General features: G+C 31.7%; 3 protein-coding genes and 1 long non-coding RNA gene across 6 annotated transcripts; 2 read left to right on the top strand and 2 right to left on the bottom strand.

The window, feature by feature from the left end:
• Window positions 1-8,628: 8,628 nt before the first annotated feature.
• LOC127729588 (uncharacterized) lies at window positions 8,629-14,149 on the bottom strand. Its single transcript, XR_007994736.1, has 2 exons — window positions 14,096-14,149; window positions 8,629-11,874 (listed from the first exon to the last, which is right to left on the bottom strand). It is a non-coding gene; the product is annotated as an uncharacterized LOC127729588 (long non-coding RNA).
• A 164-nt stretch (window positions 14,150-14,313) lies between these two features.
• Window positions 14,314-64,607, top strand: LOC127729586 (endoplasmic reticulum transmembrane helix translocase-like). Its single transcript, XM_052237402.1, has 26 exons — window positions 14,314-14,625; window positions 19,847-19,936; window positions 30,929-31,116; window positions 32,534-32,762; window positions 33,401-33,470; window positions 34,183-34,289; window positions 35,036-35,165; window positions 36,850-37,032; window positions 37,369-37,506; window positions 38,663-38,783; window positions 39,604-39,755; window positions 40,585-40,760; window positions 41,303-41,413; window positions 42,010-42,135; window positions 43,287-43,392; window positions 48,742-48,851; window positions 49,981-50,073; window positions 52,571-52,667; window positions 53,089-53,153; window positions 55,882-56,004; window positions 56,640-56,757; window positions 57,710-57,906; window positions 58,689-58,831; window positions 59,484-59,595; window positions 61,637-61,780; window positions 62,615-64,607. The coding sequence occupies exons 1-26, from the start codon at window positions 14,371-14,373 to the stop codon at window positions 62,720-62,722; spliced, it is 3,492 nt and encodes a 1,163-aa protein (XP_052093362.1). The 5' UTR covers window positions 14,314-14,370; the 3' UTR covers window positions 62,723-64,607.
• A 2,443-nt stretch (window positions 64,608-67,050) lies between these two features.
• LOC127729585 (microtubule nucleation factor SSNA1-like) lies at window positions 67,051-78,781 on the bottom strand. Its single transcript, XM_052237401.1, has 3 exons — window positions 78,623-78,781; window positions 70,920-71,119; window positions 67,051-68,697 (listed from the first exon to the last, which is right to left on the bottom strand). Exons 1-3 carry the CDS (start codon window positions 78,672-78,674, stop codon window positions 68,593-68,595), a joined length of 357 nt encoding a protein of 118 aa, XP_052093361.1. The 5' UTR covers window positions 78,675-78,781; the 3' UTR covers window positions 67,051-68,592.
• A 249-nt stretch (window positions 78,782-79,030) lies between these two features.
• Window positions 79,031-113,057, top strand: LOC127729584 (uncharacterized). Of its 3 annotated transcripts, XM_052237400.1 has the most exons (6): window positions 79,031-79,079; window positions 79,223-79,278; window positions 79,550-79,821; window positions 85,074-85,579; window positions 91,313-91,639; window positions 92,760-93,546. In XM_052237400.1, the coding sequence occupies exons 5-6, from the start codon at window positions 91,339-91,341 to the stop codon at window positions 93,422-93,424; spliced, it is 966 nt and encodes a 321-aa protein (XP_052093360.1). In that variant the 5' UTR covers window positions 79,031-79,079; window positions 79,223-79,278; window positions 79,550-79,821; window positions 85,074-85,579; window positions 91,313-91,338; the 3' UTR covers window positions 93,425-93,546. The 3 variants fall into 3 exon arrangements, with proteins under 3 accessions (XP_052093360.1, XP_052093359.1, XP_052093358.1); XM_052237399.1 differs by lacking the exons at window positions 79,031-79,079; window positions 79,223-79,278; window positions 79,550-79,821; window positions 85,074-85,579; window positions 92,760-93,546 and adding exons at window positions 85,586-85,991; window positions 111,283-113,057; XM_052237398.1 differs by lacking the exons at window positions 79,031-79,079; window positions 79,223-79,278; window positions 79,550-79,821; window positions 85,074-85,579 and adding an exon at window positions 85,591-85,991.
• The last annotated feature ends 13,484 nt before the right edge of the window (window positions 113,058-126,541 follow it).

Raw genomic sequence — 126,541 nt, 5'->3', positions numbered from 1 at the left:
CGTTAAAAAAACAAATTTATTGAATAAAGAGGCTTAACTCAACCCGGAATCTCAAAATCCAGACATTTATATTATATAATAGACGGCAAAAGAAGTTATATAAAACCTATTATTCCAGGAGGTCTCATCCCATGCGTACATATTTATCATAAAAAGGAGCTAACATCCACTCCAACATTGTAAATACTGCAATAAGAAAAATAAGAAAAGTCCAAAAACTCATAGTTTTTATATGGTTCATATTTTTCAATATACCGTTGGAACCAATATCAAGTATATCAAGAAACAGTATAAAACCAGTGACAGGAGATATTCACACAGTCAAAACTTGCTGTTGACTACTACAATCAGCAATTAAATTATATAGTTTCTAGAGTACCACACATTTCGCAAGATCAAGTTATATCTTCAAAGAAAAAGAGACTTGCACGTACTAAATATAAAGCCAATTTTTATTTGCTGTACGACGGGATTCATCCTCAACGGACTATTTCACGTCTGTGGCTACATCGTCTAATGAAATTCGCAAGATTGTTGAGAAGTAATTGAATAAGGTATAGAACCACTAATTCGGCTCGGAAAGAAAGAACATACAAGAAAATAGTACATATATTTTTAAACAAAACAATTCCTACGGATAGCTGTAACGTTGTCAATAAGTAAAATATGTTGGTAATTTTGGTATCAAATGAAAGCTTAAGGACTTGGGACCACTGTAGAACCCTTGTTAAAAGTTTCTTTTGAATAATAAAAAAAGTATGAAATTAAGATAGGAGGGCACATTTGCCCTGTTGCTCAAATAAGGAGTACCTGTTTTGTACTATTCAACTTCCGGGAACAAGTGTGTTCTGATATGCACTGAATTAAAGGTATGTTGGTTTTTTAACACGAGTCAGGATAAGGTATAGTTTTTACATGAAATGACTACCACTTTATTTAAACTTAAGACAAAATAGCTATAAATGCTTGAAGTTGCAGAATTTAACATAGAAAGCAAGGGGGCTATGAATTAGTGGTGTTATTCCATAAGCGGGAAGCCCTGTTCACTATCCCTTTCCATTTATGAAATAGATGTCTCTTCAGAACTCTTACTCATGCCACATGTGATCAATTTAATTCTAACATTTTATTTTTTAAAGTAAAATTAGTTTTAGTATATAGAATATTTTTTATTCACGAATCCACTAAAAGCCTATTTTGAAATTTAAGAGATATATTACATTATAGCTTACTTCAACCATTAAAGCAATTTTTTTATGTTTTAGTCTTGATCCTATGTTTTAAGTCGCTCCCAAATTTATAAATATAGAAGTATAAACATATCTATAAAATAATTTTCCTTTTGTTTCCTTTTATTTCATTATCAGTAATAAAAGAAAGGCGAAGGATACCAAAGGGACATTCAAACTCACAAGTCGAAAATAAACTGACAACGCCATGGCTAAAAAAGAAAAAGACAAACAGACAAACAACAGTACACAAAACAACATAGAAAACCAAAGACTGAGCAACACGAACCCCACCAAAAACTATGGGTGATATCAGGTGCTCCGGAAGAGTCAGCAGATCCTGCTCCACATGTGGTATCCTCCGTGTTGCTTATGTAAGTACAAACCCGGTGATATGTCTAATTCGGTAAGACACATTAAATGAACATTACACACAGAAAGTATAGTACAGAAATGACTTTTAAACAAACAGGAATTTCCCTGAAAAGATGATTATTAAAAGCCTATATTCAATCGTATCTGACCATGCATTATCCAATTGCTGTGTCTTGTGAAACCACTGTACAAAAAAAAAAAAACAAACCTAAACATCAGTACATCTAAACCGAAAATCAAATGGGACAAGGTAGATAAAAAAGAATATAAGAACCTAGTTAATCAGAAAAGCTAAAAAACATGAATAGGCAGATAATATATTCTCTGAAAAACAATAATGATATCGAAACATCCATTACCACATTTAGTAACATCTTAGATAAAAGTACACGTAAATGTCTACCAACAAGACAGAAAAAAATAAAGGTGGGAAATTTACAAATTTGAAACAAGGAGATATCCATAGCTTATAAAGAAATGAAAACGGCCAGCTTGCAATGGTATGAAGTATGGTATACCACCTTGACGTACTCCCTGCGAGATGAGAAATTCATTTGACATTTTTCCATTATATTTTACCACAGATGAACATGATGAAGCATGTTTGTTTAGATTGTCGATGAATTCCAAGATGATATAGCTTACGCATTAAATTTTCATGCACTACGACATCGAAGGCTGACTTTGCATCTAATAATACTATAATCAGGAGTTGCCCTAAAGCTAATGATTCTCTATTAACTTCCTCTACAATGAATGACGCATTTAAAGGTGCAGAGTTCTGTGTGAAACCTCTTTGCAAAGTGCACAAAAGTGGTATACTTATTGGACGATTTCTTAATTTAAGTTTCAGTGGTGGATCCAGAAATTTTCATAAAGGGGGGGGGGGGGCACTGACTGCCCTAAGAGGGGCCCCGCTCCAGTCATGCTTCATTGATTCCCAATATAATCAACCAAATTTTTCCGACAAGGAAGGGGGAGGGGGAGCACCCCCCCCCCCTGGATCCGCCTATGAGTATAGAATCATGAATTTTGCAAAATACTGGCAGCACTGTGATACCACAATAATTCTTGATTTCTATAATTGATCCCTTATTTTCAAATACTGGAGAAAGAAGTCCAGTTTTAATTAGATCTGGAATAAAACCTTTTTTGAAAATAAAAACTAGAATTTGATGAACTAAATCTATGAAGTTGTCGCATACGTATATAAAATTTTCAACAGTTAAGTCAAATGAGTCCGAAGCTTTCCGTTTCTTCATTTATTCCAAAGCTTTGTAAATTTCACATTTTGTTGGTTCATTAAGATCTAAATTGTTGGTTAGTTCGGTTATAATGTCCATCTCATAATTAATTTTATCATCATTTTTATAGTTAAAGTCTTCATCTCTGGTAGGGACTGATAAATTTGAAAAAATGCTTTCTAAACCCTTCTATAATATTGTCTTCGCCAGTTAAGATTTCATCATCAACATCAACATGAAGGTCTTGAATACAACCACATAGTGATTTTCTCTGTTTGTTTATGAGCATATGAAATAGTTTGGTATCCTTAGTTCTTGTATTCATCATTTTCTCTTTTAAGTTTTGAATTTTTCATTACTAGTTAGATCTGTACGTTAAAGCCTACTATATGTTGTTTATTCTCTATTCTTAGATATTGAATTGTGATTGCATGATGGTTTTCCGGCTTCATACCATTGCAAGCTGGCCGTTTTCATTTCTTTATAAGCTATGGATATCTCCTTGTTTCAAATTTGTAAATTTCCCATCTTTCTTTTTTTCTGTCTTGTTGGTAGACATTTACGTGTACTTTTATGTAAGATGTTACTAATTGTGGTAATGGATGTTTCGATATCATTATTGTTCTTCAGAGAATATATTATCTGCCTATTCATGTTTTCTAGCTTTTCTGATTAACTAGGTTCTTATATTCTTTTTTATCTACCTTGTCCCATTTGATTTTCGGTTTAGATGTACTGATGTTTAGGTTTTGTCTTTTTTGTAGAGAGGTTTCACAAGACACAGCAATTGGATAATGCATAGTTAGATACGATTGAATATAGGCTTTTGATAATCATCTTTTCAGGGAAATTCCTGTTTGTTTAAAAGTCATTTCTTGACTATACTTTCTGTGAGTAATGTTCACTTAATGTGACTTACCGAATTAGACATATCACCGGGTTTGTACTTACATAAGCAACACGGAGGATACCACATGTGGAGCAGGATCTGCTTACTCTTCCGGAGCACCTGAGATCACCCCCAGTGTTTGGTGGGGTTCGTGTTGCCCAGTCTTTGGTTTTCTATGTTGTTTTGTGTACTGTTGTTTGTTTGTCTTTTTCTTTTTAAGCCATAGCGTTGTCAGTTTTTTTTTCGACTTATGAGTTTGAATGTCCCTTTGGTATCCTTCGCCTCTCTTTTAATACTGATAATGAAATAAAGGGAACAGAAGGAAAATTATTTTATAGATATGTTTATACTTCTATATTTATAAATTTGGGAGCGACTTAAAACATAGGATCAAGACTAAAACATAAAAAATTGCTTTAATGGTTTAAGTAAGCTACAATGTAATATATCTCTTAAATTTCAAAATAGGCTTTTAGTGGATTCGTGAATAAAAAATTATTCTATATACTAAAATTGTTTTTACTTTAAAAAATAAAATGTTAGAATTAAATTGATCACATGTGGCATGAGTTAGAGTTCTGAAGAGACAGCTATTTCATAAATGGAAAGGGATAGTGAACAGGGCTTCCCTGTCAACGTATTTTGTTCCGCCTAACAGAAGTTCTACTGGAAACTTTGTTATAAACAATGTCATAATATCTGTTCCTGTTGGAACAAATATTCTATACCATTTATTCCGTTAGGGACATTTACTATAATATTTATTCCCGTGGAAATAATATTCCAGAATATTGTTTCCATTTGGAACTTATATTATGAAGGAACTTCTCAGTATTCCGTGACACCCGCTTATGGAATAACACCACTAATTCATAGGTTCCTTGCTTTCTATGTTAAATTCTGCAACTTCAAGCATTTATAGCTATTTTGTCTTAAGTTTAAATAAAGTGGTAGTCATTTCATGTAAAAACTAAACCTTATCCTGACTCATGTTAAAAAACCAACATACCTTTAATTCAGTGCATATCAGAGCACACTGGTTTCCGGAAGTTGGGTAGTACAAAACAGGTACTTCTTATTTGAGCAACAGGGCAAATGTGCCCTCCTATCTTAATTTCATATTTTTTTATTATTCAAAAGAAAGATTTAACAAGGGTTCTACAGTGATCCCAAGTCCTTAAGCTTTCATTTGATACCAAAATTACCCAAATATTTTACTCATTGACAAATTACAGCTATCCGTAGGAACTGTTTTGTTTAAAAATATATGTACTACTTTCTTGTATGTTCTTTCTTTCCGAGCCGAATTAGTGGTTCTGTACCTTATTCAATCACTTCTCAACAATCTTGCGTATTTCATTAGGTGTCAGACCATCAATTAAAAGTCCCTATCTGTTCAACCAAATTTTGCAATTTTCACAGCTTTCTAAATATTTTACCTTAAGTTTAACTTCATAGAAACCATGTATATCCTGAATTGTACATGTATCAGCTTTCTACATGCCAATTTTCAACATACGTTTAATTTAATCATATAAGAAAGAAGAGGTCTCCCGAATAGAGGTACCACTAAAAATAACCCCTGGTTTTCTGGAAATCTTAAATTAGTATACTATATGGCGTGCATTAATCCTCAATGTTGAATGCAAACTCATAGACAAGTAAATTTTGGCTCAAAATGGTCTTAATATATTTCTCTTTCACCAAAAGTTTCATTTCTGCCAATTTGTTGGTTAGTTTAAGTAAACAATGACATCAAATGCATTATTTTTTGTCCGAGTAGGCCTACTTTCACATACGTTCTAAATTGGAGGGAGTAATTGGTGGTCTGACACCTCATTAGACGATGTAGCCACAGACGTGAAATAGTGCGTTGAGGATGAATCCCGTCGTACAGCAAATAAAAATTGGCTTTATATTTAGTACGTGCAAGTCTCTTTTTCTTTGAAGATATAACTTGATCTTGCGAAATGTGTGGTACTCTAGAATCTCGGTCTATATAATTTAATTGCTGATTGTAGTAGTCAACAGCAAGTTTTGACTGTGTGAATATCTCCTGTCACTGGTTTTATACTGTTTCCCTTGATATTGGTTCCAACGGTATATTGCAAAATATGAACCATATAAAAACTATGAGTTTTTGGACTTTTCTTATTTTTCTTATTGCAGTATTTACAATGTCGGAGTGGATGTTAGCTCCTTTTTTATGATAAATATGTACGCATGGGATGAGACCTCCTGGAATAATAGGTTTTATATAACTTCTTTTGCCAACTGTTATTATATAAATGTCTGGATTCAGAGATTCCGGGTTGAGTTTAGCCTCTTTATTCAATAAATTTGTTTTTTTAACGAATGATATGGATCAAGGTTGTATGATAGGTTGGTACTCAATATACCACCTGTATATTTTATATATTTGATACAAAAGTTTATATGTGTTTACATAAAAGTTATATTTAACTATAATGGAGCTAAGTTATGAATTGTCACTGCAAATATAGAGCTTGTGTTATGTCAGGTTTTTTTTAAAGCTTTATCCTATATGGCTGACTAGGGCACCATGCCGGCGCAATATGAAAATGTGGAAAAAATGTGTTATAAGCCTGGTGACGATTACTGGAAAATGAAATTCGGATATATGTCAACCAACCATAGATATAATAGCCATTATATCTATGTATCAACCAACTCTAAAATGTTTATGACACCCTAAAACCGCAGTAAAAGGTACAATTTTCTTCCTCTGTACAAAAGCAAACTTCCACCATTGAATATCCACAACAGGAAGTATCACACTTCGGTGAAACCATCGCACTTCAGAGTCCTACATATATATATAACCAGTGTTTCAATGACTAAAGACAACATTTGATAAATATCTTTATGAAAACATGCACTAATGTTATTTCACACGTTGAATGCCCTTTTCAGGATTAACACCCTGCCCCTTTTTGGCCCCAAATTCCGAAACAGTTTGGGCCATAACCACCAAAATCAATCCCAAACTTCCTTTGAACCTTGTGGTACAATTTCATAGTGATCCATACACTTATATTTAAGTTATTGTCTGGAAACCAAATGTCTTCGGACGATGACAACAATACAGGCTGATACCCAGTTGAAATTAAACAAAAGAAATGGAACTTTTTATAAGAGAAGGTAAAAAAGGCAAAGTTGGTATATTTGAATTTTTTACATCTGTTTCTGTGGGATTTAAAAGTTAAATGTAGGTCCTTAGTTTAGGATTGTATGCATCTTATATATACATGCTTTTATTTGAATTATAGTATGGAGGTTCCAGATATTTGTAAACCTTTAAATTAAAGACTTAATTTTCACAAAACAGTCGATTGTGGTAGGTGCAAACACATGTGGATCTTTTTTGTGCATAAGTATCCACAGAAAGATATATTTAGGCTACAGCTAACAGGTTGATATAATAACATTAAAAATTCACAGTACTAAAAATGAAATATATGGGTAAAGTGAAATACCTTTCTAATGAGTCATAACAACAGAATAAGTGTGTTTGAATAGCAAATTTTTTACTAAAAGTACTTGACGACAGACTTTACTTGTGGATCTTAAAAATGCATAACTTAAAAAAAAAAAATTTGTGTGTGATATCTTGGGTTATTAGTCTTCAACCTCTGAAAATTTTTAGTCTGCCCTTTCACGAAATATTAAATTAGAATTTTTTTTAATGTTTTTGAAATTTCGAAAATTCCCCCTGACAACTGATCAGACAATAGTTTTAAGTTGACTAAAGGCACAGAAGTACATTAAATGATAGCTAGTAGATACATTTTTCTTTTAAAAAACAACTGTCATATAAACTGTTATCACAGAGATATGTCTCGCCTTTTTGTAATTTTAATAATGCAAATGTTGAAATTAAAATAGCAATACTTTAACATGTAAGTTATGCAAATATTCAAAGTCAATGAACCATGACTGAAGGTACATGGCTAAACAATCTCCATGTAATGAGATGTGCCAATGCTAATACAACTGCATACCAAAAACCATTGACTTATTATAAGTCGTTCCCTTTAAACAAACCTAAACACAAACATTAACTTGTAAACTATGTAAAAGTTTCAAAGTCAATGAACCATGATCAGGGGTGGGGCTATATAATCTCCATGGAAACGATACTTGCAAATGCCAATAAATTTGCATACCAAATATCATTGACTTAACATTAGCAGTTCATCTTAAACTGATCTAATCACAAACTTATACATGTAAACTAAGCAAAAGTTTCAAAGTAAATAGACCATGACTGAGGGGGTGGGGCCAAATATTCTCCATGGAAATGAGATGTGCTAATGCTTATACAACTGAACACTAATTAACATTGGCCTACCACTAATGGTTCCCCTTGAAATGACCTAATCACAAACTAAAACATGTTAACTTAGCAAAATTTTCAAAGTCAATAGACCTTGACTGAGGGGGCAGGGCCAAATAATCTCCATGGTAATGAGATGTGCCAATGCTAATACAATTGCATACCAAATATCACTGACCTACCACTAGTGGTTCACCATGAACTAGACCTAATCACAAACTAATACATTGTTGACGCAGCTGCAGCCACCGTTGCCGACGCCAGAAACAGCATACCTATGTCTCGCTTTTTGACTCCGTCAAGGTGAAACAATAAGGATCGTAATGGTGCTATGTGGATAAATTTATCGGTTTTTAAGAGCAAAATTGACATTGTGTCATCCCTACAATGGCTTCCATTTTAACGATCGAATAAATTAGGTGGCGTAATGGGGAGGTAATTTTGATGAAGTAGAATCCTGACTGCAAGTGGCGTTAAACACCAACAAACAAAATCATTATTTTAACCATGGCAAATTAAAGTAAGACATCAGTATTTCATATTTCGTTATATTTACTTATGAAAATAATTTCACATATATCATCATGAACGTGATCACAGGTGAATTAACACATTTACAAATGCACATTATATGTACAAGTACAAATACACACATTATCACAACAATCAAAAACATTTTTTACAGTGAACATGGTGAACAATGAACAAATAAGTATGCAAAAAAGATAAGTAGTTCCTGTTATGCAAGGATCATTTGAAAATAATGCTGTCTTTATAACTTAATTGAAATTGTTTCAGTGAAAAATAATGCTGCCATTCAAACTAAATCAAATAGGGAATCAAATGGCTTGTCCAGATTTTTTCTTTAACAATGGAGAAAGGAGCACAACCTCCAAATGTTTGAAAACTCTTAATAAGGTTAAAAACAAAATTGTGACCACCTTTTGTGCAATCCTTCTGTGAAGTTTCAAGGATACGGGTTCAACATGTAGGAATCTTGATTACAAAAACTGGTACCATCTTTATTAAATTTCCCAAGTTTGGAAAAATGGGAAAAATTCCTTAAAAGATTCCATAATAGCAGATGAATAACTTAAACATGTGTGCAATTTTTCTTTGATGTTCTGAAGATCTGGTTTGAAACTGTATAAGAGATGATAACAAAAAACAGGTACCATCTTTAGTAAATTTTGCTGAAAAATTATCAAGTATTCCAGTCTGGAAAAATGGGAAAAATTCCTCAAACAATTCGATAATACATGAAATAGCAGGTCAATCATTATTGTGAATGTACATGTTCTTCAGATCTAGAGCTTAAAGAAAATTCATAATTTTTCCATTCTTGTACACAGTTTTATTTAGGGGCCAGCTGAGGACCACCTCCGGGTGCGGGATTTTCTTGCTGCGTTGAAAGACCCATTGGTGGCCTTTCGGCTGTTGTCTGCTCTTTGGTCGGGTTGTTGTATCTTTGACATATTTCCCATTTCCATTCTCAATTTTATTGTACCATGAGCATGCATGAGAACAATTTTTAATTCCAGTTTTAATACTATAACATGAAGCACACATAAATGTATATATGATAATATCATATTAAATGATATATGTTTAATTTATTATTAATGTATACATGGTATATATTATAACAAATGCTTTCTAAATGCAACAATGGTTTGACCATTATATAATTACTAAATACTCAACAAAGACAACTCATTTGTAATGAACTGAAATACACAGGAATTCAAATTGCAAAAATTCATTCAACATTAGCACTTGTTATTATTATATACATGTACCATGTACATGTATACTGAAAATCTGATATAAAAGTTACCATGATTTTACATTTTCACTGTTTTTGCATTAAAATAAAAAAAAAAAACTATGAGGTTATATGAATTTTAAAATATGTAAACAATATTCATAAATGCAGGAAATTTGAAAGAGTAAGTAAATATGAGACAAAATTCAAAGTTCTTAACTAATACTGAAATTAGACAGTCTAGTGTCTTGTAAAAATTTCATGGATGCCCAATTTATTTCAGTTTGACTAAAGCCACCCCCCACTATCATTTGCTTTTGTAGCCTACAAACGCAAGTGGATAGTGTGGCAGGCTTTAGCATGTTTAGTCAGACTGAACTTATTTGATAGATTTATAAAAAAATTTATTTTTTAATTCAAAAAGCAAAAAAAGTCATCATATCATTCATGTTGTAATCCTCCTTTTATAAAACAAAATGTCTAAAAAGAAGCAATCGTTGAAAATTTATAAAAACCTGACATGCTTAAAAAGTAAACCTTTCTGAAAATAAGTTTGGTTTGTTAACTCTAACAGGTGTTGTTTAATTCTAATTTCTATGTACATGTAGTCTGAACTGACTATTTCAGATTTGGAGATCTTAATTTACAAATAAAAATAAATCTGATAACATTTTTATATAACATGTGGAATAACATTTTTACATGTACATGTAGGAACTAAAATTTGAATACTGAAATTAGAGATTTTACATATTACATGCAGTGGCGGATCCAGGGGGAGGGTTCCGGGGGTTGGAACCCCCCCTTTTTTTTTTTATGATCAATGCATTTGAATGGGAACATATAGTTTGAACCCCCCTTTTAAAAATGGCTGGATCTGCCCCTGTTACATGTACAATGTACATGATGTAGTACTTTTTTCTCTATTTGTCTTTCTAAATTATATCAATTAACACCAATTGATTTGTAGCCCATGTAAATTTCTTGCAATCATTTTGAACTGAGTCTGATCATATTTAAAAAAATAAAATCACCACATGTCATAATCAAATGCATTAATTAAGTTTCCTTTAAATGAGGTCTTAAAAAAATATATAACAAAAACTGATTAATAATATAAATCAAATTGGTGCTGCCTTACATTTTAACAAATGACTGTTCCACCTTACAGAGTAACTAATTATAATTTTAAACCCAAAAGAAAATTGTTACAAAAAAGTGCACTATCTGAAAATTGCATGAACACATTGAAATTTAATGAAATCAGGCACAATTATGTGATTTCCCCAAACCATTAAAAACAACAGAATAATTCAATATGACATGTACAAATGTATGAGGTAGACTGAAAATGAAATTTACAAACTATGCAGTGTTGATTGCTTTCAAAATGAAGACGGTGAAAACATATTTAATTCTTTCCTTTTGACTTTTGTTTTTGTCGTCCACTGTGATGGACTAGATCCCATTGCTTTCTGAACGTTAGTTGTTATCTCCCCTTTAAAGTCATCTTTTGGAAACTGTATTGGTTTCATAATAGTTAAGAATGGGATGGTGCTCCATGGTATTCTCTTGCTTTGCTCTGTGATGCTTTCACTTTTTGTTGCCTGGGTATTTCCAAGGGGTGTTCCAAACTGTGGAGGAAAATTAATCTTAAACTTGTCTTTCCCATCTAGACTTGTACCACTGTTGTTAAAATCTGCTCTAGGTGGTGTATTTTTATCCATTTTTGATGGCATTTTCTTCCTGTCTTTATCCAGGTTTAATAGTTTTTGAAACTACTGGTATGTTTTTTTGTTGTATCTTGATGCTACAAACTTTGAAGTTCAACTAACGAATGTGCTGACAACAGAGAATTTCCTTGAGAAATTACCAGTAATAGTCAATTTTGTCAATTTTGAATAATGGACATAATGTATACTGCACATTGTTGTATAGTTAATTTAACACAATTCAACCTTTTCTTGTGATGTTAGGCTAGGATTTTAATAGATAACCTCTTTCTTTTCAACAACCTGAAAAAAAAGAATTACAGTTTTAAAGTCATGAAAGTTGCACAAGTACAAAAATGTATCGTTAGATCTTTTAATACATTCACTTCCATACAAAAATTTGAATCCATGTCAACTCGTACTCTTCCAAATTGTACCCTTTTTCACCAGTCCAAGTCATACTTTAACCAACTCTTACCCATTTTTGTCCCCCACCTAGGGACATAAAAATACTGGGTCTCCATCTGTCTGTCTGTCCTGTATTGTACAAATGTAAGCACTCTCACATGTACAATTCTAGTCAGATTTTTATCACACTTATATATATCATAGGTTTATATCAGCAATGTTGTAAATAGGTGCAGATAAACTATTTATAAAAGAGTTATGCCCTTGGAAATATTAATTCTTTGGAAAATTGCATTGTAAGAGCTCTCACACACATGTACAGTTTTTGTCACATTTTATCATGTTTATCAAACTTATATCAAAGGTTTATATCAGAAATGTCTAGGACAAGTTCCAGAGGATCAACTATTTTTGAAAGAGTTATGCCCCTTGGAAATATTAATAAATATAAAAAATGCATTGAATACATGCGTTTTCAAGCATACATTTCTATAAGATATTCATAAAAAGATTAAAAGAACCCCAAAAAAATTAAGAAAGTATTTAAGAAGTAAATGTACGAATGAACTGCCCTGGTTGACCTGGGGTCATTCAGGGGAAAATGGGTCATGGGACATTGTGATATTAAGATATTCCCTTTGTGACATCAACGTTTTCTGGAAACAGCACCAGTTGAAAGATCACGTACAAATATATATATAAGGATGAATTCTTGTCACTTCAGCTCCTGGTCAAAGCGCCTGGTATCATCATTTCGGCACCCAGTCAAATCATTATGTTTTGCCAGTAAACTACATGTATTCTCATTGTTGAAGGCCTTACGGTTGCCTATAATTGCTTACACCCACTTTTTTGCCATATTTGTTTAATATTTTCCCTCAAGGTCACTTAGGTGTGAAGGTATTTTTGTCACGCATAATATACATGTAAGTTCCAACGTAATCTTTGTTATAAACAATGCCATACTATCTGTTCCGCCTATTGAAGCTTATATTAGAAAGGAACTTCTATTTCATGACAACTGCACAATTTGCTAGTAAACATACAAAACTGGTGCAGAAAAAAACAATTTAAATTACAATTATGATTTCATTTGTTTCCTCACCTGCCGATTAAACAACAGCTAGGGTAAAGGCTTCTTTGTTTAATTTTAGTTCTTTAAATAAGAAAACATCAAAAACTACCTGAAAATGGTTAAAACAACAAACAGGTTATTGTTTTAATCAATATAAGTTCATAAGTGAGAACCAATCAAAACATTATTAAGAGAATATTAAGAACCTCCAAACAGCAAACCAACTGAATTTCTTATTGTCAATTCCAACTGCTTAATTACAATGTACATGTGCTGATTTTTTAATGATGTACGAAATGTATCTTTTTATCTAAACTCTTAAATTGTAAGTTTTGCAAAAAAAATATATATATCCCCCAAAACCGAAAAACTATTCTCCTCATACCTCAAATCAAATGAAAGAAAAAGGTAAAAATAATATTAGGTGCCGATTGACTAGATGCCGATATCACCAAGTAACGATTTGACTTTTCTATCATGTCTATTGGTGCTGAACTGACCAGGTGCCAATTTGACTTGTACCCCATGAGGATGCATTTTCCAAGAAAAAATTAAGGTCGCAAAGCAAATAACTCAATGTCACAATTTCCTATGACACAAATGACCCTAGTCACAGCAAAAAATTAAAAAATCCTTTCAAGGCCTCATAATTATTTGGACTACAAATGACCCCAGGTCAACCAGGCAGTTCAGATGCAGTCCATGGTCATTCATTCAACAAAAAATGGCAAGTCGTCTATTAAAATCTAAATATTCCCCAGTGATCAATATACATATTTTCAATAACTGAAATATAATTTTGTGAGCTTGTACATTTTTTTTACCCCAAATGAACACATTTTGCTTAACAATGTCAATGCCTGTGCACTGATCTAGTTTCTGGACAAACGAAAATCGTTTTACACACTACGCGTACGTAATATCGATAAAAGAAATTTCCTTATAAGAGTAGAAAATGAGTTACCTCTGAACAATATTGAAAATAAAATTTATAATCTAATAAATCCTAATGTATTTAATGTTACTGCTTATACTGCTCACCTGATATTGCGTCACCTCTGGATACTGGGAAATGTCACGTAAATGAACTGGTTCTGTGTCTGTTATTGGTAACAACTTCGTACCTATTGTTTATAAGTAACAGTAGTAAATACCAATTTGGAATCAGTTTATAAATTTTGTGAACGTGTTAAGGGACTTTTCTTATTGACGTTGTGGCTTTGGACTTAATTATTGTCACCAAAGTGATTTATTTAACTGCAATATAGGAAGGAATGAAAGTTTACACTTTACTCTGAGAAAGATTTTTTTGCAAAATGTCCACGGCCATAAACGACGAAATACAGAGCATTTCATGCCACAATATTCGTCCATTGTTTTTACATGGCTATATAGGACCATTTGTTATTCTATATGCTATATGGCTGTATTCTTGGATTTTTATATACGGTCTTGAGAGTTATTTTGAAGCCGGTCTGATCGTTCTCGCAATCATCGGTTTGTTGCAAATCTTGGTGTCGCTATTTTGTGTTTGGTCCGTTGATGTCAGATGTAGTCTTACATGTTCTAAGGTAAAAGAATCCCTTAGGTTTTAGCACTCACACAAGTTGATAACCGTTTTAGGCATGACCCAGATGTATAATGCATGCCATATGTTGTTCATGTGAATTTACACTTACAAGTTACAGTACAACCTGTGACATATTCTAATAAATGTGCACCATCTGGTGACCATTTATTAGGGGTCATGAAACATGAATTCTAGACACTTTGGCACCAAGACAGTTTGGCATTTGTGAAAGACATTTCAGCACCTGAGAAAGACAGTTCGGTATCAAGACAAATCAGCACCTCATAAAGCTACTATGTTATTGTTCCATTGTTAAGTTTTCAAACCTTATTATTAACAACTAATTCTGTGGCCTGATACTGATTTAGGTTTTCTTATATATGTATCTGATGTTATTACATGTATTACATGTATGTTTTGTTATTTAATATCAGTCGGTTAAAGTGCTCTTAAGAGCTCATGTTCCTTGTTATTACGTATAAATGCAACCCGACTTTAAATAAAGATTACTTACTTACTAGATTTAATACATGTTTTCTGTTTGGAATATTGTGTAATTATTTGGGTTAGCATGGTTAGTATGGAATATGATACATTGACAGCATAATTCCCAGGGTCAGTAGAAGCAAAGGCTTTGTATTTTTTTCTCTCTCTTTTTTGAGCACTCAGACTGTTGTTAACATTTATATTATCATAAATATAAAAAAATTGTCATCATGAAAAATATAACTTTTACTTCTTAAGTTCTTATTTTTGTCTGACATTGTGAAAAAAGTATAGGAAATTCAAAAATGTTGACAATTTTATGATGTTCTGGGCTTTCACTAAAATGCTAAATATGGCTTGCAGACAATTTAAGGTAGATTCATGGTATGCCGCCATCTTGGATTGTACAATCTCAGTACAAAAATGGTCTAGTTATTTGCCCAAATCTGCAAATTTGGAGACAGATTTGCAATTTAATGGTTAGATTGTTTATTTATATTAAGAAAATTTGGTGATGTATTGTATTATTCAAAATATTTAAACAAATATCAAATTTGGTGTTTTTAGAGTCATTTTTTTCAAATAAGCCATTTAAGGGGAGATAAATCTTTTAGTAAAAATTATATACTAGACTGATAGGGAAATTTTTAATTTTTACTTGTAGCAAGAAAACAAGTTTGGTGACACCATTTTTTCTTTTTATTTTCTTAAAACATATTATAAACATGAATTTTTTTTATGCACACAAATGTGTTTTTTCATGAACAATCTAACCAAATTTAGGCAATTTTCAACGACTCATAGCTTGGAAAATAGTACGGTGACCCATACTCTTTATTATATTTTTGAAAAAAACATAGTAAAATCTTCCTTTTGGCAAAGTATAAGAAAATTCTATCTCAAAAAGTATATACTTATGATCTACCTTAAGCTTGTAAAACGATAACCCAAGTATATACTAATTTTAGACTTTAGCAAAGCGTTCAATGTAGTACAACACATGCACCTCTTACAGAAACTAGAGCATTACGGATAACAAGTCAAAATACTTGAGTGGATGAAGGCTTGGCACAGTGTGTAACATAACAGAACTCAAATCGCACCGAATTCTCAAATTGCACCCATTTAGCAAAAAAAGCAGCGGAAATCATGCAAGTTTTCATAGAGACAAAAAACTTGTTTTTTTATGATTTTACAATTTACATTAATCATGTTAATATCATGACTATGCACGTCTTTCAATATAGCTAATTATATTTAAATATACACAAACCATGACAGTATGTATCAACAGATGAAGTATTCAGTGGAAAAATAAAATCTACAGAAACGTAGCCATGCAACATCCACAAAAAGTCGACTTTTCAAACTGAGCAATTAAAATTTGTAATAGGCATCAATTTCTTAAGAAATTAAAAGTAAGGCAAACAAAAAATATATGTCTGTTAAAGGTTACATCATAAAAAAAAATAAGGGAAGGTGGGTCGGTATTTCCATTTTATCATCTTTTTTTCATTTTTTTATTTTGCTACATGATTTTGAGTCATGCAGCTCGTCTTGCCGTGGTCTGAGTTGGCCATGGGCCGAGTTTACCCATACTTTTAATGATTGGATTATTTCCCTTGGTTATTGGATGGAAATAAAATGGCTGCAAAGTGTTTAATTTATCACACGAGTCGCAAGGTCCTTAAAACAGCTGTCATATTCAGGATTGTAAACATTGGGATGTATCAGGCAATCTATTAAATTTATTGGCAACTCTGACTTCGCTTTTGACACAAGTTCAGTTAATTTTTTTAGTTAACAACAGAAATAAAATTACTTAGGGTCGGTTGGGTAACCATAAACAGACATTTATTTTTTTTTGGCCTCAGCATGGAATATTGTGGAATCGTTCTAAATATTAGGAGAAATAAAACAAAACATTAGTTACTCAATTTTTATGATCCATGCAATTTGGTTACTGTTCATTAGTAATTGTAGAAAATCCAATTTAAATCTTTTTGATACTCCATATGACATTATATAAGGCGGTAAAGGTGTGTTTTTTTTTAAATGTTTTTTCCCCAAGGACTAAGTGAGGCAAAAGTCTATTTTTAGATAATTTTTCTGTGACTTACAAACTTATTATTTTTTTTTTAAACTGTTACATGTTAATTCTGTGTAAAAACTCCAAAAGGGAACACATTTTACATTATTGTAGTAATTAAACCATTTTTTCAAGACATCCAGAAAGTCAGAAACAGTCAGGGGTACTACTTATACAAGGGATTTCAGAATCACCTTTTTAAGATATTTTGGAATTGAAAATGTTTACAAAATCAGACACACTTTTCATGCTTTTTAAAATCACTGAAACAAGTAATTTGAGAAGTCAAAATATAAACACTTCAATAAGTGTTGATAACCATGATAACATTTTCTTGATATTTTTCCCACATGCTTGATATTTTTATTTGTTAAAAGACAAGGATTCCATTTAAAAAACAACAATATACATGCAAATGATCTTTTGCTCGATGAGCCTGTCAGTTTTTACCGTTTATTTGAAATATATGCATAAACTGATATAATTTGTAGATCAGGACAAAACCTTGAAGTTGATCATTCTAAGTGTAAAGAGGACCTATCAGGTTACTTAAAATTGTTGACCTTTGTCTGATTGTAAGAGTAGTTAATGAATATTTTATTACAGAAAAATTCCAAGAGTACCTTTTAAAGATTTAGCGCACTAACTTACTGCCCAAGCCCACTGACATGACTGATGAAATTAATATGCAAGAGAAAGGGATAATTGATCTATGTTGGAAGGTTACAGTAAAAAATTGTCATTTTATGGAAATTTAATGAAATTAACATTTGAGGATCAAAGGAAACACCAAAATCACCTAAATAGGTGATTACTGAAATTTTCAAATCACTAAAATAGGTGATAATGAAATCACTTGTTTAAGTCATACCACTGACTGCTAAACAGAGAATCCTTGAAATATTTATATTTTTATGAAATAAGTCGATCATGTTAATTATAGGAAATTGTTCATTAGCATGATTAGCAAAATAATCAAATAAATTACTATTGATTTAATTGAATAATTTTTATATGACCACAACATTTTGATATGGCGATGTCATCATTTTTGTCCAAAGACATTTGGTTTCCAGACAATAACTTGAGTACATGTATTAAGTGTATGGATCTCTATGACATTGTACCACAAGGTTCCATACCACAAAAGGAAGGTTGTGATTGATTTTGGGGGTTATTGTCCTAATTGTTTAGTAATTAGTGTGCCAAAAACAAGCATTTTTTCATGTTTCAGGACAATAACTTGTGTATAAGTGTATGGATCTCTATGAAATTGTATCACAAGGTTCCATACCTCAAAGGGAGTTATGGCCCTAACCGTTTAGGAATTAGGTGCCAAAAAGTGGCAAAAAAACAAGGATTTTCTGGTTTCCAGAAATTTCTCGAGTATAAGTCAATGGATCTCTATGAAATTGTACAACAAGGTTCCATATCAAAAAAAGAAAGGTTGGGATTAATTTGTGGGGTTATGGTCCTAACCGTTTGGGAATTAGGGTTCAATAAGTGGCCAAAACACTTTGTATAAAATGCTTATTCCTAGACTTATTCCAATAGGGTTTTAATTCAAAGTCTTGTTTCCTTGGGGTTCTTTAATATGCTGAATTTAACTGTTATATTTAAATTTTGAATTTTGGGCCCCATTTTTGAATTGGTCCACATTGAGGTTCAAAGGATCCAAAATTAAACTTTGTTTGATTTCATAAAATGATGAATATTGGGGTTCATTGATATGCCAATTATAACCGTGTATTTAGATTTTAATTTTAAGCCCAGTTTTCAAATTGGTTCACATTAAGGTCCAAAGGGTCCAAAATTAAACTTTGTTTGATTTCAACAAAAATTGAATTCTTGGGGTTCTTTGATATGCTGAGCCATACCATGTATATAGATTTTTTATTTTGGCCCGGTTTTCAAATTGGTCCACACTAAGATCCAAAGGGTCCAAAATTAAACTTGATCATTATAAATTTTTACAAATACAAAAAAAAAAAAACAAAGTGTTTGCAATGTATAATTATTTTGTGATCATTAAATATTTTTTTTAAGAATCCTATATTAGGGACTGGTCATTTTCTTTCATGTGCTAGTTGGAACAAAATATTCCAGAAATATCTAAAAGTAATGAAAAATTAATTTTACAATTCCATTTCAGATGACTGAAAAATTTGATTGACCTGAATTTATGGAAGTTCAATTTATTTTATTGGGAAATTTGTTATCAAATATCCATTATGAACATACATGTATCATGTGTATATACACATTTTGTTGTTGTACAATAATCGTCATTCATGCATTGGTGGCCTTGGGCTGTTTTCTGGTCTTTGGTTTGGTTGTTGTCTCTTTAACACATTCCCCATTTCCATTCTCAATTTTATCTGAATTTTGGGGTCACTCTACTTATACATTTTATATTAGTCACATGCACAAGTATTACAAAAGGAAGGTGTACATTGTATTACATGTATTAGATTAATATAAATGTCCATTTATTAAATTTGCTGTACTTTTCTAGGATAAGAAGAGCTAATTGCAGGAAGTTAGTAAAGTTAGTTGTGCAAGTGAACATGGTGAAAGTCACTATTACTTAATCTTCAGACAAAAAATATTGATGTGATTTTATATGATATAACTATTTATTTTTCAGGTCAAACACCCTGATGATGCTGCTTGGCTAAAAGTTGTACCAACTACAAATAATGGCTCAACAGAATTTGTTAAATTACACAAAGAAACAGTAAGTCTACTTACTTACAGTCAAGTCCTCTTGATGTGTACAAATGTACATTCATGTATATAGGCCACTTCAAAATAATTAACGAAAAATTGCAGGCCCAGAAATAATTCTTCATTTTCACATAAAGATCTTTGCTACTATAAATACTATAAATGCATTTATTATTGCTTAAATCACTGATGACTGGTACAAATGTGAGATCTGATTACCATATTCAGTCATGTATATTACACAGTTGTGTTTAATACACACCCCTTTTTCATCCCTTCAAAATCGTAAAAAAAAAAATGAAAAAAAATGATGAAAAAAAGGAGAAAAATTTTTTTTTACATGTCTAGTTCACTGTAAAAAGCTTTAATAGGGAACAATTAAAGCAAGTAATTAATCATCATATAAGTCTATTGAAAGATAAAAATAATATATAAGATTGAATGTTCAATCAAATTGTTTAATTAAAAATTTTTAAAGTTATAAATAATAAAATGGTAGAGCTTTTATCATGTAATTATAATTTATAAAAGTAAAGTTATTAATTATAGATCCCTTTTGAAATCAATGTTTGTCTAAATATTATATAATATATAATATTTAGACAAGCATTGATTTTATAATATTATAATATATTATATTATAATATATTATAATATATTATAATATATTATAATATTATAAAAGACATAATTGGAATGTTATGGAACATGTGGAACAAAAGAAATTAGACCTCAAACACTTTTCTTAATTGATGAGCATTGATCATGTTGATTTAGAGCACTGCCTGAGGTTATAATATTGAACACCTGTCAAAAAGTAACATGATTATTCAATTGCTAGTTACACACCCATGCTGAATCCTTAATTACATTTTAAGCTCACTCCTGCAGGATGTCACACCAGTACTTTGAATATACAATAATAAATTATTTTTTTTTAATAATAATAATGAAGGAAAAAACGTTATTAAAATAGAATTACAAATAAATAAATAAAATAATACACGTCTTGAATATATACAATAATGAAGAAAAAAACTATATTAATAAAAGAAAAAAAAAAAAAAAGGATATTAAAAAAAAACCGTATATAGTCAATGATAGTTGTGTATCATACTCATCCCCTCTACCAGCTACATTTTGGGAGTAAAAAAGTGTGTATTATACTCTACAAATTAGGGGATAATGCGATTGCAAACAATTAATGCAGGAAAATCACTACTGAAATTATACATGAGAGTTTAATATTGTGAACCTGATACTGTCACATTTTTTCGCATTAATAAAAACATCCCTAAAATTTCTTTATTTAAATAATGATTTTAAGTGGTGAAGGTCATGTACTTTTGGTATAATACATGTCCGTCATTCAATCTATCCATCATAATTATGTCTTTCCAAAATCCAAGTTTCTGAGCTATTTTCATTAAAATGCAGATTGTGTACAAACTTTGTTAAACATTTTTAAATCATTATAAAAAATATCTTCAAATTCAGCTTGCATCATATATATGCATGTGCATTTAACAGTCAGAGCTCTGACATAAACAAGTCAGAATAAAATGACTTCTTCAAGTCAGAAAGTGTTTTGAAATTCTGACCTGTACGCGTCAATTTTTGTTTTGCGTAGTTTTCACTCGAGTCCGTCAAACCAGAAGTTATTTTGAATTTGCCGCCAATCTACGACACATACGATCACATGGTTTTTTGCAAGAGATCACATGTTTGAGAGTCGTTGTTTTGGAAGTGTCTCGAACGAGAAGTCATTGAATATTATATTGATTATTTACGATTTTTAGTGAAAATCTAGGTCATTGTGGGCATTTTTAGAAAGGTAATTCATATTACCTCCGTATTTTCATAGGCATTTTTATATTTTTTGCCTATAAAGAAGTTCCTTGCAAGTGAATTTTTTGCTGTTTCATGAAGGCGCGCGACCTGTAAATACGGACGCGTGGTCTTTGAGATGACCTGGTGTTTGACAATTCTGACTTGTTCAGGTCAGAAAATATTGTTATGATAATAAATTGTTATTTTCGGGAGATAACTCGTGTTGTCTTAAACAATATTAACATTATTAACCAGTCAGTGCAATTTAAAAAGTAAAATTATTGCTACGAGCTGAACATCGTCACATGATTTTTCTATTTTTAACATCACGAATTGATTTTTTAACCTTTCTGATTCGTTTCTCCCTATGAGAAAAACGATCATTGTGAATATTGATATGATGATAATGAAACGAAGATGGGAAAAATTTTGATAAAAGAAAAAGGAAGGGAGGGGTTTAACTAAAGAACCCAAGGTTTTTTTTTTATTTTTAAAGTTATAACTTGAGAACAATAAGTGATGCACACACCTGGTCTTCATTTATGATCATGGGACATGATAAAACAAATCAAATGAAATGTAGGGCAAGTCTCCAGGGATCACCCCTATCCCTGTCATTTCTCTATTCCTCTTTATAATGTCAAATTGATTTGAATGAAATATACCGGGCTAGTCTCCAGGTTTACCCCCACCCCCTGCCATTTGCAAATGTTCTTATATTTTGTAAACGGTAGAGATCCCCACCCCTAAACCATATATATTCTTGTATGGGACAATTTAACAAATCAAATGATATGTTGGGGAGGTCCTTGGGGGTCACCCCTACCCCTCCTGTTTGAAAACTTGTAAACGGTCGAGATCCCCACCCCTAAACCATATTTTTTCTTGAATAGGACAATAAAACAAATCAAATGAAATATAGGGGAAGTCCCTTGGGGTCACCCCCACCCCCTCCTGTGTAAAAACTTGTAAACGGTTGGGATCCCCACCCCTTAACCATATATATTCTTGTAAGAGTCAATAAGACAAATCAAATGAAATAAAGGTGAAGTCCCTGAGGGTCACCCCACCCCCTCATGTGTGAAAACTTGTAAACCGTCGAGATCCCCACCCCTAAACCATATACATTCTTGCACAGGACAATAAAACAAATCAAATGAAATATAGGGGAAGTCCATCCCCCTTTTTGAAATGTTCTGGATCACCACCCCTAAAGGTAAACCATATGATATTCCTGTTCGTCATTTCAAGAAGATTTGAATGACATGCAGGGTCAAACCCTAGGCGTCACTTATGCATAACACTTTACTAGACAAAACCAATTTGTACTGGAACTTGCCCAATGTCAGGCAACCATGGGAATGACGAATTATGGGAGCTTTGTTTGGGAGACTTCGTAACAGCATCCTGTTACAATTATTTCTTGTTTATTTTAATCTGCTGAGAGACTACCTTAATTTACATATTATATTTATCAGTGTTTGTGCAAACAGAATTGTCTATTCAGTATTATTTTCCTCTCACATGCATCACATCTTATTAATTACATGGATATAGGAAGATGTGGTATGAGTGCCAATGAGACAACTCTCCATCCAAGTTACAATTTATAAAAGTAAACCATTATAGATCAAGGTACCGCCTTCAACAAGGAGCATTGGCTCACACCGAACAGCAAGCTATAAAGGGCCTCAAAAAATTACTAGTATAAAACCATTCAAACGGAAAAACCAACGGTCTAATCTATATAAAAAAAAAAAATTTTGGCATATTTGTTTTCCTCTGAAATTACACATCTATAATTCTTACCCCAGATGCTTAGCCACATGAAGCATTTACCTCATATTTGAGACATAGATAGTCTTTGTTTCTACAGAAGTGAGAAGAACATTGGAAGTCAGAATGTTCTGACTTATAAAAGTCTGAATGTTCTGACTTAATAAGGTCAGAGAGACTCAGAATGATCTGAAAATATTGACTTTTTTAATGTTTAGAGTATTTTAGAATATGAATGCACTTGTCATGCTAGTACCATAAGAAACCCTGACAAGATTTTGTTCCCAAACAACAATTTTTAAAGATATCAAGAATAACAAGTGTACAATGGAACATAAATTACAAAGTTATAAGTGTTGTGAAAAAAGCTATTTAAAAAAAAAATCAATAGATAGTTATCTTTCAACTTTTACATGTATTTAAAAAACAGTGAAAATATTATGGATTATATGTACGGCTTCTTGAAGGACAACAAAGTCACCATATTTGGTCTGAATTTGTATGTTATTTCTCCTCAAAATTTTTTTAACATTAATAATGTCGGCTTTTTTCTTAACTAATTTTAAACATTCTTAATTATAATTAAATTTCCCCAACATTTTGCTTACAAACTCTTTAATTTCTAAAGTCAAATTGAAAGTTGTCTTCACAGATTCAATGTGTCTGAAAATGTTATATTGAAAAAACAATACTTTTATATCCTCAAATAAAATGGGCATACCATGAGTTTAATGGTCATGCAGATATGCAATCCAGGATGTTAACAATCAGAGTTTAGATTACAGTCATATAATAATAGGCAGAGTTTTTCTTATATAATCAATAACCAGAGTAAAGATAATTGATTAATAGAGGTTTAGTTTAATATAAGTAATAAACAAAGCTAATTAATACACTTGCAATCACATACATGTAGTTAAATAAGTAAATACAGAATATTCATACAAAATTCAGACAGAAATACTGTAATACGTCAAGTCATTAGGGACGACATCAAAAGTTCAATGTAGGATAAAAAACTTACTTCACATCACATAGTTTTTTCACTGACCCACCCACCCCCCCCCCCTCTTAACTTAATTTGGGAAAGATTGATTGACCAATATGGATTTATGTAAAATTGATTTTGGATAAACAAAACTTGCAGCAACTTTAACCCCACCCCCACCCCCAAACTATTTGATTTAAGTTTTTTTATCCTACATTGGTCTTTTGATGTCGTTCCTTAGAATGTGATGACTTTGTACATGTTGTAGTGATAGTCATGGCACCCATACAACATATAGGAATCAGTCAAAAGGAGAGAAAAATTCCCGAAATTTGTCACATAGTGACATTTGTGAGTCGGAATAACAAAATAATAATAGACTCATTAAACTCTCCATCTTTTCAAAAATTATGAACCGGATTTTATGCATATCCATTTAGTTTTTGACGGACTCTTTTAAGTCAGAACATGATTTGACCTGTTTGAGTCAATTTGCAGAACAAAATTTCCAATCAAAGCTATGTGTTCTTCCTCTTAGCCCCCTTCTGAATCTGCCACTGTTGAGTTTATTAATTGATTTTTCCATACATTATCATTAATATCAAATGGCAATGCCTGACTTAATAATTTCAATAAATTTAGTTTTTGACTGATTTTTTAAAGTCAGAACATGACTTGACCTGTTTAAGTCAATTTGCAGAACAAAATTTCCAATCAAAGCTAGGTGTACTTCCTTTAAGCCCTGCAATGCCCGGCTTAAATATTTCAATAAATTTATTTTAGTTTTGGACTGACTCTTTTAAGTCAGAACATGATTTGACCTGTTTAAAACAAAATACATTTAATATTGAATATACCAAATAAACTTTTTTATAGTCCTCATTATTGTGACTTATGGGGACTTTATTCTCTCTGTCTTTTATCTGGCTCACCCATACATTTTTAAATCAATATGACAATACTATACTTAAAAGTTGTAATAAGCTTAGTTTTGTTTGACTCTTTGAAGTCAGAACATGATTTGACCTGTTAAAGTCAGTTTACAGAACAAAATTTCCAATTTTGAAATATTAAGATATCAAATATATACCAAATAAACTTTTATATAGTTCTAAAAATTGTGACTTAATATTTGTGATCTTTTTTCCTACTTGTATCCATACATTCTAACAATCACATCACAATCATGACAATGCCCGACTGTTACAGTTGCAATCCATTTAGTGTTTGACAGACTCTTATAAGTCAGAACATGATTTGACCTGCTTGAGTCAGTTTACAGAACACAATTTCCAATCAAAGCTATGTGTTCTTCCTCTTAGTCCCCTTCTGAATCTGCCACTGTTGAGTTTATTAATTGATAAGTTTTAAGAAACAATTTTAAGTCAAATGGTTATTTATCTTAGAGGATCTTGCATGCATTTCGTGTGTATTTTATCTGACTTTTCCATACATATCATTAATATCATATGGCAATGCCTGACTTAAAAATTTCAATAAATTTAGTTTTTGACTGATTTTTTAAAGTCAGAACATGATTTGACCTGTTTAAGTCAATTTGTCAGAACATAATTTGACCTGTTCAAGTCAGTTTGCAGAACAAAATTTCCAATTAAAGCTAGGTGTACTTCCTTTAAGCCCTGCTTCTGAATCTGCCATTTTTGAGTTTATTATTTGATAAATTTTTAGAAACAATTAAGTCAAATTGGTTATTTATTTTAGGGGATCTTACATATATTTCCTATGTCTTTTATCTGACGTTCTCATACATTCATTAATATTATATGGAAGTGTCCAACTTTAAAATTTCAATAAACTTAGTTTTGGACTGACTGTTTTAAGTCAGAACATGATTTGACCTGTTTAAAACAAAAATACATTTAATATTGAATATACCAAATAAACTTTTTTATAGTCCTCATTATTGTGACGTAAGGGGACCTTATTTCATCTGGCTATTATCTGGCTTTCCCATACATTTTAAAATCAATATGAAAATCCTAGACTTAAAAGTTGAAATAAGTTTAGTTTTGTTTGACTCTTTGAAGTCAGAAAATGATTTGACCTGTTAAAGTCAGTTTACAGAACAAAATTTCCAATCAAAACTAGGTCTTCTTCCTCTAAGCCCCCCCCCCCCCCCCCCCCTTTTTTCCCTTTATCTGAATCTGCTACTGTTGAGTTAATTAATCATGTTAATTGATAAGTTTTTTTAGAAACAATTCAGTCAAATGGTCTTTAAAATAATATTTTTTACAACCAAAAGTTCCATGTGTTAACTTAACAGAAAAGAAAAAGTCATGAACATACAGAAATAGAATAAAATTTTAAGATAATTTGATGAAACTTGTAAACAAAATACATTTGAATATTACATATACCAAACAAACTTTTTTTATAGTCCTCATTATTGTGACTTTATTATTGGGTGTCTTTTATCTGTTTTTCCCATACATTCTTAAATGCATATGACAATGCCAGACTTAGAAGTTGCAATAATTAGTTAAAGTATAGTTTTTGACTGACTCTTTGAAGTCAGAACATAATTTGACCTGTTTAAAACAAAATACATTTAAATATTGAATATACCAAATAAACTTTTTTATATAATCCTCATTATCATTATTTTTTATCTGGCTCTCCCATACATTTTTAAATCAATATGACAATACTAGACTTAAAAGTTGTAATAAGTTTAGTTTTGACTGACTCTTTGAGGTCAGAACATGATTTGACCTGTTAAAGTCAGTTTACAGAACAAAATTTCCAATCAAAGCTAGGTGTACTTCCTTTAATCCAAGAAAGTCCTTGCTTTCAGACTGCTTCTGAATCTGCCATTTTCGAGTTTATTATTTGAAAAATTTTTAGAAACAATTAAGTCAAATGGTTATTTATTTTAGGGGATCTTAACAAATATTTCCTGTGTCTTTTATCTGACGTTCCCATACATTCATTTAATATCATATGGCAATGCCCGGCTTAAATATTTCAATAAATTTATTTTAGTTTTGGACTGACTCTTTTAAGTCAGAACATGATTTGACCTGTTTAAAACAAAATTCATTTAATATTGAATATACCAAATAAACTGTTTTATAGTCCTCATTATTGTGACTTATGGCGACCTTATTTCCTCTGTCTTTTATCTGGCTTACCTATACATTTTTTAATCAATATGACAATACTAGACTTAAAAGTTGTAATACGTTTAGTAAGTCAGAACATAATGTGACTTGTTTGAGTCAGTTTGCACAACAGTATTTACCTCAATGAAATATTAAAATAATAAATGTTTTGCTCTTAATACATTTAGCTTAAAGAGGTACTAAAACGCACATAACAAGTTATTCTTATCTTAAAGTTCAAAATAATTGATAAAAAATGCAAAAAAACCGATGCAATTTGGTCCACTAATTACAGAGATAATAGCGTGTAAAGTTCATCTATTTTTACCTTCGGAAAATCCAATCATAGCTACTTCCGGAAACAGCACTAAAACCAAATCTACCGGAAGTGACGCACTGTGGGTCACTTCTTCGGCTTATCTAAACGTTGTTTAATAAATGAACTTTCTTCTGATCGTTGATTGAAAGCACTGCCGATGATCGAATTTCGCTACCCATTCAAGTTCATTCTTCAATATGACCAATTTGTCAAAAGGAACAAAATATGTTTCAGAAGGGAAGTGTATTTATTACGTGTTTCAACAGAAAAAGGGGGGATGGGGTTTGGATAATTCAGCATTGAGTTTTCAACTGAAAACATTGTTCCTGATCGTAGAACTGAGACAACTTGACGGTCAATATATTATTGATCTAGCTATTAATTAAAAAAAAATATTGAGTCGAGAAAAAATATAGTTTATATTTACATGTAAAGTTGCATAACATCTTGGCAAGATATGACGGTAGAGGCTTCTGTTCCATGTAATAAAAATAATTAATTGCCAGTTAAAAACCGGGTATGTGTAATACCTTATTAATAATGTTAATTATCAAACTATAAAGTTTATCACTTTATAAACAACAGGTGGCATTTCTGCATGGGCAAGTTGTTAATTACCTGAGTGGAGGGATAATAGCTACCGTTTGATCTTTATTACCTTACTGTATACAGGATGTTTATGTATCAGTAGTATCAAAGTGCGGACTGTTTTAATTATCAGGATCAAAAGGTGATCGAAAGGATTAATATTTTCTTGTTTGGTTATTTATTTGTCATTGCTTAAATTTCAAATTGAAGAAAAGTTCAATATTTTAAAAGCAGTATGGTATAATTTTTTAGTTTTGTTTGAAAACAGGAAAAATTTCTACATTTTTTTTTGGTTACTTGCATATATTCACTTTGCAATTTATGAAATAGTCCATTTAAACCTAGAGTAATGAATAGATGTCAAATTTTATGCATGAAAAGGATATATTTATTGGCACTATATCATAATGAAACCATTTAAGTACCAAGCCGCTTTGACAAATTGTTATCTTAATTTACAATTATTTTTTATTATTGATTTTTTCAGAATGAATTTTGTTTACATTGTTGCCATATATATAAAGGTTCTAGAAAAATAACAAAAATTGTTTTGACAAATGTTTTCTTATTAAAAAAAACAAAAATTAAAAACTGAATTGTGAATTTTTGTACTGTGACTTTCTATCCTACATTCGTCCGTAGGTAGGACTTTGCTCATGATGCTGGGTCAAGCTGGGATCTGAAATAACGTTAGTATATATGACACATATAGCAATATTTTTACATAAGGTCCAAGGACTATGACAATCATTTATACTTATACTGATTTCCATTTTAAAATTTTGTTTGATTTTCAAATCTCCGTATAAGTTAATTACACGTCTATCCAGTATTTCATTTTTAATGAAATAGCTTGATCAATACATATTCAGGTTTTTCCTAAACCAGCCAAGCAGATTACTGTGACTGACAGTTCTATATTCATCACATTATCTGGAGAATAAACTTATATAATTTTGAAATGCTGCTGTAGCTAACTAAAGTCGTAAGAAAGAGAATTTTTATTTTTTTGTAGCTCAGAAAAACCCACATAGTTTAATTTAACAAATCGAACTCCGTCGTCTTTTGGAAGCACGTGTTGGGAGTGTCCTATTTTGAATGCCGTTTTTCCGCCATAGAAAATAACATGCACGGTTCTACTTCTACTTCTACGGCCACTTGAGGATGCACATGTTAATATTGTATAGAAAAAAAGGTTGATTTGTGCTTTTGGTTTTTCAATACTTTTCTAATTATAAACATTTGATTAAAATATTTATGCGATTATCAAGCCTCGATAAATGATTATCAATATTCTCAATATAATAATTGTCACCGTTATATTTCAAAACTGTTATTTTACTTAGCAAGCCGTGATCTGTTTGCATACGATATAACACACGTATTTGATCAGGGTTACCCACTGTGCGTCACTTCCGTTGGGTATAAGTAGTGCGTTGTAGTGGCGTGTTTTACTAAATCGTTCAGGTGTTCAAATGACAAACTGACAGTAATTTGCAAATATCTCGATAATTACAAGATGAAATTTTATCGGGTTTTTTGCATTCTTAAACATTAATTACGAACTCTAGAATAAGACAAACATGATTTTAGCGTTTTAGTACCTCTTTAAAGTGGATGAGAATATATCTTTTATTAACATAGTCTTATCATGAATAAGTGTCTTGTTTTTCCTTGGAAGATTTGAAGTATTGTCATGGTACTAGTAAATGTATCCAATATTGTATTTTGTAAATCTTTTGATATTCAGAAAATTGTATGATCCATTTTTTCTCACCTGGTTTTTCTTTGTATTTTGAAATAATTGAAAGTGATGAGATAAATATATTATGTTTAGATTCTGGAAAGGAGAAGGTATGATGTCAGATGAGCCCCACTTTTTAAAACTCTTTAATTCGAAACTAGTAATCACCATATTTTTATGGAGATTGATAACAAAGTGGTAGTAATGACTGCTTCAAATCAGAACAAAAATGACCTCTCGAAGTCAAAATGCATTAAAAAGGGGCATAAATCTTATTAGAATATGAAGATATTAAGTCACAATATTTTGTGCAAAAGCTGACCTGTGGAAATCATTTTATGATAAATTAAAGTCTGACATAAACTGACCTGTACAAGTCATATTCTGTTGAGTGCAAGAAGGGAGACAACACTTACATCAAATTATATCTGACCTATGGAAGTCATTTTATTCTGACTTGTTTATGTCAGAGCTCTGACTGTTTAAACTACAATAATAATTATTTTAGGGACCATTTATTTACATGCAACCAAAACTAACTACACAATTCATTATTGTCTTGAAGGCCCAAGTCAATAATGGAGAACTGTAGTGTTATTAACATGTTTGAAATGTGTTCTTGTTTTTTTTATTAGACTACAACACCACATGAACTTTGGTTCAACTTCCAGAAAACCAGATATATTTATGATCGAGAGGAAAAGAAGCAATTTCTATCAATACCATTCCCTGATGATAAGTCTATTGGATACTACATGGACTGTAAAGGCTACCTGGAAGAGGAGGAAATTAAACATGCAGAAAAATTTTATGGTCAAAATAAGTTAGTGTTTTTGTTTTATTTTGAAATATCTGTTGTTTTTACAGGTTAATTAAATTGCATGTTTGTTTTATTATGAATTTAACCACCTCTGTGGTCTCATGGTAGCGTGTTCGCCTTAAGTGTAGGGGTCCTGGGTTGGAACACGGGCTTGGTCAAACCAAAGACTTTAAGATTGGTATTTGCTACTTCTCTGGTAATCATGCAGCATTAAGGAATAGGAGCAAAGACTGGTCTCTGGGTAAAACAAATGTTTCCAGGTAGGGTGACATGTTTTCCTGCGGACTGAGACCTTGTGAACTAGCATGCTAAAAGTCTGACTCAGGCTGTCAGTCTAGTGCAAAGCAGGGTTGATATTCATATTACATTAACATGTTCTCGCCCTGAATATGCATTTAATTGATGGTGGACGTTAAGCATCCATTCATCATCATCATTATTATGAACTTGATTGATCACAATACTGTGGATTCATTCATATTCTTTGGATACCAATTTTTCGTGGATTTCATGGGTACAGGTGAACCATGAATTTAAATGTTCAACGATTACAAATTTTCTAAAGGAATGTATGCAGACTTTGCCAAAACAACAAAATTAAACATCCACAAAAATGCAAGTTTTCCTCAATCCACAAAAATTGGTACCCACGAAAATAATTGAATCCACAGTATTGATTTATAACTTTCATTTTGCTTAATGCCAGGACATCTGAGTTTATATAGTTTTACCATACCATTATTCTATAATCTGTCGTATCCTTCTGAAATGTGACATTTGTTGACACTTTTTTGTAATGCCTGTAGAAACTGATCTGGGTTTTAGTTTGTAGTGGAATGAGGACTCTTTCACGGAATAATGGTCCTTAAGTGTAGGAGATTTATAAAAAAAAAAGATCATCTCACTTCTGTTTTAAATGAAGGTATTTGCTTCATATTTGGAATAATGATATTTGTGTAAATGATGATTTAAAGATTGAATATGCATTTTTCTTACATACTTTTGTAAGAGTTATGGCTCTTGTTCATATCTAACTTGCTGAGCATGGTGTCATTCATCTGAAGTTTAGAAAATAAAAAAGTCTGCCCAATCATGGAAGTTCACTGTTTAACACAATGTTAAAAGTTCAGTTAAAGCTTATACAATGCTTTCATTAAAATGGCAACACTATTGATTTCATCATAAATGATGCAATATTTTTTTTATATTTGTATATGTGAAGATCAAATTTAATTTTCTTAGGGCTATGGTCTTGTATGTCCAAAATTATTCAAATATTATTTTTAGGCTTAAGTGTCTTTTTTAATACTTTTTAAGATGTTTTTAAAGGTCTACCTACAGGTATCAGTTCTAGGATATATTGAGTAAATTAAACACATCAATAAGCTTTAAGTAAAATTACCCAATGTATTGTTTACAGAATGGAAATGGATCTGCCTAAGTTTATGGAATTATTTAAGGAGAGAGCTACAGCTCCCTTTTTTGTGTTCCAAGTTTTCTGTGTTGGTCTGTGGTGCTTAGACGAGTATTGGTACTACAGTGTGTTTACCCTGTTCATGCTGATTGCATTTGAAGCCACACTTGTTCAACAACAGTTAAGAAACATGTCAGAAATAAGGAAGATGGGCAGTAAACCCTATCTTTTACAGGTAACATCTGAAATGGGTTATGGTTGATATGACCTGTAGTAAAACAAAAATAAAAAAAATAATGATTTTTAATCACAATAATGTAATTCATGATTTACATGATTTATGTACAAAACAAAAGAAAAACAAATCTGATATACAACAAAAAAAGGCAACCACTGAATTATAGGCTCCTGACTTGGGACAGGCATACAGAATGTGGCGGGTTAAACACCTTTGCTTTTTACATAAAAAGATGACATCACATTATAGTTTTATGCCCCCGCCACAGCGGAGGGGGCATTAAGTGTTACCCTTGTCCGTCCGTACTTCCCGAAATTGGTTTCCATTCTCTAACTTTAGTTTGCCTTATCAAATGTTATGAAACTTATACACAATGCTTATTACCACAAAACACGGATCAAGTTTGAATTTGGGTGATGTCACTTTTACCGTTCTAGTGTTATGTCCCTTTATATGGTTTAAATGCAAGAGGGGGCATCATCTGTGTCCCATGGACACATTCTCCATTTATTCATATAATTATTTAGAATTTTATGAAATTTTCAAGTATTAAATCTCATATTTTTCTAGAGGTAGCATTTGTAGATGTATGCTTAAGCCTTCTTTTCTTAGATTTTTGTTATTTATCATTACAGGTGTATAGAAACAGAAAATGGAGACCTATTATGAGTGATGAGTTATTGCCTGGAGACATTGTATCTATAGGTATGAATTAATATGGGTAAATAAACTTAAGGGAAAGAACCCTTTGTAAGTCAAAATAGTCAACAGAATGTTTGAACAGTATTGTGAAATTAAAGCATCTTGGTAACAAAGATTTAATTTTAAAATGCGCTGATTCTATCTATGGTATTTGCTTTTGGATATTTTGTGTTAAATCTAGTTGCTTGATTTTTGGAAACAGCAGACATTTATCCTGTTTATTCTGTTATGCTGGGCACTCCTTAAGCATTTATAAAATATTTTTATTCTTTTAGAAATATACCCATTTGCCAAACCTCTAGAAATGCTGCAATATAAAAATTTAAAAGCAAAAATTGTAAATAATATACATGTAAATACTTATAAGGTTTTTGTAAAAGAAATATGTTTTTTTATGGGGCATTAAGTGTTACAATTGTCTGTCTCTCTGTCCCAAAATTAGTTTCTGTTCTCTAACTTTAGTTTGCCTCAACCGTATGTTATGAAACTTATACACAATGCTTATTACCACAAAACACAGATCAATTTCAAATTTGGGTTGTGTCTCCTTTACTGTTCTTGAGTTATGTCCCTTTATAACGTTACATGGAAGCAGGTGCATCATCTGTGTCCGTTGGACACATTCTCAATTTATTTTGTGTATGTATTTAAGGAAATATGAATCTATCTGTAAAAACAAATTAACAATTTTATTTCTCTTTGTTTTGACCTAAAGGTCGTTCACAAGATGATCGTGTGATACCATGTGACATGCTGTTGCTACGAGGACCATGTATAGTAGATGAAGCCATGTTGACTGGAGAATCAGTGCCTGTAATGAAGGTACATTTATACAAATGAGAATTTTTCTACAGCAGCAGCAAAAGAAAATTACAACTTTAAAAAGCAATACATTGATAATAGCCAAAAAAGTCTTCAGTTACAGATGAACAGATTTGATTTGATACCAAACTGGCTGTAACTGTATTAAATAAGATATTTTGGCCATTGAGCACATCGAATACACGAGAAAGGTTCAAGTTGTGAAAAGGGGCTTACATTTTTATAATGTTTATTGTAATATTTGGAGCCTTTTTCTGGTTGAGCAGAGCTAGAATTAGGGAAAAAATGGTATATAATATAAAACACCTGGAGCATTGACTTTTAAGTGGCTTACACAAAAAAGCTGTAATATCATCTAAGGTCATTTGTAAGGTATTTGTAATCTATGTGACCTAAGTCTATGTTTAGTTATAAAAGAAAAGATCTATGATGTAATTAATGAACTGTTAATTTGATTAAAATTTATCATCTTTCAAATCAAATCATTGCTAATGTGAGTGGTTATTTGACAGTTCACAAGGGTCATGAAAAGTCAACAAATTTGGTTTTGACTCAATAGTAGAAGTGAAAAAATATGACACTGATTTTGCTTCAAATGACATGCTTACTTTGATTGGTACTTGATTTAAGAAAGTGCCATTCTATTTTTATTATCAATCAGTATGCACTAGTATTACTTTAAAATTTACCAGTGATACAGATTTTCAAACGTGAAACCTTGTATCAGCATTTTTTACTAATTTTAGGAATCAGTAGAAAATATAGACAGGGACCATATATTAGATATGGAACTTGATGGAAAACTTCATGTACTGTATGGTGGAACTAAAGTTGTACAACATACACCACCAAGTAAAACAGGGGCAGGTCTGAAAGGTAAATATACACCACAAGGTAAAACAGGGGCAGGTCTGAAAGGTAAATATACACCACCAAGTAAAACAGGGGCAGGTCTGAAAGGTAAATATACACCACAAGGTAAAACAGGGGCAGGTCTGAAAGGTAAATATACACCACCAAGTAAAACAGGGGCAGGTCTGAAAGGTAAATATACACCACAAGGTAAAACAGGGGCAGGTCTCAAAGGTAAATATACACCACCAAGTAAAACAGGGGCAGGTCTCAAAGGTAAATATACACCACCAAGTAAAACAGGGGCAGGTCTCAAAGGTAAAATATACACCACCAAGTAAAACACGGGCAGGTCTGAAAGGTAAATATACACCATAAGGTAAAACAGGGGCAGGTCTGAAAGGTAAATATACACCACCAAGTAAAACAGGGGCAGGTCTGAAAGGTAAATATACACCACAAGGTAAAACAGGGGCAGGTCTGAAAGGTAAATATACACCACAAGGTAAAACAGGGGCAGGTCTGAAAGGTAAATATACACCACAAAGTAAAACAGGGGCAGGTCTGAAAGGTAAATATACACCACAAGGTAAAACAGGGGCAGGTCTGAAAGGTAAATATACACCACCAAGTAAAACAGGGGCAGGTCTGAAAGGTAAATATACACCACAAGGTAAAACAGGGGCAGGTCTCAAAGGTAAATATACACCACCAAGTAAAACAGGGGCAGGTCTCAAAGGTAAATATACACCACCAAGTAAAACAGGGGCAGGTCTCAAAGGTAAAATATACACCACCAAGTAAAACACGGGCAGGTCTGAAAGGTAAAAATATACACCATAAGGTAAAACAGGGGCAGGTCTGAAAGGTAAATATACACCACAAGGTAAAACAGGGGCAGGTCTGAAAGGTAAATATACACCATAAGGTAAAACAGGGGCAGGTCTGAAAGGTAAATATACACCATAAGGTAAAACAGGGGCAGGTCTGAAAGGTAAATATACACCACCAAGTAAAACAGGGGCAGGTCTGAAAGGTAAATATACACCACCAAGTAAAACAGGGGCAGGTCTGAAAGGTAAATATACACGACAAGGTAAAACAGGGGCAGGTCTCAAAGGTAAATATACACCACCAAGTAAAACAGGGGCAGGTCTCAAAGGTAAATATACACCACCAAGTAAAACAGGGGCAGGTCTGAAAGGTAAATATACACCACAAGGTAAAACAGGGGCAGGTCTGAAAGGTAAACATACACCACAAGGTAAAACACGGGCAGGTCTGAAAGGTAAATATACACCACAAGGTAAAACAGGGGCAGGTCTCAAAGGTAAATATACACCACAAGGTAACACAGGGGCAGGTCTCAAAGGTAAATATACACCACAAGGTAAAATGGGGGCAGCTTTTTAAAAATAAATCTCAGACTTTTAGTATTTTCGTGACATAATAGAATTAAATTGGCTTTATTCAAGCCAAATCTTGTTTAGCTTTACCTGTTAGCCATTAAAAAAAAAAATAAAATGTTATATAAACACACTAAAAACATTAAATGATCTGAAAGGAACACAATGATCTTCTAAAATAGATGTTCTACACATTGACCCATCATTTAAATCATTACCTACCAGAGTTCTACAAATAGTTGGCAATTATGAATCATGTACTTAAACAGTAGCATATATAACTTTTTTACTTTTTCTTATAGCTAGTGATAATGGATGTATTGCCTATGTTATTCGCCACAGTTTTAGCACATCTCAAGGGAGGTTACTCAGAACTATTTTGTTTGGTGTGAAACGAGTTACAGCTAACAGTTTAGAGACTTTTGCATTTATTCTGTTTCTGCTCATTTTTGCCATCTCTGCAGCATCGTATGTTTGGATCAAAGGTAACTAAGATACGTATATCTAGTTTATGTTTAAAACAAGAAAAAAGATATATATAAAGGCAGAGGTATAAGAAATCAAAATAAGTAGAATTCTTAAGAAAAGAAAAAAAAATTACATTTTGTAACTTGTTGGACTGTTTTATGCAGTTTTTATGATGAAAAAAATAATGTTCTTGTTTTGCAAGCTAAGCTATAGTAGATTTTTTTAAGTTCGATTCAAATAATCATCAGTTTTAACACCTTTGTTGTCATCTACTGTAAAATTTGATTTAGTTAAGACCTGAGATGATAAAGGGATAGGGAAGTCTTATCATATGTAATTTCTTGTTTTTACAGGTTCAGAGGATCCAAAGAGAAATCGCTACAAATTGTTTTTAGAATGCACATTAATTCTGACATCAGTTGTCCCTCCAGAATTACCAATAGAATTATCATTAGCTGTCAATACAAGTTTACTAGCATTAACAAAGTTATGTAAGTACACATATGCATATCTATTATATATTTTATAGTAGTTGTAAATACATGTGAATTTTATGTGTAATACAATCAATGGCAATCATTCTGTTTATGTGTAATACAATCAATGGCAATTGTTTTGTTTATGTGTAATACAATCAATGGCAATCGTTCTGTTTATGTCTAATACAATCAATGGCATTTCTTCTGTTTATGTTTAATACAATCAATGACATTCATTCTGTTTATGTGTAATACAATCAATGGCAATCGTTCTGTTTATGTCTAATACAATCATTGGCAATCGTTTTGTTTTTGTGCAATACAATCAATATCAATTGTTCTATTTATGTGTAATACAATAAATGGCAATCATTCTGTTCATGTGTAATACAATCAATGGCAATCGTTCTGTTTATATGTTATACAATCAATGGCAATTGTTTTGTTTTTGTGTAATACAATCAATGGCAATCTTTCTGTATCAGCCATCTATAACAATATCAATATCAGTCACTGTTGCACAGGCTTAATAAACCCAACAGTCAAACATCTGTTTTAAACCTGCTATAAGGGTCACCTCTAATAAGCAAAAGCTTCTCTTGACAGGTCAAACCTTTCTTTTTCTTGTCCTCCTGTAGTAATACCTATTCATTCTGTACCTCATTTCTAACCCAGGATAAAAGGGGGGTTCCAACAATATGTCCCCATTCAAAAGCATTGATTGTCAACCAAAAAGGGGGGTTCCAACCCCCAGGAACCCCCTCCCTGGATCCGCCACTACTGAGTAATCTTTCTTGTTTAGAAGAAACTATCAGTTCTACAATATTTTATTTTAGGCAGATGTTGTGAATCCTTTCTTCAAATTCATTAACCAAAAGAATTAATAGATTTCTTACTCGTTATAAGGAAAGTAAAAAGATACCAAGTTGGCAATAAAAAACATTAGTTGAAAAGGAACAGAATACTACAGTCAATAGAAAAAGACAAACAAATAAAAATACAAATGAAAAATCTGTATTCTGATGCAATTAAAAAGATTAAAGCCATGATCTCTTCTTTTAAATTAGTTAAATTAGCATGTTTTATATTAATTTTATTGTATTCTTCTAAATTCAACTCATTGTTGACTTACTGACTCCATGATATATAATTTTTTATATCTTCACAGATGTATTCTGTACAGAGCCTTTTAGGATACCATTTGCAGGAAAAGTTGATATATGTTGCTTTGATAAGACAGGAACACTGACAGCTGATAATTTAGTCGTGGAAGGTGTCGCCGGTATCAAGTAAGTGTACAAATATCTTTGAAAGATTTATGATGAGAACAATTGCTTTAATGACCTTAGCTCCTCTGTTTCAAAATAACAAGCTTTTCAAAAGACTGTTAGAAACTGATAGTATATAAATAACGGAACTTAAAAAGTAGAAAAAGTCTGTGTCCTTGTTTTTGAGATATTATCAATTGAAAATTTGGCGGGAAAGGATCCTCTCTAGATTTTTTATACATTTAACATTTGCACCTTTTTCTTTCAAAAACTATTTAATTATAACAACGGTTTTATATGATTTTCAAAAATGGCTTTTTAAACTATATGCAATAAAATTATGAAAAGAAAAGAAGGGGTTAGTGGGCAAAATTTTTATTGGCACTACATGTATAAAACTAGATGATTCTGAATATCTGACAAAAAAATCCAAAACAAGAGTAGCAAACATCCTTAATAACTTAGAACTACTGTAATTCATTATAATGAAAGAAAATATTGTCAATTCATTTATTTCATGGATTTAAGAAATGTTTATATATTTACATGGATTACGGAAATCATATATTTTCGTGGATACTTGATTTCATGGTTTGTCAAAATCTGCATACAAGCCTATTGGGAAATTGTATGTTTTTTAACACTAAAATTGTTGGAAAACCTATAACCAAGAATTCAATGAAAACAATTACCTCACTTATAACCATGAATTCACAGTATCATCAATAAGACAAAGTCTATGCATTCCCAAAATAAAATAAGTATTGAAACAAAACTTCTATATCAGAATGAAATGGTTTATGTGTCAGCTAATGGCATGTTTATTTTCATATATTTACAGTGGAACAGAGATAATGCCTGCCAGTGAAGCACCGTTAGAAACAATTCATGTAATGGCTACCTGTCATAGTCTGCTGGTACTAGATGATGAACTTGTTGGTGATCCTTTGGAAAAGGCCACACTGAAATCTGTTGAATGGAACTTAACAAAAGGTGAGTTTCTTGTGTGATCCTTTGGAAAAGGCCACTCAGAAATCTGTTGAATGGAACTTAACGAAAGGTGAGTTTCCTGGGTGTTTTTTTTTTATTTTGAATAAAATGGAATCAAGTCATTTTTCTTATAAATATTGCTTTGCCACTACTTTAAAGATAGAAAACTTAATGATTCCATGGTAGAATTTAATCTAATTTGAAATCTATAATATTTGCAGTTTTACTTGCATTCAGTAAAAATATTAACAGGTTCAAAAATTGCTTCCCTGATAAATGGAATGAATAACAGAATACAATTGCATCTGCATGTGTTCCTTCTAGGACAATTATCGAGATTTTTAAGTGTCAACAGTTATCACTTTGTTGTTTTTTTGTGGTGTTGACCTGCTGTTTCATTGATATATATCAAACATCTACTTTTGTTTATCAGATTCGTTGCATCACATCATAAAAATAAAACTGATACACCAATTTTTTAGTATCTAACATAAAGCAGTAAAAACCCTTAAGAATATAATATAAAGAATGATAATATGTTTACCTTATATTATTATATTATTTCAATATATTGTTATAAACTAGAGTAAAACCCAAACTGGATAGTAAGCTATACAAGGGCCTGACATAACAAAATGTTTCACAATTCAAATGAGAAAATCAATGAATTGATTTATGCTAAAATAATAAATGTGAAAAACTAATTTGACAGAAAGCAACCAAAAACAACCACTGAACACATGTTTGCTCTACAGATGTTTTGGGAAAGTTGAAAGCTTGCATCTTTTAATCAATTTCTAGTTAATGTACTAATATTTAAATATTTTTTCAGGAGAGACTGTTGTTCCTCAGAAGAAAAAGACACATGGTCTTAAGATCTACCAAAGATTTCACTTTGCTAGTGCTTTAAAAAGAATGTCTGTAATAGCAGGACACACTCCAGCAGGCAGTAGTGAAACAGAATATTTAGGAGTGGTAAAAGGAGCTCCAGAAACTCTTCAGTCAATGGTAAATATTTGGTTTTCGACTTTTGTTTTGATAGTGTTAAAGGGTGCATTGATGGTGTAATGCAATAAGAATAAAATGCTTGTAAGATGTACAGGTGGCAGTGTTCATCTGACCTGAACCTCAATTTCATGGTTCACTGGTCAATGTTAAGTTGTCTTGGTTAAGTCCATTTCCCTTTACTATAAGCAATAAGTCAACTATATTTGGTGTATGGAAAGCTTGTCAGGTTTACATGTCCATCTGGCAGGGTTTATCTGATCATGACCACATTTTCGCTACATAAAGTTTTTGTAATTTGGTCTATTTCTTGGATACAAAAAACAAAAGATCAACTACATTTGGGGTATGGATTAATTATTAGGTGTATATGTCTGTCTGGCAAGGTTCATTTGACCTTGACCTCATTTTCTTAGTTCATTGATAATGTTTAGGTTTTGTGTTACCAGTAGTAAAAACTTAATCTTCTAGTCTTTTAACATAAAATTCAATCATGATCAGTAAGCACGTGAAAAATTTCACTGTGTTATTGTTTTACGTTGCAGTTCAAGAATTGTCCAGCTGACTATGAAGAAGTGTACTTAGAGATGTCAAGAAGAGGGGCCAGAGTTCTAGCTTTGGGATATAAGAAACTTGGAGTTCTGTCTCATCAACAGGTAAAAGGCTTCCAGCTATATTTGAAGGACCTCCGTCGAATATGCTAAAAGATAGGAATACAATGTTTTCTTGATTACGAAATATTTATATGAGGTAGAAGGATGAAAACACATCCATAAAAATGAAGAAAATATTGTTTCTGAAATCTTAACCACTAAAATGAATTGATTATTATGTTTATCTTTAAGTGTTGTTACAGAATAAAGAAACACTTTTTTTTATCAAGTAGCAACTTTTATATTTTGTGTTACATTTTTAATGTTTTTCAGAGAACATATGCATTTATCTGATTTTACCACCGTGATGGTGAGACAAAAAGAATACATCTTTGCTGTTCACTTGAAAAGACCAGTCACCAATTTGATCAAATGAAATGAATTGCTGAATCATTTTTCATTCAACATATTTCTGCTCTTAATATACAAATGTTCTGATGCTTGAACTGCTTATAAAGATTAGATCCAATATTGTATGTACTGCAGACCTGTTATTTGTCTTCAGAAACCATGTTTCATATTTACTTTAATGGAATATAAAAAGTACAATGATTTTCATGCTTCATGATTGGAATATTGTCAAACTGTTTCTGTTGTAGGTCAGAGATCAGACAAGATCAACCATTGAATGTGATTTGACATTCTGTGGCTTTGTGATAATTTCCTGTCCATACAAAGCTGATTCCAAGTCTGTTATTAAAGAGATCATTAATGCTTCTCATTATGTAAGTTGATAAAATCTGTATAAAGTACAATCATAGTGATTCAGTAAAAATCAATCTTTTTAAGTGAATCACTTTGAAAATGATTAATGAGGATAACACATTGATTTTCTACCTTGTCATATAGCATCTATTGAATATACACTGAGAAATAAGAATGCCAGCATTCACTGTAAAAAATCTCCAGCAAAAGTGTATTTATGGATCAGTCACCTTGTCTGTACTGTAGGAAAACACCTTATCGCTATTTGTCCGCCATTACTGGACATCATAATGGTCCCCTTAAAATTTTGACGTCACAATAGAAATTGTCTGATGCCACAAACGAAAAGTGATTGTTGTATGATGTCAATAGTTCAAGTGTCGCAGAGTTTCCGGTCAAGTGTCGCAATTATATTGCAGTTTGTTTGTGCAATAAAAACCTGCAATGAAATACACTGGTGTTGTAAGATACTTATACTAAAATACAAAGTGCATGCATTGAATATTTCAAAATATGATTTTAAGATTTTGTAAAAAATTCTTTCTGAAACCCAGTGTTCCAAATTTAAATAAGTTTCTATCTGGTGACACAAATTTAAACATAATAGCAAGTGATAAAGAAAGTCTTATTACAGATAGGAAAAATCTTATCCATACATATTTGAATAAATCAATTGCATCAAGATATCTGAAAGTCAGTTTGTTTATGAAAGTATACATAGACAATAACTGTTTAGTGTCTTTAAATATCAGCTGTATTTGTACGAGGCTAAGAAACAGGTGTAATGCGAGCTTGAGCGAGCTATTACTCCTGTTTCGAGCCAAGTACAAATACAGCTGATATTTAAAGACACTAAACAGTTATTGTCTTCATCCTGCAATTAATTTTGTACATTTTTTTCCATCCCAATCGTTGAATTTGTTTTTGAAAGAAATCGACACGACTTAAATGTGGATTGCAATGAGGACCCCAAATTGAACTGTTACATAAACAGTAATTTGACATAACCGTTCGTTCGCAACAGAAGCAGGACACCAGGAGACTATATACGTCTAGTATACGTATATCGCTTCATGTTATCTCTACACCTGTATTAGTATAGTAGAAAGGTCAATTGCAGGATAAATTATCAAAATAGATCAATTGTAACATAGTATATCATTGTTGATAGGTAACCATGATTACTGGAGATAACCCTTTAACTGCTTGTCATGTGGCAAAGAAGCTTAAATTTACAGAGAAAACCACACTGATCCTGACACATCCAAATGATAAAGGTTTGTAGTAAGGGTATACAATTTTTGATGGTTTTATTACTGCATTAAATTTGCATGTTCAGTCAGAAAATAAGGAGATGTGGTAAGATTGCCCATGAGACAAGTATCCACCAGAGAAGAAATAACGAGGATGTAAACAACATCCTACAGCCTTTAACAATGAGCAAAACCAATACCATATAGTATGCTATAAATGGCACTGGCATTGCAAAATGTGAATCTATTCAGGCATGGTTTAAACCAGTACATAACTGGTAATTTTATATTCAATACAAGGTAAATTATTACATTGATTTCTCCCAGATTACTTTTTCCTAATAGAACATTGCTCAGTTACATAGCATTTTGTCAGGTCCAATTAGGTCAATCTTATAAAGTAATATTACTCATCTCACGATGAATATTTATTGTGTTGTAAATCAAAACAAGATACACACACAAACCATTATTATATTTGCCAAAGAGAGTTTAGGACTTTTTGAAACAGCTGTGATAAGGCCCAATATTTGAGGATGTTTCCAACCAGTCATAACATATTTTTGTATTATTTTGATAATAATCGTCAGATTCATAATAGTTTTGAAATGTAACAATGTCTGACACAGGATTTATTTCATTTCATGAATATAGTAAATACAATAAAAAGGTGCAGCAAGGTAAACCAGATATATTACATTTTTAGCTCACCTGGCCCGAAGGGCCAAGTGAGCTTTTCTCATCACTTGGCGTCTGTCGTCCGGCGTCGTCGTCCGGCGTCGGCGTTAACTTTTTACATTTTGAACTTCTTCTAGAGAACCACTGAACGGAATGAAACCAAACATGGCATGAATGTTCCTTATGAGGTGCTGACCAAGTGTTGTTACTTTGTAGCGGATCCATCATCCAAGATGGCCGCCAGCGGGGGACTTAGTTTAACATAGGACCCTATGGGAAATGCATACAAATGTCTTCTTTTAGAGAACCACTGAATGGAATGAAACTAAACATGGCATGAATGTTTCTTATGAGGTGCTGACCGAGTGTTGTTACTTTGTAGCGGATCCATCATCCAAGATGGCCGCCAGCCAGGGATGGGCACGATTACTGACAAATATAATCGATTAATAATCGATTACATGAAGGATTTTTGTGCAATCGATTAACAATCGATTACTCTGATTTTTGTATATAATCGATTACTTTATCAAAAGTAATTACATTACTTTTCGATTACTGTCAATTACATGCTACAAAATAACCAAAAATAATAAAGTAAGTTAAACACAATTATGTTGCTCAACGTTTGTATAGTGGAAATTTAGAAGTTTACTTAAACAACTTTTAAAGCATTGTTTCCAAATTTTAAGTTGACAGTTGTTTTTTAGATGGAATCTCTTACTGAGGATAAGAAATATTCAAAAGTTCTTGAAATTTTGGCTTTCAACATGAATGAGAGATGACATATTCGCATTGCATCAATCATTTATTTATATTGTAGTTTTGTTCAAAAATTTTGCTGTCAAACTAACTCAGGGTAGCTTTTTTGTTTTACTCATTAAAAACAGGTATATTTTAACATAGCTAATTAAAATTTTGGAAGTTTCCTCTGAAAAAAATAAATAGAATAATTAATTAGTTCAGGTAATTTTTATAAAGATCAAAGTATGACATGCATGAATTAATCCTTATTACAGGATATAAAACTGTCAATGGAGTACAATTATAACCTGGGGCAAAATAATGTAAATCTCCCTCTTAATTAGACATAATTGAAATGAAAGCAGTCTCCATCTTATTGATTAGAAGTCTTTGATCATCTGATTAGTAAAGACAAGAAGTTTTTTTTTTATTCTCTAATCAAATTATAAACAATATATATTTACAGTGTCAAAATGGGATACATGCATCTATTTCTGAAAAAAAAGAATTTAAATGCATAGCCATTGGTTCATTGTCAAAAGGATTTTGTGTACTTTCTTAATTTTGATATCATAACATTATAAGGAATCAACTGATTGTCTATTCTAAGCTAAAATTCCAACTCTTATTGAAAATTATGATTTAAGGAATTTTAATACAAATAAGCCTACCACTTTAACTTTAACTTAAGACTCATTTCTTATTCTAAATATATTTTCTTATTTCAAATCTATTTTCTTATTTTAATATAAAAGGTCTTGAATTATTGACAAGCATATAAATCCATTTGTTTCAAAACCTAGATATAAAGTAACATTTGGTAGGGGATCTGGTTGATCATAATGCAGCTTGAGACAATAGATAGAAATAAGGCATTTGATAAACCCTGGAGTCTTATCAATACATTCTATTTTATCTGTACTATAAAGTGCTAAATACATACATATTTTCATTTAAAATAGTTTATATTTCATCAAACTATTTTACTAAAGTAATCGAAATGTAATCGAAAAGTAATTGATGATTACATCAAAATTTTTGCTGTAATCGATTAAATTACGATTACATGTAATTGAAAAAATCTTCGATTACAGATTACTGTCGATTACTGGAAAAAATGTAATCAATTACAATCGATTACGATTACAGATTATGATTACCCCATCCCTGCCGCCAGCAGGGGACTTAGTTTCACATAGGACCCTATGGGAAATGCATACAAATGTCTTCTTTTAGAGAACCACTGAATGGAATGAAACCAAACATGGCATGAATGTTTCTTATGAGGTGCTGACCGAGTGTTGTTACTTTGAAGCCGATCCATAATCCAAGATGGCTGCCAGCTGGGGACTTAGTTTAACTTGGGACCCTATGGGAAATACATACAAACGTCTTATTTTAGAGAACCACTGAATGGAATGAAACCAAACATGGCAAGAATGTTCCTTATGAGGTGCTGACTAAGTGTTGTTACTTTGAAACTGATCCATCATCCAAGATGGCAGCCAGCGGGGGACTTAGTTTAACATAGGACCCTATGGGAAATACATACACATGTCTTCTTTTAGAGAACCACTGAATGCAATGAAACCAAACATGGCATGAATGTTTCTTATGAGGTGCTGACCAAGTGTTGTTACTATGAAGCCGATCCATTATCTAAGATGGCCGCCAGCGGAGGACTTAGTTTAACATAGGACCCTATGAGAAAGACGTACAAATGTTTTCTTTTAGAGAACCATTGAATGGAATGAAACCAAACATGGCATGCATGTTCCTTTTGAGGTGCTGACTTAGTGTTGTTACTTTGAAGCTGATCCTTCATCCATGATGGCTGCCAGATGTGGACAATGTTTAACAAAGGACCCTATGGACAATACATACAAATGTCCTCTTTTAGAGAACCACATACTGAATGGATTGAAACCAAACATGGCATGAATGTTCCTTATGAGGTGCTGACTAAGTTTTGTTACTTTGAAGCTGATCCTTCATCCATGATGGCCGCCAATGGGGGGACTTCCTTTAACATAAGACCCTATGGGAAATACATACAAATGCTTCTTCTAGAGGTGCACTGAATGGAATGAAACCAAAACATGGCATAAATGTTTCTTATGAGGTGCTGATTAAGTGTTGCTACTTTGTTGCCTATTTACTCTTTAAGATGGCCACCAGTTTTTTTTATTGTCGAGCTTGCGACTTTTGTCGCAGAAAGCTCGACATAGGGATAGTGATCCGGCGGCGGCGGCTACGGCGGCTGCGTTAGCTAACTTCTTAAAAGCTTTATATTTTAGAAGATGGAAGACCTGGATGCTTCATACTTTGTATATAGATGCCTCATGTTACGAAGTTTCCGTCAGTTACATGTCCAATGTCCTTGACCTCATTTTCATGGTTCAGCGACTACTTGAAAAAAAAGTTCAGATTTTTTGGAATGTTAAATTCTCTCTTATTATAAGTAATAGGATAACTATATTTGGTATGTGCGTACCTTGCAAGGTCCTCATGCCCGTCAGACAGTTTTCACTTGACCTCGACCTCATTTCATGGATCAGTGAACAAGGTTAAGTTTTCGTGGTCAAGTCCATATCTGAGATACTATAAGCAATAGATCTACTATATTTGGTGTATGTAATGATAGTAAGGGGTACATGTCTAACTGGCAGGTGTCATCTGACCTTGACCTCATTTTCATGGTTCAGTGGTCATAGTTTAGTTTTTGTTTTTTGGTCTGTTTTTCTAATACTGTATGCAATAGGTCAACTGTATTTGGTGTATGGAAATATTTTACGATGTTCATGTCAGTCTGGCAAGCTTTATTTGACCTTGACCTCATTTTCACGGTTCATTGCTCAATGTTAAGTTTTTGTGTTTTGGTTTGTTTTTCTAATACTGTATGCAGTAGGTCAACTATATTTAGTGTATGGAAATATTTTACGATATACATGTCAGTCTGGCATGTTTTATTTGACCTTGACCTCATTTTCAAGGTTCATTGTTAAATGTTAAGTTTTTGTGTTTTGGTCTGTTTTCCTAATACTGTATGCAGTAGGTCAACTATATTTGGTGTATGGAAATATTTAATGATGTACATGTCAGTCTGGCAGATTTTATTTGACCTTGACCTCATTTTCATGGTTCATTGCTTATGTTACGTTTTTGTGTTTTGGTCTGTTTTTCTTACACTTTAAGCAATAGGTCAACTATATTTGGTGTATGGAATGATTGTAAGGTGTACATGTCTAGCTGGCAGGTGTCATTTGACCTTGACCTCATTTTCATGGTTCAGTGGTCAAAGTTAAGATTTTGAGTTTTGGTCTTTTTTTCTAATACTATATGCAATAGGTCAACTATATTTGGTGTATGGAAATATTTTATGGTCTTTATGTCAGTCGCGCAGTTTTTATTTGACCTTGACCTCATTTTCATAGTTCATTGCTCAGTGTTAAGTTTTTGTGTTTTGGTCTGTTTTTCTTAAACTATAAGCAATAGGTCAACTATATTTGTTGTATGGAAGAATTGTTAGCTGTACATGCCTGCCTGGCATGGTTCATCTGACATTGACCTCATTTCCATGGTTCATTGGTCAATGTTTAGTTTTCTTGGTTAATGTTAAGTTTATGTGACAGTTGTAAGAAAGCTTTATATTTAGGACTATCAACATAATATCAATGATTAGTAAAGAAGGGGAGACATTTCAGCGTGTGCACTCTTGTTAAATTACAGGACCAATATTAAACCAAATTTGGCCTCACTCATTATTAGGGTATCTGTTATGATTTTAATCTATTTTTACATGATTTCCAAAACCAAAGTAGAATCAGGTGAGCGACACAGGCTCTTGAGAGCCTCTAGTTTCTAACCCCTATCAATATGAGAAAGAGAATTAGAACCTACAAAACCTAATATTCTTAATCAAATATAACCGGTATGTAAATTTTTTGTCAGATTCTTCTTGGCATTGGCAGTCTATAAATGACAAAATCATCATACCACTAAATTCCAAGAATATCAGGAAAGATGTAATTGAGAAGTATGATTTGTGTTTAACAGGGGAGGTAAGGTCATCAATGTTTATTTGTAAAGGGAGATAATTCAATAAACACCTGATTTACTCCAGTTTACATATCCATATGGTTAAATTAAGTCTTTTGAAATCACAAACAATGGAGCTCAAAACAAATAAGACAATTGAAATATAACTTTAGAAAACTTTAACAAAAGTGCTTCGGATTCGTAAATTTTTCTTGGATTGAGAAAATAATGTATTTTCATGGATATTTGTTCTGGAGGTTTTGCCAGTCTGCATACAAGCTTTTAGAAAATTTGTATTTCATTGAACGTTTAAAATCGTAGTTTTTTAGGAATGAAGCTGATGTGAAAATTCAAAAAACCTGTATTCCTTTGTATTGTCTTAAAGAAATCCTAATGAAACTAACGTTACAAGTTAAGCAAGTCTTAATGCGGACTAAAATATGGACAGTGGCTGTTTATTGCAAATGTTTATACAGTCAATACAAATGATTGCTCTAATAGCATGGTTATGATATACAATTACTAAATGTATTCCAAATGTCATTAAATTATCTTAACATTTGTTTGGCTTACTAATATTCAGATAAATAACAAAATTTTTTAGAGAATGATTTAAATTCTGAAACTTTACAGGAATGCTAGTTCTATTATACTTTTCACTTTAAATTCTGAAACTTTACAGGAATGCTAGTTCTATTATACTTTTCACTTTAAATTCTGAAACTTTACAGGAATGCTAGTTCTATTATACTTTTCACTTTAAATTCTGAAACTTTACAGGAATGCTAGTTCTATTATACTTTTCACTTTAAATTCTGAAACTTTACAGGAATGCTAGTTCTATTATACTTTTCACTTTAAATTCTGAAACTTTACAGGAATGCTAGTTCTATTATACTTTTCACTTTAAATTCTGAAACTTTACAGGAATGCTAGTTCTATTATACTTTTCACTTTAAATTCTGAAACTTTACAGGAATACTAGTTCTATAATAGTTTTCAAGTTTAGTTCTGAAAAAAAATTTGTTCAGTTGTTTTAGAATGTACATTGATGTATTCTTCAGACCATCATACATCTTACATAAGGTTAAGAAAATTAGAATTATATACTAATTATTTAGGTTTAACATATTTTATTTATCTTTTCCATAGGCAATCACCTATTTACAAACTGAGGATCCCAAATTGATGAAGATATTGTTGCCAAATGTTCGAGTGTTTGCCAGAGTTGCTCCCAAACAAAAGGTGATGTATTTGAAAGATTATCAAGAATTGTTATTTTTAATCAGAATAGATCAGTATACATTATAATTAGAACTGTTCGATTAAACCCAAATATATCCAGATTGTAAACAATGTGGAAGTTTGGATATCAGAAAGCCTTTACGTATAGCTGGTTTTAAGGACAATTTGATGTATTGGGCCAACAAAATATGCGTGTGTTTGGGTTCCCTTTCTTATGATTATAAGCTTAAAGTCATTATGTTATTGTATTTTTATTATACCCCCACTTTAAAAAGTGGTTGTATACTGTTTTACCTGTGTCTGTCCGTCCATCCATCTATCTGTCTGTCAGTCCAGACAATAACTTGTGGAACGGTGTGGATGGTTAGGATTTGCTTTGGGGGGTTATGGCTCAAACCGTTTAGGAATTAGGGGCAAAAAAGGGGGAAAAACAAGGGTGTCCTGGTTAATGGACATATACTTTAGTACAATACATAATATAAAGCAGTGTAAGGGAGGTAATTCAAATACTTCATTTGAATTACCTCCCTTACACTGCTATTAAATTATGTTTAAAGTAATGGTTAATGAACAATTAAGACAATTTAAAAGCAGTGTAAGGGAGGTAATCCAAATACGTTTTGATTACCTCCCTTACACTGCTTTTAAATTATGTTTAAAGAAATGTAAATTTATAAAGGAAGACCAGTAAAAGTATCTGCAAACGTTGCATCTTTTTTTTTTTTTACAAAAAATCCATATGAAAGATTTGACACCATATTTTAAATTCTATTATAAAATAGATTAAGTTAGCACTATGGTAAATTTAAATGGGTAATTATGGTTGCAAGCTCCATTGTAAATTTGAATTGAGATTATGACCATATCTTGAGGGAAATACGCAACAGCATAGTGTATTGCACAAAAGAAAAAAAAAGGGGGGGGGGGGGGTAATTTTTTTTTTTGTGAAAGATTTGACACCATATTTTAAATTCTATTATAAAATAGATTAAGTTAGCACTATGGTAAATTTGAATGGGTAATTATGGTTGCAAACTGCATTGGAAATTTGAATTGAGATTATGACCATATCTTGAGGGAAACACGCAACAGCAAAGTATATTGCACGAAAGCAAAAAATTGATTATAAATTCAAATCATATAACCAATTCTAAGTTCTTTGACTACAGTTATTCTGTGTCAGAAACCTTTTATGTGTCAAATATTTAATAACAATCCAAATTCAGCGCGAATATTGCGTCCATTTTTGCCCCAACTGTTCAGGGTTGGACCTCTGCGGTTGTATCCAGCTGCGCTCAGCGAAGCATTTTATTTTGTTCTGTTATCACAATACTGAAAGTATTGTGTTTTCACAGTGACAATTTTCCAGTGTTATACCTGCATCTTTAACAGAAGACATTGGCATTTACAATATGTCAGTGAAAAAATGACAATGATTAATACGATAAAGATTGATTCTGTCATATAATTTGATTAAATAAGTTTGCGGTTACAACAATTGATACAAATATGTTAGGTTTAGAGCACAAAATAAGGGGAGGTACACAGTTATAAGCACCAACCTTTTACTTTACTGTAAATTCAAATATTAATTCGAGGTTTTTATTAATATGAATAATGCAAATCATTTAGTATTGCAAAAATAAGAACTTGCATTCTGATATCTGATTAAGTATCTTTATGTAGCTTTTCCTAAAATCACAATAATTAAACTTGCATTTTTGTTCATTCTTCAAAAGTTACAATAATAAATGCACACAATAATTTCTGAATTTACAGTATCTTGATTATTAGTGGTCCTAGAGAATTCAAGGACCCATTTAATCATACATAAGATATATATATGCTACCCTGTGAAGGTAACTTTGAAACAAGGATAATGTTGATGTAGACAGACCAAAAGACTATGATAGGAAATTTTTTGTGAATACGAAATATTTAAATGGGGTACATGTCCATTATTTTAAGTATGGTTTGATGTATCCCATTAATTTTGCGACACATTTTCATAATTCTGATGTTTAGATTTAATTCATGTTGTTTTTGTAGATTTTGATGATAAACTTAAATAGAAATCAAAGAAAGTTGTTGTTCTATATTTGTGACAGCAGATCTGAAGTATATTATAAAATCTATATTTTACACAAAAATACTCCAAACAAATATTGTTGATGATACATAAAAAGGATAACAGGAATTGCCAAAATTATTGGACAGCACAACAGACCACAACAACCATTAATACCTTACTCCTCAGAAAAAACTGACATTCAATTGACAAACAACAACAAACACATGGTCCAGCTAGCTCAGTGCAGGCATAAACTGTGGTAGGGTTTAACCAGTTTAAGTACACACAAACCTTAGCATTTTAAAAATAATGTAGGTGCCCTGACATGTGCACTTGGAGGTATATTTTGGTGTTTACCAAGGATATTATTAGTAAACCAAATCAATAGATATACACAATTACAATGTATATATCTCTTGTTTACAGGAAGTTGTCATAACAACTTTAAAAAGTTTGGGTTTTACAACACTCATGTGTGGAGATGGTACAAATGATGTAGGTGCCCTGAAACATGCACATGTAGGTAAGTCTTAAACAGATGATGTAGGTGCCCTGAAATATGGATTTGTATGTAAGTTGAGCACAAACTATGTTTTAATCAAAATGACCGAAATTGTGTGAAAAAATTTCAGGATCCTTGCTGTTGATGCCCTGAAATATAGACTTTTAGGCAGGCTTGATGTATATAGCTATTTGTATATATGAAGATAACCTATCTGTAAAGTCTATTTTAAATTTTTTTTGATTTTTATATCTGTTGACTTTAATATTACAATGTTTATTAAACAGAAAGATACTTGTAAATATTGTCTTATAGTTGAAACCACAAATATTTGAAACATATCAAATATAATTTTCAAGATGCCATGACAATTGTGATCTTAAAAATGAAGATTCCTTTTGCAAGTTTTTTTTTATTACTATGGTGATTTGTTTTGTTATAGGTGTTGCATTATTAGCAAATGCCCCAGAAAAGTTACCAGAGAAGAAGAAAAGGAAGTCAGAGGAGGTAATTTACTGTGTCAAAACATTATTGTTTAAATTTTGCATCATTATTAAGATTGTATTGTTTATTTTAAGTCATTACATTGGTTGCAATGAAATACTGTGATTTTACAATTGAATAAAAACCGATAATTTCACATGTGAAATAAATCCAATAATTTCAGTCATCCGACTTCATACAACAATGGGTGTTGTCAAGACTTTGTCGATAACGTTGCATCAAAACTTATATTTTATTCCCAATAAAAAGTCATTGGTCAATGCTATAAAAAGAATAGCTAATCAAAGAATTCAAATAAAAAAAATATTCAGCTCAAGACCAAACAACACTGATAATTTACTCGTGCACTATGATTTAGTTCAATCACTTGTTGAAAATTTTCCTATATTTGAATTCTTTGATTGGTTTTAACTATCAGTTCTATAACTATTTCCAATTTCCAATACTGAAATTTTTTTGTGATATACACAATGGAAAGGATATTGCATTTTAAGTCCTGACACAAAATCACTACACACATTTGACCAAAAGTACAGGATCATGGCTTTTAAGCAATTTGAAAAGGGATATTTGATTTTGCCAAATGCTTATTTGTTTAAGCATGCAAAATATATGTTTGAATATTACACAATCTATTCTTATAATGAATTTATTTATGCTTTCTTTTTACAATTACATTTTCATATTTAATAGTGAATTACAAAATGTTATTTCACTTTGTTATTAATTTTATATGTTGATAATAATAATAGCAATTCTTGGTTCAGTTATAGTTTTTATACGGCCTCAAAAATTTTTGCGGTCGTATATTGGTATGACGTTGGCGTCGTCGTCGTCCGGCATCGTCCTGCGTCGTCCAAGACACAATGGTTTTTCGCACTCTAACTTTAGTTTAAGTCAATGGATCTCTTTGAAATTTTACCATAAGGTTCAATACCACAAAAGGAAGGTTAGGATTGATTTTGGGGGTTATGGTACCAACAGTTAAGGAATTAGGGGCCAAAAATAAGCGTTTTTGTAACTTCCAGACATAACTTGTGTGTTAGTGTATGGATCTCTCTGACATTGTACCACAAGGTTCCATATCACAAAGGGAATGCTGGGATTGATTTTGGGGATAATTGCCTCAAAATATTAGGAACTAGGGGCCAAAAAAGGGGCAAAAAACAAGCATTTTTCTAGTTTCATGACAATAACTTGTGTGAAAGTGTATGGATCTTTCTGAAATTGTACTACAAGGTTCCATATCACAAAGGGAAAGCTGGAATTGAGTTTGGGGGTAATTGCCCAAAACGTTTAGGAATTGGGGGCCAAAAAGGGGCCAAAAAACACATTTTTCTAGTTTCCAGACAATAACTTGTGTTCAAGTGTATGGATCTCTCTGAAATTGTACTGCAAGGTGCTATACCACAAAGGGAAGGCTGGGATTGAGTTTGGGGGTGATGAATCATAAGGGGGTTCAAAAAATTTGAGGGGAGGGTTTTTTTTTTTTTTTCTTTTTTTTCTTTTTTTCCTTTTTTTTTTCTTTTAAAATTTTCCATTTTAAGTTGGTTATTTCTGATTTATATTTAAAAGCAAATAATAATGATATGGTAGGAGATACACACCAAACAGGATGTGTAAATTATTATATAATAAGTATTATGCAATAGCAAGAAATTTTCAATTGCACAGTATTGCACAATAGCAAGAAATCTTCAATTGCACAGTATTGCGCAATAGCAAGAAATCTTCAATTGCACAGTATTGCGCAATAGCAAGAAATACCCAATAGCACAATATTGCGCAATAGCAAGAAATATTTAATTGCACAGTATTGTGCAAAAGAAGATACTTCGTATAAATTGCTTATTTCTTGACCAATTTCAATGGGGTTTTATTCTTGAATTCTTGGGGTTGTTTAATATGCTGAATCTAACCGTGTATTGAGTTTTTGGATTTTGGGCCCCGTTTTTAAATTGGTCCACATTGAGGTCCAAAGGGTCCAAAATTAAACTTTGTTTGAATTCATCAAAAATTGAATTATTGGGGTTCTTTGATATGCCGAATCTAACCGTGTATTTAGATTCTTAATTTTTGGTTCAGTTTTCAAATTGGTCTACATTAAGGTCCAAAGGGTCCAAAATTAAACTTAGTTTGATTTTAACAAAAATTGAATTCTTAGGGTTCTTTGATATGCTGAATCTAAACATGTACTTAGATTTTTGATTATGGGCCCAGTTTTCAAGTTGGTCCAAATCAGGGTCCAAAATTAAACTTTGTTTGATTTCAACAAAAATTGAATATATGGGGTTCTTTGATATGCTGAATCTAACCATGTATTTAGATTTTTGATTTTTGGGCCCCGTTATCAACTTTGTCCACATTGAGGTCAAAAGGGTCCAAAATTAAACTTTGTTTGATTTCATCAAAAATTGAATTCTTGGGGGTCTTTGATATGCTGAATCTAACCATGTATTTAGATTTTGGATATTGGATCATAATAGGTGAATGTCCAATTTAAAATTTTTAAGTTCTTAGACCACATTCATTCTGTGTCAGAAACCTATGCTGTGTCAAATATTTAATCACAATCCAAATTCAGAGCTGTATCAAGCTTGAATGTTGTGTCCATACTTGCCCCAACTCTTCAGGGTTCGACCTCTGCGGTGGTATCAAGCTGCGCCCTGCAGAGCATTTTATTTTAAACTTTTATGTGTATATGAAATATGGATGTATTTAAATTTTGAAGGATGGTGAAGCCAATCACACAATGAATGACAGAGCTGGACCATCTACAATGAAAGGAAAACCAGGTGGCAGAGTAGCAAAACAGAGAGCAATTGCAAGGGGAGATAACTTGGCTCCAACACAGGTAAAAAAGATCAAAAAAACATCTGTAAAAAAAAATTGGATGTAGCAACATCTATAATATCATGTTAACGATGCTGTGATTCAGTGGTTGTCATTTGTTGCTGTATATCACACATAAATCAGGCGTTGAATTTTCTCGTTTGAATTGTTTTACATTTGTCATTTCGGGGCCTTATAGCTTACTATGCGGTATGGGTTTTGTTCATTGTTGAAGGCTGTACAGTGGCCTATAGTTGTTATAGTCTATGTTCTTTGATCTCTGGTGGAGAGTTGTTTCATTGGCAATGATACCACATCTTCTTATTTTTAGATTAACATTTTTTACTTATTAGGGTAAAATTGTTGCTTTCATCCGACTACATGTATATCATTTATTTCTGAAACAGCCCTTAACATAACTTTGATAAGATTGAAGGATTAACTTTTTTTGCAATTTAAGGGAACAAATAATGGCTTTCATAACCCCCTCTTTTGTATGGGATACTTCTTATAATAAACACAAGTTAAAACCTGTCAGACTGAAATAATTTGTAGACTACTTGGTAACCCCTCTTTGAAAATTTTATGTGATATATTACTGGATTATAACTCTATCTTGCAAAACGATAATGAAATTATGCTTGTTTAATTTAACAGAAAAAGTTGGCTAACATGATGAAAGAATTGGAAGAAGATGAGAAAGCTCAAGTTGTCAAGTTAGGAGATGCTAGCATAGCTTCACCATTCACATCAAAGTTATCAACAACTACATGTGGTAGGTAATAAAGAGAGATGCTAGCATAGCTTCACCATTCACATCTAAATTATCAACAACTACATGTGGTAGGTAATATAAAGAGATGCTAGCATAGCTTCACCATTCACATCTAAATTATCAACAACTACATGTGGTAGGTAATAAAGAGAGATGCTAGCATAGCTTCACCATTCACATCTAAATTATCAACAACTACATGTGGTAGGTAATATAGAGAGATGCTAGCATAGCTTCACCATTTACATCCAAATTATCAACAACTACATGTGGTAGGTAATATAGAGAGATGCTAGCATAGCTTCACCATTCACATCAAAGTTATCAACAACTACATGTGGTAGGTAATATAAAGAGATGCTAGCATAGTTTTACCTCTTTTACATACATGTAGAGTTAACAACAATATCCTGATAATTATGATTTTTATCAACTAAAGTTAGTACTGTTTGAACTCTGAAGAGTTGATGGGGATGTTTAATGGTTGAAATAAACTATTAGAATCTGTTTCTTTACTGAAAAGCAACCCCTAATTTTATAGTTTGACCTTAAGAGACTTAAATTCCCCCCCCCCCCCCCCCCCCCCCCCCCCAAAAAAAATCACAATGCATAAAATTTATAATAATCTAAACAGAAAGTCAACAGGCTTGTAGCAATTTAGAATTTGCCATACGTTGATGGCACTTTTGAATAAAAGGAGACGTGTGGTGCCATGTATGAAAATGAGACAGGAACCCAAATACAAAAAAAAGCCAAAATACATTTAGAGGGCAACTTACAGTCTTCAACAGCTGACAGGTGTAAATACAATATTTCAAGCTCTTAATTGTGCTCAGTTTCCAAAAGCTGTAATAAATTACACAGAATCTATTAAAGACTTATTTTAGGCACACTTGAGTTAATTGACATTTACCCAACATGTATGTGTATATACACAAATGTTTTTTTTCAGTTTGCCATATAATCAAGCAAGGTAGATGTACGTTAGTGACAACATTACAGATGTTTAAGATCCTAGCACTGAATGCATTAGTCTTAGCCTACAGCCAGAGTGTTCTATATTTAGATGGTATAAAATTCAGCGATAGTCAGGCTACCATGCAAGGATTGCTGCTAGCTGGCTGTTTCTTATTTATATCAAGGTCAAAGGTTAGTATATAGTACAAATATCAGTTATAAAAACCCAACCTGGCATTGTTTGTAATTCAATTCACATCGAAGATTTGTATGTGTTATAAGATTCAGCAATAGTCATCTGCTAGTTCAATAGGTTGTTTCCTTTTTATGTCTTGGTCAAAGTTCAGTAACTTTCAAATTGTATAAAACTGATAAATTTTGATATATGATGTACATGTATCATATGGTTTTATTTATTTTTGCAAAACTGATTTTCACTAAGGCCACCTTTTTATAATTATGTTGAAGGTCAGTATAATGACTTTAATTAGTTGTGTATGTACGAATACCGGAATTTTAATTAACTTTTATATGACATCTCTACAACTACAGTCTTCAAAAATTAAAACCTTAAGCATATATTAACTATTATGCAAAAAATTAATCACTTAATTTTCATTTTCATTTTCATCGTATATCAGGTTATTTTCATGTCAGTATAAACAAAAAGAAGATGTGGTATGATTGACAATGAGACAACTCTCCACCAGAGACTATCTGGAGTAGAAGTTAGGTCTTGTTCATGGTTGGGGCCTTAGAAGGAACAGTTAAATCTTTGCCATGTTCACAGTTTGTATTTCATTGCTTTGAACAATAGATTTAAATGGACATTGAAATGTTTGGGCAGAGTAAATCTTGTGGTAAAATGGTTATCACTAACTAAGGAATAAACACACAAAAATTTCCTAATATAACTGGTACATTTCTTTAATATTTGAATACTTGGTAAGAATGTTAATATATTTATTTTTCAGCCATTGAAGACATTATCAAAGGAGAGACCTTTACCAAATATATTTAATTTCTACACACTTTTGACAGTGTTATTACAGTTTGCAGTACATTTTACATGTTTAGTATATTTAGTACAGGGAGCAAAAGCCCTGACACCACCAAGGTAACATTAATTGTGCCATTATTTAAAAATACATATAAGAAAAATAGTATGAAAATAAAGCAATGTAATATTATTGCACATGAGACCACTATCTTTCAGAGACTAAAGGACATGGATTTAAGCAACTATTGGTCACTGTACATCAATGATAAAAAACTATAGTGTATAGTAAGCTAAAAAAAAACTGGCATTTCAAAAGGTGGAATAATTCAAACACAAAAACCAAAGGCCTGATATTTGATAAAACAAAAAAAAAACAACAATCAAATCTGGCGAGCAGCAACAATCGACAATCCCTGGCTCTCGACTTGGCACTGGCAAACAAAGAATTATGTGGTGTTAATCATGTTTGTTCAGCACTTAACTGTCCCCTAATCTGGAACAGTGGTGTAACATAAGAGCAACCTAAGGCTTTGACTTGTTAGATCAAAGAAAGAAGCATCAAACACTAATTTTGGAATTAGGTTGCAAAATATTGTCTACTTGCTTCTTAGTTTGACTTGGTGTTGATGTTTTTTGTGAAATCAAGATGCTTATAATTTGATATTTGATAGCTATTTACTTTTGTGAATTGTCTTACAGTAATGGCTTCATGCTATAGAGTTAGATGCATATAATTAAATTAAATTGTTTTTTATTTTTGTTTTGACAGTGAAGATGAATTTGTAGATTTAGAAAGGAAATTTTCTCCTAGTATATTAAATACAACAGTATATATTATATCTATGGCATTACAAGTGTCCACATTTGCTGTTAATTATAGGGTAAGTAAAAAGTAAAAATAAAAGGAGACCATCACCACACTTGATACAGTTGAACCTTTTCATGTCAAAGTAGTCATCTGAGGTCATGAGTTTTATTTACCAGTTCCATTAGTACACTTTGTTTTGTTAGCTGAGTACGTTTGATCTTGAAAACATGTAATATTCCAATCCATCTCAATTGATAATATATTTAAAAATAAATCTTTTAAACGGAAACTAATTAACAAAAATAATGATACATATATGTTTGAAAATTTCCCAATAATGATTTTCCTTTCCAGATAGAGCACCCCATTTTGCTGCCAAGTGGTGAAATTCAGTGTATAGTTTTGAAATCACTTTAAAATATTAATTTTAATTCTAATGATTCTTTCTTCTTTTATCAACCTTTAGTTTGTTCTGTTATTATCTTGGAGGTAAAATGTGTTAAACAAATCTTTAAAGGTGTTGACAAACAAAGACATGCCATTCTGATTTTTAGAAAAACATATTAATTGACATGTTATTATTTAAGGTCACTCATTTGGATGTACATTGATAATAACATCTGATTGAATAGTTGACATAACATTTTAAACTTGAAATCATGTACTGTGAATTCATTATTATGCCTCGAATACCAATTTACGTGGATTTCATTGGTATAAGTGAACCACAAATTGTAAAGTTTTATAAATATAATTCGAATATAATATGACAACCTATATATCGTCAACCAGTATAATCACAGTATATCTACTTTTAGAACAAACTCAGTAATACACAAAATTGGCTGTTCCGTGTTACGCCTACCTTATGTATATGACCAGGTAAACTCAAATTGCGACAGAAAAAACCCACGTTTTAGGTAGGCCAAGCTTCAAATACAATACTGTTATCTCAATTCTAATACAAAATAAACAAATCATTTTATTACAGTAATTATTTTGATGTTAAATTTCATAAAAGGAAAATTCAGAGAAATGATGTTAGTGTCTTTGGCAATTAACAAGATGACGTCATATGTATGCTTCTGGCTTCATATGTAAACACAGACTGTTATCAGGCTTCTTGTAGGCCTCAAAATGTATTAAATTTGATAAAAAGAACAATTTTAGGTGAAAATGTGATTTTTAAAAATTATTATTGAGTAAGATAATATTTTTAATATTATTAGACTTTCTAGTAAAATGGAACAGCCAAAGCAGTATCGTGTGTATAGGGCTATCATGGTTGACAAAATTACTGTATTTGTCCTATTAGAATCAAAATAATTCATGGCAGCTGTAGATTTTTGTATTTTACCACTCGCTATTGCTCGGAATAAAATAATTGAATATAAATGCCCAACTCATGGTTAAATGAAAACAAATCTACAGCTGCCATCAATTATCTTAAATTTTCTATAGGCGTGTATGCAGACTTTGGCTAAACCATGAAATCAAATATCCATGAAAATAACAATTTTTCCTCAATCCTCGAAAATTGAAACCAACGAAAATATATGAGTCTGTAGAATTGCTTTCCTTCAAAATAGCAAATGAGACATCATCAAAAGAAAACCAAGTTATTGTTGATTTATTATTATTCATTGGGGTTCTGATTTTCATGGATTTCACAAGTTTTTTTTTATGAATTTGATTTTAGTTAGAATGAAATAAGGATACTATTTAGGTACCATCAAATATTAAATACTGCAAATTCAGAAATTATTGTGTGCATTTATTATTGCAATTGGATAAAAATGCGAGATTAATTATTGCGATTTCAGGTAAATCTGCTTAAAGATATATGTATTATATATCAGAATGAGAGTTCACATTATTGCAATACTCACTCAGTTGCATTATTTGCATTAATAAAAACCTGGCAATAATTTCTGAATTTACAGTACCGGAATAGATTACACATATTTGCATATCATAGTATCAAACATTAATACATGTATACCATTTTAAGTTCCTTACATAAACGGGTATTTGCAGAATTCATGGAAAGCAATAGAAACAAATGATAATTAAATAAAATTTTATAAGTGGAAGCATTTGTATTTATTTTACAGGGGCAACCATTCATGGAAAGTCTAACAGAAAACAAACCATTATTATATAGTCTTGTATTTTCTGGAGGAGCAATTACAGCCTTGGCGAGTGGTACTGTTCCAGAACTTACAGAACAATTTGAACTAGTCGAATTACCAACAGAGGTAAGTCAGGATAAAGATATTTTGAGCTTATCATTTAAAAATTGTTAGAAAATTAGGGTAAAGATATTTCCCAAAACCGAGCCATTTTATAATATATATAAGTCAGATTAAGATGTCTGTCAGAGACCAGTTTCATTTAGTATAAAGGTTAGAAATTGACTGTAGTAAGTAACCATTGCAAAAACACCAGGGATTCATTGACAGTTTGATGGTTATTATAATCAAAAAGATCATCATTTAAGTGCCAATTTGCCTAAGAATCAGGCAGTGGTGAAAGCATGACAAACAAAAACCCGATCAAGTAAACATTAATTTTAAGTTCAAAATGTATAATGGTGCAATAACATAACATTCGTTTCCTTTTCCTGATCTAGGAATTCAAGATATAATTTGGTTGAAATGCACTAGAAATTAACAATTAAGGGGAGCTAACTGCGTAATTTCCTATTATTCTAACCAAAAGTTATCTGTGGATTTCTCGAATTATCAGACACTCAGAAACGGAAGACCTACTATTTCTTACTCAGGATGAGGGTAACTTCAAAATAGGATGGTTAGGTCGGTGGGTTTTTTCTGCCATGTTTTGAAATTCTGTTAAATTGCCTGATTCTTACAAAGACTGGCACTTAAAAACAAACTAAACAAATCACATGTTCTATAAAATATACACCACATACTTGTTACCTTCAAAGTAGCTATAGTATAAGCTGTGTTTTTTTTATTATTCTCTTGTTTTTCTAAGTTTTTGTGATGTGTGGGATTTATCAACTACAAACCATATGTTTATAAACAGTCTTTGGTATCAAATGACATGGTATACATTTTCTTTTACAGTTTAGAAATACAGTTTTACAGATATTAGCAGCTGACATTCTAGGATCCTTCCTTATAGACAGAATAATGCGATTCTTGTTTGGAAAGGGACATCTACGATCAACTTGAGATTTGTTCAGTGTAGTCAATGGTGCTTGCTCAAAAAAAATGAATTACTTGGAAATTCATATTCTGTTGACAAAACCTCTTGACAGTTATAGTATACATATAAAAAAAAATACCATCATGGAATTGCAATATTAAAATGAAATATTTTATACATTTTTTGTGGAGAAGACACTATACTTTTTTTCTATTTTGATTATTGCTCGTTTATAAAAACCATTCAGCCTGCCAGCTTGCAAGAGATGGGTGTCATGTTGAAAAAACTTGAAACCAAAAAAATAAGTACAGCAGATTTCTATTATATTGTTGTACAGTTTGTTGGATTAATTTTTGTGGATTTTGTTGAAATACAGGAAGCATTTAGTTACAAAAAATATTATTTACAAAAGATAGACATTTTTGTCCTGAAAACCATGAAATCAAGTTTTCAAGAAAGCACAATACGCTCGATCCACAAAAATTGGTTCTCTACGAAAAATAACTCAATATTTTATTGTCTCTTTGGACTTTAATACTATAAAAAGATACTACGTACATAAATTTCCTTAGTGCCTGTAACTTATTAAAATGCTGCAATATTCATTTTTAGCAAAACCATTTTCATTGCTCATTATTTTTGCACCACTTGCCCCCATACTTTTTAATGTACCAGTATATTTTAAACAAATTGAAAGTTCTTAAGTAGTAAAAACCTCTTGAAATCTCCCACAAATTAAATTTAAAAAAAATTATTATAAATCTATCAAATAATATCCTTCACAAGACAGTCTGTCAGATGACAGTATTTATACCTTTCCATTGTGTTTAACATACATGCTTTAGGGCTTCACACTTCTTGTATTTAATGCAAAATTGCTATACTGCAAAATTGGCCTCCTTTTTAGATCTTATGAAATATTTAGATATGTGCCAAGGCTTTACCTAAAAGATATTTTGATACAAGTTATATTAATAAGATGTTGATGTGGGTAAAATCTCTTTTTGGGTAAGCCTTGGCTCAATTAGCTTAATTTTATCAAAGCTATGTATACAATAACAATTTAAGGTAAAATATGTTAATTTCTTTATGACATCACTGATCTTTCTTTATTTATAAAGTTTCCCATTTTAAATAAATGTTTGTTATTTTAAATAAAACTAATACAATTTGAAAAAAATGAAGAATTTTACATTTTTTTAATTTCAGACGCTTGATAATGGCTCTTATCATACCTACTTCTCTATAAGATGAATATTTCTAAAGTTTATGATAACATTTGTTTGGATAATACACTGAGGGCTTTTCAAATAATTATGTGGTCAATTATATATATAGTCACCATACTTTAATCCAAATGGTTTATATATATTATAAGTAAACAAATTTTAGGACCTTTGGCGAAAAACAGCATAAATTTGAATAACTACCAAAACTGATGATTAGTGTATTTTTTCTGAAGTTCAAGTTTTAGCCAAAGTTTTCTCAAGAGATAACAATTTTTTTACTGGATGACTGAAAAAAAAAAATGGTTATAGATTGTTTAATATTAATTTTTTTTATTCTTCATTCCAAACCCCTTACAACTATAATGATTTGCTTACCTTATTAATCCTTTGATTGCAAAACAGTTTTTTTTTTACTGAGTCACCAGAAATGATACATATACTTATTTGTTTTAACTGACAGAAATGCTTTTTTTTATATTTTCATAACGAAAATATATAAATACAAGTACATCATACAAATTTGCCTGTAACTTTTCTGTCAAGAGTGGGAGAAATGGTATCATTTATTATTGCCTGATAACATATTTTTAAAAATCGTAATGTATTGTTTATGAATTTATTTATTGTATTGTCAACAATGTATAATTTCATATTGAAATCTCAAAATAAAACCAGAAGTATACACTGTCTTGTTATTTAAAGGTATGAGATTGCTGTCTGTTCCCCCATGGCTATATTGCCTGGGAATATAGGTCAATAGATAGTTCTCAGATGATGAGTTATTTCCCTTTGCTGCCATGTTAGAGAGCAAATAGGTTGATTTTCTTTTTTGACTAGCCTAATTAAACAAGGAAGATTGATAAAGATCCTTAGTAGATTATAGTGATGAATTATACAATGCTTATACAAATAAAAATTGTCCAACAACTTCTACTAAGGTCTAGCAATCAGTATTACAAGTTTTAAATTTGGTTGATTTATGATGGCAAAGGGAAATAACTCCAACTTATATTATGGAAATATCAAGTGTCCATAACCATCAATTGTTCAGTTTTATGGACTAGATCTTTTAATTTTTAGACTTGCTCCTGCGGTGTTCAGATCTGTAGTGTCTAATATTTTGATATGGTTTTCAAAATAAAGAAGAGACTCCAAGGATCCTGCATAAAATTAAAATCACATGGAATTTTTGCATAAATTGATTCAGTGCAATATTAGAGAATATTTCCTCTAGTTTCTTGCAAAAAAGCACAAAAATGGAAAAAAATATAATTCAGGGGCAATAATTCCTATACATAGTCAGCTGATGTTTCAACCATATTGACATATTTGTAGATCTTATTGTGCTGATTATTTTGGTCTATAGGTTTTCTCTCTTTGTTCTGCAAAAAAATACACCTAAAAATTGGTAAAAACTATCAACTACAGTTTCTGCAAAAAAAAAAAACCCCACTTAAATGGGTAAAAAACCGTTATGTATTTCAAGTGCAATAATTTGCAATAGGAGAGGAATGATGATTTTAGTCAATAGACTTACTTGTTACTTGTAGATCTTCTGATCAAATTAGCAATTTTCTGTTTTTTTTTATATCGACTATAGTTTCTAGATAATACACAAATATGGGTAAAAATCCTTCAATGGCAATAACTCTTACAGGGGTTAAACTGATAATTTCGGCTTTGTCGACTTATTTGAAGATCTTGTTCTGTTGATCATTTTTGCTACATGTATGTACGGTTTCTATCTACTATTGCTTCCGTGAAAAAAACACAAAATCCTCATTCAAAGGCAATAACTATTTTCAAAGAGTCTCTAACATTTAGGCCATGTGTACTTATCAGTAGATCTTGCTATGCTGGTTATTTTTGCTTTTTACAAACTCTACCTAGCTTTGGGCCAGGTGAGTTAAAAAGACAGTTTAACCACTTATCTTAGACAAAGAAAGACTATAAATATATTTTTCCTGTAGAGAAAATAGAACCATTAGTATAGATCTGAAATCAACACTAAATTCCCAAAATGACTATAAATACAAAAATAGAACAAAAGGCATTCACTGAAAAGGCTCTAGACTTAAGACGGGCATGATGACGAAAATTTGCCTTGTACAACGATGAGTGCTGTAAAATTTCAATCTATTGGCAAACAGGAATGACTGAAAAGCAAATGTAAAATTTGCTTACATGTACAAATTTATTGTATGCCGACACCTTATTAAGATTCTGTCTGTCATATGTCCATTGTCCTTGACATTATTTTCATGGGGTAGAGATTGCTAGAATTTTTTTTAGTTTTATCATGTAAATATCTCACTTATGAGTAATAGGGTAACTATATATGGTATATTTTGCAACATTTCCATGTCCATCAGACAGGGTTCACCTGACCTAGACCTTATTTCATTGATCAGTGATTAAGGTTAAAGTAACAGGATTAGGTCAGTTTCTCAGATACTATAAGCAGTGGGTCAACCATATGAATTGAATTGAATTACTGTAAAGAGTACATGTCAGTCTGGCATGTTTCATTTGACCTTGACCTCATTTTCGTGGTTGTTGGTCTGTTTAGTTTACCTGGTTAATTCTCTTTCTTAGATACTATAAGCAAAAGGTTAACTATATTTGGTGTAAAAAATGATTGTAAGGTGTACATGTCCATCTGATATGTATCACCTGACCTTGACCTCATTTTCATAGTTCATTAGTTAATGTTACATTTTTAGTGTTTGGATTTTATCTTTGATACATGTACTATAAGCAAAAGGTCAATTATATTTGGTGTATACTATGATTGTAAGGTGTGAATGTCTGTCTGCCAGGGTTAATCTGACCTTGATCTTTGTCATCAATCATTGGTAATGTTTAGTTTATATGATACTTGTAGAAAAAACCCTTTCAACATTGTCAATTAAATATTATGGTCAGTAAAGCAGGTAAAACATTTCAGCATGTGCACTCTTGTTAATCAAGAAATCTTATAGCAGTGATGTTGTACAAAAATACAGAAAGTGGTTTTGAGCTAAAGAAATCAAACAAACAAACCTGCTGTTGGACAGATTTTCGATTTCAGTCACTTAAACCATTCAATAATCATGTTCTAGAGATGTAATATAACAAATACAACAGTATGTATCAGTTTTATTTTTATGTTCAAAATATCATACAAAACCTGGTATCCAACATACAGAGACTTTAACACTGTGTACTGTGCCTCAATAAATAAATAAACTTTCCACAGCTAATTTTATTAAAAAAGAGTCCTAAGATGTCCATAATCTTGGTAGCTGTTAATAAATTTGAAAAATTCTTGTATTTCAGTGTTAAGATCTCTTGTTGTTTACCATTAAATATCAGTCAACATAAAAATATATATATAAATACAATGAACAAATGTGTTATTATTTGTCATACAAAAAATTGAGAAAAAGACAAATGTAAATATGTTCCTTAATAAAACCAAGAAAAGGATTTTTTGTTTGTTTTTATTTTTACAACTTCTTGGAATGATACACAAGATGCAATATGTTTATGTTTCCGATTCAAATACGAAAAAAAAGTCAATGTCGAGATTTATATATTTATCCATTCATTTTTACAAATTCCTTATTTATTTTTATTTTCCTTTTACAAAACCATAAATAAATTCATTGAAAAATCTTTAGTGTTGAATTGCAGAATCATTTTTTTTTTCAAAAAGATCTTGGACCACCGTTGCTATCTATCAATTGAAAGAGAAAATTACAGGTGCATGTACATTTCAAACTTATGTGCAATTACCATTCCCTGGGAGTGCATGGAAGAAAGTATAAATATCACAGGATTGTAGAAAGCACTCTGTATAGCACAAATCAGACTAAAGTACTACTGACGGGGCAAAGACAGCCTGAAATACATGACCTTCAGCAACAGTGAAAACTTCACACAGTGTAAGAGTTCTACTACTAAACATGTACATGTATTCAAGGACCACTGAAATATGAACAAAACAGATGATTGGAATGTCAGTAATGTGTACAATTCACCATTCAGAATCTAAAGGACTATGGGTAATTTCATTGTTTGTACTCCAAATTCAAAACAACGACACACTATTGGTTGAATTTCATTGTTAAGGACCTTGTTAGCCAATCACAACGTTTTGGTGTACCCTTTTGAAAATATTACCCAGAATGCATTAGATTCTGAATCGACAAATTGACAATTTTCTGTGTTATTAAATAGTATGTGTATTCAAGGCATAGAAGAACAGAAACAGTTCCATTTTCTTGCTGCAAACACTAAGCTTTGAATTAAACACATTTTATTTAAATTTCAGTTTTAAAATATAAAATTGTTCAGCCCCACTTATTTTATATGCACATTTTGTACATGTATGCATTAGTACTAGTATTCTATTTTTTTCTTCTTAAGGCACATTTAGTCAATTACCACTTCTCAAATAATCAAGTCCAGATTTCATGAGTTAAAATGTTTTAAAAAAAATTGTATCAAAATTTTAGGATGCCAAAGCTCACAAGTTTACACAGAACGACTTTAAAAAAAAATGTATAAAAAATAATGTATAATTGTCATGACTTATTAGAATGGTGAAAACAATCGTCAATGCTGTGTGAGATATCACCCTAATGTTAAAAGCTCAAAGATAGTTATATAAACAGCTGATGTGTCTATGAGACCTGGGAATGGACTCTGGTGCTCTGCCCTCCTTTGTCCTTAAGAGTATGGGATTCTCGTTTTAATACATTCAGTAAGGTCTGTGAACTCTCCAAAATCTGTAATACAAAAAGTAAATATTTTTGTTAATTTATGAACAAAGAATAACTAAATTACACAAAACATGTATTGAAATTATGCTATATTTGTTACAGTAACTTTAGGCTCTGTAATGATGATCTGATTATCATATATAATTGCTTATTGAAAATTGATTGATTATAATTGAAAATCAAAGTCGAGAATGCAGCCCGATCCGATTATTCAAATTAATTGATTATAGTTTTGAATTCAATTCCCAACACTACTTTAGAAGTGAATTTTCTTCTTTATTGTTGCCTAGTTTCAAGTTTGAAATTAATATTATATTTCATATATAAACTTTTGAAATGATTAAACAGGAATTAAAATAATAATCCTTGTGCTGGCCCCTGATACACAGATTTTTTATGGGTCAGTCTGACCCAAACATTATTTGAACAGTTGGATGGGACAAGTAACTTTCCTGAAATTCTTACAATAAAAATGGCTTAATTTTTTTTTATTAAAAGCTTCTTCATTTATTAGAAGAATTTGCATTCAAAGTGAAATGGACTACATCTTATTTTTAACCATCATTAAAGAATAGAAAATATTTCACTTTGAAACAGAAATAAAGTCATACAAATTAAAACTGAACACTGATTTTTTGTTTAAAATCTGCAACAGTTATGATGCATCTAAACAAACTTAAACCTCTAATCTTAAATTTATTTCTTCAAAATAAACTACTATGTATATAATTACTTATTTAAAGATATTTTTCAACATTAACATGCACAAAGAGTTTCCATTGATACCCTCCTTTACAACTTGTCATACTGACATAATTTAAAATAATACAATTGTGTATTGACAACTATCTTTAGATCAATCAAGCAACCATATCATGATCAATTACATTCAGTACAATATTATACTACATTTAAATGAAATTAACACATTGTTTTAAAACAAAATCTTTCTTCTGTTCGACTGCACTTAGAAAATTTTGATTTTTAAACCTATTTGTATTTTATAAACACTTGATACATTTGTATGATTAAATAAAAACATAAGCTGACTTGTGAATTACAAGATTCACTGGTTGTGGTAAAGTAAAAATCAAATTATGTACATGTATTTATATGTGCATGTATAAATAACAGTTGCTCATAAAAAGTACATGTACCAATAAAATCCAAACAAAAATTATCATATATAAAAAAAAACAATCCTATTTGAGTTGTAGAAGTGGTTGACCTCAGTAAAACCAAATCTTGATAGATATTTATACTCTACATCTCTTTTTATTCATACATATATTTTAGACAACACAAATAGTATGTGAATTTTTTATAAAACAAACATGTCTAAATTTTAGTATTTGCATAACTAATCTGATTAAAAAAAGATCCTGTTTACACCCTTTACTTTAAATCTGACCATGCTCCATACAAGACCTACTTCTAGTGTCTGTTTTGAAGACCTTGTTGATATATTAGGGTTTTGACGTAAATTGACACACACTCATGAAATCTTATTAAATTTCGAGGCAAAAATTTCAATGGTTGACATAATTATAAGAACAGAAAGTAGAATGGAACATTGTCAGATTCTTGCAAGCTTAGAGTGAACACTATCTGGAATCAAGGAAACATCCTCTGTATTCCAATCAGATTGTTTTCATAACGAAATTAAATATAAATAAGAAGATATGGTATGAGTGCCAATGAGACAACTCTCAATCCAAGTCACAAAAATTTGTAAAAGTAAATCATTATAGGTCAAAGTACGGCCTTCAACATAGAGTCTTGGCTCACACCGAACAGCAAGCTATAAAGGGCCCGAAAAATGACTAACTAGTGTAAAACCATTCAAACAGGAAAACCAACGGTCTAATCTATATAAAAAATGAGAAATGAGAAACACTTATGAACCACATCAACAAACAACAACCACTGAACATCAGGTTCCTGACTTAGGACAGGTGTAAACAAATTCAGCAGGTTTAAATGTTTTAATAGGCGCCAACCTTCACCCTACCTGAAACAATAGTGTAACATCACAACATAGAAAGATACACTATAAAATATCAATTGAAAAGCTTATAACTCAATCAAAAGACATATATATTAAATGCAAACTTTCAATAGCCTGAACACATATATTAAACTCTGGTATACATGTAGGGCTATGGCTCACTGTGCAGTTTGCAAATCAGACAGCAAAATACAAAAACAAGACAATCCAAATTGTATACCTTCATATATGCTGATTCAGTTTCAGCGATAGTCTTATCAAATTCATTTCTGGAACTCATCTTTTTACTTAGACTTTCATTGACTTTAGCTAATCGCTCTGTTAGGATTCTAATGTCATTTTGTAATTTTTGTTTCTCCTCCTCTTCTTGAAGAATTTGTTTATGGAGATCATCCCTCTTTTGACAGAGGTCATTTATACCTGAAATATAAAGAAAAATTTGCTGGTGATATTCAAATAATTTCTTAGACAAGATCAAGCTCAAAAGGAAGCAATCTCAAAAAAAAAGAAGTAAATTTTATTCAATTTTTCAATATATACATTTTCTTCCCTCCAAGGCCCAAGAATTCAGATAGGAATGGTGAATAAATTAGTCTGGCACATTGTATCTCTAAAGTCAGGATTTTTTTCTGTTAATTTTGTGATGTATTAATGTACATAACATCCATAATATGAACACTGATCATCATAGATCAGGGTTGGCAAAAACCCGGATTTATGAGTATTGCCCAGCCCAGTGGGAAATACTGGGAAAACCGTATGGTCCCTGACACAAGTATTCATTGTATATATGATATATGATACATGTATCTCTAAAGTAAAACTAATACTGATTGAACAGACACAGAAGTCTATTTTACAATTTAAGTGTCTTGACAGTTGTCTGTCCCAGTCATGCCAGTTAAAGCATTTGTAACAACATGAACAAAGGGACATTTCATCTCTCCAAAAATGCTATTTTCATGAATGTGTGGTCATGGTGGTCATTGCACCATTACACTGTTTATCAGTACATGTACATTACTTTTGTATTTTCTCAGCAATAGTTGACAATAGATTTTCTCAGTTTATGTGTACTTATATACTTTACAAGGTGCAAATAATTAGGTGTTTAAGTAAAAAATAACTCTAGCTAGCTAGCTGTTGACTCAATCACTGATAAAAGGGTGAGTGCTCACTGCTGGTAACTTGAACTGATTTATCACCCTATCATATAAAACATACATCATTACATGTACGTAGCTTATACATGTATATGAACAGAGAGATATTTCAGATATATACAGCAGTGGTCTCATTAGCGACGCTTGTATAGGGTATATTGGGATACGGGATATTTGCCATTTTAATTTTAGGGATACGGGATATTTGTCCTAAAAATAAATGGGATATGGGATATTGGTGCATTTTTAGGGATATTGAATTTTGAAAATGAAAAATGAAAAAAAAATGAGAAAATTAAAAGTTAAGTACAGAAACATTTACATCTCACTTGATAAAATTGCCAAAAAAATTTTCTAGAAAAAGTTATTCAAGTGCTTTGTTGATTTTCATTGAGTTTTGTTATTATAAAACACCCATGCAACCACGCATTCCAAATTGCATGATAGGACCCTACACGTACTATTGCTCACTATTTTAATGTTTCAGCAGTTAAAGCTTGGGATTAGAGGCTCTGGCTTGGGATGGTCATTTTAGATGCATTATTTTAATATAATCAAATATGAAAATTATTCATGTATATATTGATATATTTATATTTTAATTCTTCACCAATAGGTCTAGTTATTATGACAGATCTGCCATCATCAGGGGTCCAACTGTCAATTTTATGTTAAAGTCTTCAACTTTGATCTACTAAGCATATCTCCAACACTTTTATGTTTGCTATACGCAACTATTGGTGCAGCATTGAATATTTATACACAATCTTCGTCAAACTGTAATAAATGCCCGTTTCTTTATTTTACGTATATATATATATATATATATATATATTGATATATTTATATTTTAATTCTTCACCAATATATATATATATGGGTTATATTAGTTATCAAAACTAACAGAATATTTTCTTTTTCCTTCGATTTATCAGTTTTTCTGTAATCATTCAGTACGGTCAATTGATAAAGCATCAGTAATACTATCATCTATTTCGAGGTTATCATAACCCCTATCTAATAATAAAACAGGTCAAGAATGCCATGTGTTGTAAATCTTGGACCTTTAATTACATGAACATCTAAGAACGACATTTTGTCGTTTGAGATTTCATAGGTGGACTTCAATAAGGGGTTATAATTATTTGCTAGACGAAAAGAATCTGCAGTTTCATCCGATGTTCCATCATATATTATGAATCCATCGTCCCTATATTTTTAACCTATAATATAAAATTAAACAGACCTAGAAAAATCCTATTGTACGAGTTTTCTATCTATTTATATCTATATTTATGTTTATAAATCGCTTATATCGGCAGTCTTCGGAGGTCAACTCAATAGTTAATTAGATGGCGTCTAGACTAAAATTCACAAGAAACGATGAAACATATTATCGAGCCCATGCCTTGTAAATTGTTTATTTTATACTTTTTTTAATTTGGATATATGTTTTAGTATGCTATAAATCAAATATGAGAATTTGAGTCAAATCGATGAACATGAACATGAATTTGACAACCAATGCCCCTTTAAATGAATCTAATTGGCAGTAATGTTGAGTATTTAGTTGTCTTGTGATATAATTTCCCGATGTATGGCACGTAGAAGCAGGTTTATATCCTGTATTGCTATGAAATGGATGAAGGTCATTTTTGTCGAGCCTTCGACTTTTGGCGGCGGCGACGGCGTCCACAAATATTCACTCTGTGGTTAAAGTTTTGAAATTTTAAAAACTTTCTTAAAGTATCCTGGATTTCTACCAAACTTGGACGGAAGCTTGTTTATGATCATAAGATAGTATCCAGAAGTTAATTTAGTAAAAAAAAAATCATTTTTTTCCGTATTTTACTTATAAATGGACTTAGTTTTTCTGCCAGGAAATATAACATTCACTCTGTGGTTAAAGTTTTTAAAATTTTAATAACTTTCTTAAACTCTCCTGGATTTGTACCAAACTTGGACAGAAGCGTGTTTATGATCAAAAGCTAGTATCTAGAAGGAAATTTTGTTAACATTTTGTACCTATTTTTCTGTATTTTACTTATAAATGGACTTAGTTTTTCTTCCAGTTAACATTACTTACAGTCTGCAGTTAAAGTTTTTAAAACATTTATTAGATTCATAAACTATCCTGGATTTTTACCAAACTTGGACAGAAGCTTCTTACAATCAAAAGATAGTATCGAGAGGAATATTTTTATTAATTTTTTTCCTCATTTTTGTTGAGCCTGCGATTAACAGCAAAAGTAGGCGAGACACTGGGTTCCGCGGAACCCTTACAAATTTGTTTCTTCATGACTGAACATATATCGACATCGCAGTTGTCTAGCAAATTCACTGTAGTCTTTTAGTATAGACATTTTTGCATTTTTGCTTGATGGCGTTGGTATAAATTTCAAGCCTTTCGTCAACAGGATATATTCCTGATTTGATAATTTGCGTTTTAATAGATTAACTACATGCTTTTTTGCATGTGCAGCTCTTTGCTGCATATTATATTCATTCCGTTCTTTTTTTATTGTAGAATAGGATTTTCTGCTTCTTAGCATTTCTATTAAAACGACGTGTCAACTGAGTTCACATTGGGTGATTCTCTTAGCTACGTGCCTTTGATGATCTCACATTTGGTGGCTCACGCTTATCTCTACAGTAACTATTTATTTGTTACAAACGCTTAGTTATATATTGGTTATTCTAGAGACATGTAGATTAAAATTTAAAGGTCTCTGAATAATTCTGAATGATTAACTTTTCTCTGTGAAAAAGTCCACATCCTTGACATCCATACTACAACGCACAACATGTATTTACGAATGTTGTATACAAAAATGGGTTTGGGAATGAATTAATGATTTTTTGGGATATTTCAAAATAGTTTTAGGGATACGGGATATTTGTGAAAAAAATTATTGGGATATTAGGGGTAAACATTATAGGGATATGGGATATTGGGACAAAAACTTAATGGGTATGGGATATGGGATATTGATACCCCCCCTAAACAAGCCTCATTAGCACAAAATAGAAGGGCGCCGCGCCCTGTGTGCCCTCAGCCGCGCCCTGTGTGCCTTCATCCGCGCCCGTCTGCCCTGACGCCTTTTTCCCAAAAACCCTTGTGCCGTTTTGGTAAAATTGCCTTTTGTTTCATCGATTTCTTATCACAAAGTTAAATTACATATATGACACCAGGTGATTGCCCCCAGGTTAATTATGTCATTACAATCAATTACAGTGGATAAGACTTCAAAGGTGTTAATAACTAGGTAATTTAATTAAGACAATGTACCTTTTTGTCATAAATTTGATGAATGTGTCAGCGAGTGTTTTTAGTTTGGGTCGGCATTTTTGATCTCCAAGAAGAGTGTATAAATGAAGACTTTCATGACTTTAGAATAGAATTTAAGTCATCAAAATACAACTATGCTTTCACAGAAACGCCGTCCATCTCAACTTGTGAATGACAAGCAAACAGTAAACGTGTTAGAAATTAATTTTGAAGTTACTTCCCCTGTTTTAGCTTATTACAAATTTGTGCTCCTAAAATGTTATCTAGTACTAAAAATAGGAATAAATTACCAATTGAATACAAAATTATATAAGAATGCTACCTTAAGGATATTAACTGTCTTTGAACATACCAAAAAAAAAATATATTGCAATTTATTTTTGATAATCATACTTTTAGCAATCCATGTTCTATACATTGTCAATTAAGAAATTTACAAATGAAATACATTTTCTAATGCAAATTTTATAGAATAAATAATCAAAACAACAACTTATGCATCTTTATTAACAACATATATATATATATATATATATATATTAATCCTACCAATCAGTTATGGTTGTATCATTGTTAAAAGTAAAAAAAATCAACTATCACTTGTTTAGAACATATCCAGCTTTCATTTTCTGTGTAGTTTAATTTGTCCAAGGCATTGTGCAAGGACAAGTCTTCCTGTACTTTTGAAATGGTTTATGAGGTTCAATTTTAATTTTTCTGAGTACAGAGTCAGAAACCAATTCTAAGTGTAGAACAGGGTGATTTCTTATCACCAGATTAAGTACATGTATGTTGAGCTGTAATGCTTTTCCTGTACATGTATTGGTTGTTATTGTGCACAAAAAAGATGCATCACCACAATTTTCTATGAGTCATCTAGTTTTTCACAGGCTAATTAAGCAATTTCAATAGGTTTCCAATTAAAATATTTGATCACACTTCTCTATTTTGACCCCTTTACCCTGATGAAACCTATCATTGGATGAAATCACCCATTAATTCATGTTTTTATATTTAAGGAATGACTGTAAATTTCTTTTCTGTCCCTGAAGAAATAACATCAAAAATGTGGTGCACACTGAATAACCCATGTACATGATGTAGAGTGTTATTTATTAGTGTGCACCACATTTTTGAGGTTATTTCGAATAGACAGAAAAAGTATTAGTCATTCCTTATAATTTAATTTCAAATTTCTTATTTAAGGAGTAAATCATGAAAAAACGTTAATGACGTCACAATCACATGACAAAATTATGTCTATGAGCTGACAGATAAAATGTTTTCAGCCAATCAGAAGATGTGTTACATCCAAAGTTAAATTATGGATGTATGTATTAATTCCAGTACAACTGTACTACATACATGACATACAATGTAAAGATTTTTAACTTTCAACATGTGGCTTTTGTGTGCAAATGAAATCAAACACAACATACAGACTACGTAACAATGTACATGTATCTTGTACATGTAAATATGTGACTTAAGTATTTGTTTGAGAACTTTGAAGATCTGTCCATAAGTTTTCTAAATATGCCTAACATCAAAATCCTTTTTTTTAACAATCACTCAGGACATGCATTTTATAGCCATCGGATATAATTTGTAACAGAGTACTAATAATTAATTTACCAAATATTTTTCAGATCAATTGAACTTAGCAATCACAATACTTGTATAAATATAAATTTATGTACAATGTACAAGTATTGTTAAAAAAATCAAAAAAAATCTATATGGTTTGTTATAATTCATTAGTATATGTATATGAGTTGACAATACTAACTCATATGACATGTATATAATTTATGTACAAGTATTTGTGCTCCACATGTGGCATCCACCTTGTTGCTGATGTAAGTACATACCCAGCAGTGGTTCAAATTAACATTTGGTTCTTGAAGGTCTGGGACCTTTGACACTCCAAATTGAAAGGTCCACAACCAAAATCCCAGGTCCTACTTTTACATGAAATATTTCTCATTAAGATACAAAATTAATGTGCTTTTGGTGCTATGTTAGCTTGTTTCATCATACATTTGTATTTGACAAGTTTACAAATAATATATTGCCATGCAACCATATAGACCAAACTGTCAGTGTCGCTGTAGTATTACATGTATAACAATAAATGTAATTGTCTTGTATATAATAAATTGCAACAATCTATTTTTTTTTTTTTTTGGTGCTGGGAAGGTCTCACTACAACATGTGCATGATGCGTGTGTGTGTGTTGTCTCTATCATTGACAATTATACCATAATCTGTTATTGATGTGAAAGTGGCAACATCAACACCATTTTTGCTCTGGATTTCAAGAATAAATTCGTAGTCACTGAAGGGTTTCCCTTTTTTTGCAACACTATGCAGTGTTGAAGAAAACCGTATATCTATTTAACTGATCAGGCTTACATTGCTGCTTGTGAATACATTAGTGTCTGACAATAAATCTTTAGACATAAAATTTGGGTCCCTTTCATGGATCCACTGATTTAAACAAAATAAATGCTGGGGTGTCACTTCGTATATTTTTATTGGGTCTACTTTTAAGATTTTGTGTTCCCCTTACTAGTGAACTTTCTATTTTTGAATGGGTAGGGAATTTCTGGCAGTATATAAACAACATTAGACCAGTTGTTTTGATTATCTCGTTTTCACGATCGTATTTTTGGTCTTTAGTGAGATCTTCATCTGATTTCTTTTGTTTTGTTCCCAAGGAAGACGTTGAAGCTCCACCGTTCATCATCTTCAGGCTTTCCCTCTAAGATGTGACACCAATGAGAAACACACTCATTTTGTTTGAAAATGTCTAAATGATTTGTCAAGTGACCTATCGCAACTATCTAAAAATGTATAACCTTGTGTATGGTCGGCAAGGTCAGGAATGAAACATTTCATTATCTTAACTTCAATAATAATATGGCTTTGAAATGACGATACTGATGGTGAAAAAGGTCGGCAAAGTTAATTTTTATTTTCTTTCAAATCAAAGGTCCGTCCGGCATAACTAGTAACCAAAACGAAAGTCTGATTGCAACAGTGGAAGGTCACGGACCTCAGACCACCACTTATTTGAACCCCTGCCCAGTTACAATTCTTATTCATTAGTTATCATTTGAGGAAAAAAGGACAGGATAATGGTTTAGACAATTGGAACATTACATATTCATCACCATCTGTGAAAGATAAACCATAATCAGCTGATAATGACTTTTTTTATGTTCAACCAAAAATTTCTTGATGGCGTTCGTACAATTTTCGAAGGGATTATTTCGACCCAAACACTTAAATAGTTTCCTTGTGTGCAATAACCCTCTTACAAGGAAATTTTGATAGAAAATGTAAGCTCTGGAATATCGTATTTGTATGTTTGTTTTTTTACTTGGTTTTATAAATTATATCTGCCATAATCTGGTATGGTTTAATTTGCAAGGAATGAAATGCTAAAATTTGCCGGTTAGTACTTACATTTTACGAGTTCGTTATTATAACTCTGTAAAGCAGCCCCTTGTTGCGACATATTAAGGGCGCTTGAGAGCAAAAAATGAATGAAGAAAATTTGAGTTTCGCTGTCAAAACTTGTTTGCACTTTTTGTGTTGATAAGCAAAAATGAGTACTACGTCATAAAGAATGTTGTTCAGAATAAAAAGTGTATCGGATACGGAATAATGACGAACTATTCCGGGTAATTGTTTCTCCAGTCCTCAAAAACGTAGGATAGAAAAAGAAATAAAAGGAAAATAGGAAAATGAAAGATGAAGAAAATACAGAGAAAAAGAAATACTTAAATTTCCTGGTTAGCCTTTAAATTTTCACAATACAATTACCTCCTTTAGTACCCTCAGTAAATGACGACTCGAATTTCAAATTTTCAAATTTCGAATGTGAACAGCTTAAATTACTAGATTGAAAGTTGAAATACATGTGTGTTACTGTGTGACATTCTTTTGTGAAATAATAAATAATTGGTTGAAATAATTGTTAATTTATAAACCAGGAAAAATGTAATGATCATTATAACCAGTTTCCGTTAAAAAAACATAACTGAATTTTACTTTTTCTTGCAGATTTTCATGATGGAAACAAAACACAAAAATGGGTGGAATTTGTGACAAACAACAAGGTATTGTTTTTAAACCTAAAATAGATATGCATTGCTTCGGTCAGTGAATCTTATTTGTTGAAACTTTTAAAGAGTCGTTTAAACTTTTGACATTAACAACAGGTTATTGAAACACAAAATAAATTCATCTATTTAAAAAAAAATATCATTTAAAGATTTCATGATATAATTCTCTTATATTCGTCATGTGTTATCTAATTATTAAATGGACGAAAACTCATTTGAAATTTACACCATAAATCACAATATTTAATCCGGTATATTTTGTTAGGCACTAAGAAGCTCCACAAACTCAATATAAGGACATTCAATCCAAAAATTAGACCTGAAATGGCTGATGGATTAAATGAAATTCCAGTATGGGAGAAAACATACGAAAAATATGACAAAAAGCAATTAGCACAAGAGTGCTCACGACTTCAGACGGAAATTAAAGGAAGACTTGATAGACTGAAGAAAGTAGACGAAAGCCTTACTGGGAAGAAAAAAGATAGCAAAGAAATTATCGATCAAATTACCGAAGCAGAAAAGAACTTTGCAAAGGTAAACTTGAATATCTTTTGATGACTAAACTATTCTTTTATTTTATGAATTAATTCCATTTCATGTCGTGTATGATACATTAAAGTGATTGCAATCCGACAATCAGGCAACAGCAAACACCAAAAACATATATATTTGTATATAATTCAACTACTTTATATTAACTTACTGATTTCAGTGGCTTTCGGTTTTTTACGTTCGACTATCTCAACTCGCGTGATCGTATATATGAGGATAACGAAATCAAAGATCTATATTTTAATAAGATTGAAAAGAAAACATTTTAGGAAAAAAAATGAGTCCCGTTTTAGAAAAAAGTAGAATCCCTGACAGACACATACATAAGCTTTAGTTATTGTTAAAGTTGAATTTACATATATAATTTTTTATGAGTATTTCATATTTGAACCACCTGTTTATGAGTATTTCATGGTCACCCTGAATATATTTAAAGTTAAATCTCACAGAGTCACACTAACATACAATTGTAAAGGTATAGCTATGATTCGAATTTGTCTTTAAGATGGAATAAGACTTCGAGTTAAACATCGAATTACACTTTTGGTAATACTTCGTGTTAAACTTTGAGTTTTTCCTTCTATTCTTTTAAAGTTTTGACTGGACATCCTCCAATTTTTTAGACTAAAGAAGTCTGTAATTAACATTATCACTAAATATAATTTGATTTCGTTGAGAAGAGATGGAGTTGCTGAACAAATTGTATAATCGGAAATGTCTGCACCATAAATAATGCTTTCCGTTCATAATTGTAGAAATACTCTCAGACTGGTACTTTTGAAAATAATTGATACTCCCATCTCATTAAAATGCAGATCTAGTTTAACTCGCGTGCTCGTACATATGAGTATAACGAAATCAGACAACTATATTTTAATTAGATTGTTGATACGCTTAATATGTACAGGGTTGTCTTATATAATATTGAGAATGGAACTGGGGAATGTGTCAAAGAGACAACAACTCGACCAAAGAACATAAAAAAGCTGAAGGCCATCAATGGGTCTTCAATACAGCGAGAAAATTCCGCACCCGGAGGCGGGCTTCAGCTGGCCCCTAAACAAAAATGTGTACTAGTTCAATGGAAATGGACGTCACACTAAGCTCCAAAACATATAAATGAACTCAAATTAAAAAACATACAAGACTAACAAAGGCCAGAGGCTCCTGACTTGAGACAGGCGCAAAAATGCGGCGGGGTTAAACATGTTTTGTGAGATCTCAACCCTCCCCCTATACCTCTAGCCAATGTAGAATAAACAAACACACAGCAATACGCACTGTAAAACTCAGTTTAAAAGAAGTCCGAGTCCGATGTCAGAATAGGTTACCTTGAAAAGAAACTAAGCAAAATGACAATGATATATACATTTACAAAGGACTACACTAGCAGTTACTGACATGCCATATATGTGTACGGCTAGCACTAGCGTGCCATCATGGCGCTTTATATATTGAACTCCAAGTGACGATATGACAAAGGTGCGTGATTTAAAGGGTGGCATATAATCAATTTAATTTTAATTTCAATTTCAATATTGATGTTCTCGTTTACATTGTTGAAAACTATATTGAATGAGTTTCTCTCATTGTTGAAAGCCGTAAATTGAATAACAGTTGTTTACTTTCATATCACATCACTCATTCTCAGGAAATCGGGCCCAATACTTGATGCATTGTCCCTGTAGATATTTTAAGCCTTATCTGCCTTGCTTTAAATTGTCTTTAAAATATGTTTTTGAAACTCCAGGGAGATATCTAACCGAAACAAACGTAATTACTCCGTAGAAGAATATCAAAATTACTCCAACCTTACACCAACACGTATAATTTTGAGTAAAACGAATGTCCCTGATGGTATAGATATTTTTTCTGTTGAGTGTTCTACTTAAGGTGGTACCCAACACCTTGACTAATATTAATTTGGCTCGTTTAATTTTCCTAAAATTTTGACAAAATGTTTACTTTGACCCTTTGACAAAAATATAAAAATTTCAAATAATTTGAACCAACCACTTTATCAGAAAAATTTCACTGGTTATATAGCAGTTTGACAAACACTAATTTTGATCTTAGAGAAGCTTAATATTTCCTTACCAATATAACGTGATTAAAACGTTTAGTAGATTTTTACAGAGTTATCTCCCTGTAGTGTTAGGTACCACCTTAAGAAGCTCGCAAAACGTGTACCAATCTTGCCTTTTCCGATCCATCACCATTCAGTCAGTATAGTACATATCTTTGTCAGTTTAAGTAGTTTGTCATAGAAAATAACAAACACAGTTTTGAGATAATATGTTACTATTTTTGTGACCAGATACGTTACCAACTTTTAATTTGACTCTACATTTATCTAAAGGTCAATTGAAAGAATAGTTATCTTGCTTTTGAAGTGTTGGCCTATAGTTGTAACCGAAACAAAATTATGTTACGTGTATTTATAACGATAAGAAAATTGACAAGCTGCTAAACTAGGAAATGGCTTTTTACGTTAATTTTAAACAGATACGTTGCTATGGAATCGTTTGGATAAAAATTAACCACCTTCACGAGATCCATTTAACTGCATAAATATATTTTTACATATTTGATCTTCCTTTTCAACAGTAAAACATGTCATATATTAGAAAAATATTTGAAACACAAGACTAAGAATATTTTGTTAAACAGATACGGTACCAAAAGATACCTTACCATGTTTCGATTAACGATGAAATATCGGTACCATTTCGGGATTCAGACATATGAGCTATCTGCTTTCATATATATTTGTTTTGTTTAATGACCAATGAATAAAATCATCAATACAACAAGTTATGAGCTGCAATTTTCGAAGACATATGAAGGACAACGTCAAATTAGATAATTAGATAATTGTACTGCTTTTAACTGGAAAATTTTAAACACGTAGATAATAATTAGACATTTGAATTTTGTACCTACAGGATAAAAATAATGTTAAAGTATTGTAATTCAGCTTGCAAACATCGAGTAACGTATTTGTTTCCCATGGTAACGTATTTGTTGCACGCCTTGAACAGATAAGAGCTAAGATCAACCACGTTGGAATCTTTCAAATCATATATACATTAATCATTTGCGCATAATTAAAAGTTGGTTTACACAAATTTATTTTCTAAGTTCAATCTTGGCAAATGGTCCCAATTTGCTGAGGATGAGTGACGTCAATGTTCATGCGGATAGTTGTCTCATTGGCAATAGTAACACACTTTATTTCCATATCAAGGTGAAACTGGTATCACAAAAATGTATCCGATATTTAGAATAAATGCTACCTGAAGAACTGAATTTTGTAAAAGGAACTCTGAAATGGTTAAAACGTATTTATCAACCCGAAAATAGAGCATCGTAATTAAAATCAGTATGATTGAGCATTTATCCACCTATACAGATAGTTTTGCTAGCAGAATCCATTAAATTTAAAGAGGGCATTAGCTACGAGATATACAAACATTAAAATATATTTTTTTGTTCAATCATTAATAAAAGTGAAATAGTGAAATGATAATTCGCTTTTAGCAGCCAATTTGGTTCAATTTTGTCAAAATAAGCTAAGAAACATCGCTGATGAATTATTCACTTGCAAGTGAATAATTCGATCTCATTCAATCCGTATTCATGTGACCTTTAATTTAACCTCTTAGCTGAAGATAGGTTACGCATGTATTCAGCTATTAAAAGGAAAATGATGTCAACATTGAAAGTGAAACAAAGATAAACATTTTGGTTGACTGATCCGATCCACAAAAAAATAATTCTTATACAGGTAAAAACGATGATAAACATACCTTTTAACCTGCAATATGAAATCAAACAGACCTAGAAAAATCCAATTGCACGTGGTCGCTATCTATTTCTATTTCTATTTATGTTTATATCGGATTATATAACTATCGACAGTCTTCGGAGGCCATCTCGCTGATTAATAAGATGGCGTTAAGACAAAGATACACACGAAATGTTGATCCATAGTATCGAGTCCATGCATTGTTAATTATTTTAGGCTTTATGTAATTTGGATATACGTTTTAGTACATTATAAATCAAATATGAGAATTTGTGTCAAATCGGTGAAATTGAATTTGACAGCCAATGCCCCTTTAAGAGAAAGATATACTGATACTCAATATTAACTCGCTACAGTTAACTTAACAGCACACCACGTCCAACGACACATTCATTCATATTAACAAAAAATATTTGCAATAATACCACATCTCTTTCTTTTTAATTTAATATGTATAAAAATATGAAGATGTGGTTTGATTGCCAAAGAGACAACTCTCCACAAGAGACCAAATGACATAGAAGTTAACAACTAAAGGTCACCGTACGGCCTTCAACAATGAGCAAAACCCATACCGCATAGTCAGCTATAAAAGGCCCCAAAATGACAATTGTAAAACAATTCAAACGAGAAATCTAACGGGTAAAATTTATGTATAAAATAATGAACGAAAAACAAATATGATACACAGCAACAAACAACAACCACTGATCGAATTACAGGCTCCTGACTTGCATGGGACAGGCACATATACAGAATGTGGCGGGGTTAAACTAGTTTGAAGGCACCAACCCTCCCCTAACATGTGGCAGTGGTGTAACAGCACAACACAAGAAAAACTATGAAAAACAATAAACGAATAACAAATATGAGAAACAGTAAAAAACGACAACCACTCAATCACAGGCTACTGACTTGGGACAGGCACATATACAATTTGGCGGGGTTAAACAAGTTTAAAGGCGCCAACCCTCCCCTAACCTGGAACAGTGGTGTAAGTGTGTTTGTATGTACCGGTTTGTTAAGTATTCTTTTATAGGCGCCAAGTCGAAAATTTCGTCACTTCTTTGTAGTGTCTTTATTTAGAGCTATGACTGTTTTAATGTCTATTTTAAATTTGTTCTCATCAGAAGTTATAATAATTTTAATGTAAATCTCTAGATGCAGCATTATTTTGGCAAAATTGTGTTTTTCTTATACAGGAATGATTAGAAGGGTTTCTCAAATTCTGAACCGATTTATACTTTCCATGAACGGGTTGTTTTGTTTAATTTATTTTATTTTTTTAAGGGGGAGGGTCTTTTTTGTTTGTTGCTGTTGCTGTTGTTGTTTTGTGATTGTATTTTAATTATTTGTCTTGTTTGTCTCGCTTATTCATTAGCAAAATATTGACACATGTCCTTAAGTTATCACTTTTGTTTTGCAGATAAATGAGACGTCTAAACGACTGATCAACAGTTTAAAGAGACAGACAACTATGCTGAAAGAGAACCATACTTATGAAACAAATAAAGAAATTTGATTTGAAGAATTTCAGTTGTCTACTATATAAATAAGGAAATATTGAAGTTTACTTAATATACGAAAAAGCTCTAAATTTTTCAGTGGCCAGTTTATGTATCGATGTTTCTACATGACTTAGATTCACAATTAATGTAATTTCAGGCTTTATTTATTGGTGAATAATTAGATATTTAAGAGAAAAATATATATACATACCAATTATTTTAATATTTACAATCCAATCTAGATATCATTCATTTGTGTATGAAAAATACGACGCTTATACAATTTTAAAATAAAGAATTTAAATGTTGTCATTTTAGTCAAAATGACAAACAGACCTTCTGAAAATCAGTACGAAATAAAATTTATACGCTTCACTCATCTTGCTTCAATTTGAAAGGAACAGCTTATTACCCATTCAAACAAGTGGGTAATTTATTCACATCATAATAAGTGTTGTGTTTGAACAGTTAGGATCTACCAAAAGGAAATTTTTATGTATCTAAAACTATAGTGCAAGTTTACAACGGATAGTCATGAAGAATTTTTTCATTTAAATTCCTTGTGTCAAAATCATCCAACAGTACAACTGATAAAACATTATATTCAACATGCATGACATGTATCTAGTTTCATTTAAATGGAGACGGTTAATTGTTCAAAATAGGATTGACCTCGTACAATAGACCTAAGTTATTATATTTAAAAAAACAAGGTTTTTTAAAAGTTCTGTGCACACGTGACTACTTTAAACTGCATATTTTAAGAACTTTTAGTACATCAATTATTGTTTTGCTTCAAAGTAAATAAGCCAAAATGAAAGAATCAAATATTAACAGTAAGTGCATTAATTTCAATTACATTATTTATGACAAAGTTTCATTGTTTTATTACTATTATTATAATATAAATTGTTTTTTTTTTTGGCTTTTGGTCGTATGTTCTAAATTGTTTGCAAGTTTTTGTTTGTGTTCGGAGCATTATCAAAAGTTTGCATTTCACTCTTTTCTCCAAATGGGTTGAAATGGTAGATTTTAATAGATAAAGTTGTTATTTTCAAGTTAGGACGTTCCAATCATAAAGAACGACTTGTCTACGCATAAATAACATCACAACAATGTTACATTAAAGATAGTGTATTGCATGTTTAGCTCACCTGGCCTATTTACAATCCCTTGGCGTCCGTCGTCGTCGTAAACTTTTTTTTCTAAATCTTCCCCTCTTATACTAGTACTGGGCCAAAGTTTACTTGAATGTTTCGTAGGGTATTAAGTTCAAAAAGTATATCCGGGGATTTAATCCACCAACAGACATGGCCGCTGTTGCTTAAATTAGATGATTAGATGATGATGATGATGATGATGATGATGATGATGATGATGAGGAGGAGGAGGAGGAGGAGGAGGAGGAGGAGGAGGAGGAGGAGGAGGAGGCTGCTGCTGCTTAACATCCAGCGGCAATTTAATATGCATATTCTGGACGAGAACCTAAAATTATAAGATACGGTTGATATGCAGTTGTTGGCTTGTTCTGAAAAATTAAAGCACTAACAGCAACTCTGACGAGGATCAAATGATCAGCAGGTCAAGGTCTATCTCCTGTTGAATCGGACAATACATTTTGGAGTAATAACCACTGATATGTAAATTTTAAGAAAATGTCAAAGTTTTGGGCTTATTTCTCAAAAAACTGAAGCAGTTAGAGCAAAGCTGAAATAGAGTAGAATTGATCAGCAGGCAAATGTCTATCTCCTGCAGAATGTTTATATAAATTTGGATAGCCCATGTTGGAGTTATTGCCCCTGAAATATTTTTTTTACAAATTTCGCAGTTTTTGGTTATTATCGTGAAAAATATGAGATAGAGAGAAATTCTAAACTTGTCAAACTTGGCAGAAATCCTCAAAAGATTCTTTATAAAAGTTATTTCCTATAACTTATGATGTTTTTTTTTATAGGAAACTATAGTTGATAGAGAGAATCTGTTGATAGTAAAAATGTTTAACAAAATATGATCTTCATTCTACAAATAAGATCTTCATTCTACAAATAAGTAAACATGGATGAATCGTCAATTGACCCCTTGAAAGATTAATCTTACTCATGTTTGCTTGTTTGCTAAAACTATAAAAGAGAGAAATGATAAAAAGTAAAAGTGTTCAGAAAAAAAAATCTTCGCTACAATTGTCGATTGACTACTTATAGAAGTTATTCCACTAAAGGATTGTTTTTATCAATTTAGTCATTTTTTAGGCAGAGACCGAGAGAAATTGTAAAAAAACAAAGATGTAAAGCACAATAAATACAGGCAATAGTAATAATTCGATTAAGCAAAAACAAATCCGGGTAATAAACTAAAACCGAGGGAAACACATCAACTATAAGAGGAAAACAACGGAACAACAGAAACACTGAATTACAACAAAAGCAAACGCAAACGCAAACATACACAGAAACGGACTGTAAATAACAACTGCCATATTCCTGACTTGGTACAGGACATTTTAAGAAAAAATGGTGGGTTGAACCTGGTTTTATGGCTAGCTAAACCTCCCGCTTATATGGCAATTTCAAAAATAACACCCAAATGACAACACTACGTGACAGGAATACAGTGCAAACGAAGGCAAGAACACTCAGCACATAGAAATACATAAATGAATAATATACTAGTACATTACAACATGTAAGCCACAGAATAGCAACGATCACCTCCCATGAATTTACGACTGCACACCAGGACACCACAAACGAATATAAACTGCGCGTCAAATGAATGGATCAACGTAACAAAAAGTGACGTATTTTTTGTGACGTTTATATTATCACAGGCACATTTCAAAAGATAAAATAGATTTGTTTTATTTATAAACACGTACAAGAATATTGGATTGGGAATTGAGTTTGTAATGGTGAATAAGATATACAGATAAGTCAATATGACCGAAATTGTACACATCTATGTCGATGTCTCAACTCCCTAGCGACATGTTTTTGATTTCTTTCATCTTTAGATACTAAAATAGTTGCCTAATCTCAAATTTTAGAGATTGTGTCTTATTCCTGATTGCGACATTTCCGTTGAATGAGTGGATTCACATGGCGGATGATGCATACATAGCAGGAGACTCTTACCCCCTATGCACCAGGTCGCGCTCTTTTTGAATTTCATGCGATTCCCTCAGTGTTTTGTCTTCTTAATCGATTGACGAGATTTGAATTTCGGTAAACTTCTGTTGCCTATAGCTATTAGCGAAAGAGTTTAAAACAAGACTATATTATGAAAAAAACGCCATGACACCCAAGCCGCCGTAAAGAAAGGTGTGAGAAGAAGAAAATGTTGTTGCATTATGGTGTAATGAAATATATCTTAAGTAAGAAAAAGCTATTAGATTCAGATAAAGAAAAAAGATCTGAATCTATTTATATAAGAAGCTGTAGTTATACTTATTTAAAACATTTGTTTTCATTTCAATCGATTAAAAAAAAAAAACCTAATATGTATTGTATACAGTTTTATCATATACTTATAGAAAATAATGGTATAATTGTACCCCATGATAAAACTTATTTGTACATATATTTATTCATTAAATTTGAAGAATTGCCTTAGCCGTGTGATATGACTTTTGTTATCAACTGCTTCCGGTTTATATCAACTGCTTCCGTTTCATATCAACTGCTTCCGCGGTTACTATCGCATGCTTTTCTGTAACGTTATCGCATGACAGTTTGGCGTCATTCGGCAAATTCTGGAAAATGTACCTCAATGGTACATTTTTTTTGTAAAACATAACAAAGTTGGGGAAAAAGAAAATATTAATAATCAGGAAAATATATTATTAAAAAATACAAAACAAATATTACAACAAACGCATTGTTTCAAAGTTTTAAAAATAGTTTTGTCTGTATGTGACTTTGTCTTCTGCTGAAGTATATGATAAAAATAACTTAACATGTCGTTTTTTCATATCAGACCCCTATCAGCCCATGGTCAAAATCATCCCTCGAGCCTGTTGGTTCTCGGGTTGATAACATGACCTAGGATAAGGGGACTGATATGAAAAAGGCCATGTTATAATCTATATATATCACTTATTGGCCTATATATATTTCATGTCGATACTTATAATTTGGAATTGCACAAGGTCTTGATCATCTCAGGCTGTTTATGACGTCTGTACACTAATTCCATTGGAGGCTGACATTAAAGATTGGTAAAACATAATTTATTTGTTGGATGCATTGAGTAAATAAAATCTTTAAAAATTGCTAGTTTCTCAATAATGTGCTTTGTTGCTATTAGTTGTTTTTGTGTTTCATGCCAATCAGATTAGTCAAGCCCTTTCCAACTGATATTTACAGTATTTGATGCCTTAGGTTTTCCTTAGTAAAATGATGATTTAGCTATATATCTTTGATTTCATGTCATAGATTAAAATAATATGTAGATCGTTATTTTACGTACGGAAGCCCATTTAGGACCTCCCGAAAAGAATTCGTTATCACGAATTTTTGGAATTAGTTATAACAGTTTTTGTAATTCGTAATAACGGATTAAATCCGTTATCATAATTTTTTGAAATTCGTAATAACAGATTAAAACGTGATAACGAACTTTATAATTCGTTATTACGGATTAAAATCATTCTCACGAATTTGTGTAATTTGTTATCACAGTATTTTTTGTAATTCGTGATTTTATGAAATTCATTATAACGATTTTAATCCGTTATCACGAATTACCAAAAAAATGTGATCACAAATTCTACGAATTCGTGATAACGAATTCGATCCGTTATAACGATTTATACAATTCGTTATCACGATTTATAAAATTTGTTATTACGATTTCAATCATCCGTTTTCTCGAATTACAAAAAAAAATATGATAACGAATTTAATTAGTTATTACGAATTACAAAAACTGTTATATCTAATTCCGGAAATTCGTTATCCCGAATTTAATCTGTGATAACGAATTCTAGAATTCGTGATAACGGTTTAAATTCGTGATTTCGATTTCAAATGTATTTTTTTGGGATGTCCTAAATGGGCTTCCGTATTTTACGTGTATAAGAACGATTTTTTTTGGCCGAGTCAGTCAATGAATTAATTCTTTCTAGTGGTCCTCTTGTTTCAATTTAAAAATTTTGACACCTTTTCATTTTCTGAGCACATGCGCAAGCGACTATCTTTAACTAGGGTCAAGTTAAAGGTTTGCATGCATACGTATCCAAAATGAGGTCAAGCTATTGTATTGCAAGACTATAAAATATCAACAAATGTATTTGAGCTGATTTTAACAAAATTAAATCAAGATAGCTACGGATATCGAATTATTATTTCAATAATCCGATTTAACATGTTTAAGTAATGTTTGAAACAAAACTAATCATATTTTAATATTTTGTCTAAATCGTAGACAATCCATTTTAGATATATTAACCTGATTTATTGGTATTTGTGTTAAAAAAGTAAAGTCCTAACTTCGTATTTGAAAAAAGGAAAGCCACATGTGAAACATACAATATTACCAAGAAGTACTGTAGACCGGATAAAATGGGACTATATATTTACCTTCCTGTCAAACCTATAAACAGTCCTCTGATCTGTATTACCAATTGCATCTGCCACACCAACTGTCAGTTATAGGTTGTAGTACTTCTATCTATAAAAAAGGGGCGAAAGATACCAGAGACATTCAAACTCATAAATCGAAAATGAACTGACAACGCCATGGCTAAAACAGAAAAAGACAAACAGACAAACAATAGTACACAAAACACAACATAGAAAAATAAATACTAAGCAACACGAACCCCACCAAAAACTGGGGGTGATCTCAGGTGCTCCGGAAGGGTAAGCAGATCCTGCTCCACATGTGGCACCCATCGTGTTGCACATGTTAGTACAAACCCGGTAAATAGTCTAATTCGGTAGGTCACATTCTTGAAAAGGGAACGGGATATAAATCGCATCAGAATTAACAGTTTAGCACGAAATAAAATTTTGGACGAATTTTACTTTTTAAAATCAAAAATCAACAATTGGTAATTAAAAAAAAAAAACGTTTATGAGTCAATGATAAATTTCAGGAGAGAAATAATATACGCATATTGTTTATATATTTTTTTCGTATATTGTATATTTTTATATAGATGGCTTCAACAATTATAGAAATTCCATGGATGTAGCCTCCGATGATTATGACAACGTTAAAGACCTAAGACAAGTTAATACTCTGCAGGGTACAAACGCTAGCGATACAGGTAAAAACGTGAATGCAAGTCGCCAGGACACTGATGTACAAATTCAGATGAATACAAGTGCAGTTAGAGCGAACAACGAGCCTGTGACTGCCAGAGATACATTGATTAGATTAAAGCAACACAGATGGTCCATACTTGCTTTTATATGTGGTGTAATCCTGACCCTAGTGATAGTTGTCCCTGTGATGATGTCAAAATCATCGTCTTCGGAAAAGGGTATATTAATTATTTTCATCATACATTACATTTCAGGAAACATTAAATAGTCTTTTTTCAAAATTCAAATATCATATATTATTCTATGTTCTTATAAGCTGAAAATAATAAAGAGATTAAAACAGATAAAATTAATTTCCACAGTCGAACTTGTTGTAATGTGCGATTTTAAAATTATATTACAAAGATTGCATCGGAAGATAAAGTGCGTCCTTTTCCACTAATGACACGTGTCGTGTAGCTCATGGCATGACGAAATATGGTGATAAGTAGTTTAAGATGATGTCAAAATCGACTAAAAGTTGACGATATTGCTGCTTCGACATGATAACAACTCCGTGGTCATCTGTTATACAAATATTCCATAGCGGCAAACCAAATGATGAAGGCGTCCTTTGCCCTTTCGAAGACTGACTTTAATGTTCCATTTTTTAACGCTTGGTATAATTTATGATTATGCTTGCAATTATTTCTTTTTATAAAAACTTTAAAAAGATAAACTTTTGAAGCATAATAATAAAATCTTTAGAGGTGCATTTATCACGCATAAAAGAAATTTTTGGGTATATGTCAATCATGCCAATTAGAAGCAATAAAAAAATAAACTATAAACGACATCAAAATATCCAGGTGCTTCTTCAAAAAAAAACAAGTGCATTACCTTTTGAAAATCTCAAATTAGCAGAGACTACCAAAGATGTGTCATTCACAAAGTTCTTTAAAGGAAACAAAAAAACACAGATGTAAACAAAATTAAGAAAATGTAGCTCGGTATTTAGGACAAAAACATAAACAAGTTGCGGAGTTACACTAGTTAATCGTTTAAATAAAAGTTTTCTTTGAACTAAAATTTGTTCACAACTTTTCAAGACTTGAAGCAATTTAGAGTTTGACAAATTGGACAAATATCTATTTATTTTTAATCCCTTATATTGAAATTTTAATCTGTAAGCCTTATTTCAGTTGGGCTGATGGCTTCTTCACGTATTCACCAAACGTCGTCTATTTCCAAGATTAATTCGTTTATCTAATTTTGAGTTTTGTAATTTCGAAAAAGCTGCTTTTGTGTTTTTTCTATATTTGATTTTTTTACGTATACATTTGTAAAAGTTCATTTCAGATGACAAGACCGATTACGCATTTTCGTTGAGATTTGACAGGAAATCGACACATTCATTAGTTTTCCTGTCTGATGATAATACAGTACTGGGTAATTCTTTCAATAAAGAGACTCCAAATGCTGTAAATCATCCGGCACAGTTTAACACGTACAAAGGAACAATTGGAGATAGATGCTTAACTTCTACAAGTAAAATATACTTTGAAATAAAGTTCTCGTACGAAATATTATCGTCATTAATTGATAACTCTTCGAGCTTAGTCGTCGAAGTAGGAGTGATCAGTCGCACAGAAATAGACAATCACTTCTATGCCGGAACCAATGGATGGTCGTTTAGCATTCATAATTGCCTTTCTTACATATGCCTAACCGCCCAGCATTCGATTTCGAAAACAGATGAACCAATCAAAATAATGAGTGTGAGTAATACAGCCGGGACAGTTGCCACAGGAAGACTTGGATTTTTTGTTAATATGAACCACAATGAGTTTTCAGTTATTGACAAGGACAATTCAAAAATATTGTACACATTAAAAAGGGTAGTATCTGCTGACCAACTATGTTTGGCGTTTGGCGTTTATAATCCACAAGTACTGGAAGCAAAACTGGAGATTTTGTATTCGTATGACTTCACAACTCTTCCAATTATCAATGTTGTTGCTTAGCAAAACGAGACATATTCGATAAAATCCTATTACGGCTCCTTATTCTTGCAAACATATTTGAACTATCATTTAATCGTCATCATTCCAATGTATCATAGTTTAAACAATGAATTGATATGAAATATGTAATTTGTCTTAAATATAAATAAGAAGATGTGGTATGAGTGCCAACGAGACAACTCTCTATCCAAGTCACAATGTGTAAACAGTAAACAATTATAGGTCAAAGTACGACCTTCAACAAGGAGCATTGGCTCACACCGAACCGTTGTGAAAGTGTACATATAAGTTTCTTTCTATGACGTCAACATTTTTTCAAAATGTTATATTATTCCAACAATTTGAAATCGCCATCGACAAAAATATATTTCAAAACTATTTTTTTTTTTCAAAAAAAAAAGAAAACGATATGACTCGAATATTTATAAATAGCTGGTTAACCCTGTGCTCTATGTTTCGGGTACTATTATCAAAACCAGTGTGACTCCAGAATTTTGTCACTTTCATTTGGAATGCATATTTTTTAAATCTTTTTCTGATGTAACTTTCGGAGCTTTAAATCTCGATATTTCGCTTTCCTACATATATGTAAAATATAATAGATACATTTAATGGATTTGATAGTGTGGGGTATTAGAACTCTTACTGCTATTATTACCCCGTCCTCTCTTTTGGAAATACAAGTAACAAACACGACAAGTAAAATACCAATTAATTTTCAATAATAAAATATTTGGCATTTTTATAATTCAAATCCGTTCCTTAATCAAGGTAGAATTGATATACTTTACACTATATTAAGTATATTGTTTCAATAAACAAACCATTAATTAACAGTGATTAACTCATAGACGGTAATAGTTTCGTATGGATACCAAACTGCATGAAAGAGTAAAATAACAAAAATATCGGACTGCGAGGAAAATTCAAAACGGAAAGTCCATAATCAAATGGAAAAATAAAAAGCTCAAAACACATCAAACGAATGGATAAATGAAGGTAACAGTAGTATATCGCTGTTCAAAATCATAAATCGATAAAGAGAAAACAAATCCGGGTTACAAACTAAAACCGAGGGAAACACATCAACTATATGGGTAAACGGAACAACACAAACACTGAAGTGCAACAAAAACTAACGCCAACATACATAGAAACGGACTATTTGATAACAACTGCCATATTCCTGACTTGGTACAGGACATTTAAAGGAAAGATGATGGGTTGAACCTTGTTTTATGGCTAGCCAAACCCCCCGCTGATATGGCAATGTTAAAAAAATATATCGCTAAAATGACAACACTACGTGACAGGAATACAGTACAATCAAACGCAAGAACACTCAGCACAGAGAAACGCATAAATAAATAATACAATAGTACGTTACTAATATGTCAACCCCAGAATAACAACGAACATCTTCCATTAACGAGAGCACAGGACTCCACAAACGGTGACGTATTTTTGAGACGTATATATAATCTAGAAATTCATACAATTAAATGGAACGAGATCGAAAATTTAACAATTACTTTCACAATACTAGTCCAAATAATTATCATGATGATGACGGTATTTAAAAGGCTATTTTAAATGAATGCTGTGACGACATCATACTTATTTGGACTAACACAATACTTTATTCATGGAAAATGGAAATCAACTCGACTATACTGACAGATAAGGCATCTGTGAAATGTACCGAAAATACAGATTTCAAACCACAAACGATAAGACATAACACAATATCCAACAGAACCCACAATAGAAACATCATAACTAAATACATGAATGTTGGATGTATAAATGCTGAGACACGTCATATAGCAATGCAAATTCGGGAATAGGTTACCTTCGGTACTTAGCAGACAGACGACATAGATGCTAAACCACAATCTAACACGTGGTAGAAATGTCGTCAATTAGTTTAGACACAGACACATCGTATAAATCAACCAATTTGTGATGGTGTCCATAAAATTTACGGAGTGTCATTTTTAATCTTTCCTCCTCATTACTCTTTTGGAGCAGTTTCTGCGTAAGGAGCACTCTCCTGTATATGAAGTCCGTATAGTGTGAACATGCACGAGCATAACGTATCAATTGTGATATGTAAACACCATAAGACGGAGCAGAGGGTGTGTTACTGTTGAGAAATGGGAAATTGAAAATTGGGAAGTTGAAATCATCCCGTTTGTCATAGATTTTAGTGTGAAGTCGTCCATCTGTGTCAATATTGAGGAAAAGATCAAGGTATGAAGCAGTCCTTCTAGAATCAGTAGTATCCTTAATTTTAAGTTCACTGGGATATATGAGATGTAAGTAGTGTCTGAAATATGGGTTATACAGTGATAGGACATCATCAATATATCTGAAAGTAAAACTCAAGAATTTCGCAAGGTGCTTTTTCTTTTTTGTCTTTTAGAAGGTTCTGAATGAATTCTGCTTCATACGAGTAACTACTGTCACATTCTTGACTTGGCATTTTCTTATGTAGAAAATTGCGGATTAAACCTGGTTTTATAGCTAGCTAAACCTCTCACTTGTATGAAAGTCACATACAATTCCATTATATTGACAACAATGTGTGAACAAAACAAACAGACATATTAGATAAAAATGTCAAAAATAGGGGTACAGCAGTCAACATTTTTTTTATAATCTTAATCACTATAAAAAAAATATGTCAACAATGAAAAACAAAAAGGAATATCGACAAGGCACATTATCAAAAACGAAAGACAAGAATACAAAACTTTACGATCGCACAATAACACAATGACGGGATGTATAAGTACCGAGCCACGTCAAATGGATATTACAAAAAATACTATAAACAGTAAAAGTAATAATTTACAAAGACAAATAAAAGAACACTATAACACGTAACTAAGATGATAAACAACGTCAGTACCTGGAATCTATACTTCAATATCATCGTGTATTATTTATTAAGTTGATACGGAATATTTATCAGCAAGGTCTTGGTATCTTCCGATGAACTTTCTTAGAAATAGACAATTTATTTCTTAGAAAAAGGACGAAACGTTCTTTTACATAACCCTGGTTTATCAACTTTCTGCTCAGATACTGGTGACGTTTTACAAAGCCTAAGTAGCAGCTGCAAGCTCCCGAATACCGAATGAGTTCGGAAATGTATATCACATATGCAGGTGAGGTTGATAATTTTCAAAATAAAAATCGTCTCGATTGTCATAGATTCTGGTATTGTGATGACAGCTTATGTCAAATTCGAGGTATAAGTAAAAAAATGAGGCAAAGGAAGTCGTGTCTGTTTTTTCTTTTATTTCTAGTTCTGGATGATATATTAATGGAACCTAATCAGAAAAGTTTGGATTGTTAATAGAAAGAACATCATCAATATATTGGAATGTGAAATTAAATGATCTGGCTTCTTTGATCTTCTTGTTTTTGACAAGTGTCTGAAGGAACTCCGACTCATAAGAAGATAACAAGAGGTCGGCAAGGAGAGATGCACAGTTCGTTCCCATAGGAATGCCGACAATTTGTTGAAAAGTGTACCTCCAAATTCAACAAATATGTTGTCAATATGAAAATCCAGCATGCTGATCACTTGTTCCTCTGTGTAGAATGATTTAACTTTTTGTTCCCTATTAACAAAATATGCCGTTTTGTATCCCAAAGTAATACATTTATAACGTATGCTACCATTTTATGTTGAAAAGCATTGTGAATAATTTCTTTTAGACGAACTTTCAATTTCACATGGGGAATGGTTGTATACAGGGTTGAAAAATCAAAAGTTTTAATAGAACTAATTTCAGAGAAAGATCGAGATTTGAAATTATCCAGAAGTTCTTCAGAGTTTTTAGAATCCACATATGGTTAATACCATTACGCGAGTAAACAGTTTCACAGTATTTCTGAAGTCCCTCTTTCATGATCACTTCAGACAGAATTTTTGTCAATTTAATGGACAACTCCTTCGTCGAACATGCAGATGAACCGGCAATGTACCGTTGTTTGTATTGAATTTTGTGAAGCTTAGGTATCCAATACAAACAAGGTAAGTCCTCCGATTTGCTGTTCAATTTAATGTTCATTGAAGCCATGAAGGACTTATGATTCGCCAAAATCTCATCCTTGTCAAATGATATGTTTTTGTATGTGAGATTATCTGAGTGCTCATTTATTCCTAATTCTTTTACAAGACACTCAAAGTAGTACGATTTACATACAAAGACAATATGATTACTTAGAGATCTAAAAAGAAAATTGTTCAAACTCGCAACATGTTGATTGCCTGTCTGAAGTCAGTCCGTTATGGTTGCCTTTTGTCATATCATGATGATTTTGTCATTTTAAGCATAATGCGTTGAGTGATTGTAAGCAATTCTATTTTTTCTTTTAATTGGTTCACATCGGCCTTGTCAAATTACCTACAACATCAATTTTGTCTTACATTCGTAAGAAATGGCAGTTCCTAAATTCTCGAATCCAGAAATTTACCTTTGCAAGAGGTATGTTGTACTCATTATGGAACCATTTATTTAATTATAAATTCTATCTGTATTACTAATGTTCATATAAAAAAGGTTGGCTTCGGTCTTTTTACAGAGCTTTATTGTTATTAGAATACTTAATATTAAACCGGTGATCATTTACTTTCTAGTTTAATCTTTGTCGTATTGCATCGACAAAGATTAGTCCGCAAATAGCACAGTTAACACCTTAACACCTTACACAACATTGGAGTACAATTCAGCACCTCTTAACTTCGAGTATTGTGACATTAAGTTGTTATCTATGTACATTTTGAAAACTCTTGTCTTGATTTCATTATAGTACTGATAAAACACCATTCAATGAACATTACAATTCATAATTTTCATGCGTCCCAAGCTCTTTTCTTTTTCAAAATCTTAGTACTATGTAGTAATAATAACCCTTTAGAATAAGTATATGCCAGGGATCGATAAGTTTACATGTACCGATTATAAATCGGTGAGCTATTTAAACAACACCACAGTTAAAATCAGGACGTGATATCAGTTATAACCAAATTCCCAAACCAAATCTTTACATGTCTGAAAGAATTTAATAAAGTAATTTGTCGTAACAAAACACCTGTCTTATGAATTGCCAGTGATATATTGGTTACATTTTTTAAAAATCTATAACGTCACCACACACACAGACAAAGCGAACGATTTTGATAAATGTAAACCGCTAAATGGGAGTCATAGAAACATTTCTTCCAAAAAATTGGAAATTAACAATAGTGAACGAACAGCGTTCCATTTGTTGTAATTTTTTGTATAGAGTTTCCCCGTGTTAAGCTGATATATCTTAATCTGGCAACATTTATTTGTAATTATATTATTACTTTTTTCTGGAGGTGTTTTCAAATAATTTCTTACAGAAAAATCTAAGACGGCGAACTTCATCTTGTAATCGAGGATGTTTTGCATCCGTAAGGTATGTTTTCTCTGCAAAATTTGTTAAGCATGATGCTTTTTGGAAACCTTATGTTATCCCTCAATGAAAAAAAACAAGGAGCATTTATTGTTTAACACTGTTCGCCCGTCTGTTCAATATATGAAACCAGGTTTATCCACCTATCTCTTCTTACAATTGTCAAGTTAAAACTGTTACTTAATGCGGATATGTAATACAAGATTTTGCGTATAATGAGTATTTTCCGAAAGATGTATTGTTTGAGCTTGTCATTTTTGTAACTAATTTTCATTCACTGTGACGAAACTTCCGGTAGTTTGATTGATTGCCTCGTTGATTCGTGCACCATATATAGTGGTAAATATTTCATGCATATTCAACACGAGACAAAACTTAAAATCAATACAATAGGTAGGTTCTGCAAATTATGTCGAACGGGATGAAGGGTGGAAACTTTAGATTGCCATTTGAAAATAGGGGTTAGTTATTTTGTTCCCTCAGGGATTTGTTGCAAAAGCTCCTTAACGAGAAAGGAACATGAAACTAATTCTTCAAAGGGCATCAGATTCAAGTCCCCATTCCGACTAGTTGTGGTTGTGTATCCCAAACACCAAAAACGAACGCCCACTTCAGCAAAGATTTTATTGCCGGACGGGAAAAGAACGGAGAAGACCATATATCTATACCCCAGACAACCTTTCACCTTTGATATTATATAATGAAGTAAAATGCATTTATGATGACCTTTCAAGTGGTACATAGACCTTTCAGTTCAAGTTTTACCAATCTCACATTCACCACGAACAGTAAGTAAATGGATATTTACTGTTGTGTATTATCAACATTCACCTTTTTACCTCTTGTTTGCTTTCCAAACCTTGAGTTTGAAAGGAACAAAACAATATAGAATTGTCCCACGTAAAGGAATATATCATAACTATAGTTGGGATCTAATGGTTCCATCAGACACAAAATTTATAGTTGTACAGAACAATTTTTACTAAATTTGTTTTGCTACATTACATTCAAGATAAGATAATGTACATAAATATTCCTTTGTGCAAATCAAATGAAGGGATAAATATTTGTACAGGATGGACTTCTTATCTAATCGTTTGTCATTGTTTTCATCATTTAAGATCGGCATTTAGCTACAATCTTTTGTCACACAAATATAATTAACCCTGTCAATAAATCATAGGTTATTGTAGATAATTTCTATATAACAAGGTTTTAGACGATACGATGTGCGTGCATGACTACTTAAACTGGGTTTCTTTAAAACGCAATTTAAATGCCTTTAAAACTAATTATCTTTCTTTAACGTAAATTAGTTAAAATAAAAGAATCATATGAACAGTAAGTGTATTTCAGTTGAATTATGTATGAAGTTGTTGTCTCACTTTTTTTATCATAAATGTTTATGGTTTTTGAGTTCTCTTCTATGTGTAATAATTATTGTAGTCCAGTCTTTTGGCTGTAGTAGTTTATTTTGATAAATACATTTTTTTAATAAGGACGTAACAGACACAGAAAAGCATGTCTTCAAATAAGTAGCATCATATCACAACAATGTCACATTTACCAAGACGTATTGCATTTTTATCATATACTATCATCTGTCAAAGATTTAATCTTATATGCTTCAGCAAAAAAAAAAAACAATGTAAAAATCATATTTCATTTCACATTTCCTTTATCAGATAATTGTAAATAAGCATGGTATGAAATACTCGCGGAATTCTATAATAATATGTACTATGTACTATGCAACATGACAAACAAACGTTTTAATATAGTGTCTGACAAGATTTGTGAGGTAGACGAAGCCGATAATCAAATTGATTTTGTATTAACGATATTAGGCAGATCATCATATTTTGACTTCATTAGCTCACTGCTTTCGTTTTGGGTCAAATTGGAATGAAAACTGCTAGATAAGACTGAAACATGTTATTTTCTGTTGAGACACTCAATCTTTTAAATATGTAAAATAAATGTAAATGTTTCCTTATAATGAATAATACATTTTTTCTTAAAAGTTAATAATGGATGAATGCGCTATTTCAAAAGTACAAAACTTCTCCTTATTACGGAAATATTGGTGAAAATGTAAAACTGGCAAATCGACTCTTTTGAACGTTTTGTTTCATTGATAAAAGTAACACTAACTAGTCCAGTGTTCAGTTTGATAGTCAATAAAATTACATGCGTGGTGTGTAAAAAGAAATTCAAAAGAATCTGTTTTAAAATTACACGTTTTTCATATACAGGATATGATTATAATTTAATGGCTAAATTATTCAGATTAGGATCTTCCAATACAGTTACGTTATAACTTATTAAGTATGAGAATATTGCTTTAAACATGCTTATATATAAAAAAACAATGAGTAAATGCGTTCGACGTGACCTTCTTTATAGAAAGAACACAGAAAACAAAAGACAAATCTAAACTAAAATGCAAATTCACAATTGACAGTATTTTTTTTTAATTCTTAAAGAATGTTTAACGTCTGATCTATAGTTGCCATACGTGTCTGTTAAACAATCATTCAGTCAAAATAATATATAATTAATATATAATCATGGTTAACAAACTGAGCAGTTGCTGACTGCTAGCCAAAAACAATAACTCAAAATTGCACCGCAAAGAGAGTAGAAGCCGCTTCTCACAGTATATTAAATGCATTTTCATAAACACTTAAGGATGTTCGTTACTCTTGTTTTTTTAAATTTTGCGGATATTCGGAATCCTCTGGTTTTATGCATGTAGTGTTAGTTGCCCACTAACCCCTACATTTTATTTCATAATATTATTGCATATGGTCCGAGTACACAGTTATCGTCCTTTGATTTTCGTTGTCCACAAATATAGTCCCTAGTGTGGACAGTGTGTTACTTGCCAATTTATTTTATACCCCTTCCAAATTTATTTCTCCATGTTCCATGCCTCAAATAGCAAGTAGGGGGATGAAATTACACTGTAAAAAAATTTGGGTCATGAATTTTAAAGTAAAGTAGTGATTTGGTCCAGCTGAAAAAGGTTAAAAAAATCAGCACTTCGGAAGATGTCAAAAGATTTCAAGACCCCTTAACATAAAATTGTTCTTATTTTGAGTTAGAGCCGATGAAGTTTTCTATAATTTTGATATAATTTGTCCCAAAAGTAGTACAACACACTGTAAAAATATTATTGAGAAAGCGCAGGTGGGATTTTTTTAATTTTCGTTTATTGTCTAAAAGAAATGCACTACGAAATAACTGTGTACTCGGACCATATAGTATAAAAGCCATATTTGAAATTCTTATAAAATCTTTTTTATTTTTTCATAGGTTTTGAAAAGAAAAAGTTGCCAATATCAAATGTATGAACAACCTAGAGAGAATCGTTTCCCGCCAAATTTTCAATGGCTTATATCTCAAAAACAAGCATACGGACCCTTAATTTTTTCACATTTTTTAATTCCTTTATTTAAATACTAACAATTTATAACAGTCTTTGGAAAAACTTGTTATTTTAAAACCGAGTAGCGAACATTCTTAATGATCTTATCACCGCTAATAAAGACATGTGCAACAATAACATCACTGGTATGATGAGCAGCAGTTTTTCACTCTTCCACCAGAGCTTGGCCTACCTGTTTTCCTTTGTTGTAAATCCCTAGTAGTGCCTTTTTATGAACATAATGAAATACATAGGTTTTTTCCTTCAAATTATGATTTTTGTCACTGTTAATTCATTCTAAAGAAATTAATTTATACTGGAGTCACTGTAACTCTTGCAGGTAATACAATTAATCATTATCACATATTACTCACGTTTCTCCAACAATACATTGTATACCTGTATACAAAAATCTCAAGTTTTGAAGAAACGTGAAAACACCCCAAGAAGACAACCTGACACAAAAACTTAGATAAGATTCGAATACATAGCAAATCATTTATTTAATACTACAAAAATATTACATTCTTATTAATTCAATAATATTGTCATACATTGCGTTAAGGTTCATGTGGACCCTTTGGTTAAAATGGCTGCGTTTTCACCTCAAAATTTACTCTGATTACAGACAAACCTGTGTATCTGGAAAAGTTTTAAGGCATAGCATGCCCTAGATTAATAAAATTCAAATGCATTGTACGTTTTATAAAATTTAAAACTTAACTGGATTTTGCAGTGCACTTTTTTTCGTCCCTGTAGAAGATGATAAAATTAACAAACAGTTGAGTTTCACTTGATATGGTCCACTCAGGTACACAGTTTAAATCACCAATTATTGTCAGGTATCTATTGTCCATCTATTGTCCATGTCAATCAATACAGTTCACTTCAATTATTACCTGTGGGGAAGTTCTCAAACCTCTTTCACAACTTTGTTTATTTTGGCACCTTCTGGAGGAATGAAAAAAAGTGCACTGCAAAATCCTGTTAAGTTTTTAATTTTCTAAAACATAAAATATATTTGAATTTTATTTATCTAGGGCATGCTATGCCTTAAAACTTTTCCAGATACACAGGTTTGTCTCTACTCAGAGTAAATTATGAGGTGAAAATGCAGCCATTTTAGCCAAAGGGTCCACATGAACCTTAAAGGGAACCATAGTTTTGCAAACTTTGAGTTCCTAATCAAAATCTTATCACGTGCTATCTGTTTATCGATAAATTGTTGCTTGTAAACAAGTATCTCAGTTAATACGTTACGCCCAATCATTACAATCATTATTGCATAATCAATTTTACGGTTTATTATTTGAATGCCTACATTCTGTGATCTACCGAAAAATTATAGGTGCAAATATATTACCATTCAAGAAATTCTGTCATATCAAAACTAAGTATATAGTGAAAGTAAACAGCAATTAAGATTTGTGCAGGTAAGAATACCCTCCAAAATTAATTATCCAGATACTTTTTCACTCTATCTATTTGTTTGAAATAGTTTGTACTTTTAGTTTTTTTGGAGAGATTAAAAAATAAACTGATAACTCTTGCTGGCACTTCAGTGAAAGCAACTTCTAGTAAGTCTTAAATAAGGAATATATTTTTATTCAATAAACTGTTTAACAATTTGTAAAGGATACACATTAGTATATAAAGTTAACATGTAAAGTCATATATTGTCGACTAGTCTAATAATAAGGTGGCTGTATACGTAAATTGAACTTTTGAAATTTCTCTGTTCTGATGTCTAATCTTCACGTTGCTCAGTCTATTTCAATATCTCTGTATTTCCGTCTTTTTAAAGTACACATTCAAAGAAAAGCGCTTCGGACGCATGCAATTTATAACGTGTTGTTTTCATTTTTTCTTCAACCTGCAGCATTTTGTTTTCGTCGTTGTTTGATAACGTCTAAGGTTTGGTTTGTCAGTTTTTCTTCATAATTCCGTTGCAAATTCATTTTAATCATTTGATTTGATTTAAGTCTTAATGTCAGAAAAAATCATTCAAAGGTACACTCAAATGTTGACCTCAACTCTTTGCAGGGTTCATAGCATTTTCCTGTTTTATTGAAATTTAAAAAAAAAAAACGACACCTATTTACTATAACAACATATATTGATTTATTCTGTATTGAATTAGATGAATACAATGTAAGTATTCCATGAAGGGTTTATTCACGTTTCTCCAACATTTCAAAATCTTTTTTTTTCACGTTTATGTCTCGGTATTTTATACATCCAACATTCATGTATTTAGTTTTGATGTTTCTGTTATAGTTTCGGTTGGATAATCTGTTATGTCTTGTCGTTTGTAGTCCAAATAATTATAAAATTGCCTTTCCATAACATCATTGTCATGAAAATTGTTTGGACGAGTTTTGTGAAAATAATTGTATAAAGTTCGAGATTGCATGTTAGTTACGTAAGCGCGTCACTGTTTATGATATCATGTGGTGTTTGTCGTTGATGGAGTATGTTCGTTGTTGTTCTGCAATTTGCATGTTGTGTCGATTATTATATTATTTTTTTGTGCGTTTCTCTCTGATGGGTATTCTTGCGTGTGTTTGTGCTGTGTTTCTGTCACGTAGTGTTGTCATTTTAGCGATATTTGTTAATATTGTCATAAAGCGGGAGGTTTGGCTAGCCATTAAACCAGGTTCAACCCACCATTTTTTCTTGAAATGTCCGGTACCAAGTGAAGAATATGGCAGTTGTTATCAAATAGTTCTTTTCTATGTATGTTGGCGTTTGTTTTTGTTGCACTTCAGTGTTCCTGTTGTTCCTTTGTTTTCCTGTTATAGTTGATGTGTTTCCATTGGTTTTAGTTTGTAACCCGGATTGGTTTTCTCTCAATCGATTTATGACTTTTGAACACCGGCATACTACTGTTGCTTTTATTTATGCAACGAGTGTCAAACTACAGATGGATTTGGTGTTTATACAGCAATTGCGATTGTTGTTATAATGAAGGTATAGAGCTACCTGTATATGATGTATAAAATAATTTACGAATCATACTTCTTATAACAATGACGCGACAAAATACCAGAGGGGCATTCAAAATCATTAGTCGAAAATAAACTGACAATCATGGTAACAATGAAAAATGATCAGTATACAAACAACAGTATACATAACACAATATAGAAAACCAAAGACTGAAAAACACTGACTCCGCATAAACCGGGACTGATCTCAGGTGCTCTATAATTTTTCTGAAAAGGTTACCAAATTCAGAAAAAAAATGAAAAATTTAGAGATTAGGGATACATTTGCCTTTATTTGATTATATTCTAATTAACAATTACATGCCGTTAAGACACGATATTATTTATACAAAACTCACATTTTTGAAAAACGCTAATTTTATGTTTAAACAATCCTTAAGAGAACATAATCTTTTATAGATATAGATTATTTTTAATCATAATAATACAATTTAAACTATATTCGGTCAAAATAATATATAATTATTATATAATCATGGATAACAAACTGAGCAGTTGCTGACTGCTAGACAAAAACAATAACTCAAACTTGCACCGCAAAAAGAGTAGAAGCCGCTTCTCACAGTATATTAAATGCATTTTCATAAACACTTAAGGATGTTCGTTACTCTTGTTTTTTGCCAGATATTTGGAATCCTCTGGTTTTATGCATGTAGTGTCATAAAATTTTTTTTCCATCTAACCCCTACATTTTTTTCATAATATTATTACATATAGTTTTATAAGCCATATTTGAAATTCTTATAAAATCTTTTTTATTTTTTCATAGGTTTTGAAAAGAAAAAGTTGCCAATATCAAATGTATGAAAAATCTAGAGAGAATCGTTTCCCGCCAAATTTTTAATGGCTTATATCTCGAAAACAAGCACACGGACCCTTCATTTTTTTCACGTTTTTTAGTTCCTTTATTTAAATAATAACAATTTATAACAGTCTTTGGGAAAGCTTGTTATTTTAAAACCGAGTAGCGAACATTCTTAATGATCTTATCACCGCTAATAAAGACATGTGCAACAATAACATCACTGGTATGATGAGCAGCAGTTTTGCACTCTTCCACCAGAGCATAGCCTACCTGTTTTCCTTTGTTGTAAATCCCTAGTAGTGCCTTTTTATGAACATAATGAAATACATAGTTTTTTTCCTTCAAATTATGATTTGTGTCACTGTTAATTCATTCTAAAGAAATTAATTTATACTGGAGTCACTGTAACTCTTGCAGGAAATACAATTAATCATTATCACATATTACTCACGTTTCTCCAACAATACATTGTATACCTGTATACAAAAATCTCAAGTTTTAAAGAAACGTGAAAACACCCCAAGAAGACACCCTGACACAAAAACTTAGATAAGATTCGAATACATAGCAAATCATTTGTTTAATACTACAAAAATATTACATTCTTATTAATTCAATAATATTGTCATACATTGCGTTAAAGGGAACCATAGTTTTGCAAACTTTGAGTTCCTAATCAAAATCTTATCACGTGCTATCTGTTTGATCGATAAATTGTTGCTTGTAAAAAAAACATATCTCAGTTAATACGTTACCCCGTTCATTTTCACGTTATAGACTTCATTAACATGGACGGGCTCCTGACATACCAACTGATCTAATACAGTTATTAGCAAAACAACTGAAATCTCAGCATCATAAGTTTTACGGTCACCACCATGAATTGGTTGACCACTACGATGTGTAAATGTCGCAACTTACAAGCGACATGTTTTCGCGGTACTAGATCTTAACATTCCAGTAAATAAATTCATCATAGATACCAGGATTGAAAGTCGTCTGAACTGTAATGTAATGACTATGTCCTATTTCCGATCGTGAAATTTTGACTGAGTTTGGATTCGCATGGCGAGTGATGCTTAGCAGGAAAAGCTTATCCCGTCGACGCAACTGCACTCGTTCTTTTTTTGGCGTTCATGCGATTCACTCAATTTTTTTGTTGCCTCGATTTGTCTCTATTCAATCGATTTACGAAATTGGAACATCAGTTAACTATTGTCGCCTTAATTTAAAGATTAGGGTTAGGGTTATTGTTAGAGTTAGGATTAGCTGCGATTTAGATAAACCATTAAGATTTGATTTTGCTTGATGCAAATCTTTTTGAAAGAGGAATATAGAAATATCTTCAATTTAATTACTTCATGAAGATGGGCTACGCATGTGCTCAGCATGTTCAGATACAAAGTAAATGAATGTCAACATTGCAAAGGGAGTTATAAAGGAAGAACTACTTCGTTTCGACCCTAGATACGATATTACAGAGGTTGCTGCTTACAATGAAACTATAGTTCCAAGCGGTGAAGTTGAAATTGTTCCTTCGAAAATTTCACGGATCCCGTTTTGAGTTTTGTTATCATTACAGAATATCTGTTTCACAGATGACGACGGATATGTCAGCAATCCCGTCCTCTTTTTCCATGAAAGTGACCTACCGAAGACGACTAATCAACGAGTTTGTACTAACTTGAGCAACACTACGGGTGTCCCCTGTCAAGCAGGATCTGCTTACCCTTCTGGAGCACCTTAGGTGGGGTTCGTGTTGCTCAGTCTTTTTTTCTATGTTGTGTTTTGTGTACAGGAGTTTGTTTTTTCGTCGTTTTTTTTGTGATGGCATCAATTTGTCAGTTTGTTTTCTACTTATGAATTTGATTATCCAATTGATATCTTTCGCCTATCTTTTAAAAATCATGTTTATACAGGTAAACTGATGATTTGCATATTTGTTTCTCAATCTGCGACATAAAATCGAACGGACCTAGAACAATCGTCGTTATACGAGTACATGTGCTTGTATGTTGATTTATTTTTATATCGGATGAAAGACCGTCGACATTCTTCGGAGGTCATCTCATTGGTTAATTCGATGGCATCTAGTCCCAAACACAGCTCTCTATGTATTATCAGTGACCGCTGTGAATAGTAAGCTACCAGTTGTTAGTATACATATCTAGTATATAAATGTTAGTCGAAAAACTTAAAAATACTTGAGGTAACTTGATTGTATAAATGTTCGACGATACATTTTTCTTCAACTTATATAAAAGACTTCCCGGCCAATATAGTTTCAAATTTCAATATTAAAATTAGGGCTCACGGACCTTTGCTTTTTCGTTCAAATACATTGAAATTATTAAAATCCCCATTATTCTTCATGTTTTATGTAGGGGAAACTTAATTTTGTCTATATTTGGGAAACATAAAACGATAGATGTGGTAAAAGTTAACCCCCTGTGAATTAATGTTTTGTTCGTGTCTATAATAAAACAAATCTACTCTGTTTTTAGAAATTTCCCTGTGATTATATAAACGTAACAAATATACGTCACTTTTTGTGGCGTTGATACATGGACGCGCAGTTTATACTCCGTTTATGGTGTACTGGTATAATGTCGTAAATTTATGGGAGGTATCCGTTGTTATTCTGTGGTTAACATGTTGTGCTGTACTATTATATTATTTATTTATGTATTTCTCTGTCCTGAGTATTCATGTGTTTATTTGTACTGTATTCTTGTCACGTAGTGTTCCCATTTTAGTGGTATTTTTAACATTGTCATATAAAGGGGAGGTTTGACTAGCCATAAAACCAGGTTCAACCAACCATTTTTTCTTAAAATGTCCTATACCAAGTCAGGAATATGGCAGTTGATATCAAATAGTCCGTTTTTATGTATGCTGGTGTTTGTTTTTGTTGCAGTTAAGTGTTTTTGTTGTTCCGTGGTTTTTCTTTGATAGTTGATGTTTCCCTCGGATTTAGTTTGTAACCCGAATTTGTTTTCGCTTAATCTATTGATGACTTTTGAACAACGGTATACTACTGTTGCCTTTATTTGACATCAATCAACGATTTTAACGCATTACATCTTTAAAATTAGTAACCAACATTGTAGAATTAAAACAAATTATGTTTAAGAAAACAATTTTGAATTCCAGAATAAAATAAAGTGTACGCTTATTTTATGTCTATTTTATTCGTGTATTACTTACTTAATTTTTGTAGATGGCTTCAAACGATATATTGATAAGAATAAAGCAGCACAAGTGGTCAATACTTGCATTTATATGCGGTGTAATCCTGACCATAGTGATAGTTGTTCCTGTAATGTTATCAAAGTCCTCTGGTAAGGGTATATTATTATCATTTTCCTGTATTCATTATATTTCAGGAAACATTCAACGTGTCTTATCTCATCACTGCGATTTCGAATAATGGGACATTTGCGGTATGTGTCAACGAGACAGACTCAAAACAAATATAACAAATGTCATCTAAGGAATAACGATAGAAAGTTGTCTATAAAATATCTCAAGCTCAAAATCGTCACAAATCTAACAACGATGTGGATAAATTAAACAAAAACTATCAAAAATCTGCCATAAACACCAAATTCTCCACCTTTTCCCGCAACAAGACCCAACAGCAACAACAACCCATTATATATAAGACTGGATAATCAATTTACACTGAAGATGATTCTTATGTGGGGTAGGCGAGAATACACTTCATCACGGATCTCAGCTTTCCTCATCTTAATTAAATAACTCAAACACGTTCATAAATATACAACAGGAGAAGCTTTTCCTGTCGAAGCTCCTGGTCTCGCTCCCTTCGGTGTTCATTCGCCCTCCTGGTTTTGTATCTTTTCAATCAATTTATGAGATTTTAACAACGGTAAACTACTGTTGCCTGTAATAAAACAGCAAAACCTGTCTTAAGATTTTGCGAGGTATACGTAGAGGACTCCGATTTTAACACGGTTAAAATGGCATATAAAACTACATATAAACAGTGAGATAGTTTAATTGGTTACGTGGTCTACTAGATACGTTTGTACTTTTAAGAATCAATTGTTATGAAAAATATATATTTCAGACTGAAATTGTAATTTTTCTATGAAGACACTTCTTAAGGAACCGTAGCTCTTAGGTCCTTATGAAATTTTTTTGACAATTTGCAGACCATAGATCTACGGATTTTTCCTATTTCAAAAAGTTCTAAATTGCGACCCAGGTTCAGGTCGCACTTATTTCCAAAATTTTTATTATTTATCGCCCAACCATAGCTTGTCAATGTATATAGTTCGTTTCGTTGGATATTTTCCTTTGATATGTCGTACCTTTTTATGTTTGAATATTCATTCCCTTGACACTATTATGTAATTCCGTCCTTTTGTGTTTGACTCCTACTATTTCGTTCAGTCATTTGAATGTCGTCGTGACGTCATAAAGCATAGAACAATTGTACATATTATACTGTTTAAATTATTATTGTCTTAAGTATCTTTGAGAGGAATGGGTAGTGGTAAATAAAGACGAATCATAAACTTATACCGGTTAATGCACAACTAATGTTTATACAAAATTACCGTTAACTCTGTAACCTAATATAAATACCTAAGGTATTGCGAAAAAGGTTTCTCTTATGGTTTTATAAAGAGAAGCTGATACTAATGTGTACTAAAGTGTACAGATATGATGAAGTGATGAAATGCATGTCATCTCTGAAGAATAAATAGGAGGTGCAAATGTATATCCTGTGAGTAGGATTCTGTGAAGTTTCACAAACTTCTGTTCCGCAGCAAAGGAGCAATTTCGGACAAAAAAATTGGGACGACATCACTATATACCACCTGATTGAGAAACTGGGGAAAGGGTAAAAAGGAATCAAATGAGGAGGATCACCTCCAGACAATTCTAAAAAAATAAATATAGGACATTTATTATGTATAAAGAAGTAAATAACACAAATAAACAATTATTTAACCTTTTATAAAGCCCAAAATTGCAGAGACTACTAAAGATTTGTTGTATATTTTATTAGAATTGTAAGACTATCGTGATTAAAATTCTATGTTATTTACAAATAAATAACGTTTTTTGTGTTATTTATATCTTTATATTTCAATATTTTGTATGCATTTGCAAACGTTCATTTCAGATGACAAGACCGATTACGCATTTTCGTTGAGATTTGACAGAAAATCGACACATTCATTAGTTTTCCTGTCTGACGATACTACAGTAATGGGTAATTCCTTCAGTAAAGAGACTCCGAATGCTGTTAATCATCCGGGACAGTTTAACACGTACAAAGGAACAATTGGAGATAAATGCTTAACTTCTACAAGTAAAATATACTTTGAGATTAAGTTTTCGTACGAGATATTATCGTCCTTTAAGGATAATTCAACTGGCTTAGTTGTCGATGTAGGAGTGATAAGTCGCAAAAAAATAGACAATTACTTCTACGCTGGAAACTTTGGATGGTCGTTTACTATTCATAATTGCCTTTCTTCCATATGCCTTACAGCCCAGCATTTGATTTCGAAAACAAATAAACCAATCAAAATAATGAGTTTGAGGAATACAGCCGGGACAGCTGTCACAGGGAGACTTGGATTTTTTGTTAATATGAACCGCAATGAGTTTTCAGTTATTGACAAGGACACTTCGACAATATTGTACACCCTTACAAGGGTAGTATCTGCTGACAAACTTTGTCTAGCGTTTGGAGTTTATAACCCTAAAGTACTGAAAGCAAAACTGAAGATAATGTATTCATACGATTTCACAACTCTTCCTATTACCTATGTTATAGCTTAGCAATTGAGAAGCAAAACTCGAGACAATGGGTATTCTTACGATTTCACATCATTTTGCATCAGCTTGAAACATTTTCAATGCATTAGATTGAAACTTTTCGATCTTGAAAAAATGGACTGGTGGGCTAATATGACCCTTAATTCTTTGTAGAAATATAGTTGGAACATTGAAACAAACTTTCAACAAGACAAAATTTATACGTTAACAAATGTAATTGTATGGATACTTTTTTTCGCTTTGAGTCTATTCTTGCAGACTTCGGGGGCACTTAATTTCGTGTTTTGTCGTTTATTTTTTGTCTGAAAGACGTACAAATTGCTTTTGTTAGTTCTTTCACATTTTAAATATGAATTTAAAAAGGTCTGTGTGTCATTTTCACCAATATTACAACATTCAAATGGTTTTTGTTTATACGAGATAACATCGTATTTTTAATATAAAATTTAATGGTTTTAATTTACTAGAAATTTGAATTGAAACAATTTAATAATATTGTGTGTGTGTGTTTTATGAAGATTCCTGGGTATATTTGTTTTCATATATATTTTGTTATTGTCTATAATATAATCAGGGAGACGGATTTATATAATAGCACTGATCTTGTTTCCTAATCCCGATTATTGAATCACTTGTATATTTATCGAATTTATTTACTCTTGTCGCCATACATAACGAGTTCTTAATCAAATATGTTCACACTTTTAAAATTATCATAAAATTTGATATTAATTTTGTATATTAAATTTGAATTTAAACAATCTAATACTAGTGTGTGTGTGTTTTATAAAGATTCTTGGGTATATTTGTTTTCATATATATTTTGTTCTTGTCTGTAATATAATCAGGGAGACGGATTTATATAATAGCACTGATTTTGTTTCCTTATCCCGATTATTCAATCACTTGTATATTTATCGAATTTATTTACTCTTGTCGCCATACATAACGAGTTCTTTAATCAAATATGTTCACACTTATAAAATTATCATAAAATATTATATTATTTTGTATATTAAATTTGAATTTAAACAATCTAATAAAAGTGTTTGTGTGTTTTTTATAAAGATTCCTGGGTATATTTGTTTTCATATATATTTTGTTCTTGTCTATAGTATAATCAAGGAGACGGATAAATATAATAGCACTGATCTTGTTTCCTAATCTTGATTATTGAATCACTTGTATATTTATCGAATTTATTTACTCTTGTCGCCATACATAACGAGTTCTTTAATCAGATATGTTCACACTTATAAAACTATTATAAAATATGATATCAATTTTGAATAATCTATCTAGTAACATCGGTAAAAAAAAATTTTTACACAATGTGTTTACTTTTGAATTATATTTCAATTTGCAGTTGTTTTCTTATATATGATTTATTTTTGATGAATTTTCTTTAAAAAGAAAACAAGAATTAATTTACTCATATACAATAATAATTCACTTACGTATTTGTATGAAACTACACGAAAAGATACTTTGAGAAAAAAGTTTAACACCACAATATGTTCATTTGCCTGTCCCATTCAGAAACGCCGTCAGTTGTTTTGTTTCATATCATGATGTTTATTTCATTTTAAAAATTTAATGTAATGCCAGATTCTGGATAGTGTATGTCTTATATATTAATTCACAACATATTGAGACTCGGGAAAATTTGGAGTTTTGGCATATTATAAAGATACCGTTGAAATCAAGATGCGATTTGAATTTATTGTTTTGTGTGTGTCGTTGGATGCAGTCTCATTGACATTAACCCAACATTTCAATTAATTCAGACCAAATAGTTGACTGTATTTAGAAACATGGTCACCTTAATATATATACCTTGTTAAACATGTTGAATTAGTGAAGATCAGTTTTAATTTGCTGACCTTTATCCCGCGGTCGACTCATTTTACAGAACCTGCCTATTGAATGTATTGCTACTTAGTTCTTGTCCTGAATATGCATGAAATGTTATCCACTGTGGGTTAAACACAAAACAGCAAATCCTTTTATCTTAATCTTAGTAAATTAATGTAAGAAATTTTTTCCTATTTCTCTCTAGCTGAACCCTACAAAAAAACTGATTTAATGTTCAGAAACATGACAAACAAGTAATACTTTCAGAACCTCATAGTGAACTAATTCATCTTTAATTTTTAACATTGTTTTTTTAGTATTTAGATTTTTTGAAAATGTAACAGCTTATGAATCAGATACAGGAGAAATTGGCTTTGTACTTGAGTTATTATAAATTCTAGGTACTGAAACTGTGTTTCTCTTCTTTTACTTTACAATTTTCCCTTCATTTGTGTTTATGCTATCATGTTCCTTTTGGTCGTATGAGTCTTGACGTGACTCGGTATTTATGCATCCAGCTATCAGTGTTTCATGTTTTGAGCGTTCCTGGTGAAGGTAGGTCCAGAGGTGCAATTTGGACGCAAGACGTTTTTACATAGTTGTTTTCATTTTGTTCACCCTTGTATTTATATTTTTGTTTAATTGTTACCCAATTTTGTCAATATAACTCAACTATAAACAACTGAGAAGTTTAGCTAGCTATGAAACGAGGTTGATATCAGTTGTTGTCCATTCGTCCAGTTGGGTGATAAAGTCAAACCTTTTGATTATGTCAGTTTTTATAGATTTTCGCTTTTTGAATTTACCTTGGAGTTCGGTATTTTTGCTTTACTTTTTTGTTATATCGAATCCTTTTTTTTCAATTGTATGTTGTTTGAAGAGCTCGTGAGCAATGCAAACTTATTAATTTTATTGGTCCTTTGAAAAATTATCATTCCTTAAGTTTATCAATATATCTGATAAGGTCTTTTTCTGTACTTACATGTATTAACACTTTCACACATATGTCTAGCATCATGTAGATAGTTTGGTATTGTAGGAGGGAAATCTTTTTTATACTGCTTATGACGTCTTTATACTAAATCGGTTGAAAATTTGCTGATTGATATTTCACATTCGGTCAAGTTTCAGGGTTAGAAAATTTACATGACAATTAATTTATGTCTTGGGGTTAGATAAGGGTCAATTACCAATCCGCTATTGCATGCTACGTAATTATTTAATATAAATCATCAACGTTGTTTTATCAGAGTAACACGACTGGTGTCACATGTGAAGCAGGATCTTCTTATTCTTCCAAATCACCTGAGATCAACCCCGATGTATGGTTTTTGTTGCTCTGTCTAGTTTTTTTATGTTGTGTTTTGTAGACTGCTGTTTGTGTTTTGGTCGTTTTTTACCGTGACATTATCAGTTTGTATTCGACTTATGCATTTGAATATCGCTTTGGTAACATCTGCCTCTCATTTTATACAAGTCTGGAAAATACGGTTTATTTATCAGTTGACATTGGGATTTTAACAAGCTCTCATTAATTACTAGATCGGTGAGATCGGTATTGTGTCTTTGTCGTTTTGTTGGTTGTTTTGTTTTTTATTGCCGATCGCATGCGACAAACCGGTTTCAACCGATTTTGGTTTTACAATATGTTCTTATGTTGTTCTGTTTCACCATTATCCAGATTATGTAAAGGTTTGAGCGTTCATGAAAACTTTTAACCCGATACATTCAAAATGTGCCTGTCCGGAACTAGAAGCCTGTGGTACAGTGGTTGTCGTTTGTTGCCCTCTGTCATAATTTGATTTTGTTAAATGTTACTAGCTAGAATCATTAATTTAAATTTCTCATTGAAGTGTTTCAAATTTTGCTATCCTATCGCGTTTTATTGATTTCTATACGGTGTGTGTTTTCACAATGTTCGAATGTACTACCAAAACGATGTGTCGTACACACTGAAGTTGGTGCCATATGTTTTATCTCCATACTATGCTCACCTGGTTTAAAGGGCTAGTGTGAGCTATTGCTATCACTTTGCGTCTGTTGCCGTCGTCCGTTAAATTTGATAAAGTCTTTCCTATTTGCAACTTCTTGGATAATTCGAAAGAATGCTGTTCTCAATTATCCTAAGTATATCTAGGTTTTCAAAGAATAAAAGTATCCAATGGTCTTGCCTGCTGATCAACCTGGACGCCATAGCTTAAAATAGAACATAGGATCAAAATGTAATATCTTTACAACCTTTATAGAAAAAGAAAGTATGACACGGCAGAAATGTTTAAAATGTCAAATTAGACTACTCCATTAATTAATTACACGTAGATCTGTTCTTACTGGTCGTTAAATGGCACATGTACATGCTAGAGTTGAAAAGTCAAACATATTAAGGCAAGTCGCTTTTATGAGAACAGGAGATACATGAACAGCTAGAATCTCTCAGCTGGAGATCCCCCTAAAACACAAACAAACCCAATCAATTTATCTATATCTGTATAACAAAAGACAAAACCGCAGCCACATAACCTAACACTACCGAATACAAACAACAGAGATTCTGTATTATTTCATACTTCAACTGTGCAATCACACAAAAAATACCCACGACCTTTGGTTCGTCAATCGGTTTCATGCAAATTTGCATCGTAGAATTAAGTCTTTGTGAAAATTTCTATCAAATACACCAACGTTTTTTCTGGGCGTCTTTGTTAGATTTATGTGTTTGATTGTTTTGCTATTTTAGTCAATTGTTTTGTATGTTTACAAAGCTTTGGCCGCTAGATCTCAATTATTGTCACAGTAAAATATCATATCTGTTTGAATTGATCACTTATTTTGTCAATATCACTGAACTGTAAAAAAATATGTCAGACAAGTGGGAGATTTAGCTATCTATAACACCAGGGTTATCCCACCATTTTCTTTGGACAATGCCTGTACCAAGTCAGAGATATGACAGTTGTTTTCCATTCGTTCCATTGGTTGATAGAGTCCAACATTTGCTTTTGTCAGTTTTTATGGTCCCCCATTTTCAATTTACCGTTGAGTTTGGTAATTTGTTTAAACCTTTTTATACCAGAGTCTAATCAATTTTCACCTCACAACACACCAGAACAGGTCCCTGAAACACTCAATGGGAGTTGTGACAAAGTTAGTATATGTATTCTATTAACTGATTCCTGTGGCTAGGTGAATATAATTGTGTTAAATTGAAAAACTATTAATACAATGAATGTACACGATTTCATTGCTTGCAGATTTCTCTAATGAAATTCCCTCATTGGTTGTAGATACATTTCATAAATTAGGTATTCAATAAGACAGCATAAACACTTCAATTGTACAAAAGATATAGAGTCACTGTTTGCAATTTTAAAATTTAACTACTCGATATTCTCTTAATGCAAAACCAACGATTTGATATCCCACTAATAAGTGTAGTAATAAATATAGATTCTACCACTGCATTGAGTATGATACGATATCTATACAGTCGAGACAGTTAAATTTTCAAATTTAAAACGCGAGGCTTGCCCAGCGTTTTAGATACTTAAAATGTAACTCTCGAGAGTTGAGAAATATCGTATTGTTACCTCATTATGTAATGTAAAGTGAACTGATCGCAATGGCTCTACTGCGGTGTAGAAATATGACATTCAGGTCGGAAAGTAAAACTGGCAAAGTGTTTAATGGGGGTCTGTTTGGCTGTGCAGAATGATGTTTAAATAAGCAGTCTCATACGGTAACAATAGGGACGTTAATCAGATGCCACGCTCTTAGCTCGTTCAAGTGGCATTGCAACAGTTCTCTTAGGGTTCCGTATGGGGCATGTTTCAAGGCAATATTTTTTAAATTTTTCAATCTTACTCCCGATATCCACTGCAGACCACATTTTCCTGCTGGTCATCCCAGGCGACATACTTCTTTACTTACTGTTATTTTTTTCTCGTATTAAAAATGCAAGAAATATTCGCGACTGAATTTTACGTTAGTATCAATTGATCAAACAAATGTGTACTATTGGATGATTTTGACACCAGATATAAACGACTAATTCTATCATCCTGTCATGTGTGAAAAATGTGATGAAAATAAAGATCCTGACTATTTAAACACTTTAAATATAATTATGAAGACACGCTGTATGAAGACTTCTGGATGACTGTTCTTAGTAAACGGTTGTCATTCAGATGCTGGTACAGTTTTAGATATGTAAAAATCCTTAGATTGTTCAGTAACTGTATATGTTTTTCATATGTCCGTAGTGTTGTACGCATGAATAAAAAAAATGTTGGGTAAGCTTCAATAAGCACTTCATCAACAGAGATAAACCATCTGTCTTAATTTTTTTAATGGGTTTTAATTGTTTTCTAAATATCAAATCATAAACGCTGAAAATGGTGAAAATCGTTAAAACTTTTGAAAAAAAAAAATATCCTAAATTGGAAAAAAAAGGAACATCAGTGTTGTCTCTAGGAACAGTTTGCATGGCAGATACCGACTAAACAAAACACATGTACATATCGTTTTGAAAAACCAGAGGAAATAAACTATGAAAATACAGGAAAACATCTTTACTTAATCCTAACTGATACTATATCTGAATGATTAACAGCAACTAGAGAGAAACAGGAAACAAGTAAGTACAGTAATTTACATAGATTTGATTAAAAGGATTTATTGGGTTTCTTTTTATACCTCCGTCGACTTTCAAGTCATGCTTTTTTCAGGACAAGAACAAAAGAGCAATACATTCAATAGGCAGACTCTGTAAAATGAAATTTAGAATGATCTCCACTGATTAAAGAGGGTATGTCAGATAGGGACATTAATATTGCCTTACAACATTCCACCTACAGACCTCTGAAAGAGTTGTTGCATTGAGTTTACTGCCGGACAGGAAAAGTTTAGGTGACCATGTTTTTGAATACAGTTAACTATTGGGTCTGAATAAAAGGAAATGTTTGGTTAATATCAATGAGACTGCATTCAACGACACACACAAGAAAATAAAACCAAACGACATTTTGACTTCAAAAGGTATCTATATAATATGCCAAGCCAAATTGTCCCGAGAGTACATATGTTGTGAGTTATTATATTAAACAGACACCATCCAGAAATAGCCATAACACCAAATTCGTAAAATGACAAAAACATGATACACTGACGGCGTTTCTGACAGGCACATGAACATGGGGTGGGGTTAACAAAAAAAAAATCAAAAATCAAATCAAATTATCTTTTTATGCAGTTTAATATAAATACGTAGGTAGACTATTCCCAATTTCAATTCTCAGTTTTATTGGCGTACACGAGTAAATTAAAGCTTTTTTTTTAAAACAAAACATCAGCAAATTGCAAAATAACCTAAATAAAAAAATATTTGTTTATCAATTGTGTTTCTAACTTAAACTATTGTTCTGATGTCTTTTCAAAATTAAAGCCTTTTCCTAATTATGAAGTATTGTAAGTGAGTTTAAATAGCCATGTTATCATGTTCAACGATGCATTGATAAATCAAAGTTCGCAATTAATTAGTTAGAGAAATACAAATATAACATGATAAAACGTCTGTCTTTAAATTAACGCACGTGTTCACTATCTATTACTGTATTTTTATTTGCATTAGTAAGTTATTTTTGAAATAAATGATATTCTAACCTCTCATCTGTAAAATATAAAATTAACCTAAATTTTGCGCCGAAAAAGATTTCATTAAATTCCGTTGATGATGTATGAAATAAAATAACTAAATTTATTAAATCTAAGTAAAATAGATGACATAACAATCATTTGAAAATACTAAGACATTTCTTTTCTATAAAAAAAATCACCTACAGGGTCGTAATCAGAAGTTTTTAAAACACTAAAGAATGTATATACCAAAGAGAATTATGCATAATGACGTGTTTCAGTTTGAAATACATCGTAAAAAAAGTCACCTCATTTATGTTTTTAGGGTAACTTACAAAATCGTAGTTATCAATCATCTTTGAGTCAGTTCAAAAAGAATCTAAAACTGCACAATTGAAGCTGTGAAACTGTGAATTTATGTATTGAAAGTCCTTAAAAAAATATCCTATATATATTTAGTGTTCAGTAAGTACAGGGGCAATTATGTACTATTTTAAAGCAGCTGTCATAAAATTATCTTAACATATCGTTTTAACCAAACATACACGTTTGCATTCCCTAAAAATTAATGAAAGATAAATATATGAAAACCCGCTATTATACAAAAATATCCATAATAAAATACACAACAAGAAAAACGGAAAAACTGAAGGAAAGGGACAATAAAGAGAATACAGGGACTCTAATCTAAATCGAAAAATCTCTACTTCTAACTTGACTCTACAAGTCATTCATCTAAACCTAGCGGCTACCAACTCATACTATACGATTGTTTATTTTGTATATATAAAGGTACAAACCCTGTGTGTCCGTTGTACCGATGTGTATCAAATGTTCATTGACATATGATAAAAAGACATCTAAACTACCACCCATTGGTGTTGATTTCCTGTCAAATCTCAACAAACATGCGTAATCGGTCTTGTCATCTGAAATGAACATTTGCAAATGTAAACAAAAAATTGAAATATAAAATATAAATATCACAAACTCATTATTTAATTGTATATTAATTAAAAAGTTATTCACAATAGTCTTACAAAACTAAAAAAGAACTAGAGAAGCGACGGAATTAACTATGGAAATAAAGGCCATGTGGGGAATACGTTAATGAGCCAACACATCAACGAAAATAAGGCAAACAGACAACAACTTACAGGATTGTAAAAATGTCATACTCTTAATTGCCCCAAGTCTAGTAAATTTGTAAACAAATTTGAAATTCATAAGCAGACGTTCATTCAAAGAACTATCTAAATTTGCACCTCCAATTGTTACTTCATGCGAATAATGCATTGGGTTTACTTTGGGACGAAATAGACTTAATCACTTCATCATATCTGCACACTTTAGTACATATAGGTTCCTGCTTCTCTTCATAAACACGCATGTGAACTTTTGCTCGCAATATCTTAGGTATTTGTATTAAGTAACAATGTTAACGGCAATTTTGTATAAACATTATTACACATACAATGGTATAAGTGTGTAGGACTCATCTTTTTTTACCCATTCCTCTCAATGGTACTCCCGACAGTAATAACAGAAGCATACAATATGTATATATGTATTTCTATGTCAGCTCGTCTTTTTTTATAACCTTGACCTCTTTTTTATTTCATTTCATTTGTCTGAATAATTTTTTTTTCTAAAAATTTAATTTCATGAATAGTAAGAAAATAAACCATTCCTTCCTGATTAAAATAAAACTTTTTAAAAGATTATGTGTCTCTTTTTTATCAATACAACATTAAGACAAAAAGCATTGCAAAGTAATTTTTACAAGATAACGGAAGGTAAAATGATTATGTACCTTTACAAATTTATAGATGAATTGCACTTTCAGTCAGTATTATATATTTTTTATTAAACTTAATTCCAATAAGTAAAAAGGTACTTGATGAATCACTTAAAAATAAAACGAACTGTCCTTATGTAATTTTTACATGCCCATTTATTCATGTTAAAATCGGAGTCCTCTACCTTGCAAAATCTTTCGGCATTGTTTGATGTTTTATGAGAGACAAAAGTAGTAAATCTCATAAAACCATTGGGAAGATACAAAGCAGGAAGTAAAAAAAAAAAAAAAACAAAAACAAAAAACGGAAGGGGAAGGGGGGTTGGCATGCAACCCAAAGGGATCGAGACCAGGATCACCGACAGGATAATATCATAAACGGTAACAATATAAGACGTGTTCTTATGTGTCCTGAAATATAATGTATGCAGGAAAACAATTATTTGTATACCTTTTTCCGAAGAAGAAGATTTTGATATCAGCACAGGAACAACTATCACTAGTGTCAAGACTACACCAAATATTAAAGCTTGTATGAACCACTTGTGCTGCTTTATTCGAATCAATATATCTCTGGTAGACACAGGTTCGTCTTCTGAAGCCAGCTACAAAAATAAAGTAAGCAATACACGAATGAAATACATATGACATATATGTACATTCTTTTTATTCTGAAATTTAAATAAAATATATATCAATCGTCAGAAGAGCTGCACCTAGTATTTCGGAAGTCACAACTATGACAGTCAATCGCCAGGTGGTTCGAAGAGACCCTTTAATAGCAAGAAATATGTTCATTGAATTGTAAGTATACACCTTAAAGTTAAGGAACCATAGGTTCGAACTGTTCACCTCTCATGGTAGACCTTTTCTTATTTTCATATGAGTCGGAGTACTTTCATACACTTCTAAAAACAAGAAGACCAAATAGATTATTTAATTTCACAGACAGATATATTGATGATGTTCTTTCCATTTACAATCCAAACTTTTCTGATAGGGTCCGACATGTCCTACTAGAGATTTCCAATAAAATGACATACGTACCTAACTCGACGTACGCACGTAACGGGACCGGTTATTGCTAACCTATTAATTTTGTTAAATGCGTCATTCAAGTTTTAACTAAGTATTCCTAAACTATAAAACCCATTCAGGATAAATTTTATCAACATCAAGTATTTCTAAGATGATGAAAAACGAAAGAAATCATGATATTTATATATCACGTGATTATTGAGATTCCCGCCAAAACTTCACTGTCATAAGACCACGTATATACACGTATCTTTACCTATCATACGATTGATTGGAGTTGTCTTTCATGGTTTTGACCATGACTTTGTTTTTCGATATACTTTGCTAATGAACCTTTTATTATTTAATATTTGACATGCTTTTATTTGTCGTTATCAGATTGGTGTCCCTTTTTCCTTTCGTCTCTTAATGTTTTATAATATTTAATTTCCTAGGGTATTTATTATATGACAGAGACTTTTCAAGCAATTTCAGAAATATCGAATTCAAAGTGTTAGTCAGAATTTGTCTCTGTTAAAGTTGATAACTGGGATTGCATCATACTTTATTAAGCATAATTTCAAACAATATCTTCTTCTGCAGTTAATCTTGTTTATTTACAATCTCCGATTTTTTCCCAAGGGAAAACGTTCGACAAAGGGATGTGTATATTTAAAAATAATTAATACATGTCTTGTACTTCTTTAAATTTTAATAGTTGACATACACTTTTCTTTCAAAGAAAAGTCAACTAACATTAAAAAAGAAGAATTTTGTAATTAATAATATAATGATATATGTAAATAAATGTGTACACCAATTCGTTATATAGATTGTAATTTGGAAGGTGTGATTTATTAGCAATTGATGACTAATCTGCATATAAACATTGACCGCTGTGGATAGTAAAATATCAATTAATAGTTCATAGTAATTGGCTAAAAAAATGTCCTGTCCCAGGTATCTCTGATTAAAAGTGGACGAAAATGCCAATTTATATACTTGTTACACTTTTAAGACAACTATATTGCCACTTCAGTCTTTACAGTAATTTTCTTTTTATCACGTACTTTTAATAAGTAAGGCTTGATATTGTCATAGTTGTTTTTGGATTAAGACAACTCTTACTAATCCAACTAGAAGTGGATTCTAAAAGTATCACATATTGATTGAGTTAAGCAAAAATGTTTATTTTCAATTTTTGTCTCGCATTAGAGGTATATATTTATATATAAAAGTTAAACTCTACGACATATCCATGCATAGGATCACCACTGAAGGTGATATACGGCTGAAAACACATTTTATATCAATAATTACTTTGAATATGTATATATGTGTAAACCAAACTCTCTGAAGGAAGGTTTTTACAGGTTGTTCTTATGTCGTGCTGTTGCACCACTGTCCAAGGCTTAGGGAGTGGGGGTTGAACACTCATTCTTTATGTGTCTGTCCCATGTCAGGAGCCTGTGGTTCACTTGTTGTCGTTGGTTCATATCTGTTATATTTGTTTTTCGTAACTTGTTTTGTTTTAAATCAGGCCGGTAGTTTTCTCAATTGAATTGTTTTATATTTTTCAAGTTGGTTCCATTTATAGTCGACTATACGGTATGGATTTTTCTCATTGATGAAGGCCGTACGGTTGCCTATCATTGCTTACATCAACTTCATTTCTTATTGGCAATATTGCCATATCTCCTTATTTTTTTTTTTTAACTAGATACGTTTAATATTCTCAGGTAATTTAACATTTAAGAATAAGCTTTCAGTACCTGGGAGTACTTGAAGATCGGTACTCTGTGTCTTTCATCATAAAAATGTGATTGTTTTGGGCTTAATTCAATATTGATTAGTTGAGCTATTTCCAACTGAATTTTACAGGGTTTTTTTTCTTATATTGTGCTGTTACACCAGAGTGTCGAGCGCTGGTAAACGCGTTTAATCAGGCCAAATTTTATATTGGCTTTCCCAAGTCAGGTGCTTTCAATTCAGTGGATGTCGTTGGTTACTTTCTGTCATTTTTGTGTTAATTTTACTCTTGTAAAAATGTTTATTTTCGTTTGAAAAGTTTACATTTTTCAAAGTCAATGCCTTATATACTAGTATCTGATAATACGGTATGAGTATTTGCTTATTGTTGACGACAGCACGAGCCACTGTAGTCGTAATTTACACCATTTGGACTCTGTTTGATAGTTTGACCCCAGGAGTGTAAGGAATAAATCGACAAAAGAATGCATGCTAAGCATACTAATGGTTTTGAAGAGAAAATTAAAAATATTTGTTGAACGGACAGACTGGCGGACGGACAGACAGGATGATTGTAATATGAGTGCGGGTACAATATTTTGTCAGTTTATGTATCTTAGATGCTAGTGGTAAGGAAGTCTGGATCAAAACGGGGTAATCTCTACTTGTTAAAAAATAGTTTTTACTATTTAGAATATTAATTGCATGCCTACTGGATATCAGTACAATAGCAAGTCATAAGGATAATGGAATCTGTGGAACACCATTTTACAATAAAAACTAAGCTTTTTGATACAAAGAAACAAGGAGGAAAATCAAACAAATTATGCAAGAAAAAGTGATATCAAAACAAAACAAGGGTTGCTAGAATAATAATATATGCACTTTATATGCACTTAAAGCATAAAATATATGAACAGGTTTTTATTAAATATAGAACTGACTGGTAGCAGGCCAGCCTCGATTACGGGTTCAATTATTTTGTTGGACAATAAGATCCAGCGAATCGCTATCATTTCATCATCCTTAATATATATGTAATATTTGTCGCTGGATATAAGACATACATCAGTATCATCATCATCATAAGTATTATAGTTTGAGGCTTAATCTTCGTCGTATTAATTATAGCTTGTAAGTTTTATAGCTTGAGGCTAAATTCTTATCTGATATTTTAGCCAATTTATGTCGAGAACTTATTTTATGCATGCATCTCTTTGCTACATAATTTTTATAAATGTCCAAGTTAAAGCCAATAGAAGTATGTTTATCAAATGATCATGTCTACTCATAATTAAAACAGTAAGAAAGCGATTGACTCGTCCGACTAAAACGAAGCACAAAAACAGCAATTACTAGTATTTCAAAATAAACTCCATGTACCGATCTTAGAGTATTCACAGCTACTGAACACTATCTTAAAAACAACTACAACTAATAAATACAGAATAATTATGCAGTCTAGAATATTAATCAATTATTTCGTACTGTTACACCAGGCCCGTTAACATGTTTAACCCCGCCACATTATGTATGAATGTGAGTGTCAAGTAAGGAGCCTGTAATTCAGTGGTTATCATTTGTTGCTGTGCTTTCGTTCATTTTTTTGTACATTATTTGGCCGTTATTTTTATCGTTTTTGTTGTTTTACATTTGTCATTTTGTGGCCTCTTATAGCTGACTATTCGGTATGGGCTTTGCTCATTGTTGAAGGTCGTACAGTGGCCTATAGTTGTTAATTTCTGTGTCATTTGGTCTCTTGTGAAGAGTTGTCTCATGGGTAATCATACTACATCTTCTTTTTTGTACATATCGCAAATTAAGTAAAAGAGTACATAAACACTCTAGAAAAGCAAGACCTTGTGTCATTTCAAAAGCACAGAGTGTCTGTAGGACCATTAGTGTTCATAACTGTATAGCAGATTATATGTAGTTTCTATAAAATGTAATGATAATTTATCAGTAAAAGATACATAATTATTAGTTAGTGGGATTATATATAACTAAATAAATGAATATTTATATTAAAAGAAACATCAGAAACAAGAATATGTGTACATTAGATTACACGCCAGTGTCACATTTCCGTGTTAAGTGAGCTCTAAATCCAGGAAAAAATCCAATTCAGTATGTAGTCTTAAACTTCTAAATCTCGTGCGAGATGTCTAATGTTCAAACATTGTTGTTTTTAAAACGTATTTATCAAAGTCAAACGACAATCATTTATTTTTTTTTGGTGCTATACAATTTGTGGTTATGGCCGGATCCAAGATATTTGAAAGAGGGCGTAGTTCCCGATAATTGAATTTATACTGCTGAAAAAATATTGGACGATTTTATACTAAACATTTGTATATAGATAACGTCGAAAATGTGAGATGTTCAAAATTACTTGGCAATCGAAAGGGGGGAGTACGCCCTTTATCCCTGTATCTGCGAATGCACGTTTAGGTATACATGATCAAAACATCGTCCCATGCATTATTATAGTTAAAGACTAAAAAGCACTTTTTGATAAATGTATCAATGATATGTATTTCTGCCCACG

The sequence above is a fragment of the Mytilus californianus genome, unplaced genomic scaffold (genome assembly GCF_021869535.1).
Source record: "Mytilus californianus isolate M0D057914Y unplaced genomic scaffold, xbMytCali1.0.p SCAF_2, whole genome shotgun sequence".
In the NCBI taxonomy this organism is placed as follows: domain Eukaryota; kingdom Metazoa; phylum Mollusca; class Bivalvia; order Mytilida; family Mytilidae; genus Mytilus; species Mytilus californianus.
The sequence above is the reverse complement of the archived record's forward strand: the minus strand, read 5'-3'. Positions and strand labels throughout refer to the sequence as shown.

Bases quoted from the DNA above. Each gene is read 5' to 3' on its own strand.
- LOC127729585 (XM_052237401.1), bottom strand. From the start codon at position 78,674: ATGTCGCAACAAGGGGCTGCTTTACAGAGTTATAATAACGAACTCGTA. The intron at 71,120-78,622 runs GTAAGTACTAAC...TTTATATTTCAG, and splicing joins TAATAACGAACTCGTAAAAT to GTATAAATGACCTCTGTCAA. The intron at 68,698-70,919 runs GTATACAATTTG...TTTGTATTACAG, and splicing joins CTGAATCAGCATATATGAAG to ATTTTGGAGAGTTCACAGAC.
- LOC127729584 (XM_052237399.1), top strand. From the start codon at position 85,970: ATGAAAGAATCAAATATTAACA. The intron at 85,992-91,312 runs GTAAGTGCATTA...ATTTTTATATAG, and splicing joins GAAAGAATCAAATATTAACA to ATGGCTTCAACAATTATAGA. The intron at 91,640-111,282 runs GTATATTAATTA...CGTTCATTTCAG, and splicing joins ATCATCGTCTTCGGAAAAGG to ATGACAAGACCGATTACGCA.
- LOC127729586 (XM_052237402.1), top strand. From the start codon at position 14,371: ATGTCCACGGCCATAAACGACGAAATACAGAGCATTTCATGCCACAAT. The intron at 31,117-32,533 runs GTTAGTGTTTTT...TATTGTTTACAG, and splicing joins AAATTTTATGGTCAAAATAA to AATGGAAATGGATCTGCCTA. The intron at 42,136-43,286 runs GTAAGTTGATAA...CATTGTTGATAG, and splicing joins TCATTAATGCTTCTCATTAT to GTAACCATGATTACTGGAGA.